Source organism: Ptychodera flava, chromosome 4 (genome assembly GCF_041260155.1).
Source record: "Ptychodera flava strain L36383 chromosome 4, AS_Pfla_20210202, whole genome shotgun sequence".
Classification (NCBI taxonomy): domain Eukaryota; kingdom Metazoa; phylum Hemichordata; class Enteropneusta; family Ptychoderidae; genus Ptychodera; species Ptychodera flava.
The window spans coordinates 48184537-48308327 of NC_091931.1; the positions used below are offsets into that span (position 1 = coordinate 48184537).

Sequence of the window (123791 nt, forward strand, 5' to 3'; positions counted from 1 at the left end):
CCCTTCTTTTTCCTGTTTTGTGGCCGGCTGACATATACCCAAGATGTACTGATTGCTATGACAACAAACCAAAACGGCTGAAGAGAAAGAGAAAATTCTTTGGGGCGCATGATCAGTGACTGCATGAACAGTATATATGTGACTATATTGATAAAACTATAAAACTGACCCTCCTCCCTCCCTTGAGGGAAAAAAATTAAAAAAATTCGCGTCGTCGCATCATTTTTTAAAGAAAGGCCTGACCAGAAACATTTCTTTTTTTGGCCCTATATTGCTATCCTCCACCTTCAATAGACTGTACTGGTAGGTCTTGGGGTAACAACACTTTGTTTTGTGAAAAATTATCTGACAAAATGAAGCTTTGGACGTTCTTTACTTCCGGGCAAAGTAAGACAGGAGAGCCAAGAGAGTGGACCAAGCCGAGAATGACATATGAAAACTAAAAGCTCGCCATGATGAAAGAAGCTAATGCATTGAAAAACAAAACGCTAACCATGAAGTTAAATCACCCCATGGCCCCAAACAACGTGTTGCATACAGCGTGTTGATATTTTCTAGATGGTAGCCACCATGATAGCATGCGCAGAAGGCTCAGGTGAGTACATATTTTGGTCGATTCTGCCGCCGAGAAGCATATTTTGATAGAATAAAAAAGTAACATCAAAGATTGCAGCAGTGTTTGAAGTGGCTATACACACAGTAAATTAAAAGACAGAAGCTCTAACTACAAAGATTACTTCAACACTAAAATTCTCAGAGGGTGAAGTACAGAATAAAGCTCGAATGCGAGGGTTCTTCTCAGGCCCGGTTTCCTCTGGTATATAAGACCCGACCATACGATAAAATGTCGAGGCCGAGACTTTAAACTCTCGCTATAAAACTTACATCTTTCCGTTTGGGTTCTTTTGCCTTGGCGATCTCGTTCGTCAATGTAACATTTTTAGCACTTAAAGCTTCATTATAAAGTCACCTACAGGTGGAATGGAAAATCCCATAAAAGCCTCCAGGGCATCTTATTCTATGTTTGTGCCTACGCACTTTACGTGTTAAGTTTTTGTCCTAAAATTTGAATTTTGAAAATTGCAGCTGTTTAAGCATACGGGATGTGATATGGCGTCATCACTTTTGATAGGTCAACGCTTTGCTGACGATATTATCATTTGCATTTGGTTTTTAGTAACGTCCATCAGTAACATGATAATTTAGGTCTTCTCAATAATTTAAGCGGGGAATGTGCAACAGTCTTGTTAACTGTTTCTGATTGGTCTACTTCTTTGTTCACGGCATAGTACGACAGATTTGCTGCATGTGTATGGTGTTGCAACCTGTCTCCTTCCAAAGAGATGAATATTTTACCCTTATTTCAGTTCAAATCTGCCCAGTCTTGCCAGCACTCTGCCGCTGTCGCATGGTCAGTGGGTGCCGTCGGAGTATGTCGCTTGCAGGCATGGACAGCATTTCAAATTCAGTTCATAAAGAGAGCAATACTCACGTGAGATTAGGAGTGATTGCAAACGAAATTGATTTTTCAGATACTCGCGAAACTACGCAGTCGCACACAAAATTGGCTGCTTAGGTTTAGAAAGACAGCTCAAAACACCTTCTAAATGTGATTCAGTTTTGGAATATGACAGAGTTTCAATGGACTTCAGTGGGGTGAGTGCCACCGAACTAAACTTTTGGCTGCAGTATCTCTTTGTGGAAGTCCGTAAGCGTAAAAGCGAGAGGTACATACTAAATATATTTAATCAGCCGGCGAGTGGGCTTTACAGCATTTAACAGATGATTTGATTTTAAATTCTTATGGCACAGCCTCCGTCATAAGTTGTGCGTGTTGATATAAAAATCATCTATTTGCTAAGTACATTACATGACTTTAGTATCAGTACAACATAAATCAGACATTCCTAACATCATTAAAATTAAATAAGCTATCTGTGAAATTATTACAGAACTTTGTCCTAGTTATTACCAATTTCAAATGGCCTTCTTGCCTGAAGATCTTTCAAGTATAAGTTCTGAAGACATGGTTTGAAAATATCGCCTTCATTCAAATGAAACTAAACAGATGTTTTGAACAAAAATACACTGTTACTCTCTGTATCTTTAACGTTTCGACCGCTGTAAACTCACGTATAAACGAGAAGAACGATGATGGTTGGTCTCTATTCCATTTCCCTTCTTTAATGAAAATCACTATTCTATCTGGGTACTTGTCATTCACCGTCATTGCTAAAAACCCGTGTTTTTCATGAAAGATGTATCATGAGAGACTTTTTTGCAATAACAGTCACATTTTGTCATGTCAACTGTAACGTCTTATCATCGGTAGAAGACTGAAACGCCGTACTTTAGAGAGAATTGTTTTGTTTTCTAAGCTCTGTCAACTGTCCGTCCCGTGTATTATGTTTATTACAATTTGCTGTCTTCTTGAGATCGATGTCTCCCCATACATGTTAATCGCAAGTGTTGCGGTGATTAAATTGATTTTAGCATAGATAATTGATTGCAGTGACCCCAATCGAAATATAATTTCTAAAGCTACCACCTCTGGCTGATCCATCATTAATGAATGAATGGAGTGGAACGTAATTCATTTATAAGAATGAGAATATAGAGAAGGCCTTTCGTTATTGCAGTCTACTGGCAAATTATTCGTACCCCCGACTCGTTTCCCTTGGCTGACGATCGACACTTGGTGGCGCCCTTTTGGGCAGATGTGGATACGGGGAGGGGGCGAGTATCGACATATGTTCCCCGATACGTTGCCGTGTGTTGCCCTCAAAAGCCTTACACCTATAATTTTGTCGTTTATAATGAATTCTTAGTGCTGTACCTTAACGACGCCAACCAATGTACGTCCATTGAAGCAGGCGAAACTTAATCGTTAGAGTTTTTCCCTGTCTTCATCGCTAACCATTACTATAAAGTGTCAAATATGACATACTTTGGGGCATTTATACCTGTGATCACCTACAGTGTAGGTCACTGCATCAGTACATTCGTGTTTTATTAACTCCTACAGAAGGGCGGATCTTGCAAATACATTACTAAACCTAGTGCTGCATCGGCGGATAACAATGGCAGAGAGAGAGAGAGAGAGAGAGAGAGAGAGAGAGAGAGAGAGAGAGAGAGAGAGAGAGAGAGAGAGAGAGAGAGAGAGAGAGAGAGAGAGAGAGGCAGGCAGACAGACAGACAGTGAGTGTATGTGTGTGTTGTAGTGTTTTTTTGTAAATTTGTAAAATCCAATTTGCATGCCCACTCACAAGCGAACACATGCATTCGTACAGTCAAACGTTACCATATAAAACACATGGACACACAGAAGACCCTTGTTATTTGATCACAACATGACTGAGAAAAGGCCTGTTCAAGAAATCCTTGGTTGAGAAAATTTTCTCCATTCCAAATGTAGAGTACATGATGAAATGGATACAACATTTTGCTTTGCGAGAGATCTGAATAACCGTAACTTCTAGGCGAGGCTTTCCTCGGGTTAAACAACAAAAAAAAAGGTTTGCGGCATAGCAAGGTATGGTTTTTGCCAGCAGTCGCTTGGTACCAACTGACATCAAAAATACTTCGTTTACACTTCTCTTTGTTAATAGGACTCAAGGGTATTTAAGAGTATATTCCACTCGCTACCAAGTTACCAACAGCTAATAGATATTTAATCTTGCGTCAATGAAAATTTCTTTTCAAATGTTATTGTCGTTTATGGCGTGTTTTTTGACATTAAAAATCGATATTTTGGTAAAACGCATTCGGGATTAAAGTACATTACAATACGCAAACCTCAACATGATCTTAGAGCAATAAAGACTATATATCGCACTTAAAATACAATTCTGCATTGGATTCCGTTCTTTCTGTACGCCCGGCTTAATGCGTCACGATCTTGACGACAGGTACCATAAAAATACAAACTGCAAAAATGACGTCAAAAGACAGCGACTTTATCTCTATACCATCAGTGCAATGTAAATCTGCATATCCTTAATGTAATCAAGATTTAGTGAAAAAGAGTCAACTAAGTCCAACGCTCCGTGTCCGCAAACCTGTCGTGGAATCTGCGAAGACACTTCGGCAGTGTGAGGTCTGTCTTATTTAAAGAATGAAAGTTACATGTACTATACATTCAGAGGGCATCACAAGTGTGCGAGCAGAAGGCGACTGTAGTTTTATTTTTGGCATTTTTAATGAAGATGACGAACATTGATGTGGGACAAACGACCATGATTGTGAAATGTTGCACGAATTCTATAAATTTTAAGTATGCGTCATGTTTTAGATGATATTAATGAAAACACGCAATGAATGCTGCCTAGTTTCGGGCTAACACATGTGAATAGAATCATCCTCTTCAAAACCGGGATTCTGTACAATACGAAAAAGAATAGATCGCCAATCTTTGGGGAGCCTTCAGTTATTATAAGGGGGGTCGGCTGGAGGAATTGGGGAAGGTAACATTTTACAAACTTGCCCTAGGGAAGAACATTTTACAAACTTAGCTAGGACGAAGGTCATATTTAACATTACTGAGTTAATGATGGATGCAAAATCTGAATAAGTTGTGTAAAAGAACCTTCACAACAATACTGCAAAGTATAGTGAATCAACATTTTTGGTGAAATTCCAAAATCAAATTTCTTTGACATATATGCACTTATAACCCTCCTATTCTAATTAGATTAAGTACATTTATACCAATTATGAAACGTCTATAAAAGCACTTATATTGCTGGTTTTATGTTGGAAAAACATATTTTTAGTTTTCTCATAGACTCCCATGTAAAGTGAATCCAGGTTTATGATGAAATCCAAAAATCAATTTTTTTGTACTCACATGCATTTATTAACTTCCCACTTCAAGCAAAGTACATTGACATGAATTATCAAACATTTAACAAAGTAGATGTATATGCCTATAGCTAAGTTTTGTAGGGGAAAAAATTTAATAGTTTGGCCAATAGAGTCCCATGTATTATGATTCGATATGTATGGACAAAACACTATATCAGCCACATCTTGGCTTCTGATTATTTGTAAAATCGGCATTGTTATTGCTGAAAATTGCATAATTTTCAAGTACGGACAAGAATTCATTTGTCGACAATAACAATAATCATTACACGTGTATCGACTTTGTTGACAAGCAGAGCACTTGGTATACTAACATGCAACATGGAATAAGGCAGGAAACAGCATTTAATACACAGAACAAGAAAACTAAAAGCATGACCAAAAGTTACTGCAAACGTCCTTTTAATATCTTTATTTGCATTATATCAAAGTCAGCAGTTCTATCAAGGTTGTACATACATTGAAAATTTTGGAGTTTGTAGGAGATGGACGGGGAGGGTCACATTTTAGAAAGAGGCATCAGGGGAACAGTCAAATTTTACATGATGGACCACCCTCACTTTCTTCCGACCCACCCTCTTCATAATAAGTGAAGACTCCCTTAAACCACCAAACCGGTACACTGAGTCAGAATATCAACTAAATTTGACGCAACGTTGCGTCGACAGGCAAAAGTCTCGAAACAATGAGTCTAATATTAAAAATTACATGTAATATAAAATGAATACCACTCCGTTACCTCCATTAAGCTCTCCTCAGAATCACAATCGGCATGGTCTTAAAGACCACGTGACGAGAACATTTGCATACTCTTTGAACTCTTTGAAGTGTCACCGTTGTTCAGCGGCAGTATCAGCGCCTTTACCTGATTTCAACTACGGTTTTGTTTATGTGATTTTCCTGCGATCGGCTGGCCTTGACGTCAATATTCATCCTGCTGTAACCATGGGGACTATCAAGGTTACCTTAATTTATACATTAATTTTCATCCAAGTTTTTCTGCCAAGTTCTATCGCAGGTAAGTTTTATTCGCCAACTTGAAATGTGTGACGGAACATGCATCGTCACAAACCAGATTCGCTAGAAGGCACATGCCCTTACTTTGTAAATACTGACTTAGAAAATTTATTTTACATTTTGTGTGAGAAAGAAGTGAGACTACTTTTTAAAGAATTCGTCAACTTTGATTAAAATGACGCTAGCACTTACGAATTTGAATGATTTTTATTAAATGCGCGTTACTTCCGCCTTTAGTCAGTACATAGCAACGTTAGTTCGTACAATCACAGTCCCTCTCTGGTAAAGCCTACAAATGTCAAACTCTTTTGACAGTATGCAACACTTGACAACGAGAAAATTGATTCAAAAATCGCTGTAATGTTTCGAAAGAAGCAGGTTTTGCTTCTTTGTTCCATGTGACGTGTGTGTATAGGTTTATGTGTTCAACGTCGGTTGTTTAGGGACTGGACACAAATTACGGGGGGATGTTTTTCAAAATGACGCAGCGCGAAAAAATGACCCTTTAAAAGTGTTTGTAAGAAAACAAGTGAACCTCCCCAATCTTATGCTCAAAAACAAAGACCCTTCCCCTGCTTGTCACAACCCATATCAAATATATCTTAATTGACATATGATTTCTCATTTGACCCTTTGAGCTTTGAGCAAATACTTTTTAACCTTAAAACTATCACTTTATGCGAGGTTTCAATACTCAGATTTAAAACGATCACAATGCACAATAAATAATTCCGTCAACTACTTGAACTACAATTGGCTATTCAAAATCAAAAGAAACAATTTATAATTTGGCTTGTAATTCTACAGAGAGCACTTTATTGTCAGTCGTCACGAAACTTATTACAGCCTATCACTATTGAACAACACTGACCTATAAAAGCACAAATTTAATAAGTCTTGTCGGGGAAAATGTTTAATAGTTTAGAAGTAGACAACCATGAGAAGTGAATTAATATTTTTGGGTGAAATTCTAATATCTTATTTGTTGTTGCTGCACTTTCAAAACCCTTTTCTAATCAAGTACATTTGTATCAATTGTCAAACACTCATTAAAGCACAGATTTAGCTGAAAATTATTCATAATTTTCTCATAGTATAGTGAATCAACATTTTCGGCGAAATTTCGAAATCAAATTTCGTGTACACGTACGTATTTGTAATCAGTAATTACCCTATTCTAATACATTTCATTTATATCAATTATCAATTGCCTATTACTACACAGATATTGCTAGTTTTATATCGGAAAAAATCTTCATAGTTTTCTCATAGATTACCATCTAAGCTTATAGTGGATGAACTGTGTAGGATTTTTCGATGAAATTCCAAAATTAAACTTCTTTGACATATATGCACTTGTGCACTTATAACCATCCTATTTTAACCAAGTACATTTATATCAATTATCAAACGTCTATGAATGCACAGATATTGGATACTTTTATATTGAAAAAGCTTGTTCATAGCTTTCTCATAGATTACCATGTATAGTGAATCAACATTTCCGATGAAATCCAAACAACAAATTTCTTGTACACAATGCACTTTTTACCTCCCACTTCGAGCAAAGTGCATTTAAATGAATGATCAAACATATTTAAATGTATAGATGTAGGTTGTTTTGTAGCGGAAAATTGTTAATAGTTTGTCCATAAGACTCCAATTTATTATGATTTAATATTTTTGGACAAGGCACTATACTGGGTACATCTAGCCTTTTAATTGCGCAAAACCTTCCAAAATGATATGAGTGAAATTTCAGTACACTTCAAAAATGCTTGCGCGAGAAATTGCAACCCACCCCTAAATACACCGCCCCCCTGTAATTTCTGTCCAGGCCCTTAGTGCATTGTTTGTAACATGTACTTTCAAAGCTGTAACCTTGGTAACAGCGAAAGAGTTGACAGGCAAAGGACTAACTAGCGAAGGTTGAACAGTTCTTGAGATCTGAGCATGAACCTGGCTTCCTACTATCGTGGAGTTGTGCAATCATAGCGAGACAATTGTTACTTTTAGTTGATTTTTCGCACCAGGAATGTTGGTTTGGGTAATTAACTGATTATATTTCTGCATGCGGATGAGGATCGAATCCAGTACTGTTTAACGTCTACCATATTCGGTATGTATGGGCTACTCATAGTGGAAAGGTTTCCTGCAGAGCTGTATGTAATGATTGCTTCTCTTCCATACGTCTAATTTCACTGTCATCGTTGATATGTTCAGATTTTTTCTTATTTCAGCATTACTTTTTGATTACTGATCGACCTTACAAGTACAAGGCCATTATAAATTATTGTTTCCGTCTGGTGCAATTCCGATTTGCAACTGCTAATATAGAATCGATTCATTGAATGCCAACTGCGGTAATCTTGCTCCACCTAGCCGTTCCATTTTGTCTCTCACAATTGTTGTTCAATCATGTCGTCCCAGTCCCGGCGATAAACATGGCTACAAGGATTTAACGTCCAAGAGAAGGACAAAGGTCGACTATTCAGTCGTAACAATTGCGTAAATGTTTCTTAATTTACAGTGCCTTTTATTGGTATATCTCGATCTCATTGGCCTTCAGTAAACACTTGCATGAGGTCTGCGAGGTGGTCATTGCAATAAAATCATTGCGACTGAACACGAATCAAATCAAAACTATGCCCCTCACATTACTCAGTTGGCACGGCTATATGGGAGCATGATAGAGTAGATCCAGGTTTGGGGTCACTTTGGTCAAACAAAATTGGCAATCCGTCTATATAAGCACTTGTATTCACAGTCGTCTTCAGTGTTTATTTTAGTCCACTATGCATATATATTATTCTTTATCGCTGCTACCATGGTTCAGCGAAAAGTCTCATAATTTATAGATATTTGATCGTAAATCGTATTGTAACTGAAGAAGCCAATACATCTCGCGAGCATTTTTCCAACCCTGCGGTAACAACATAACCTGAGCTACAGGGGGCGTATCCCGCCACTGCTTTAAGGATATTAAGAAATTGCGATCAAAATTAAACGAAATTATTGTTATAAAGGACGTTACACTTTATCGTTTAATAGATCAATGAAACATGGCAGTATATTTGTACCAGACATTAACTCATACAAAATGTTGTTAGCCTTTATTACGATACGCAAAGGCCCCTTTCCTAATCATGGAGTACCTGAAGTAAACCAGAGTCTGAGAAATATATCGTTTCCTTGCACTGACTCTCCGGATGCTCTCCTGGGTGTCCAACTTTGAATTTCAGGATTCTTTCTCTTTAAATGTAACATATAGTGGTGGGCTTCAGCATTACATTTATCAGTGACAAAGCTGGCAAGTAGCCATCACCTCTCAGGCTATGTGTGCACACATATTATCGCGTCATAGTCACTCATAACTACAACCGCCATAGCAGCTATTGCGCTACAGCAATATACCAACGCCGTATTATCCATCATAACAAAAGTTATTGTATACAGTTTGATACACGTACTACTTTATGGCTTCGGTTAAATCACATTCCCTCAGTGGTGGAGGGACTGTGGTTATATAGGCTTTGCAGCAATAGGTCCCTAAGTTCATACAAACCTGAAAGATTGATTTACCATACTATCACAGACTTCAATAATTTAAGGGCTTTTTATAGTTCTCGAATTCCTAGTAACTGTTGCGATGAAAATATTAACTTACACTTTACACTGAACTCAAAACATGACGTCTGCGATGGCCCTTTGATCTTAAGGTATGTGCCTCTCATTAATATCTACAACAGAGGGAGTTCATGTCATATTTATTTTACATCCCGCTTATCCTATTAATTGTTTGCTGATATCAACACAGTCAATTCATAGCTATCGCATTTTACTACCATAAAACTCTAATCTACAACAATTAAAAGTCTGCTATTCGACTCCACAGTTAACCGAATGACGCATTGCAACACTGATGGCGTGAAACTGTTTTTGTCTCTCTAGATTTCGCTGGTCCACAACAAAGCGAACTTATGTTTATCAAAAATTACATCTCAGCGAGAGAAAAGAAATACTTTAGATCGGAACAGATACAAACAAACCCAAGAGATGACACAGCCAAAGAGTTTGTCGTTGGCATACGTTTTCGCTTCTCAAGGCAAAATGCTCGTGGCATATTTTCATCGGCACTACCTGGCGTTGACTTTGAGAACGTCAGGCGTGGATCGGTGCTAGACGAAACACAGGTCGACAGCCTGTTCGAGGTAAGTAGCGATGGTGTGTGAAGACATGATCATTTGAATCTCACACATCGTCCACACTGTATCGTCTACCTGGTTCTCTTTTATTCATGGTCGGGCATTTCTATTCAGGTGACGTAACGTTTTTCTTTAATGGAACTATGGAAACAGAGTGAAATGCATTCTTTATACATGTGAAAGCAAAACGAAATGAGAAATTCTCAATCCCGTCGATAAAGATGACAGTCCCGTGCGATCTTATCATCCTTAAGACAAATTGTATTTTCACGTGCCATTAGTGCCCTCGCGACGTTGCGTGAATCATTAAATAAGCATTTACTATTAATGCTTTGTTACCTACCTACCTACCTACCTACCTACCTACCTACCTACCTACCCACCCACCCATCATCCTATCTACCTACCTACTTACCTACCTATATACCTACCTACCTACCTAATTACCTATGTTTGTCTGTGTATACTTTCCTTTTAACTTCCAGGGAATGCAACATGTTGCAATGCACGAAACAGACAAAGTACGACCATTCTTATCACGCATTGCTGAATTCTGACATATAATGCATGATATTGTTTCCTTACTCTGTCTACTTGCCTCTACCCAAAAGTCTTCCTGTGCCAAAAAGAACGAAAACCACTTTCTACTGTCAAAAGTCAAATCAGGACGGCACAGCTACGACCCTAGTACGTAGCAAAATGACAAGCTTAGTAGGTTTTTAATTCATTTTTTTCTGGGGATGGATGTAAAGATGACTACAACGCACTTTATCACTTGAAAACCAGATTCAATTGAAGTTTTACTCTCCCTGTTATAGGAGGATTTGAAATCATACATTGAAGAAACGAAGAACTTGGTCGATAACTTTGACTCTTATTCAGTGGAAATGAAGACTGCATTTGTAGATTCACATTTTCTGATGTACGCGACCCAAAGTTTCTGGAACGATATCAACGATGCCGATAAAAACCTCGCACAAGTCTGTGTCAACCATTACACACACGACCCTGTCTTCGCCAAGGCTTCATCTGAGGGTAAGGCGAACTGAAGTCATAGCATGGATTGTGCCTTTTAGAAATGTTATTATATCTTATAGAACTTGATCGCAGATAGATGACACTTTTACCAGCGATAATCCACTAAATCAGCTAGCATCACTATTACAATCTCAGATGTGAACTTAATCTAGCACACAATTATAAATGCCAAGTCAAGCGTTGATCTATACATAGCGTTCGCATCATTGAGACATTACAATTATATATTATATATCGCAATTAATGATGACAGTGCCACCAATTTTTTATCCATCAACGTGTTGTAATATTTTTGTCACAGAAAGATCAATTAGTGACAGGAACAATGAGCGAATGAAAGACTTGGGTCACATGACCATTTTTCTGGTTAAAAGCTGCTGCAACACTGATACCCTTTCTTCGGCATTTAAGCTTATCAGTTAGTTCAGTTGATAAAATTATGTCTCATGTACCTTATGTACTGGATTTGAACAAAATGTGTAATAATTTCTTTCAACATTTAATTTAAATTTTTATGAAAAACTATTACCTGTACTCCTTCATACATAATTTATAAACCAACCATGCTCCGCCTCTCAGTCACCATTTTTACATTTTTGCATATATTGGTACTTCTTAAATGTTTTCATAACATGTTCAGGGGGACAGACTGTCTTCTGCATAATATGATGATGTAGTTTTACACACTGTGCAGCCCTTCACCACGGATTTTTCATCCGAGCAGTTGAAGTGATTTTTCATACTTTCAGGGGAGAATAATTAATTTTTCATACTGTTCACATCCTAACTATGTCTGAAAACTAGTGAGCTGTTATCCTCACTCTGTAGAGAAATTATTCATGATACATTGCAGTAAGAACTCTAGTTCTATCAGACATACTGCTTACTTGAAAGTTTTTGAAGTTTGGGGGCACACGAATGACGGTGGATGCTTTCCGTATCGGCTAGATATTTACAAATACGTTATACATGCACATGCGTACTTTAAACAATCTTTGTTGTTCGTATTATCCTTCTGATGACGCATAGTGACTCTATCGACCTTAAGGTCACGACACATTCATTGTTCAGTTTGGAATTCCAAACATTTAAGAAGAGGTAGATTACTAGATTTCTGAACGCGAACACTAGTTTATCGTATTGCCTTCAAAATTCAATAACAGTGTCGCCACAGACTAAGTTCATTTCCGGGATTTTTTTTCCACAGAGAGCTGTCATTGTGATATTGAACTATGCAATGACATATCACCAGGTGTTTGCTGTCAGGGTTGAATTTCTCGCCGGTAGACGAAACAATGTCACTTTGTTGATTGACCGTGATTGAAGGACCTTCACATAAAGATTTATGTCAAAGAAAGCAACAACATGTTTACTTTATCGAATAACAGTTTCTCTCATTTATTTCTAGACTCACAAAATTAAATATGTTTTCATATTAATTCATCTAACAAGGTTCTGAAATCAAGCCTTCCGTGTTAGGTCTTTTATTTTCCATCAGGCAATGGCAAAGATTTTATTTGTGTACTTTCCGTAGGGTAACTGCTATGCTGTGAGTTTATCTTCCTTAGTTTCAAATCCGAAGTGTGCTAGCTGAGTAAAAATATGATGTAACATGGGGGAAAAAATAGTCAAAAAATGCCAAACACAGACTGATGAAAATCATTGCATGGATTGTATACACTCTACGCGAGTGAGCTAGCGTTTCCTTCTGAGGCAAAATTAGAGATTAATGTAATTTACATACTTTTTCAATGTACAGAATTGAAAGTCAGATTACAAGGAGACTGCGGCCTGATCATGGATTACGCCAGGAGTATCAATGATTCAATCTCTACTTATAATCCATGTTTTAACGGTGAGTCAATCTCTAAAAATCTATAATTTTGTAAAGTTTCCTTACATTTGCGAATCATTTATTTTACGAATAAACCAAAACAAACTCATTTTTCGACTTTCGATTGTCAAAACACGTATTCACCAATATTTTGTACACTCTGGTCAACATAGGTGTTATGACACTGCATATGCTAATTATTTTCTTAAGTTTGCAATACCATCTAAAAGTGAAATCACATTCGATATATTTTTCCATCGTTTTTAAAGTTCTCAAAATACTTACCCTGTACATTAAAATATTTTCCTCTCCATTGACGAATTCCACAACATCATTATTTACAGGTAAAACACTGATGTCAACCATATGCAACACAATTTCGGCCTGAGAGGGCCCTAGACTATGCCATTGTGTTTGGTTGAATGCAAGCCTGGCAGAAAAACTATGTGTATTGTTAGCTAATGCATGGTTGTATTTTTTATCGTCCACACTTTCAAACAGACATCCCCGCACCATTAATGTTATATAAGTCGTTTTTAAAATCTCTAAGAACTTCAAATAATCTTTCTTCTTAAGAGCTTTTACAATATTCTTCAAGTAATACTTTATTCAGAATCTTTAAATAATAATAAAGCGGATTTATCATGCCTATTAAAATGAAAGAAATGGGCTATTAAGAAAGGACTGCTAATGTAATTCTCACTATGTTTACATTTCGCTGTCTTTCCCATTTGATTTAAATTGATCTATTCAACAGATCTACTGTTTCCATACGGACCTGAATTCGGAGATAATGTAAATGAGAAGAACGATGATGGCAGTTCAGGAGAATACTTCGTCTCTATTCCATTTCCTTTCTTTGATGAAAATCACGATTCTCTCTGGGTACGTGCTATCTCACCGTCACATCAAATTATTGTTGAAAAAACCGTGATGTAACATTTATAAAGAGAACTAGTGTGTTTCTGCATTTGTAAGACTTTTGTACCGTATTATAATCGCAAAAAATCGCCACTCCTTGAAAGAAAAAGTATTTTATTTCCTACGCTACAGCGTTCCTGCGTGCACCAAAAATCTTTGTCTCTTCAAGATCATTGTGCTATCCATACAAATCATAAGAAGTGTTGCGATGATCAGATTGATTGTAGATTTAGTAATGAATTTTGGTGTAAACTCCCAGTCTCCTAACAAATACTTCATCACTCCTTGTTGTCAGCGAAATGCGGTTATGATGATAGCATAATGCAAGGAGGGAAGTAGTTCTAACATATTTACTGTTTGTTTCTAATCCCCGTACAGGTGAACACAAATGGCGTGATTTCATTTCTAACCGAGGTTATGACGTTTACTCCTGACGCGTTTCCCTTGGATGACAACCGACGCTTGGTGGCGCCCTTTTGGGCAGATGTGGACACCACAGACGGGGGCGATGTCTACTACAGGGAAGTTACAGATCCAAACGATCATTTGCTGAAGAAGACGAAGGAGTTGATTGTTCAACAGTTTGCAGACCATCAGAAATTTGAAGTGACATGGCTTTTCATCGCAACATGGGATGACGTTGCTTTCTTCGATTCGTCTGCGATTGGAAATCTAAAGGTATACATAAGCTTAATGATTATAAGCTTAATATAGAATCTATGGCAAATTATTACTTACTAAATTGAAAAAGAGAAAAAGTGGAGAAAAACATTTTACAAAATTAGTATTAAGGTCAAAAAGGAATATCACATTTGATAATTCTTGTCATTGTCTCTGTCCCAGTATCCCATTTTCTTGGCCTCAGATCGGACTAGTAGCCCACAATCATTGTGAGATGCCAAATATTGGTCCTGTGATTAAATTGGAAGTATATTTGTGAAGTTCAACTTGTTTACTTTATAATTAATGCCATAATTGAAACCATAATAGCCACTCTTTGGCACGTTTTGGTAGTCATGAACACTCAACGAAACTGATGAGACTTTTCTCAATTACATCTTTCAACATTTAACGACATCCCTTCAAATAGAGGAACACGTTCCAGTGCGTGTTAGCAACCAATGGAAGGCACTCGTTCGCCGTCTATCACTATGGTAACGTGACGTGGACAACCGGTGCTGCTAGTCAAGGTGATCCTGATACAGGATTGGGAGGAAAACCTGCTCAGGTACGCTTTGACCATCAATGGCCTATTACAGCCTAAATATTGTTGTGGTTTATTTTTACAGCGTTGTCACGCAGAACAAGTCTAAAGTCACTATTTTATTAGCTGTTGCTTACTTTTGTTGTATCCGGTCGGAAATAAGTTCACAAAACCAATCAGCTACACAAATATGATCCTGTAGTCTTAAGTGTTAAACATACCATGTACCTTTCGGTAAAGTTTACAATCTGTAAAAAAACAAACTTCCTTCAGCACAGTTTTGATACTAGAAAACATAGCATCTTCTATTTTTATGCATGTATAGAAGACATGGTTCGTCTTTCAGCTGATTATATGGTCAAGAATACGATATCTGTAAAATAGTATTACGAAAATGCAATAAAGCTAACACATATATTCTCCTCAACCAAAGGTTGGTTTCAATGCTGGAGACGGAATTAACTTTGACGTCGTCAATGGCTCAAGAACTGGCGACATTGTGAACATTGATACGTGGAGTAATGTCGGTGTGGCTGGTAGATTCCTATTCAGAATTGACAATAAAATAATTGAACATGGGGGATGTAATACAGAGGGTAAGTGTTGCTTTTGTTGTTAGTGTATAATTGAAACCTACATCAAGGACACTTGGCCAGCCATAAAATGGTACTCTTGCCAAATTTCGGTTTTTCCATAGGCCACAGACCCCTGATAATGTAACAAAATTAGGAAAAATGTTCATAGTTGCAAACAACCCTCACATTGATTCTGAAACAAAATTGTACAAATCACACATTTGGGATAATTGCGAATAAAATGGAGTTTCGCAACTGATGAAAACGCGCAATCTAAGATTGACTTTGTTCTATGAACTAATGACTGCAGCTTCATGACCAAGAAACAGCGACTTTGCAACATACAGCAAAATGACATATCGTGCTCAAAAATTGACGGCTGGGGGAATAATGTCTAGTCATAACTGGTGCAACAGACGTTCTTTTACTTCTTGTGCATTTCAACTGGTCACTGAATCCGTCTCCTCTTGTTTGAGGAGGGTGTAAACTTTGATGTTTCTATAATCTTTTCCTTCGGTTCATTAATTTTGATGAGGATATCGAATGACACTTCTTTTGTTCCCTGAACGTTGATATGACATTACATTTACCTGCGTTAATCTTTGCAGCTGACTTGCAAACCCATCCCATAGATCACCTACTGGTAATGCTCAATGTTAAGGCCAATTGTACCCTTTGAGTCTGACTGTACAAATCGTCGTCAGATAGCGAGCCACCGAAAATCTGTTTAAGCGTTACCATGGCAGCCATTTATTTAAAATGCCCGCCAGACAAGGTATTTCACACCTAGTAAAAGTCAACTGCGAATAAATTTGGTATGTTAATGGGTCAAACTATGACTTTCCACACAGGTGTACTGAGTGTCTATCCCAGCTTTGGCTACATGCTGGGAGGACAGCGTATATTTGTCTCAGGACCATGCTTCGACGATCCTGCTGCAATATCCTGTAAATTTGGAGATAATGTAGTCAAGGCAACCATGGACAGTGCTGTCGTGGCAACTTGTAAGACGCCAATCTTATATGAAGTTGGCAGAATTGAATTCCGTCTATCAACTGATGGAGGTGTCAGTTTTGATAAATATCGTGGAATTTTTACTGTGGGTATGTCATTCCTGATTAAATAGTTTTTTCCGTGAATAAACTACGACTTATTCCTTGACGGAAAGCGACACATGTAACTGTGTAACAATTTTTCTTGACATTGTACCATTACATTTCGACTCAACGTTAGAAAGTTACCACATCTACCTCACGGCAAAAAAGCGTCAATCTGTGAAAGGATCAATACTAGGTACTGAATGAAATCATCTAATTCCAAAGAATGATTCAGCCGATGGAAAAATATCAAATGAATAAATCACTTCGCCGACAAAAAACATTCTGTGACGTAATGAACAAGGGCATCTGAATGTCGATAGACCGACAAACAGACTGAATGACAATCAAACAACAAAATAAATAAATAACAGAGAAATGAAAGAAATTAATGATAAAATAACTGCTTAACTCAACCTTATATCCTGCGTACCAAATATTCTCAAACACGCTATAAGAATGTAACGTTTTTTGGTAAATTTATCTTTATTTCCCGTTCCATATTTCTGATTTAGTGAGTGAGGAGTATAGAACATCAATCGTGAAGAGAGTTGACTCAGCAAATTGGCACACTCTGAACGATCTCACCATCGAGTGGGACACTTCAGAATTCTTAACCAGTCGATTACATGTCTCCCTCTACTGCTACGTAGAAGACGTACATGCCGGTTTGAAGTTCATTACAAGTTTGAGCCCAGACCCTGTAGACAATAGTGGGCGTTACACCTTTACGAGACAGCCCGAGAACGGAGCTTCATTTCACGCTGGAGTCATTCGTCTCTCGGATCATGAAGTCAACTTCGATGAGTAAGTATCGTTCTGCAAACGTGGTACATTCGTTTACCCCTCTAAGAGGAAATCATAAAATATATTATATGGTAAAACAAGTATAACTACGATGTCCATCCCATCTGGAACATTGGTAACCGATATTTATTGTGATAATCTATAAAGGCGTGTCTTTTCCGTTTTAGTCCTTATTTTGAAAAGAAACATTGTTTTAACAGGCTGTCGTTTTCACCCTCTAAAACTTAATTTGACACTACTGTTTCCTTACTAAAATTACACTCTGTTGCAATTCAGGGCGTCCCTACTGGTAAGTCGAACTGTTGAACGTAATTTGTATCGTTTTTTCAAAAATGTTGATATTTTAACGGATTGTAAGGGGTGGACCATTTGATATCCTGGGGGGGGGGCTTGGAAGATTGGTGGAGAGCCATTATTTTTTTTCCCACGTGCTTCACCATGAATTATTTTTTTTCTACAGGGCATATGCTGGCAACTTTTTTTTTCACTTTCCTTCTTTGAGATATTTTTTTTTTACCAAATTTCGGTGCAATGTTTGTTTGCTTGGTTTTTCACACCCAGTAACAAGATGCTGTTCTATCGCACACAGACTATATTAAAGAAACTAAATGAAGTTATGTAAATACATGTACATTTTTGATTCACTTTACAAAAACATATTTGTAAAATAATGTACATTTATGGCATTTACTTGTCAGTGTTGTCCTTACATTGAAAGTAGCCGGGTAATTTAAGAAAGTAGACGGGTGGACTGCGAGGGAGCGAAGCGACTGAGTGGCGAGTGAGCGTAGCGAACGAGGGGGGGGGAGAGCGCGAGAGGGGGGTGTCCCCCCTCTCGCAAGGAGAAAAATGAAATTTTGGAGTGGAAATGGTTTTCTCTGGTGGCATCTGAGGTGACATTTACTGACTGAAACAGTACTTTTGTTGTGTGTCTTAGACGTGGCTCACATACAACAAAACAAACAAACATGATTTTGTTTTGTTTGTATTATTTATGACACACTTATGGTTTTATTTGCAGTGAAGATGTAACATTCAATCTTAAATCACCTGCTGTCTGCTCATTTCATTGCCCATTTCCCATTCTTCATTACCACATAGTAGTTTCCCCAAAACCATCAAACTCATTCAATTCTAATCAAAACACATTCGCTTTTGTTAAGAAAAACATTGGTAAGATAATTCACTATAACAGTGTTCGCATTTACGAATAAAACAAGCGTATATAGAAAACTCATAACAATGAAAAAATGTGTAGAGAGTCGATCCAATGCGTAATAATATTACACATTGGATTGAGTCTCTATGCATTTTTCATTGTTATGAGTTTTCTATACGCAAACGATAATAGTAAAATGTTTGCAGGCTGTCTCTCTTCTTGTGGTATTTTGACAAAATCCTTACATTCAGATTTACACATTTCTGGAAAACACTGGTGAGCAATTTCAATTTCAGCATACTTCCTCTAATCAGAAGGTCATGTATACTGTACAATTGTTCATATTCAGTTATTGTTCCTCAAGCTTGAAATGGTTTATGCTTTATAAAACTCCAGAGCTACTGCTTGATTTTTATTGATGCTGCAGTGTGCATCAAACAATTGCCAAGATTTTTTTTTCCGAGTCGCAATGGTCCATAATTTTTTTTCCATCAGCCACTTAAAGCCAGATTTTTTTTTCGAGCATCTCCACCTGGCATCTTTTTTTTTTCCCCAAATCTTCCAAGCCCCCCCCCCCGGATATCAAATGGTCCACCCCTAAGTTGAGAATAGAATGCATTTCCCAATTTCCTTGTATGTAGTCACCCACAGTCTCTCTGGAGCGACATTCACTCTCTGAAATGGAAATACGATTCGTCCACTTTCTGCAAAGACACTCTATATTCTGACTCCGAGCGGAACCTGGAATTTCTCGATGATCTCGAGCCATGTCCCTGCATTCTACAACAAGCTAGGCTTGACACGGGAAGATACACGGCACACCCAAGGTGTAACGAGGCTTGGTCACATAACGATGACAACTGTCACCGAAAACTGTTGGCTCATCATTGTGTCAGGGTTAATGAACCGAGGTAAATTTATCATCAGGCACACACAATGGCACTGTAAAGAAACAAGATACAAATTTATTGCTCAAAAGATCTTTAAAGGGCTGGAGATTGTAACTTTTGATAATTTTTCAATATATTTATTTAAACATCACGTACAGTTTTGTGTCCCAATTAAAACATGCTGAGATACACATATTCACTGTTCATATGTAGACTACATTGTTATTATTGACAAGTGAATTCTGGTACGGACTAAAATTCAAATGTAGACTACAAGAGTACATTTATTATGTGGAGATGCTGTCATGACGAGCTAAATAGTGGGAACATTATGCTATGTAAAATGGAACGAAACCAAGCTTGCAGTCGTCTGAAAAAAAAATAGCACTATTGGAATTGATTTGGGATAATTGGATGGTGAAGTACTGTCAGTTTAATCTGCAAATGTGAGCTCATCTGCTTTTCCTTTTAAGTTAAAGACTTGTTTTTATGAGTTATTTGTAATATTGCAACATTCAGCTGTACGGCACCTTACAATATTAAGAAATTTGAAAAATCTGAAGATCCAATTATCCCAAATTAGTTCCAATTGTGTTAATTGTGAAAAATCGACACAAACTCACTTTACAACTATTGGCCCTTTTAAAGCAAGTTTTCTTTTCCGTTTGTCGTTTTACTGGAGAGTTTCTTTTAACACCATTGATCGTGTTCTCACTACAGTCTATTTCTCATATTAATTGAGATACCTCGATCTATATTTGTTACATTGCATTCCAGTACAAAGGGCGCAGGACAGCAGTGTTGCTACGACGTAAATGGAATCTTACTTGATGGAGCCAATCAGAATAGCGGAGGTACAGCACATCGACGTCATCACGGTGGCATTCATCCGTACAAAGAGCCGGGAAAGGTACCCTACCTGTCACACTACCTAACCGATATACTGCTGTGGGAACACTGTTGTATATTTGGTTCAGAACAGGATTTGTGCGATTACTACTACGAGAAAAGGCCGTCAGATGGTTGCTCTGATTATGTGGCTCCTCAGCCAGGTAAAGAAGGAGTGACATTTTCTTTAATCTGCGTTTGGTGACACAAACTCATGTCACTTTGTAAGACAACTTTGGTACAGGGATAGGGATTCTTAGCTTCCTTCAAGTTATGTTGTCGTCATGAAACTTAGAAAGTGCACTTATTTCAAAATGGGGAAATTGTGACTAGTCGAACTGTACAAACTTTTAAAGTTACAAAGGCAAGCCATTCGTTTGGTATGTGGGGACCAACAAATGAGACCAACGAACCAGTCCGCTGTTTATAAAAGATTGGTACTGCTTCCATTTAGTAATCGCTTAAAATATCACAAAGGTGTCCAGGTGTCCAAATTTCTGCAGATTCTTTTCGAAACTGCAAAGGTCCATTCGTCAATGAGCCCAACTTCGATAAAAAATATGTATTTGCTAAAAATTAGAACAGAGGCCATGGGAAAAAGCCTTACTTACTCAGATGCTCGTTTTGGAACGACCTCCCTTTGCCTTTTGACAAGCCCAAGCCTTTAGTCATTCAAGTTGCAGATTTATAAACGTCTCATTGGTCAGGTGTAACGTGTACGTGTGCTTCGCTGTTGTATTTGCTATTTTTCTCGTGTTCGTTTTCTTGTGTGTTCTCGTTCGTTTTTTGTACTTTGACCTGTGATAATTTTTCTTAACGTTGATCTTGAGGAAGATAGGCCTTATTAGCCGAACAAGTTATCGACAGTAAATAAAATTTGATAAATTAAGTAACAGAGTCCTTTCGAAAATAGAAACCGACATCTTTAACTTCTGCTAACTCTTGCAAAAACAAATCAAAATGAATATTATGTATTGGCAAAACTTAGTGATTTCTTTACTTGAGTTGTCTATTTCGCATATATTATAACGGCGTCATTCTTCATGTGTTTCCTCATCGCTGAAATTCAAAACAGGATTTGATCCTCTCTCTCTCTCTCTTTTCCCGTGGCTATCTGCAACATATGTTCTGCACGCTCCTAAATTAATTTTGCAAGTGCCTTTCGTCTTTAGTTCTCTTAAATATGTCTGCATTCACCGTGATAGCAGTTTTTGATTCTGAAGAATTGTAAATCGTTCTCTTCACAAATGGTCGAGAACACTAATCTGTAAAGAATTAACACAGCTGATCCGATTGCTTCGATAATCAAATGGCGAGGTTATAGGGATGGTGCCATCCAAATTCGCCTAAAATTATTTTAATTATTTATTCTCATCAATTACTTTCACATATAATGTTAAGCTTTCTGTAGTAGTTAAACAGTATGAGAGCAACTATTTATGACAGCATTTGTTATACATCCATCATCAGCCTTCATTGAATGGGAATACTTTACAATTGATTCGATTTTTTTGAAGGTGGTGGTATCGGAGACCCACACATTAACACCTTCGATGGATCTCAGTATACCTTCAACGGTCTTGGTGAGTATTGCCTGGTGAGAACTACTGACGAAAGGTTTACTTTGCAGGGAAGAATGGAACAGCTTAAAAAGACTACTGGTGAGTAATCTGTCAATTTTTTACTCACAGACAACACAGATATTGCTTTAAACTTTTCAGCGTTTAACCGAGGGGGTCGTTTCATTTTTGTAGTGTGAGGCGTTGAGGTTCGAGAGATCTTATATTCATGTTTGCATCAGACCAACTCACAACGAATATATTTTGATTTATCGGCATTAATAATGACATGATCCTCTGTTGAGTTCAGATTACATCTCTTTGATACGTTTGAGTCGCTGCCTTCTGTAGGGCTCTGGGTGTAACCATAGACTCTCGAGAAACGAGAGTCTATGGTGTAACATACTTTGGAATGTTGAATTTCTTGCCTTTCGGTTACATGTCATTCGCCTGGTTGCAATGAGCAATTCATTAATGGACAATATGTGAGTGATACGAAGAACATGACAAGTTAGTGTACTCAGAGCTAGAATATTCTAGATGAGATTTAAAATAACACAAACAACAATGTAGGGACACATCTGACGCTGAATATTTTGTTGGCTCTAAAAGCTTTCTAAGAAACACATAACACGATTCATTGATTCAATGAAAATTAAATTTAGGTGAGACAGTCACTGGTGGTACTGTGTTCACTGCATTGGCAATGAAGGGACATGGCACTGACACCGTTCAGATCCAGGTTAATGAGCGACGAATTCTGGACGCATGGGTCAAGTGTATTGACCTGGACGACAATTGGCAAAGGGTGGATTTCGACCAGACCGATAGATGGGGTTTTAATGGTAAGTTCATTATAACTGTAATGTCTGCTACTTGCACTCGAAATGTCGTTCATATTGGACAGTTAGGCAGGCAATCTTAAGTGCTTGAATCGATGTAATAAAAGACGCAGTAGTGTTAATTCTGAAAATAGACACTACATTAATTGTACATTTCTCATTTCCAAAATTGTGCAAGCTACTGTAAAGAATTCTTTCAGACAATGGTTGCGTGTTTATTTACCCTCTAGTTCAATGACAAGCATCCAAAACTTTTCGTATCAATCTCAACAGAAACTTTATTCTGAAAAGTTCTTTCCAAAGAAATGCTATCATGGTAGTCAGTAAAGCTAATTTTCTTACTTTAAATCATATCTGAGCAGATTACATCAGTGAATCTCTTCCTATACTCACTGGATGTAATCTTTATCTCAATAACAAAGCTGATTGTCCTTGAGATGTATTATGGTTCAGGCGTGATGTCATTTCCTAAATATCTGCCTCATCGAACACTTTTCAACCAAAATGAATGAACCCACGCTGCACTGTACTACGGAAATAAGTGTCTTATTAATTGAGAGAAATTCTGTAACATTAATCAAAAACAGTAGACTCTATCGCTTCCACTGTCTATGGATTAATTGAGGTCAGTATTTGCGATTACATTTCATGCTCAATCCGACTTATTTCGTCCTCTGTGTATTTTGTTTGTTTGTTTGTTTTGGTGCATTGGGAGGGTTCGAGGAACGACAAAGTTCATGATATCAGGTTGGGTTAATCAATGTTTTCTACGACTCTTTGTATCCCTGTATCCCGAAATGCAATGGCCAAAGGCCCCTCTGTTATTTTGTCTTATCCCCGTATGTTTTAGGAATCATTGAGTTTACATTTGAATCATTTCTCTTTAGGATTATCTGTTGTAAAGGAAATTCAGGGAAATACTGCATTCATCACAGTAAGCTTTTCTCTGGGTGTCTCTGTGCAAGTCACCGCTACAGAGGGCGCGCTTATGATGTCATACGCGTTCTTTGCACCACCATCTATGAAGGGTACGACGCTAGGACTCATGGGAACGTGGAATGATAACCAGGACAATCATCTATTGACCCCCGAAGGCATTAGCATTTCACCGACTACCACATCGCAAGAAATTCACTATTCCTTCGGCATGAAGTGTAAGTTTTGAAACACCCCTCGGTCGCATTCCGAGTCGCAGAATCATAGTTGAAAAATAATGTAAACTGTGAGATGTGTCAGTACACAATATCCGGCGGTCAACGATATTTTCTCACTTTTAATATGAAAGATAAATTGCAGCCAATATGCTATTTTGATAAAATCTTTATGATCTTGTATTCGAGTGCCTTTGTGCGAGAATATTTCAATTCAAACCTTTCGCTGCAAAATACGCAACTTTTGGTGACAACTCAATGAACTCTTGAGAGGGTTTACAGTTCTGTCGGTTTATTTTACTGATGAACAAGTTTAAAGGCTGATATTAAGCTAAGTCAGATGGATTTGATGGTTCCTTTGACAAACTTTCCGCTAATAAAGATACATTGATCCTTGCGGTAACCTAATAGTACGCATGATGTCGGAGGCTAGAACCAATGGACTGGGAGACAGACAGACACAAAGATGGGTAGACAGACAATCAGAGATTGCGCTCATACACAGTCAATTCAAGTCTATATTCTATGGACGAAAAAGATATACCAAACAATTTAGTGATGAAAAAAGTAAAGTTCATATAATAAGCTTTACGATTAATAATTTTATAAGAATAATGGTTTTTTTCAGGGAATGTAACAGAGGAGGAATCACTATTTCGGTACGATATCGGACACAGCCATGCTTCGCTAAATGATTACAACTATGTGCCGACGTTCGAAATAACACCCAGCGATGAGGCGATGGCTCTGTGTGGCGACGACAAGCTTTGTCTGTTCGACTATCAGGTTACAGGCAGTGAAAACTTTGCCCGACAAACGAAGCAAGCCGTCGAGAAACATAGATCAATCATAGAAGATACAGCTGCCGGTAAAGTAGCATCCATGTATTAATAACAATAATATCGATATTTTTATTTGTTACCTGCGTTGATAATTTTAGCAGTTTGTGGTGAGTCTAAAACTTTAAGTCGTGCATCACGTCGAACTCATACAGATTGGTATTTCACATTGTCGAATTTTGGAACGTATTTTTGAACGAAGTTATATTTAGAGTCATCATTGTGGGCGCTGAATAGAGATACAAGACCTTTGAAATTATAAACGATCAAGCATCTGAATTGGTACCCTAGACTTGGTGTGTAAGACGTATCATTAGAAGAACTATCGCTGTGGTGATGTCTGTTTATAACTCGCTGAACTTACACATCTATCTGGACGAATGGCAATGTCCGTTTTCGTTTATGATTTAGGAGTTTTGATGTGACATGTTTTTCAGTTGTCAGCTGTGGCTTTCTAGAAGCACCGGCGAACGGCAGTACAGCTGTTGAAAAGATCACAGAGGGAGGCACCGCTTGCTATTACTGTAACGAGGGATTCACACTTGTCGGCTCAGATATAAGAACTTGTCTGAGAAACGGTAGTTGGACAGGTCACCCGCCTCGCTGTGAAGGTATGTAAAATGTAGAGTAAATTTTAAATCGTATTCGAACTCACAACCTACGGCACCAAGTCACCAAGCGAAGACATCACAGTCAAAACCGCTCGGCCAAATCCCCACCTTAAATAAAGTGGTTCAATAACCGAGCATAGGGAGCGTTCAGTTATTATGTCCGGGGTGGGTAGGCGAATTCTTCCTGTGTTTCAGTCGAAATATATGAACACCCCCACTCATTGACCCCAAAAGTGATAACCTCCTTTTAAGATGACAAAAATTTCATGACACACCTCCCCCAATTGCTTCAATAAGTATTGATCGAATTTTAAATGATAATATAGGCCATTACGGTGCATAGATACAATCACAGACAAATAGAGAAACAGACTAGCAACGCGGCATGCCTTTTGTTCCATAGTCGTCTCGGTAGACTATGGGCTTTTCATATTAAAATGAGCTTCAAAGGTGTTAAACTTTTTGGAGATTTTTTTTGTGGTTGATAATTGCACGAGATTATGCGAAAAATACGACGAGATGGCATCGTGCTGCCAGTCGCGTAGCAACCATAGTTACTTTGTGAGCTCTCAGGGCAGAAACACTGCTTCACGCCAATCAAAACATAACACGCCAGCAGTTTCATGAACATGTCCTTCCCTGACGAACGTGTAAAAGGCAGTATGACTGACCGTAAACCATTGAGTAAAACCAGACAGGATCGATAAAAGACTTTCAAATTTGGTTCAAACACACTCATTATATATTCATAAAAATATGGGAGGAATTTTTAAAATGGTACAACTCACTTTCCTGAAGCTCAAAAACTTCCCGTTTTCGCCAGCACGCCAATTCCGCTCAGCACCACGCGACAACAACATCACAAACTTTGCCGAACATACTTTCGCTTAACAATTGGCGAAAATCCGAAAATTACCGAAGGATGCATGGTCGGCACTCTTCGGAAAAGAGGGGCGAGAGGTACCTGAGGCGAGGCGATAATGATCGGTTACGTAACCGCTTCACGCCTTGAACAATACCCGTTGTGAGTCTGTTTCTCTTTGTCTGTGATACAATATAACATCAGTGGAAAAGAGATTTTTTTCCAAGATCTTGGAAGCAAGTCTAATATATACACATATTTCATATTTATTTTGAGAGTTATGACACAAAATGGTATATTTTTATGTATTTCTTCCTTGTTGCTAATTGACATAAAAAACAAAGTCATTGAAACTTTTCATTTATATTCCAGCCGGAGCTTTATTTATCCAGATAAGTTTTGTACATCTCTTTCCTATAAACTGGTCAGACATCAACAGCGGTGCTATGCAACAGCACAGGGGAACCTTTAAATGTATGCCAGGTTTCAGTTTAACATATAACTTGCACCTAATCATTGCCTAATTACCTCAGCCAAAGGCTGATAGGAATTGTTCATATGCCCTCAGCGAGTCAATTTACAAGAAGACGAGCCTGTATAGAGTTGCCTTGGCAAGATATTGATGAGACAGATAATAAATAGACTTTTATTCAGATTACAGAGAAATTACTTCAGAGAATCAAATCATACAGATAATAATTTTATTTCCCAGAATTGTTTTAAACACTGAAACTACTTTTTGACGGGATGGATACTTTTGAAAATCAAGTGATTCCCCTCCTCCTCCGTACTGTTTGAAAAATACATGAGCCCCTTTGCAGTTTTCAAATTTAAGTTGACCCCCCTTTCCTGGATTTTGCCGGCCCACCCCACCGTAATAAATGAATGCTCCCTAATTTGTTACAATTTTTCTCTCTGCGACCCCCCCCCCCACACACACACACACTGTAGAGTTCATGAAGCACTCGCACTCACGTACTCGCTATCACACATCGCACACAAACTTTATCAGAGCAATAAAGCTTTCGATAAAAATGTGTTATGTAAATTCGAAAGAGGATATTGGATGTTCTCAAAAGAAATTGAAATTTCAACTATTTTATTAACGTGTTAACTGGATGTTTAGGCCGTTTTCAGACTCAAACATACGCTATTCATATGAAACTTTTGGCAACACGATGTAGTCACGAAGACTCATTCTTGCAAGTGGATATGTGACACTGAATGGGGAAGAGAAACTGAGATTTTTGACTGATTTAGTCTAGCACATCATTTTCGTACATTCGATAAACTATCGGAAAAAAACTAACTAAATCATTTTGCTTGTGTATCGCATACAAAATAATCTCCTTCCAACTGTTGTTTTAACACACGGTAAAAAAATGTGTTTTCAAAATTCCGGTTCATATACAATGCAAGATCCGAGGTACATGAATTTTCCACATTGATTAAGGGTCATTAGCATAGAATTTTAATACCGAAACAATGCTCATTAATGTACTCTGCATATTTGAATATCATTATACTTCGCATCTTGCACTAATAGCCGGTTCGGTGCGAATTTTATTTCAGTCATTGACTGCGGCCCTCCTGAGGAAATCGACCATGCCAACATTTACCTATCGTGCACTGTATATAATTGCACAGTGGAATATAAATGTTTGTCAGGATACGCCAGCAAAGGGTCAAAGGTCAGAACATGTCAAGGTGATGGTGAATGGAGTGAAGAAGAGCCTTCATGTACAAGTAAGAGTTTCATGAGCAGAAACTTAAATTTTATTAAAATCTATCATTCTTTTTCATAGTAGCTCTCTCTGCCCCTTTCAACTGTAAATTAATTTAAGGTCAGTTTTCATCCTTTATATGTTTGCGTCTGATATCATTGCATTCAAAATTTGCTCAACTTTATCTCTCTGTCAAGTAATTCTTAGATGTAGAGTTTTATCACATAGCACTGTAGCGATGCTTAAATCATTCGTAAGTTCTCAATCTGGTATCTCGAACTGTCGTTGCGCGTCGAGTGATAGCATTGCTTGTTACAAAATTCACAATCAAAGCGATGACGTAACCCAGCAGCATCAGTTAGTAAAATAGACAGCGATTTTATACGCATCAAAAGATTGTAGAACATCGGTCAGACCGAGAATCATTGATTGGAAATCGATTTGTTTAGTTATGATGATTTTGTCATTTACAGAGGACACATGGTTTGTCTGGTTGATAGTCAGCGTTGCTTTGGTAACGGTGGTGGCAATTGCCTTTGTTCTGTATTGTGTCCAACGGTATCACGCCAAGAAATCAAAGGCCAACAAGAAGTAAGTTCATGATTATTAATGTTTTGATCATTGTGGCAACTTTTGCTGTATATAAGGCAAGATGTACAAACATGAAGCTCATAAATAGGTATTTAACTGAAGAGCTTTCGATTTTGAAAACATTGTACAAAAAACAGAGAACAGTTATTTTAGAATTTCTTCATTTAATGTAAATAAGCAAATGGAAAAGTAAATTAAAAAAAAACAATATTAACATGTAACATAATAATCAGCTATGCTAAGCCTTATAAATGATACTGAAACACAATTAAGAATAAAATTACTTTAAGATCGGAAAAAAAAAAAAAAAGAAGTAAGTTGAATACTTTTGTCATATTGTTTGAAGTCGCTCAGAAGAAGTCATTCTAAACAATTGAGCGTGGTATGGATATTAAAATGCACATTATGATGATTTATGAGAACATGAATGAATCTACCGAATCACAAATCAGTACCTTAAAACCCAACTTGATGGAACATTTCCTCGCGAACTTGTGAAGGGCCTTATAGTGAGCTGACGAAAAATGGTAACAAATAAATCAGCATTTAGACAGACAGTTTTTGGAAATCGCTTCAAAAGTTGTCGGTTAATGCTCGTTGACTTTTATACCCTAGCAACATAGCATCTACATTTCCTGATAATTCATTCAAGTTGTGATAGTGGTACACGTTGTTATAGCTTTGTTGGAGTATTGCATTTTTTACCACTTGGTAACATTTTTAAAACATATTTTTTTAATGCCAACGGTCGATATTTGACATGGCGACTGCGCGTTGATCGCGAGATATAAGTAAAAACATGTCCTCAAAAAAGTAAAAGTTTGAATTCCGTTGACCCACCTAAATTCAGCTTCCGAACATCGAACGTAGGGCACCGGGGTCATTGTCAACTAAGCTATGGAGTACGAGTCTATGTTGACGCTGCTGTACGCCACGGTACCACTCGCGTCGGTGATCAGTCATGCCTCATGGGAGAAAGCTGAGGCTTACTGACTTGGCGAAAAAACGAAAAAACATTTTTTGCTGATTCCACCAGAATTCGCATAGGTGACTAGCACAGATACGTGCGGTTGATACATGGCGGCCGCCGCATCGTATGCATAGACGCATACCACGCGGCGACTGCTATGTATCCAACCACACCTGACCACAAGTAACTGTGTGGCAGACGACAAAATGTAGTCATTAGAGGCGGCTGATATTTTACATGTTAAAACTGATATCTATGTGGTATTTGTTAAAAATATAATACAACGATTGAGAATAATGAAAACGACAAAAACTAAAGACAAGTTTTAAAAAACTTACCTGAGGTAAAGGCAAAATGCTGTATGTAAAGTCTTCGCAGTGGGAGGTAAATTAATTGCGTCATTCGAACTTATTATGGACTCCCTAGAATATCGTCAATCAGCACAACAATTTCGGGTCATAATCAGAAAGGATCGTAAAACTTCAGGATGTGAAAAATACACTCGGGAAATGACATGTTTTTATCGATATCTCGCGATCCGTACGCAGTCGCCACGTCAAACATTGATCGTTGGCTTTAAGAAAATGTGTTTTAAAAATGTTACCAAATGTTAGTGTCACTTTAATAGTCAAGCGCTTCATCCCCGTTCTATCCTCTATCTCTGCCACTCTTTATTCTGTTACAGGTCGAAAAACAGCGTTTCACCTGTAATCACTCAAGAGACTTCTGTAAAAAAATTGGAAGTTGAGGATCTTGACTAAGACCCATGTGAGTAAAAAGCCTATGAACATGACTCTATAAGTATTTTGTGATTTAGATATGCACCTGACCTGTAGCACGACATTATTATATGCGACTGTTACAGCGCATTACAGAGCTAGCCTTGCCTCTGAACCTGTCAGGAGGGCTTTCATAGCTCCACCATTCAGTAGACTTGACAGCACATCACTGCTGCTGCTGTCAGAGAGCATTTGATAGCTAGTCTTGCCTCTGAACCTGTCAGGCGGGCCTTCATAGCTCCACCATTCAGTAGACTTGACAGCACATCACTGCTGCTGCTGTCAGAGAGCATTTGGTAGCTAAACTTGCCTCTGAACCTGTCAAGCGGGCTTTCATAGCTCCACCATTCAGTACAACCTGACAACGCATCACTGCTGCTGCTGTCAGAGAGCATTTGGTAGCTAGCCTTGCCGCTGAACCTGTCAGACGGGCCTTCATAGCTCCACCATTCAGTAGACTTGACAGCACATCACTGCTGTTTCATTAATCTACCGTAAAGCAAAGGTGCAACCCTGTGAAACTCTTGATAATTTGCATCGTCAAATCGAAAAATGAAATGGGCCTACCTTATAGTTAAACAGGACAATGTTAAGTTGATGTGTTTCGTAAACAAAAGGGATAGTAGCGGTGTCGTGCGGATAATGATTAAACTATATTGAAGAGAATCCGCAAGTATCATGATGACATTTTAAACGAATAAATAATATGAAATTATAATAATCTTTTGAATCTGTGTGCACTGATCATAAAATTTATCTAAAATGGGAAGGGAAGATTAATGATGCAAAAGCTGTATTTATAGTTACTGTACTGAATTTCTTGTTTGTTCTTCTCACTTTTTTTGCAGGCGCCTATCAGGAGATACGATAAAAGGCGTGTTTTAACGACGCACGGCGACGTCATTGATTGTCGGAAGCAGTTGAATTACGTAAGATGGTGATCCGGCGAGGTCACTTACTTGTCTCGTAAGCTCCCATGCCTATATCGACACCCCACGAAAAAGAACTATAACATTGATTACGACATCAACCATATATCTATCAATATCTATGTTCATCAAGTACTCAAGAGGAAACAACTAGCCGAGCTCTATGATACCGTCCAGTTATTCTTTACCGTGAATAAAAACACTTTGTCGGATTTTTTGTTTTTGCTTTGTTGTTTTTGGACCAGACAACGCTGATCCGTCTATTACCAAGACTCCAACTCAACCTCTATATATACAGAGCCGGAATTTAAGCTATTGTTGCTTGCTCATAACATTTTATTACATATAGAGTCTGTGTAACTCATTACTTTAGGCAAATTGTGTTTTTACGCAATATGCAATATTGTAAGAAAATGAAAGGCTGTGAAAGTAAGGAAAATAATCAAAGAGAATTGATTCAGCGAATGTACCTTTGATTTTTTCAGGAAATGGTAAAATTGTTTGAAATGTGTTGCCAGAACTGACTTTCTTTGTTGGTTGTACTTGTTTCTATCCAGCGTTCATGAAATGCTAAGCATATAATGATCAAAGTAATATGCCTAGTATAATTTACCATGCTCTGAATTCAAGCGAAAATAGTAAGAAAGTTTACATTTACACAATTTTACCATACATGCCTGAGTACGACAACGTTTGCCAAGTAAAGTATCGTCATGTAACTATTTTGAAAGAATTTATAAAAGCCAATATGTTGTGACTTTCTACTATTGTATTCCGTCTTACTTTCAAGTAACAAATTAAGTGTTCTTTGAGTACTCAAGCATACAATGGGTGCATAATTTTGGCATTGCGAGTGTGCGAGCGATGCCAGAAATCCTGTGTCTGAGAGTATGCTTGTTCCTTCTCAATACTCATATTAATAGAAATGTACAAATAACTATACAAATGTAAATATTTTTTTTTCATTTTTGGTGGCTAATATTTGAAGGCATGCGTCAGTTTTGACCTTGTAATTTTTTGAAAACTCATTGCCTCAAGTCCAAAAGTTTTCTTAAAAGTTTGATTGTCAGAAAATGCAACACCATGACAAGCACTATGGTTTTGACTTTGTTTTTATGACCTACCAAACGTATGAATTGGGATTTGATATTCAGAATTGATGATTTTAGCAGCGTTGAGAAACACTGAGACTTTACTCTAGATTGTATTGCTTGATATTAAACCAAAGAGTGAAAACAAATTATGTTATGATGTTTGCTGATTTTGCTCATCTAGGCTTATTATATGGAGACAAAGCCTGGAATAGAGACATTCAACGCCGAAAATTCTTTAAAAAACTATATACATTAAAAAAATTTTACATTGATGATGGCTACTTGTATATTTTTCCTTGATTTTATGAATTTTAAGAGACATAGTGTTGAAAGACTTTTGGCTCCCCTTCCCTTCTGGCCAAGGTCACTAATAAGCTTCTGTAAAAACTCAATCATCCTCTCAAAGACAGTTTTGAAGAAATCTGCCTTTCCTCGTGGACGTATTTCTAGGCTCTTGAGATGTTCGGCCACTTTGGTCTTGTATTTGCAGCATTTGTTCAATGATCAATAATCAGCATTAAGAACTACAGAATCGTTGATGCTTCTAATCCACAAAGAATTGTATTACTCAAAAAATAAAAGAGAAAGACTGGGTCGTACAACACTTCATTGTGTATATTTGTTCGCCGTTTATTCGAATTCAGGGAATGATGTAAGTTAAAAGAGCTGGACATGTCTCCAAAATTGATCAACGCAAAATTTCCATCGTGTAAAGCCATGTGACGTCATGATAAAATCAATAAGGCGACAAAATATTGTAATAATTCACTTACTCGTCATTGAAAGTACAGACTCGGTGATAACTTTCCCTGATCAAGACAAACATGCACGGATGCACAACACCTGTGTTGTAGTGTCTCAAGTAAAATGAGGGCGCGAGACTCCATAAATAATTGGTATATTACTGACCATTAAGATTCATATAGATAAAAAACATTAAAGTAATGAAATTAAAACTTTTTACCAGGTTAATTCTGAATTCCATTGCATAAACATGCTACGGCAACGACCACTCTTATAAAATACTGTCAACTTTAACCTTCATAGTCTAATGAATCTTTGCATGGCTGAATACACTGGAAATGATTACTGACGCCGAACACGTCAACCGTTACGAGACAAAAGGGTAATTGTTATCGATAAAATAATTCTATTGTTAGACAACAAAATGACGAAATAATAGACTATAGGAAAACGAGGGAAACTGTTGGAACTGTCAATATCTTTTCGAGAATACTCAATTCCTGATTCGTGATAAGACGTATACTAATAGGCAACGTTAATAACATTTAATGAAATGACATATGAGAAGTCAAAATAATCTTTCTATTGTAATTGGACGTGTCTTTCGACTTCCTTTCATGTTTTACAGCCTTGAAGGATTTAATCTTTTAACAAAACTGCTGCATATATTCATGCAGACAAACTGTTACTTATACTGCAATGTAGCTAAGACTCGAAATAATCTCACTCTGGCATAATAAGTAAATAATGGGTAGCGTAAATGACTGTAAACGAAATAACCGAAGTACAAACAAGTTTTAAAAACATAAAGAGGCAAGTGTCTATGATGTATCGTAGACAATTACAATACCTTACCAAGCGCGTTCATAATCTAAGACCATTTCATCAGTTAGTTGGAGAACGACCACTAATACTTGATATATTGGAAGTTTTCAAGCCCATGAACTTTTGTAGTAATAAAACAGATATGACCGAATATTTAAAGAATATGAGCTAATGCATAATTTGGATACATTCAATCTTCTCAGGCCATATGCAATACATCTGACGCAATTTTGGTCACTTTAATTTATTTAGTTTAAGAATATACCAAAACGAGAAGCAGGCGACATCCGTTCATATCAACGCATATCGTGCTTCGTTGTGCACAGTGACTCTGTGCTGAAGTAAATAAAGTGCATTCATCATCGTACACACTTCATAGCATCTTGACCATGGAGCCAATTACGTTCTTCAACTTTATCAATTTTGAGAGGAATGGTCGACCTGATGATATTTATTTGTACAAATGAAGAACAAACAAAAGTTAAGTGTGAAGTAGTATCGTTCTCTCACAAATTGTTAGCGAGTGATCAGTCTTTGTTATGAACATTTTATATTTCGCATATCAAAGCTCCCTTGTAACATAGTCTCTCAAACACACAAAAAAAATCGTAAAAAATGTAGATATCCTTTGATTTGACGGTATCGTGATTGGGATAAAGGGCTTAGCGATGACCATTGACTTTTGTTTATAGGTTTGGGTGAGAGGACAGCTAACTTGATGTGCTCTGATTATCCTCCCAGTTATTTGTTGACTTCCCCTGACCCATTTATAAAGTATAATGATCAGCACGGAGCCCATTATTTCTTCATTTATGCTTGGACGGTGGCTGGTTATGGGATGTTGATGACAGAAGTTGGCAGTGCTATATTCATTTTGCGGTCTCACAGTTTTTGACCCTGGATTGAAAGAAAACACATGATGTCGTTTATCATGGGAGAATTGTGGTAAAATCTCAACATTTAAATCATTAACGTTAAATCGTTGCATTGAATAAAAACTTGTTCAACGATGCTTGGGTAGTATTTCCAACCAAAATCAACCGTAAATTTGATAAGAAAGTTAATTGCTATCATGATTGTGTACAAAGAAGAACAGCTACTATGACCTTTTTTTACATGTAGGCTAAAGTGCATAACGGACAACAGTGGAGGTGTGAAAACTTCGATGGAGAAAGGCAGGAATTCTGGACGAGCAAAACTGGCGCAAGAATGCATATTCAATCATGAATGAACGCTGTCAATTATGTCTGAATTAGTTAAGTGAATGTGACATCGAGAGGTATCAAGTAGAAAGAGACTATAAACACATATTTGTGACGGCGTATGCGAGACAAGAGACACAAAAGTAATGCTATATCGTGGACAAGTGGAAAGAAAGATTTTAAAAACTTTCAACACAGAAAAACACACGATTTTTGCCAGCCTCATGTTATATGTCATTGTATTCTCTTTACTCAAGCACAGATTACCATACCATTTGAGAATCTAGCTGGTAGGCTTCGTTTGTGAATGCATTCATGTCTCTTGGTGCTGTAGCATCATGCCTGCAGAGAGTTTCGAGAATGAGGAGTTATTAGGCGTTAGACACAAGAAACAGTAACGTTTGCGTTAAACTTTCTGAAATCTATTATCACAAGGGGGTCTACAAGAATTTGGATATGAGCCAAGAAAATCTTGTCCTGTGAAGAGCAAGTTTTTATATGCTGTACAAGCGTAATACAATGAATAAACTGGTACACAGAATTACTCACGAACCGCTGGATGTATTGCGCTGGCATTAGTACACATATGCAGCTTACCATTGGTTACTTCCGTTTCTCTCAGGTTTCTTTACGCGGCAATGCCGGAGTATCCATAGCAACATTAACACAACAATAACAAGGGCTGCAACACCAGATAAAATCACGAGCACCAATTGCCAAGTCTTGAGAGTACTTTCTGGAAGTGAGAAAATCACAATTTTGATGAAATGAAAATGACATTACAGCTTGTTTTGCGCAGCTTATAACATAGACATAAAAAAATTCTTTTTAATTACGTTCCAAAATATTGCGTGTATTGGTAAGGTTCAACAAAAACGTAATGAAAGTTGCTTAATATACATATCTTCCTCACTATGTATATGTACAAACTGGCACAATGACGAACAAACATGGCCATATCATGCAAAAACATTAAATCTATCATATATTTACGTACTTGTGCAAGAGGGAGATTCACCATCCCAGTTAGCATTTGATTGACAGGTTCTGTTATTAACACCCTGGAGGTTATATCCGTCCTCACAGATATAGTCAACGGTGCAGTTGTATGTTGTGCAGACAATGATTGGTATGCCATGGCTGACTGGATCTGGATCGCCACAGTCAACGGCTTGTTCAGAGAGATAAAAATATGTAAGTTCAAATAGTATGTCCAAAGTTGCAAATTGAAAGGTAACAGAAAACGTAATCTCACAAGAAAGTTCGTTTTGGAGCCTCAATAAGCGATTGTTTTATTAAACATTGTCTGACATGAGTAACGAGAAGTGGTTTTATTCCTAGCCTGTTGTGGGCTGATATAAGAAATTCAGCCCATTAATGCAAATTTTTATTTTAATCTTATATCTTTTCCGCATTACATGTTATATATCTTGTCTAGATTAATTACTTTGCGTTATAAATATTGGCACGTCCAAATGTGGTAACATTCCGACCTTATGCTAAGATTGATTCGTTTGCTCTCATTTTATCTCATCCTTCGTATTCGTCTTTGGCTCGTCCTCTCTTCCCTATGATAGTCATCGTCTCCCTTATGAAAAGAGACACTTGGAGAGGAAAAGAAGGCTAGAATACAGAATGATATACATGACAAAATAGGGCATCTCTACGACAGGCCTTAGGGTTTTTCGACTGGGTTCCAGAGTCCCATATGTCTTTAGGAACTATGTTCCAATACCTTAAGACTTTACAAAATTGTCACTCCAGAAACTGTTCTTTTATATCCTTGATAATACGATTTAGATTACAGTTCTTAGGGGACTATTTTCATAGCTCTATAGCCGGATACCTTTAGGGAATATTTTCCTCACCTCGACATTCTGGTTGTGTACCACTCCAGGAACCATTTCCAAGGCATGTTATTTGTTCGGATCCCGTTGATTTGAACCCCTCATTGCATGTGAATGTTGCTATTCCACCTTCTGTGTACTTGTCCACAATCATACTGCCATTGGCCGGTGTTGGAAGAAAGCCACAGCTGACAACTGTGAAACCAGAGGACACTTTCCTTTAGATAGATATGGGTGTTTTCGATATTCAAGCTTATATCTAATGTCATGGTACTATACGATTGCGTTTGGTCATCAACGGTATCGAAATTCTCACTTTACTTTGAAAACTGGTGATATCATTAGTAATATTGGTCACTGAATATCACCAAGAAGGTTAATGTTTTTACATGACCAATAATATATTCTACTTACATACAGTACAAAGGGGTAAAGGAGGGTAAAGATATTTTATTGGCCAACAATATTATCACATGCTGTTGTCACCTTTTGCTGTGTCTTCAACCAAATTTTCATACTGTACAACTGTTTCCTTTGAAGTCAGGGCCACACTTTCAATTCCTGTCACCTGGTAGTCAAATATGCACTGGGTATTTTCACCACAAAGGGCAACTACATCATCCGTGACGTTGGTTGGTATTTCAAAGTCTGGTTCATAGCTATAGTCGTTGATTGTTGCATGGCTTTCTCCAGTATCATATCGAAAGAGAGAATTCTCTTCAGAGACATTCCCTGGAATTTCATAAAATGGCAGAGCTTTAAATCAACAGTCTTGCTGTGACAGTCGCAGTTTAATCACCTGTGACATATTCACTGAAATATCTTCAATTATTTTGTTCTTTTCCAAACATGTTTTTGGCCAAAATATGACGCAGCTTAAAAGAAAAGCAAACAGGGATTTGTTAAAGAAATCCATTATATTTTTGCGGATGAGACGTGTCTGAAACTAGCTTATAGCATACGGGTTCATTCGGTTGCTGTAGTAACAAGGGGCAAAGCCGTAAGTAAATGCCTCCTGTCCTGACGGAGCAGACCTATTAGTGCAAGATACGAGGTATAATGTTATTCAAATATGCAGATTACATTAATGAGCATTGTTTCGGTATTAAAATTCTATGCTAATGACCCTTAATCAATGTGGAATATTCATGTACCTCGGATCTTGCATTGTATAGAGCAGACACAGTGTGAAATTGACAATACGAAATTTAGCGGATACTTGACCAAGCTGCTATGCTCCTCACTCCGGTAAAGAAGAAAAACTTAGAAAAAAATAACATTTTTACTTTATACGACAATTATCTTCATCTATGGCAAAATTTACTGAAACTTCTTTTCTTTGAAACCACTGGATACACTTAAGCTTACATGTTATTCCAAACGAATAGTGGATATCTCTGAGTTCCGAATTCTGGGGCAGGTATTCTCCATCAGCTGACAGTAGGTCATCATCCGGGTTGTCGTTCCATGTTCCCATAAGCCCTCGTGTTTTACCTTTCAGAGAAGGCGGTCCGAAGATCATGTAGGACATCATAAGTGTACCTTCCGTGGCAGTGATTTGCACCGATACGCCATTACTAAAAGTGACCGTAACTAGAGACGAATTTCCAATGTTGTCCTTGACAACTGATACACCTTGATATTGAAATGAGGAAAATGTCATTAACGGATGGATGTAAGAAACACAACTTAATAAATAGACAAACAGCAAAACGTCTCCAAACATTTTCTATCAGAAGTTGCAGGTTTCTGAGTCTATCAGGTACATTCTGTATTCTGTGACATATTTGTTGTGATGAGACAGTAGCAATATTTACCATGATTGAGAATTGCTGTAAGGTCTAGGTATACTATATTCCATGCGACACCATGGAGTGAAGTTAGGGAAAGTTTGTGATTCTGCCATATGCTCCCAAACCTGTACAACTGGAACTGTGTGTCAAAAACAGTACGGTGCGTTGCCCCCCCCCCCCCCGGTTGTCCCTCGTAAATAGCCGTTTTTCTAAGTCGAAATTCGCTCCACACGGAGATTAATGCAAATAAGTAATAACTAAAATCATACCGTTAAATGTCCAAAAATTATTCTCTTCAAAATCCACTCTTTCCCAACCAGTGTTTCCTTCCGTTGAGTTTATCCACGCATCAAGGGTTCGTCGGTCGTTCACCTGGACTTGAACGGTGTCAGAAGTCCGTGTGCTCATGGCAACGGCTGTGAACACGGTGGCGCCCTCTACCATATGACCTACAATGCGATCATGTTACCGTGACTTCAACAACTGTTACAGTGGTCTTATTTTCACTGTTCTAAAATGCTAATAACATTTTTGTGTTATCAATTTGTTTTGTCGACAAGATATTATCTTATGCTGCATACTGAAGCTGAGTCAGCACAAATCAGTGACAAGAGGAATGATACCCAAATACCATCATAATCTGATAGAACATAACACGTATGATGCGAACTCTATGGTTGATACATCGGGTTTTAAAACAACATTTGTGATACTTCGGTTCAAAAATCAGATTATCCAATAGATTACACATTTGTACTTACCCGATTGAAGCTTCAATTTCATCATTCTTCCTTGCATTGTGAAGTCGTTGGTTTCTGTTCTTATAAGATAAAACTCACCATGACCATTAAAGGTATACTCCAAACCATCGAGTGTGATAAAATGTGGATCACCGACACCGCCACCTGAAGTATAAGCATTGAAACTACATGACTATTACTGAGTAAAATCACTATACTAATCGTAATTTGACTTGAGTTCAGAAAATCGAAACCATCGTGAGAAATGTAAGGGAACTGATTTGTCAGTAAATTATGCAAGCTTAGCATGCTTGCAACTTTTCATGAAACAGTGAATGCAAAAATTGTACATGCGTCCAACATGAATATTTCTCAGGGATATTTATCACTCACATCAATCAGGCTTCTAACATTGATTAAAAATTGAAGTAGCATGAGATTTCGTAGCAAAATACAGAATAACTTTAAACATAAAAATAAAATCGACCAATCAGAAAATCGTTGTTCAAAATGTCACAAGTTATCAAGGTGATTGCATTTCTTAATAGGAGATAAATTTCAACTGAGTAACGAGTCAGAATCTGAAGTGTATGGCATTTGCATATCAGGTTGTAACGTGACGGAATTGTTGCTATGTCAACAGTCACATCATTAACTAAAGTTATGGATCGGTACAACGTTTCTACGACACCTGGCCTAGGAGGTTCGTATATCCTGCAGTCGTCTGATGGCCTGTTGTCATAGTAGTAATAACAGAAATCATTGGAATAGTGACAACAGTGTTCCCATGGTAATATGTCTGTCAGATAATGCGACAAGAATGGTACCAGCCCCGGTGATTTGTACGGATATTTTCCATCGTGATGACGTCGATGGGATGTTCCTCCGCTGTATTCCTGATCACCATTTATTAAATTTCCTTCGTTGTTATAGCAACATTGCTGTCCCGAACCATATCCGCTGTGTATGAACGTGAAATGCAGAAAAGGCATGTTACTTACAAGAATTGTATCTTAGTATAACAAGAACGATTCTGGCAGTTCGACTTATAGATTAGTATGATAACTCTCATGTCATGTTCATGTGATATTGTGAGCTCTGGAAATTCAAATGCCTAAAATTTTAAGACAAAGTGACAGTAAAACAGACAAAGTCTGGTCAAAGGAGTTTTTTGGAAAAGCTAACAAAACGATAAGGGTTTCTTGTATTGCAATACTGTCATTTTTTTTAAATTGGTTATGAAGTATCTGTCTGATTGCGTGTGTTTCAAACATTGTATGTATTTCGTTTTGTTACGTGCAGAGAAAACGAACAAAAGGGTGAACTCAGCAGTTAACGTTTAAACAAAATTTATTACGAAAATAAAACTAATTGCTAAGTCAGGGATAGAGTACAAGCTTTAAAAGTGTACAGACTACTTATCTCAGCTGGGACGGCAAAGCTCCAGTCTCAGAGTTGTAGCAGTCAGTCGGATGAATGAACAGTCCTTCGGCTTGCAGTTGCACAAAGTCCACAGAGTAAATCCAGCGTTGGCAGTGAAGGTCTGGAAAGTCTTGAGAATGACTACTGCTGGAGTTTAGTAACACACAAGAGACACGATCCCAAAAGTCTGACTGGAAGCTGTGCACGTCCCTTTTATAAAGGCATATAAGAACAATCTAGAACTTTTATTGACATGCTAATTACTGTTCTAAAATTATCTCTCTTACACAACTAATCAACTTTCCAGAACATTCCAAACATGACTAATTGAATTCAAGGTTGTGAGGTCATTAAGGGCAGTGACCTTGAGAATGTTCTAGACTAATTGAACTCAGGTCATGATGAGTGTGGGGTAAATGACCTACATAACACACCCCCTCTTCAAAAAAAGAAAATTTTTCGAAGAAAAATCTTTCTTTTACAAATGTAATCTTGAAAAAGATTTAAGTACTCAATTTTTTTTTTTCTAAAGTAAAACTTCTTGAAAGTGAAACAATAAACTCTAAATACGAGAAAGACAGTCTGCAATTAAATTGTCTCTGCCTTTGATATGTCTAATGTCAAGATTAAACTCCTGTAACATTAAACTCCATCTAAGCAATCTCTGATTTTTGCCTTTAAATTTCTGTAGAAATACAAGAGGGTTGTGATCAATATAAACCACTATTGGCTGATTTGAAGAAGAAACATAAACTTCAAAATGCTGTAAAGCTAATATCAAAGATAAACACTCTTTTTCATTGTAGAGTAGTTTCTCTGGGATTTGTTAAATTTGCGTGAAAAATAGCAAACAGGATGATCTACACCATGACTATCCTCTTGCAATAAAACAGCACCAGCAGCCGTATCACTAGCATCCACAGCTAATTTGAATGGCAAAGTGAATCTGGTGCAGACAACACTGGAGCACTTTGCAGTATGGCTTTAAGTGTATCAAATGCCTGTTGGCATTGCTCTGACCAAACGAACTTTACTTTCTTTTTAAGTAAGTTAGTCAAAGGCTCAGTAATTGTGGAGAAATTTGGACAGAATTTTCTGTAGTAACCAGCCATACCGAGAAAGCGCATCAGTTGTCGTTTGCAGTTTGGTATGGGAAAACTTGAAATGGCACTGATTTTGGCATCAACAGGTTTTACCTCACCCTGTCCTACAGTATGTCCGAGGTAAGTTACCCTTGCCCATACAAACTCAGATTTGGCAAGGTTGACAGTCAACATTGCTTTACTCAGTCTCTCAAAGAACTTCCGCATGAGCTTGATGTGTTCCTCCCAGGTGTCACTATACAGGATCGACGTCGTCAACGTAAGCTGCACACCCGTCTAGCCCGGATATGACGTCGTTGATCATCCGTTGGAACGTTGCCGGAGAGTTCTTCATTCCAAATGGCATCACCTTGTACTGGAACAATCCGTCTGGCGTAACAAAGGCGGATATTTCACGAGCACGATCTGTCAGAGGGACTTGCCAAAATCCCTTCAGTAGGTCAAATTTCGTCACATACTTGGCTTTTCCCACTCGGTCGATGCAGTCATCAATCCTCGGGATTGGGAAAGTGTCTGTCTTTGTTAAAGTGTTGACCTTCCTAAAGTCCGTGCACATACGATAACTGTGATCTGGTTTGGGAACAAGTATGCACGGCGAACTCCAGTTACTTTTACTGGGTTCAATAAAGTCATTGTCCAGCAGGTATTTGACTTCTTCCTGGAGATATTTTGCTTTTGTTGGATTCAGTCTGTATGGATGTTGTTTTACAGGCTTACTGTCCCCAACATCAACGTCGTGATAGATGACATTTGTCCTCGTTGGAACATCTTGAAATAGGTGTTTATATTCATGGAGCAGTTCTTTCACCTGTTGTTGTTGTTCTGGCTGGAGGTGTGCCAACTTTGTAGACTCCAGCTTCTCCAGGATTTCTGAGTTCTGAAGCTTGACCGAGCCCAGCTTTGAGTTTAGAGTATTTTCACTCAAGTCAGTTTCAGTATCACTATCTTCATAATGGCCAGAACTGACTGTACTGACAGGCTTTGTTTTAGTAGGATTATCCCTATCCAAATATGGCTTAAGCATATTTATGTGACATAGCTGTTTTTGTTTTCGCCTGTCAGGTGTTATTATGATGTAATTTAAATCACTCAATTTCTTATCAATTAGATATGGCCCAAAGTAACGAGCATGGAGTGGTTTGCCAGGAACCGGAAGTAGAACAAGAACTTTTTGACCTGGTTCAAACTTCCGTTTTGAGGTGTTTTTATCGTATTTGGTTTTCATTGACTGCTGAGATGACTCAAGATTTTCTCTGGCTAATTCACATGCTTTAGAGAGTTTTGTACGAAAATCTGACACATATTGCAAAATATTCAGACAATCATCATCGTCTGATAGGAATTTCTCTTTAACGAGCTTAAGTGGGCCACGGACTGTATGTCCAAATACAAGCTCAAATGGGCTAAAACCAAGAGACTCCTGAATTGACTCTCTAACAGCAAAGAGCAGAAAATGAATTCCTTCATCCCACTGCTTCTCTGTGTCAAAACAGTAGGTCCTAATCATGTTTTTCAAAGTTTGATGAAATCGCTCAAGAGCACCCTGACTTTCTGGATGATAGGCGGATGACCTATACTGTTTAATGCCTAGCTGATCCATTACTTGCTGAAAATTACCAGACATAAAGTTGGAGCCTTGATCGGACTGGACACATTTAGGGAGGCCAAATAAAGTGAAAAATTTGACTAAAGCTCTCACTATAGTCTTTGTCTTTATGTTTCTCAGTGGTATGGCTTCTGGGAACCGAGTTGATGTACACATAATTGTCAACATGTACTCATTTCCTGATCTTGTTTTTGGTAGGGGCCCAACACAGTCTATTAGTATCCTACTAAATGGTTCTTGAAATGCAGGAATTGGCTGTAAAGGGGCCTTTGGAATGGTCTGATTTGGCTTTCCTACCATTTGACATGTGTGACAAGTTTTACAGAAATGTGCTACATCCTGCCTGAGATTAGGCCAATAAAAGTGACTGAGAATTTTATGATAAGTTTTCCTGACTCCTAAGTGACCAGCCCAGGGGGTTTCATGGGCCAGGCGCAATATTTCAGCACGATAGGGCTTTGGAACCACAATTTGATGTTTTATAGCCCAATCGTCATCAACCAAAACATCTGGAGGTCTCCATTTACGCATGAGAATACCAGATTTGTATAATAGGAAACAGAGCTATCTGAAGTTTTATCTTCATCATCTACCCTGTCAAACAAAGACAAAATATCTGGGTCTTTGTGTTGTTCTGCAATGAGATTTGATCTAGAAAATGTCTGACTTTGGTCAGCAGAAGTTTTACTGGAAGTTTCAAATCCACGAGGGATACGGAATGATCCGTGTCAAACACCTGACTGAGAAAGGTGTCATTTAAGTCAACATCTGTGACATTATTTTTGAGAGTATTTTGATTCTCGGAAGTTTTCTTTGACATGGCTCGAGTAATGGCACATGAAGGAAATAAATCGGGTATCTCTTGTTCAATTGGCTCTGGATCCTGATCTAAAGTAGGATTATCAGTCACAAGTGGATTAGTAATGACCTTGTCCCCAGCAAGGTCGTTTCCAAGAAGAAGGTGAATCCCTTCAAAAGGCAAAAAAGGCCTAATACCTAAAGCCACAGGTCCAGAAACAAAGTCCGAAGACAAATAGACATTATGGAGAGGAACAGGAATGTAGTCATTACAATCTACCCCCTAATAAGAACTTTAGAACCTGAAAATGACTTTTCAGAAAACGGCAGGGTATCTGCCAACAAAAGAGACTGGGAAGCCCCGGTATCTCTTAAAATTTTGACAGGGGTAGCGAAGCAGAAAATCACTAGAAAGTGATATAAAACCATTATGAATAAATGGTTCGAAAATACCCATAATGCTATCTTGAGAAGAATTGACCTTGACCTCATTAATTGGGGATAAGAGGGGTTAACCTTAGAAAATGTGTTGACACACATTATTAGACTCTAATTGAGTTGATGAAGAAATAAAGCCGGTGGGCTTAGATCCACTTTGACCACTTTGACCTTCACGTTTTCTTTTCAATTTGAAACAATCTGACATTAAATGGCCGTCTTTCTTACAATAATTACAAGAAAGTGTACCAAACTGTTTGTCAGAAGGAGATTGAGACTTGGGATCTGATGATGTGGGAGTGTTACTTGAACTGTGTGAACTGTTGTCATTTGATTTTTACTGTCCTTTGAAAATTCTTGGATGAAAAGGAGGAGTTAAATTTACCTGCATTGTTTCTGTATGAAAAGGACTGGGATGGTTTGCTGAGAAATGAAGATTTGTGGGTCAATGATTTGAGGTCAATGAATACATCGGCCAAACGTGCAGCAACCTCTAACGTATCTGCCTTTTGTTCATTGATAAATGTTTTGATGTCACTCCGGATGCACCTTTTAAATTCCTCAATCAAAACGAGCTGTCGTAATTTGTCATAATTCTGACTGACCTTTTCAGAAGAGCACCAACGGTCAAACAGTTGTTCTTTTGTTCGAGCAAATTCAACATAAGTTTGATCCTCACCTTCTCACAATCCCTAAATTTCTGACGGTAAGCTTCAGGCACCAACTCATAGCCCTTGAGAATTAATTCCTTCACAGAATCATAATCTGAAGCTTGCTCTACTGACAACTGAATGTAAATTTCTCTGGCTTTACCCACCAAAGCACTCTGCAAAAGCATAGACCAGGACTCCTTAGGCCAATTCAGACTCTGAGCAATTTTCTCAAAATGAAGGAAATATTTATCAACATCCTTTTCTTGGAAAGGGGGAACTAACCTGAAATGCTTAGTGATGTCAAAACTGTCTGAAGGGAAGAATTTTCCTGACTTCAAGCTCTAAACGTCTCATTTCTAACTGCAGTCGGTGTTCTGCTAATTCTCTTTCCTTTTCTTTTTCCTCTCTTCTTTCTCCCTTTGTCTTTCTTCCATTTGTAATTCTTTTTCTTTCATTTCCAATTCCCTCTCTTTCTGTCTTTCTTCCATTTCTAATCTTTCCTGCCTATCTTTCTCTCTCTGTCTTTCTTCCATTGTAATTGCATTTGTATTTTTCTTTTTCTAATGCCTGTCTCTCTTTTTCATTTGTAATTCTAGTTTCTTGATCTCCAAATTTGTCTGCATTTCTAATTCTAATTTTCTTAGTTCAAAGGTAGACTCGGGCTCATAATCTTTCAAGGTGGATTCCTCAAATTGGCCTAAATTAACTAGATGCTTGGCAATACGGTACTGTATTTCCCGCTTGCGCATAGATCTTTTGACATCTACTTTAAGGAAATTGGCCAGTGCAATGAGGTTGTCTTTTTTGAGGGAATCAAATGCGTCCTGATCAAGGTCATCCATAAATTCGTCTGGCTTGAATTCCGCCATGATTGAATTTTGCTGAGTTCACAGTATACAGTAGTTTTGAAAAGGCAGACAAAATGTTGTCAAACGGCTCAAAATATTCGTACCCCGGACAAGCCCCCAATTTTGTTACGTGCAGAGAAAACGAACAAAAGGGTGAACTCAGCAGTTAACGTTTAAACAAAATTTATTACGAAAATAAAACTAATTGCTAAGTCAGGGATAGAGTACAAGCTTTAAAAGTGTACAGACTACTTATCTCAGCTGGGACGGCAAAGCTCCAGTCTCAGAGTTGTAGCAGTCAGTCGGATGAATGAACAGTCCTTCGGCTTGCAGTTGCACAAAGTCCACAGAGTAAATCCAGCGTTGGCAGTGAAGGTCTGGAAAGTCTTGAGAATGACTACTGCTGGAGTTTAGTAACACACAAGAGACACGATCCCAAAAGTCTGACTGGAAGCTGTGCACGTCCCTTTTATAAAGGCATATAAGAACAATCTAGAACTTTTATTGACATGCTAATTACTGTTCTAAAATTATCTCTCTTACACAACTAATCAACTTTCCAGAACATTCCAAACATGACTAATTGAATTCAAGGGTTGTGAGGTCATTAAGGGCAGTGACCTTGAGAATGTTCTAGACTAATTGAACTCAGGTCATGATGAGTGTGGGGTAAATGACCTACATAACAGTTTGCTAAATTAATTGTATTGTAGCTCCCCTGTAGCTCCCACACGCCAGCCAATAGTCGTTCATTTTTTACAGCCAACTTCATAAACCTTTTCTTAATATCTCAACATCCATGTCTTCCTGGTGTTGCTTACCTTGGTTCATTGGCTCTCACACAGTGTACGGCTAGCGCCCGTCTTTCGCAGTTGTCACCAATGTGTGACGATGCCTCGTTACAAGCTGGGTGAGCTGTAAACCTCCCAGCGTCCACTCTGGCTTGCTGCAGCGTGCAAGGGCAAGGTTCAAGGTCATCTAGGAAGGTTTTGTCGCGCTCCTCTACAGTGAACGCCCAGTCTTTGCAAAATCCTTTCGAATCGACGTTATACTTCCACTTCAATGGATGTATATCGCCCCAAAGTGACTGGGGGTGACTGCAATTTTAATAGAAATTGGGGTTATGTGAATAATGAAAATTTAAAAAAAATAAAAATCTTGTTAAATAAATTACAAAACCCTGGAATAAAATCGTAATTCAGAGATATGCGAGCTCGCACTATCGGTGACAAAATAGTGACGAAATCTACGCCACAGTCAATAAACGTAAGCAATCGTAATAACAGATTAGATCAGAATGCTTACTAGTGATTGGGTACTCTCATTATTAGTAATAAAGAAATGATAATGGTATACATTCAGAGAGTATACATGACTCTAATTTTGACAACGGCTCCTTTATATGGTGTGCAAAAAAAATGCAATGTAATGCGATGCAGTGCAATGAAAGCATTGCATTGCAATGCAATGCAGTACATTGCAGTGCATTGCAACGCAATGCAATGCAATGTACTTCATTCCAATGCAGTGCAATGAAAGTAATGCAATGCAATGCAGAGCAGTGCAATGCATTGCAACGCAATGCAATGCAATGCATAATAATGTAATGCATTGCGATGCAATGCAATGCAATGAAATGAAATGCAGTGCAATGCAATGCAATGAGAAGCGATAGAAAGAGAATATCGCGTAAGTAGAGACGTCGCCGTACTCTACATCTGATTTTAATCATATTGTGCAATACAATGCAATGTAATGAAATGCAATAAAGTGCAGTGCAATGCAATGCCATGCCATGCCATGCCATGCCATGCAATATAATGCAATGTTATGCAATGTTATGCAATGCAATGCAGTGCAATGAAAGCAATGCAATGCATTGCAGTAGAATGCAATGAAATGTAATGTGATACAATGAATATATTAATTGAGCATCTTGATCGCCTTTACATTCTGAAAATCAGTAGTTGCTAAAAGTGTTTACGTAATTAGCAAACCCTATGCTCAAGTCAAAGTGAGATTCACAGGGGACAAATAATTCTGTCTTTTAGCAATAACACTCCAAACCAAATGTTGTGTTTACGAATTGGATGCTTCAACTTCCTACATCTCAGCACGAACAAAACACATTAATTGCAAATGTGTAGGACAGAAGTCGAATCAAATGTCACAATATCGAAATATAGAATTACGTACTCAGCCAATGTCGCTTCAGTTTCAGTAATTCTGATTGCCCCAATGTGGTATCTTTCTTCATTCACCATCTGTTTGTCAAAAGTGTAACTTCCGGTGTTTTCTATGTTGTCACCTATGACCACAGCCAGCTTTAAATCAACATCACCTGTGTCAGTGTTCTCCAAATAACCGTAGAGGGAGACCTTGAGAAACTGTCCCTCAATGGCAGAACTGTCCCAGGTAATTTCGACGTCATCTGTCACGTGCCAATTCAAAGCGTCTTCTCGTTTAATGCGTGGTCTTCTATTTTCTTCACTCACTGCAAAAAAAATCATCTGAGTTATTTTGAAGATCCTTTTTATGCCAGCTACCGTCCAACATTGGCACTTCTTATCATCAGTATGTATCTGTAGTTCTGTGAAATTTGTTAGCATCAGTAATGGTATTGCTGTGTTAATTCTAAATAAAAAATGTTTCGTACGACTCAACAATTCCCCACGCGGACAAAATCAGTAACTTCGCTTCAATCCAATATCTTCTTTAGTTTAGATAATGAAATCACAGGACAGTTACACAGATACTTCTGAAAACCCGAGGAAAACTTGTGGTTTATTCATTTCAACCGTATATGGTGAGGCACGACGTCTTCCCGGTTCACTTGGTTGAACAAAACAACAGATCACCAAAATCTTTCTGAAGCGCCACTAAGAAGTAGTGACGTGAAGGAAAAAGCTGAATAAACCACCCAGAATTTCCATGGTTGAAAATTAAGTATTGCTTTAATTGTAAAATAGACCACTTGTTGCTGAGGTACGCCAAATTTGCCCAAACATGATAGTGATTCTTTGGCAACCAATGGCAAACAAAATACTGAACTTGAATAAAAACTGTACATGCTGGAGCATTACGTAATTTTGTTTTACCAGGAGACTTTTGTTTCGCTACCTTCCAATCGGAGCAAAGTTTTTCAATTAATTTATTTTTATTGTTAGTTTGTTATTTGTTTTCTTACAGTATATAGATTTTCATTTAAATGTTAGCTTTAATTTGCTCACAATCTAGTAATAATTCAAGAATATCGTTGTTTCAAACTCTTTTTGAAAAATATGATAACGGGTTTCTTTGTAAGAACCATGTTTTAAAAATGGAGTACATGGCAATAGTGATAACATGAGTTACAGCCTTATTAAATATTCCCTTAATCAAAGATTCCATTTCAATGATATGGCCGATCTAAAAGTGCTTAATGAAGCAAAGTTCATAATTCGAGTGAATAAAGTAATTTACTCTTATAGAACTTTCTAAACAATTTTTAATAATATTAACTTACCGACCGTGAAAATCCCGCGATGTTTATCGTAAGTTTCGCCTCCGTCCGTCGAAAGACTGAATTCAAGTCTGCCAACTTCATAAAAGATTGGTGTAGTGCAACTTGCAGTCCAGTCATTTTCCTTTGTTGCCCTGACAACGTGTTCTCCAAATTTACAATAAACTGGCAAATCTCCAAAGCATGGTCCTGAGACATAGATAAGCTGTCCTCCCAGCATGTAGCCAAAGCTGGGATAGACACTTAGTACACCTATTTGGAGAATCACAAATAAATAAGGTACAATTAAGATCTATATAAGTCTTGCAGACTTTGAAGACGATTTCACAAAACGTTATTGTGTTTCATGGACACGTTTGTAGAGGCCTTTTTAGCTATATACTGTGTAACAGATATCTCTAAATCGTCCCCTACCTGCGTGAACGGTATTAAATACAATCAATTAAGGTGAACTGCATAACTCGCTTATATCATCTTGCAACACAGTCATGCCAAGTCTGTTAGACCTCTGGCAGTTTGAAAACTTCGACTGCAACGTTCGACGGTACAAGTTTCGATGGATATGAATATACTATCAAGAACTCTTAGAACGAATTTCCAGCCGGTGTTACTGCCATGATGTGGACATTCTTCTCAGGACAAAATTTATCTACTTATCCGTGAAAGGTAATAAGACATATAATTTCGACAAATAGCATAAATTTTCAAAATAGTTTATTATACAATATTCCTCTGCGCACTCACCCTCCGTATTGCATCCGCCATCTTCGATTTCTTTGTCGTCAATTTGGAAGATAAGTCTACCTATGACGTCAACGTTACTCCACGTGTCTATGTTCACGATATCTGGTGTCCTTGAACCGTTGACACTGTGGTAAATGATACCATCACCGGCGTTGAAACCAACCTATGTCATCGTACAAAACAAAAATTCACAAATTCTCTACGGAGCAAAAAAAGGAATTTCATTGAAAGTGTTCTTAATGTTAATATTTGTAGACTAGGCATGTATTATTTAAAAATATCTGCATCACTAGAACACATAAATAAACCGCAGAAGTCGACACACAATTCTGATGAATTTTCATTACCTTTTATTATTTCTACGACACGAGAAAGTTTAATGCAGGTGAAGCCCGACAGACAGTGACAGCTCTAAAAATCTAGATGTATAAACTCTCGTATTCATAAAGAGTTTGACTACTATGGGGAGTCCCCTGTTGATACAGGTGAAAATATTTTGATCGGTCGTCCGTTTAGAGGGGTTGCCATTTTATGGCGTAAATCTATTAGTCACATGATAACAGTACGTTCGTTCAATGATAATAGAATCATTGGAATTGAGGTAGCCAATGACAATTGTAAAATGTTAATTCTCTGTGTTTACATGCCTACTTGTAATAGGGAAAATCATGATGATTTCACTGAATATTTAGCAAAGGTTCATTCTATTGCTCAGTCTAGCAACTGTTACAGTACAATGATAATTGGAGACTGGAATTCAGATCACAACTCCCTCTTTGGTAAATCACTGCTGAGCTTTTGTAACGAATACAACTATTTTGTGTCAGATAATGTCTTACTACCAGAAAATTCTTTCACATATGTTAGTGACGTGCATGGCACAACATCCTGGCTAGATCATTGTATTTCTTCATACACAGCTCATCAATGTATTGAGTCTGTAGAAATTTTATATGATGTAATCGTTTCTGACCATTTCCCACTTAGTATTGAGTGTGACATTGGTACCATACCTTCATGTGAAAGTAATGACTCGGTTAAGAATGATACAGAGGTACGCTTAAACTGGTCCAAGGTTAGTACTAATCAACGCAATGAGTATTATGTGAATTCAGATAGGCTTCTTTCTGAAGTTGATATTCCAACGGAAGCATTATGTTGTAAAGTATTCATTGTAATAATTCCAATCATGTTGATTGTATCTTGAAGTTTTATGACAATATTATTGATAGTTTATATGTTGCTGGCACTAAAATTACACCACCCACCAAAAGTACGAATTCTAATATTCCAGGGTGGAATGACAATGTGAGACAGATTCATTCTATTGCACGTGATTCGTTTAAGCTCTGGCGTGATTCTGGTAAACCCAGGACAGGTCCATTGTATGACCTTAAACGCCGCACGCATGCGCAGTTTAAGTATGCTCTGCGTCTGTGTCGCCGTAATGAGGAACAGATGAAAGCCAATGCTATGGCGAAAAATCTGTCTTCTAGCAATTATGACAAATTTTGGAAGTCTGTTAACAATACTAAACATTTGAGTAGGCCAAATAATGTTAATGGATGTACAGGTGATGCAAATATTGTTGAAATGTGGCGTAACCATTATCATGATATTTATAATTCTGTAAACAATAATAGGGATCAGGAATTTGATTTAGATGCTATGAACAGTTGTTCACTGCAAGACAATTTCACTGTATTACCAGGTGACATAAGTGATGCAATTAGTAAGCTACAGACTGGAAAAACGTCTGGTTCAGATTATCTTGCCGCTGAGCACTTTATATTTGCCAGTCAGAAAGTTTCTGTTTTGCTAAGTATGTGCTTAACAGCTATGCTTGTCCATGTAGTTTGCCCTAGACGACTTTCTAACACTATCCTTGTTCCAATTATCAAAGCCAAAAATTGATATTACAGATAAAAACAATTATCGTCCTGTTGCACTTTCCACTATTGCGTCTAAAATAATTGAACTTGTTTTATTGCGTCACATTGATTCTTATCTGGGAACGACTGATAACCAATTTGGTTTTAAGTCAGGACATTCCACTGATATGTGCGTCTTTATTTTGAAGGAAATTATCAATTATTATAGACAACATGGTAGTAATGTATTTATTACATTTATGGACGCCTCTAAGGCTTTTGACAGCGTGAACTATTGGACGCTTTTCAAGAAATTAATTCAACGTAAAATTCCCATTTACCTTGTCAGATTTCTTGTCAAATGGTATCGAACTCAAATTATTATTATTCGTTGGGGTACATGTTTATCTGAGGGTTTTACTATCACAAACGGTGTAAAGCAAGGTGGTATTTTATCACCAAAGCTCTTTAATATCTATATTGATAATTTGAGTGTTCTCTTATCAAACTTGAATACTGGCTGTAATATTGGTGGCATTTTTGTTAATCACTTAATGTACGCGGATGATATCTGCTTGATTAGTCCTTCTGTCAAAGGTACACAAAAGTTAATAGATCTCTGTACTCATTATAGTGATATTCACGACATCATTTTCAACGTACAGTAAAAAGACTAACTGTATGTGCGTTTTTGCGAATCACAGTAAGATTCAGCGCATTCCATGTATGTATCTGAACGGGGTTAAATTAACCTTTGTTGTTAAGAAAAAACATCTAGGGTTCGTGTTAAATGACCATTTCAGAGATGATGATGACATTGAGCGGCAGACGAGATATAGTAGCGAATATGCTAATGAGAAAATTCCACATGTGTACTTTTCATGTTAAATGCATTCTATTTAAAGCGTATTGTTATCAGTTGTATGGGGGACCAATATGGAATAGCTATTATGCAAATGTCTTGAGAAAATTGAAAGTTGCTTACAATAATGCTGCACGACTGTTATTGGGTTATGAGAAACGGAGCAGCGCGAGTCTAATGTTTGTATCTAACAGAATAAGTAACTTTGATGCTCTTCTGAGAAATCAGATAAACAGCCTGAGACAAAGACTTTTGAAAAGTAGCAATGCAATTGTACGAAATGTATGTAAATCATTGTATTTCAACTCAGAGATGGTAAAACACTGGAATAAGTTACTCTATGTTTAAATGTCTGTTTAAAAAGAAACCCATTGGATTATGTATGTAGATATAATCAATTTTTCTATCTTTTCAACCATAATTTAATTTTGTAACTGAATTTTCATACTATTGCCTTATTTGACTATTATATGGACGCTCAAGTCCGAAATAAAGATATAATAATAATAATAATAAATAATAATAATAAACAGTATCTTTACTGGGACAAAATGCTGACTCCTCCCCCTCATTTTTCACAACCATGTGACCTTCCTGCTCCTAAACGTTTATCACAGACTATTTTGTGAAAGCATAAATACTTTTAACAAAAATTTATAGAAATTGAAAAAATGAAAAGTAATCTAGAACAAAATCAAATTATTGAAAAGTCACTTACACCATTGGCGCTCGAATAAAATAAATCTATCCTGTATATCATAACCCTATCTTCAGATGGATCTAAATAGATGCAGAGGCTTTCACGGAGATGCCAAATATGAACGAGAGTTTGACAAACTGTAAGAAACGTGCGGGCTCTCAAAGCAACCGCTGTATTTTGCCCTTTACTTGATTCTGAGCAGCCATACAACACTAAGCAGACACATGCATTACAGTGTCTCCATCATGTGGTGATTGAATTGGTTCGTGCCTGTGTAATTCCAAAACCTTATAGAATGATGTTACAGTTGGAGAGAAAGAGAACGCTTTACCTGAGCTGGAGTTCCTCCTAACCCTGTATCTGGGTCGCCGTCACTCGCAGCTCCGGTCGTCCACGTTACGTTGCCATAGTTATATATTGCGAAGGAATGTCTACCATTAGTCACTAATATACATTGCAAGGTATTTCTCTGCATTTATGAAAATAAAGAAAGACTTTATGCTGATAAAATGGTATGATTACTCGATCAACAAAAACCTGTCATTCGTTTGGCATTTCATCGTGTCTTGTAAGCTTACTGTTGCTTCGACCACACATAAACTTAAATACTGTCTTCAATAATGGCTTGATTCATACCTCACCTTTTGCTCTCCCACAGCAGATGCACCGAAAAAAGCGACATCATCCCAAGTGGCGATCAGCATCCAGGTGGCCGTAAAGCTTCCTTGCCGAGCAAAGACTCTGCGAATCTCCTGAGTCGCCCTGTCCAACAGTGCGTCACCCGGCTTCGATATTTCTCTGTGGTAGACCTCACCACCGACCCTTGTATCGATGTCGGCCCAGAAGGGCGCCACCATACGTCGATTTCCATCTAATGGGAATGCTTCGGGTGTAAAATGCGCAACACTGTCCAAGAAGGATACCATACCATTGTTGTTCACCTATTGAGCGCGAAACAACAAGTACAAAATGACAAACAAATAGAGAAGTGACCGACCTCCTTGTCGAAGCATTGAGAAACTCTTCTACAAGATGGTGCATCGTTTAAAATACAGAAAGCCACTGCAATGACACAGTCGAACAACAATCTCTTTTAGTACGCAAACATAAAGACAAAATTGCTAGAATTTACAGATGGCTTTCTATGATCAGTGATCTACGATGTAAATATAACAAATATATCTCCACATCATAACTTTACTTTCTTTCTATCACTTTTTCCGAGATCAAAACTTTTAATTTCCAAAACAGCTTTCTTTCATCGTGAATATATTAAAATGAACTAATTTATGGTGTGATGATTATAACACAAAGATTTCTTTAAAATGGAATTTTCTGTCATCAGTGACACTTTGAAGTGTCAGGCTTACCCAAAGAGAGTCGTGATTCTGATCGAAGAACGGAAACGGAATGGCAATGAATATTTCATCTGAGCTACCGTCATCATTTTTCTCGTTTAGATCATCGCCGACTTCTTGGCCATATGGAAACATCAAATCTGCAAGTTAAGAGCGAAAACCAATCCATAATACTTGTACATATTCCATTAACAAACTTGCTAGGTTTTAATGATTGAGTCACCATGGCATATTGTCTTTGTCCTTGTTTCTTCAAATTAGAGAAAAACTCACATCAAATATGCTGTGTCAGTTGATATTAAGTCTTGATTTCGGCTTGGTAACTTGTAATATTAGGTACGGTTATCGTTTATTAGTTTCAAGGGGTTGACGGGTATTTTGCAGTAAAGCTACTTCCCACAGATTCTGTTTGACGCGCCTACAATTATGAGACAGGGCTACATTTGAAACACCCAGTGACCATACTGTCGGTTTGCTCAAAACCTCAAGGATGCTTACCGTCAAAGCACGGGTTATAGGTAGAGATGGAATCACCAATAGCAACAGCGTATGACATCATCAGATTACAGTCATCTCGAATCCTGGATTTCATCCCTGTAATCGAAACATCACTTTTTAGTTACAATGTACTTTTAACTACTTAACAATAAGTAGTTCTTCAGTTCAAAATCGTCTTAAAGGGACAAAGTCACCCATTTTTTCATGAATTTTGTTTGATACGAGATACTACTAATATTGTTTGACATGTTGAAAAATACTGAAAGAATGGGTGACCATGCATATATTCAACCCCGGTTTTAGACAAATTAAATGACACTATAGCGAAAATGAATTAATGGTCATGACCAATTATTCATTTTCGCGATGGTTTCATTGATCATGTCTAAAACCGGGGTTGAATATATGCATGGTCACCCATTTAATTACTATCTTTCAACATGTCAAACGATATAAGTAGTATCTCGTATCAAACAAATTCATGAAAAAGTGGGCGACTTTGTCCCTTTAATTCTCAAGCTTTGGGTTTTTTTGTTTTGTTTTTTTGAGGGTTTTTTGCCTTCCATCATTGAGACCCCGGCCTCACCATCATTTGATAAGCATTATGAGATTGTCTTAAATAGTTCATAACTGATCGTCCACTGTACACGGACCCCCGACTAGAAAACAAGTTTTGTGCCATGCCTCTCCCCGGCGCCAGCGGCCGGGCAAGCCAGCTCGGCTGGGACGCATCTTAATATTTGAATTTCAATCAGTCAATGGGGAGTCATGATGCATCGGAATCTCGTCAGCCGTAATCGTGATCGTTAAAAGTAGCGTTTACGCCAGGAAAGGTGTCCTTCATAATAATTAAAATATATTCACAGCCCTCCGATATGCTTTGCGGAAACAATCTTCTGACAAACTGAGCGTCATGACCCACTACTGGGTATTTATTACAACTCCATCAGACAAATAATCACACTTACTGTTGTCGGTTGCTTTGACAAAAACTGGATCATTTGTATACGTCACGCATTTCTGTACCCAGTTCTTGTCAACGTCATTGACCTCATCCCAAAACTCATTTGTTGCGTACCTCGTGAAATGTGAGTCAACAAATGCAGTCATCATTTCCACTGGATAGGAGGTGAAGTTATTGACACGAGACATTGTTTCTTCGATGTAATAAGCTAAGTCTGCCTGTATTTACATGTAAAAAAATGGATTAAAGGACTCAGAATTATATCTTTGTTGTATTAACATTTGAGCCAGCAACAGCCGAATCGAAAAGGGTGATGCTTTCCATTGTGTGTTCGACATGTGATTTTTCTTTTCGTTTTTCATATTTATTTTATGTTATCAATATGGAATTTGAACGGATGAAGGGATAAGAAAGCATCAGCAATATTGTTGTAAAGAGCTTTATCCTCGAGCTCAGCAAAACTAGGCGGACCTGAATACTGTGCGGGCAAATATATTTCAATCAAAGTGGTTTAACTGTTTATTTTGCTACTCAAACCTCACCTCCTTGAGTGAATGGGTACGGCGCGCCAAATGTTTCAAAAATATTTATCGATTCAGTGCAAAAATAAACTGTCTTTCTCGATTGAAATAAAAATTCGGTGTCATTAGGAAGAAAATAAGTAAGAAAAGTATAATTAAAAAACAAAAGACAGAAATGTCATTTAATACCTCATTTTAACTTGAGAAAAAATCTTTAAAGCGTAATTAGGAAATAAACAATTTTCAATGATTTGAAAAAATCATACATCCATACTTATCGACATACATACACGTATAATAGTTCGCGTAAAAGGTGCAATGAGTGCTGATTTTACAAAAAAAGAGTAAAATATGTTATACAGTGGTACGTCCACAAAATTCACAAGAAAATCACTAAAAACCACTACTACCACAAGGGAAAATATTACAAAAAATGAAATGTGAACCACATACAGAAAATCATTATAAAAGAATCAGACAAAAAAAAGTCATGCATACATAAAATTATTTATGTACTTAAGAAAATTAAAAAGCACTACGTCTCATAATAAACGTATTATAGATAATGAAAAATATAATATGAACCACTAGCCGCTTTGACAGTAAAGAGAGAAATCAGAGAAAAAATTCGGCAGTGATGGCTCTATACAAAAGTGGACATCATCTACAAAAAAATAAAATAAAATAAAATAAAATAAGATAAAAATAAAAAAATAAAAAATGCCATGAACACAGGAAATACAAAAAAACGCGTGGGCCTGTGGAAAAAGAAAACAAATGAGCACTCGCCACAGCCAAAAAAAAAGAAAAAAAAAAACAAAAAAAAAACGAGCACTCGCCACAGAAAAAAAACGCGTGAAAATACAATTAATTTATTCAAAAAACTCATGGTTCACGTTCCTTCGATCGATGAATCCCAAACAGCGGGAATCCGATCACCACATACTCCAATGTTTGACGAAATATTAAATGAGCATTTCAGTGATAACTTTGACATCTTAAAACCTAGCTCTGTTTGGCTGGGCCCTGCCACGCATAGCTACTTGAAACCGTACTTGATGAAGTGAAGTGGGCAATATCACCTAAAGAACGTCCAGGTTAACAGTGAATAGTTCCAGAGAGTCAAGTTAACTGGGCCAATTTTAGGCAGTCCACAGGTCAGATCACGAGTGAGACGTACAAACCCATAACCCTTCATAGCAACACTGCGAATATATCTATGCCTTAATAAGCGCGGTATGGCAGGGAGCCCACTGCAGGCCTTCCACCGAGCCGCACTGTCATCGCCGTTACATGATTTCTACACAGTCTGTGTGTTTTCGATACATCGGGTTCCAATACCATAATAATAAACCACCTCGTTATTTGGTAATTCCTCGTCTATCCTCAAAGATCAACCAAATCATGATAAATTGAATAGTTTTGAAGAAATCTGCCGCGTGTTGAGAGAACGTCCATTGTTTTCCGTGTTCGACAAGACGAGCGACGCAACTGTACAAGCCTTACGACTACGAGTATGGCGAGAGTGTCCGCCCTTCGCATCGCCAGACACTCTCACTCTACCCGCAGGGCTAGACCGGCACATACACGACATGTCGATCCCCATTGCAGAAATCTTTATATCCACACAGTCCAATATATGGAGCTACGATATTTGTGCAGTAGCCTATACATAGCTCTGGGTGGCAGGGCAGGGCTGTGAGTTACCGGCCTGGCCGTATAACGCCGGTGTTATACGGCCTGGCCGTATCCGGTAACTCACAGCCCGGCCTTGCTGCGGTTCCGTAGCCCTACCACTCCCTTTGCTGGTTGTGTTGAGCTACAGTGTACAGAGAAATAGCGGCTGCTTGATCAGTGTTTGTCAAGTCGGGCGCGTTCGCGTTCTACAGGTACTAGTGAAAACGTTGCCTCGAATTTAAACGGAGTGTTTCAGCCCGAGTATTTTTGCCTTTGCCACACTCCGTTTAGAGGCTAAACCCACGGGATACGTGTGTGGTTCGATACATAGCGGCCGCTGCTAGCTTTGCATGGCAGGGCTGTGTACGTGTTACCGGCGTTATACGGGAGGCCGTGTCACGCCGGTAACACACAGCCCTGCCATGCAGAACTAGGCCGCAGCGTGCTGCGTGGTATGCAATTTTACTATGCATACCCACACGGCGGCCGCTGTGTATCGAACCACACGTAACCGTGGGCTAGCGGCAAGCCATCGTTTTGTTGGGGTTTGGGCACAGACTGTCTATGATTTGGGAGATGCGGCCCTACACTTTACAGCGAGGGGATCGCTGGTTGCCGGCGTGTAGGCCTACTGTACTAGCGACGGGACCGCCGGCCGCTGGCTTACCACCTCGAGTGTACATTGGAGCGAGGGGACCGCTGGCAGCCGACGAACCACCACGAGTGTTTTGTCCACTTTTAACCAAAACTGGTAACTGTTTAATATAGAATGGGACGTGTCGGTAACTTGGACGTCCATGAGATGATATTGAAGACTAGAAGCTGAGAGTTATCGCTGAAATACCCCAAAGATCATGTCCAACATCCGAGTGTGATGATCCAAAACCCTCGAGCATTACTAGTAAACTGTAACAATCATGACTTTGACAATTATTCAATTTTCATGTTGGGCTTTTTCTGCGGGGTGTCCCACTCTGTTTTCTTTTCTCGAACGGGCCTCTTTTTTTTCTACTGAGTTTTTTTTGTTTTTTTGTTTTTTTTTGGTTACCTCTTCTTTTTTTCTTTTTTTTTTTGTAACCTCGCTTTGGTTTTTTTTCCAAGCTGACCTCGTTTTGGTTTCTTTACAGCCTCAACGCCGGCGCGATCTCGGTCGACTTTTCAATTGTGATTCTCTTTCTTTTTTTAGTCAGACCTGATGGTGGTTCGTTTTGTTTTTTGGTAGTAGTGCAAGTACTATTTGTGGTTTTGTTTTTAATCATTTCAATATTTTTTGTGTGTGTGCTTGATTTATTTTTTTTCTTTTTTCTTTTTTCCCTTATAATCAGCATTCATTGCACCTTTATATCAAATACACGTGTATGTGTACGTCAATAAGTATGGGAGTGTGGTATTTCCAAATTTTTGAAAAGTTTATCTTCTCATTACGGTTTAAAGAATATTTTACAATTAAGCATTACATAACATTCTGCCCTTTTTTGCAATAATACTTTTCTCATTTATTTTCTTCCGTAATGCCATCGAATTTTTCAATTTCAATCAAGAAAGACGGTTGCACGTCATCTTTATCTGTACAGGCACATTCAAATATTTAATGACACGTATTTTCAAATGAATGCTATTTTTATGAAAAGGTACATTAATAAAATGCAATGATATGGACGAAAGAACTTTTTTCTTTATTATTCATACACGTTTAAGACTTTTTTTGAGAAAGAAAATTTGACAGTTTATTTTTACTCTATGACGATAAATATTTTTGAAACATTTGGCGCGCCGTAGAATGGGTTTATCAAAGTAGAGTGGAACCGAGAGCCTTGTGAGTTTCAATGCTTTTAGCATTTCCCCTAGGAGATCAATGTCATGTGATAGTTTACATTTCACCTTTGATAACGGAACTTACCGACGCATCGGAAGAAATTATCGATTTAATATTAAAAGCTTCTGCAAAATTCTTTTTTCCTGTGGTATTTTAAAAATATTTGTGTTGTTATGTACCATTTTCTACGCGTAGGCGTTCTACTCTGTCAAATACCATGATTAGATTCAGCTTGACGATCAGCGGCATCAAGCTTGACATGGAAGTAGTAAGCTTCAAAAGTAAGAACCAAAATTGAAATATCCCCCTTCTCGAAGTAGAGCGAAATTTCTAGAGATGTAATGCAGATTATGTCCATGTTGATCGTTGCATTCTATGATCAATCTTACTGCAAGGCAGGGCAATGTGATGAGTATGCTTGATTTACGAAATTAAGTATCTACCACCCCTGGCTACCTGATCGAACTGCCCGGCATACTATAACTAGTGGTGTATCATCAGAAGCGATCGTTTTCCTTCTAACATCAGTGTAGGGCGTATCACGAGATGAGAAAGTAAATTAAGATACATGAATGACCTTCGAGTCAGCTGATTACTTCACAAAAAAGGTATTATTGTTTCGTTTTGGTAGATGTTCTTCACTTTTTCAGTAGCCGATCGTTTGGCTAAGTCTGTAAGCTCACGTCGTTTATTTGAGTTAAAGTCTTTCGGGATGAGGCCAAATGAAAAAAAAAATATATGTATGTTTTCGGTAAGCCGACCTACCCTAGAAAAAATCCGCCTACCCCAGACATTTGTTTCGAATTTTCAAACATTTTGACTCAATTGAAAATACAATACACCATACACTAAAGGGTAAACTTTAACCTAGAGAGCCTGTTGTTATAGTTATGTTGCCATGCTTAATGCTAGAGGGCCCAATGATTTCATGCTCAACGGTCGATGGCTCTGAGTTTGCACAATGTCTATTGTAATGGTAGTCTATTGTATTGATACTTCCTGGTCGTTTAAATTTTAACTCAGTGACGTCAACTCTGTTACAAATATAACGCTATCGTCTGTTGACTTGCTCAGTTTATGATGGACACTTATGAGCAAATGGAGTGCCATTTATTTAGGAAATATGAGAAGGAAGGATCCATATCCAAAATCTGCATGAGTGAAAATGTATGGCCATGTAAACTAGTTTTGATACAAGTAGGTTGTCATATCAAACCTGATAGTTATAAATAGGCACGGTAATCTGCTTTTGCTCTTTCTTAATTTCAGTTGGGTTTGGAATTACATATTGTGAAAAAAAATTGCAAATACGAATATCCAGCACGGTAAAGGCAAGTTTCTATCGATTGCAAAGCTGTATATTTGTTTACATTGTTTGACATGTCACACTTATAAAGATTGCTGAATTCAGTCCTCTTTGACTTTACATTAAGGTGTTTTAAATGCAGAACAGAAACGTACATCGAACAATGCATCGATCTGACTGTCCGATAACGATGTCTGATTTCTAGAAACTTGGTGGTAGTCGACGCTAGGTAGAGCATCTTCAAATATATCTCGCGAATTAGTCCTACCGCTGATCCGAAATCGTAGACCAATTACTAACTCAGTATCAGTCCCTCTTGGGTTAGCAAGGACGCTTTCAAGCCAATACCTTCTGGGTTCCCTTTCTGATATGTAATCCCTGATGTGGTTAACCTGATCCACCGGTAGACCTGCAAAATCAAGGGATCAAGAATCACAATTTTTTGGAGCCAAATGTGTTTCAGAAAAAAATAAATTCTTTGAGATATTTTGTATCAAACATTACGTCATCTTCCTAATAGAGTGTCGACAGTTCATGAACTCATTTCCTCAGCATTCTTGAGATTTACATTTAACACGATTGGAACTTTTTTGGGATAATTGGGTCTTCATATTTTTCAAATTTCTCAAAAATGTTGGGTGCCCTATAGCTGAATGTCTCAATATTACAAATTACTCATAAAAACAAGTATAACATAAAAAGAAAAGCAGATTAGCTTACATTTTCAGATTTTAAAGATATTACTTCGCCATCCAATTATCCCAAATGAGTTCCAATCGTGTTAATTTACATCGGAGGACGAATTAACGATGAGATCCTGGTTAAGTCATAGTTTTATTGATATTCAGATTTTTCTAACCACTGATAAATGATCTATTTGTTAACAGCAACTTTCTAAATATCATCTGTAAACTGTATAAAAATGAAGAAAAGTGCGCTCTTTTGGAACCGTATGTACTGATGTGGACGTTTGGCATTAAAGAGAAACAGTCGTCGGAACTGCGCCTTTGCGAGTTTCTTGTTTACAAACATTGTACTTCCTACACGATATTTTGATGCACCTCATCATCATAGCTGCAACATTTATACGATGTAGATTATGACAGACATGTTTTAACTTTCATCAATCACCATCGTACCTTGGATACAGGGTTTACATTGGTCGTATGGGTCCCATACGACCTTAAAGCGCAGTTCCGACGACTGTATCCCTTTAAGATTGCCAATGTATAATTAACTAGATTTGAGACTGTTTTACAATTAAGGTAGTGTGCGCCCCAAAGTGAAAGACTTTAACTTTACCTCAAAATTTCCTCACGGAATCATTAAATCATTCACTTTAAAAATCAAGAATAAAAATCGGGGGTCACTGTGCAGAGAAACTTTTACCCAAAATTTACCGTTATTTGTAATTCAAAATGGCCACCATCCCTATATTAACTCTTTGGAGGAAAATAAAATTGTTTGATTTTCAAAAAAATCTAAAACGATAAAAGTTTTTCTGACTCAAAGAGCTTCAAAATGAACCCCAACAAGTGGTAGATCAGAAAAGAATTGAAAAAGTTTTGAGAGTCCAAATATCTGTCCCCAAGGCGCATTTTACGTTAAACGGGAACTTACAGGACCGTGGGCGCATAATAGAACGATTACTCATGACGCACACGATTTACATACATTGGGCGGGATTTTCGGAGTCACTTGTGGATGATGGTTAATGGACGGGTAAACACTGTCTGTTACCGATTAAGAGGGATTTATAGCATTCAATTATCACCTTCCGTCTAAATGTAATGGAAACCTGAAGAAGAGATTTGTCTCCACGGGTAAAATACACTGAACGCAATCATATTATGGCCGTAGTAATATCTAATGTCTGCCTAACTGCAGTCAGTGTGAACGTCGACTAAAACTAAAACTTCGTTGTATACTACAGCACGATGACAGTCTTATGTATAACCAATTTACTTGTTCTAAGGAATGAATCAAAGGCAACATTTTCGCCTACTATTTGACAACATAAACAGCGCTGGCAGCGTCCGACAACTGCCGCAAATTCGCAAACAATGCGAGGGCAAGTAACGCCGACCATCGAAGTGACGCGTGACTGTCAGGATTTCGACCCCGGGGTGACGTAATTGAGGTGAAATGTACATTGAGGTAATGTAGACTTTGACTGCATACGATACGATAGGCCTACAGGAATTTGAACAATGCATAAAGTTTGTGACAAACAGAACTTAAAGTTTTCTATTGACATATATTGAAACTGAGACTTTTGGAATATACTGTACAGGTATGACAAATCCGCGCGTTGATATTTTTCCATGCCGTGGCGCAGTTTGCCGCGATCGCAAGTAAGCTTGAATGTTCTGATACACTGCAGTCAAGAGTTGTCTGTACTCGCGAATGACGTATGTCTGTCTATGCAGTTTTTGCATTTTTTCGCTTATCTGGTGACGAAAATTTCGAAGCCTGATGACCTTTCGACACTGTTGTAAATGGAAAGACAGATGTGTATTGCCCGCTTTTCGTCAATCACTTGTAACATTTGTCACGGATCGACTGGCTGTGACAGACGCAAATGACTAGAAAAGCAGTACTGCACTACTGGATTTCAACGATGTGCCAATAGTAACAATATTGCTTGTGGTCTCAAATATACGGTAACAGAAACTAATTTGCCATTTACTTTTGGGTTAAGGAAATAAAACACTAAAACAAATTCAGAATGGATTTTCTTGGGCAGTATCGAAGACGCGATTGGCGATATGATCACTGACTTGCCGAAAATGATCTTTCTGTATAGGCATGATGGTGTAGGCATAAGTATAGCAATGGAGCTACCATGGTACAGCCCTTTGTACGATGTTGTGTAGCATGATATAATATATTATACAAATATTATATTATATCAAGCTACCATGCGCCATTCTGATTGGACGAGAGCTCATTCCACCGATGATAAAATATTGTTTTAGCACTGATAGCGGTGGTAAAACGGGCCCCTAAACAAGGTAAATCTGTGCATTTATGTACACCTACTTATTAGTATTAATGTTCATGATTAGACTAGAGTGGTTTCAAGTCCATGGTTGTGCAAGAAATTTGATTTTGGAATTTCACCGAAATGTTGATTCACTATACATTGTAGGCTATGAGGAAATTACAAATAACTCATAGGTTATCTGATTCTAAATTGTTATTCAAAAGTTGTTCGACCTGAAGCTTCCAGTTGTTATTGATGACATTTTGCACTATTCGTAACAGTTTGTAATCTGTCAATGTCCTCAAAAAATAAAAAAATGTATATACAGCGACATGAACATTTGACACCGACCTATACCCAATGTATTGTCAATGGGAGAATGATATCAAATGAGTGATCTCCCAAATTGTTATTGAAAGAGTCACTATAGGGGACAGTTATGCACAAATAGAGGAGTTGGATAGGTAGAAATCATGACAACTAAAATCAATATGGCAGCTTTTATCATCAATACATTGTTTATTATACCCGTAAACTTGCGCCCGAAGGGCGCGCCGAAAATGGGAATGGCAGAAAATGAAAGTGCCAGGAGGTATTTTTTTTCTTTTTTCAGTATTCCATATTCTTCAATACGTGCACATGCAATTTCAGCTTTGATGCATAAAAAGGTGACCCTCCCCCATAGGCTTGCACAAAAAATGCTTGCGCGCAAAATGGCGACCCACCCCCAAAAAACACCGACCCCCGCCCTGTAATTTGTGTCCAGTCCCTAATCTTTATCTAATTGCATTGCTCTGATAAGTCGGTGCGTTATATTTGCTTCGACCAGTTGGGTAAATATCGCTCTGACCATGTGATAAATTTGAATAATCATGATTGACACAGTGTCGTTACATTTATTTTGCAAATGGGGTCAAATGCTCTTTCACAGAACACGAACACATGCCGTCTCTGAAAAAAATTACGATATTTTCAAAGTTTATTTTTAACCCGACTGCATTCGCTGTATATTCATAGACATTATATGCGACATTCGGTGACAATAAACAGCTTGAACATGGTAAAATGACATGATTCTTCGACCAAACACGGCACGTCCGATCAGTATAGTGTGGCTTTTCTTCATTTGCACAGATTTACTGTAATCCGCATTTATAGGGGAAGTTCCTGTTTAAGTTTGATAGGGCTGTAATAGATACCTTAAAATGGCCACCCTCAGTTGTAAATTGATTAAATTTCTTCTAACAATTATTGACGACTGAGAATCGAAGTTTTCTCATCATGTCAGACTATTATTGTCATCTTTCACCATTATTACCAGTAAAAACTCTTTTGAATACAAAACAACGTACTGAATGAACGTCGTTGCAGCATCACAAGGAGGAAGTAAAATGACCTGATATTAGGACAAAATTACATCAACAAATGTCGCCTAAAATGAAACTGTATTTTCCCTTTGTGAATGAACTTAGATTTGGGGGGGGGGGGATGTTGAAAGGAATGTTTTATACGTCGCTTGAAGAAAGTAAAACAAGGCCAACTGAATCATTCAAAGGCCGTAAGTGTGTGCTCGCAAGAGACGAAATGTATGTCTTTAAGGAAGAAGCTTTACAGTCCCTATAGTCTTGGTTGTTAGTTTCCGCCTTACACTTACCAGATCCAAGGTTTAGCAGGAAAAGCAGCAAGACAACAAAGTTACAGATTCCGGCAACTTTGTCAGCCATGGTTGTGGTCACTTGTTTCAGGACAAGCAGATCAAGGAAGTAAAGCCGTGTTTGGCATATCTCGACGCACCTGTATGTAGACTGTGTTGGTAGACTGTTCAGCTGAGCAGTGTTGGTATGTCACTTTTATTGTGTGTATGTTTGCTTGTTTGTTTATGTAAATTATGAAGGACCATGCGACTGTTGACACATGATGCTATAGACCTTTTCCTGGTTATCCAACAATGCATTCCTGTGGTTATATCAAACACCGTATACACACTTAAAACAACAAGAACATGCTGATTTTGTGTTGTACGGTGGATAGTTATGCAAGAATGACACAAATTTGCAATACCAAAAAATGCCTCGAGCATTTATATCCATGGGTGACCAAAATATAGGGTCTTTGTGTACCCTGCCATAGCGCTCTATGAGTAACATACCCTGCGTGTACCCTACCGTGTACGTTCTATGAGTATCGTACGCTTTGTAGCGCACTGCATCATGGAACCGGTAAAAGAACTATTGAAGTGATTTATGACATCAACTTAATAATCTTTGTTACCAATCAAAATGTTATGTCGCCTGTCATTGCGAATGGATTTCAACATATTAAAATCGCGTTATAGGTAAAGTACGCAGAGGACTTTAATCGAACAGAAAATCGAAAATCTCATGTGCTGAGTGCATTTTTAGGAATGCCTATCCTCAGCCCTATGCTGTAATGTAAATGTGAACCCCCTTCCTTTTTACTACCTACAACAATATAGATTTTCAATTAACAATTCGACGGTAGGTTTGATCAAAAGAAAGTACAGAATTCCATTTCATGTATGATTTTTATACTGACAATAGTAAAAAATTAGACTCACTAACTTCAACAAAAGATTGTCATGATATACTAATTGTCAAGCATCATCATGTGAATCATATCTGCAATGCAATTGTAATTTTGGCGTCGCAGTCACTATTACATAACAATCTTTGTGTTCTTTTTCATCAGCGTCCTGAGTGATGGCCATGTACATATTACACCAAACTTAATGACCCATATGCATCAGTTTGCATTTACCAGCAAACAGACACTCAAAGTGATTACATTGACGTGTCATAAAATACCGCGCGCTCACTAGCAGTTTGTTATCCGTTTTACAAGTTTGACGAGCGGGACCTTGTTTTGAACCTAAAGCCAGCACTGATGATGACCAGTGAAGGAACAGCGAATAAAAAGCTGCACTGTGTATTATGATCATTTAACAATAAAAATAAAATGTTTGCCTCGCGTGAGCGGAAAAGTGTGGAACGATGTTGTCAATTAATCAATCAATCAAATGGATTTCTTTAGCCAATAGTGTTCAATGGCGCTTTTCAGAGTCAAGAGTTGTTCAGTATGTTCTACTAAAAAGAAAAGTGTTGATGTTCTCCTTAAATGCATCAAGAGTGGGTGACTGACGTACTGGACATTGTTCTATGTGAGGGGGCAAAGTGTGTGACAAAGGACGATTTTGTCATTAGATCGAAGAACTCTGGATGAATTTATGATATTGTCCGATATGTAGGCAGGAGTTCTGCTGTATGTTTATTAATGCAGTAATTTTCCAAGAGTATCCAGGTTGCTCTCTCTGTGATCGATATGCCATTTTGAAAACAGTTATCTTTATGTTTGTCTTTCAGACCTATTAAAGAAGTAAATGCTATTACTTTTATCACGTAGTTACTGATTCAACTCATTAACTTTAAAACATAGTTACAAGATCAACTCACCAGAACACGAATATCACAGGAGAACTTACAAAAAAAATTTGTTGGGTCCGTCAATTTGTTTCTTGCCGACGATTGGCCGACTCAATTGTTAATTTTATACATGCTCCTTCTAAATATACCTGACTCGGTGACCACTTATGCTTATGAGACTAATTTTCTCAGTAATGATGGTACGAGTTTCATCATTAAATTTAATTTTGGGGCAGTGTTCCATTTTACAGCAGTCATTGTAACACACCTCATCCGCAGTCTGTATTCTAATTCGCCAATTGATAGTCACGTGGGATGCATTCTTTTTGTGCTGATCAACGCAAACGACGTCATCAGGCATCATTTGTTTGAACTGTTGCCTGCCAGGCATCAGTTCCGAAAAATGATGCCCGCTGACGTCAAACGCGACATTGACGCGAACGCGGACCGGAATGTAAACAAAGATGTCGTCTGCGGCCGATCGAAACGATAGTCGAGAAATTTCTTGGTTTATCCTACTTTCTGAAGAAGAATTGAATGCTTTGGTCTCCAACAAGGACTCGATACGGACAAAAACTATAATAATCAACGGTGTATTGAACGTTTTGCAGATTCTTTTGGGAAAAACTTTTTCTTAGAACCACCCCAACATATTCCATCGTAGGCCTACATGCGACAAGTTTTGTGTATAGTACGTTCTTATGCATGGCTACGGAGGAGGTGTGTTACAAAACACATATTGACTGGCGATGGGGGCAACAGCATACGTCTTTAACCCCTCGGGCCTGTGAGTCACCCCCAAAAATAGACTGTTTCCCTCGGCCTACGGCCTCGGGAAACAGTCTATTTTTGGGGGTGACTCACAGTCCCTCGGGGTACAGACGTATGCTGTTGCCCTCATGGCCAGTCAATATGTGTATACTGTAACACCATTAACATTCCGTTGATGTCAAAAAACGCAAATATGCTGACGCACTGACCTAAACAGAAGCATTCTCACACAAGTCACCCGAGGTGAAAGGTTTGACGGCTGTGTCTGACAAATGGCAACATAGGAGAAGGAGTCAAGCATTTCACGTCGTAAATCATAAATCTGACAACCAATTCTCCAGTGCCGTTCACTCTATGCCATGCCATTTGGTGCATGGCAGTGAAGAGAGAGAGAGAGAGAGAGAGAGAGAGAGAGAGAGAGAGAGAGAGAGAGAGAGAGAGTGGGGTAGATCCAAGACGTACCTAAAAACGTAGTGCAAGGTTCACAGACCAACGTGAAATGAGGTTACCGTTCTTGATCCTTATGATTCCTCCGGCCTGAGAGAAAAATTTTGCACAGCTTAGTTCTGTCCTAGGGAACAGAGTAACCTGGGTGTTTAATGTTGTTGTTGTTGTTTGCAGGTGTATTGACGAACTTGTGCTCCTAAGTGGTCGGCGTACCTGTCTGAAGGCTTTCAACACACGTGTTTAGCATTGTATGATTGATTGCCAAACGATGAACTATGACATTAAACAATCCTCTGCAAAGTTTCAGGTCACGGTAGCATGCACCTCGAAAGTAAAAGACTTCAACTTTAGTTCAAACTTTCCCAGAGGAATCTTACACCATACTACTATAGTTTTTCGAAATCAAGAATAAAAAGGCAGGGTTCACCGTCCAAATTTTGCTACTAGAGAAACAAATTACCAAAGATTTACCGATATTTGAAAGTCAAAATGGTCGCCACCCCTGTGTTAACTCTGTGGAGAAGAATAAAATTTAAGACGGGTTATAACCTTGTGATTGTTACAAATGAATGTAAAACATGTTCTGTCCTTTACACCTTTCACGATGCAGGGGGAGATAAAAGCAGTCTTTGCACTGAGTCTTCACATTATCCTAAGATGATTGTAATTCCCTCGTGTCTGTAAAAATGAAAAGAACTTGAACCTTACCTAAACACCTCTTGACACATAGGTTGATTTGCATGGCAGAAACCATTCCCTTACCTCGACACTCTGGTTGAACGCCATTCGACAATCTCTTTCATCAGTTTCATTGCCAACTTTGATATTTTTGTTTAGCACCATGACAGTAACAGGCCCGTTGCCATGATATTTTTGTAATGTGTCACTGTATTCTTATCCTGAAACTTTGACTGAGTGACTCTTAAAGACGCTCCTTTCCAATTCCTATCTTGACACTCTGATTCCAAAAGTGGCACTCCTTGAACCAGATATTTACATTTACTCTCTTATTGAATATCTCTTTAGAAATAGCATTTTACTTTCGCAACTTGGTAATACTGCTGTGTACAAAGATATTCATCAGCTTTGTAGATAAACTATCTATAAAGAATTTCTATAACAACCTTTATTCTAACTAGCAAGAATATAAAATAAGACCCAAACAATATAAAAATCATTAGGACAAGGAGACCCATGCCAAATTTCCACGCGATCCAACCACCGTTTACAAGAGAAAATTGGTAAAGACTGCTGGTTATTGATACAGCATTAGAAGTGGTTGAACAAAAACTCGATACGGAATTGCTATGAGTGTGGAGTTTCTGGATGTTGAGTTAAACACCATATATTTTGTGTATCACAGTCAGTGCTATAGGCAAACACATGGCCCGGAAATGGGAAGTCCATGGCCAGTTTAGCCCATTGTGGCCAACTTCTATGGAGTTCTTTGAGGAGTTAACACTTACTACAACAATTAGACCGCGGATTTGGAATTGAAATGTGGATGATACTTTCACGGTGATGAACAGGGATAATGTTACGACCTTGACAGATCACACCAACACACAAGACGAGGTGGAGAAGATATTGGAACATAAAGAATTTGAAGAAGCACTAGCTGCTTGCGGTTATTCGAAATAGGCACTGACACAACATCAGCATGTGATCGCTTCATCCTCCGAAACTGGAGATTGTTATAAAATCAAGTAACCGACGAAAAGCATGGCGACATTTGCCCTAGACATTTATCTCTGAGAAACTATACAGAATTTACAGGAAAACACAGCATTTACGTTGCTTTCAAACCTCATCGAACTAATCGGCATCTTCTTGTTCCTCCATAATAGAAGGCTAGAACAACGATGTGGTATAATATACGCGAGATTCCGTGTAAGGATAGGTGAGACAGGTCAAAAATTGACGAACACTGGAAATCTGTCAGAGATAAGACAATTTTATCAGCCTTATTCAAACACGCATAACAATTTCATCACCATTAAGATGACTTGCTGAGGAAGATCAGAGAATTGACTAACATGAGACGTCACGTTCCGCATATAAATATTATGAGATACATCATATTTACAATCAGTTGATCACATCGCCATCTAGTGGTCAGCTATAAATATTACATTTCCTGCTTTCTTTTTTTGTCATTCTGATGAAGATCATCGTCCATGAGAGATCGAAAGCTTTTTTATCACTTGAGTCACAGAAACTCCCTATTGACAGTTATACTGTTGTTTACGTTGACAATGTGCAGAAATACTACTGAATGTAGCAATTCCCCCTGCCTCTCTGCATTCGTGCTACCATTGGCCGGTGTTGGTAGAAAACAACAGCTAATAACCTGACTGACAAATTTCTGTATTAAATTTATATCGGCCATTTGTTCATTTAGTTTTTTGCCTGATGAATGGATTTTACATATAATTACTACAATCACAATTCTGAGTTACTTTATCAACGGCGTGGAGACACTTCACACTTTAATCCTGGCTGGTAATATCGTTACTAGAAATAACTAAGTAAGTTAACCGGTCAACTACATGTCCCCGTTGAGTGGTAGACTTGTTTGAAAGCCTGTTTTCTACCTGCTTCCCAAACTGCAAAATGTTAATCAGCGAAAAATTTTAGGCAAGTAACTTTTTACAGTGTCTTCCAAAATGCTTCGTATTTGTGCTACTGTTTCCTTCGACATCATAGTCACACGTTAAACTTCACTGCTCCTTCTTATTTGTAAGAACTTTCGTTTTGTGGCAAAAATCGACGCTTCGGTAGAATAGACAACAGAAATCTGCGAACACGAATGTTTTTGTATACTGCCAAAGCCATGTATTTAATCAGACTTACTTTGTTTAATACATGATGTCAACGCTATAAAAAATAATGCCTGTTTCTCCCATTTAAAGAGGGTAATGAGCAGCGTCTCGGAAGCTGTTAGAAAACCGGTCGGCTGAAACTCAGTGTTCTTATTGAATTATTTTCAAACAGTCAATTGGGTAGACAATAGCCCTGATTACTGTCAATAATGACAATCTACCAATCAGATATAACCTTCCGATCCGTTGCAAATTATGACTCAAAAAACCAGATATGAACTGAATGTGCTCACGTGTTTTACAACAGGTTCATTAATAGTAGTACGCTTCACAGAACAATAAGATATATGTTATCACTATATGAAGCAGGTTTTTTTCAACATCGCACAGTACTCTCAGATTTTAATCACCAATTACAAAACTTTATTTAGTATGCAAATGAGCTGTTAATTAACTTGACACTGCTCAATGCTTCATGGGACAATTAGATATCCATCAGATCAACATTTGTAGCACGTTTTATTTAATTTAATGCAGTAATTTTAGAGAAATGTCACTAATTACAAAGTTCATTAAATATGCAAATAAACCCTATATTAACTTGACACTGTTCAATGATTCATAGCACAATTGAATATTTATCAAATCAATATCTGTAGCACGTTTCACAAAATTTGGTGCCGTAATTTCAGAGTTATATACCTAATTACAAAGTTTATTAAATATGCAAATGAACCCTTAATTAACTTTACATTACTAAATACTTTACAGCACAGTTAGAGATCTGTCAGATCAGTATATGCAGCAGTTTTCATCACATTTGATGCAGTTATTTCGGAGTTATATGACTACTTATAAAACTTCATGAAATATGCAAATGAGCTAATTATTAACTTGACACTGTTCAATGCTTCTCAGTACAATTGGATATTTATCAGATCAACATCTGTATCAAGTTTCATCAAATTTAACGCTGTAATTTTGGAGTAATATCACTAATTACAAAGTTCATTTAATATGCAAATAAACCCATAATTAACTTCACACAAGTAAATGCTCTACACAACAATTAGATATCTGTCGGATCAGTATCTGCAGCAGATTTCATAACATTTGGTGCAGTTATTTTGGAGTTATATCACTAATTACAAAACTTCATAAAATATGCAAATGACCTATTTGTTAACTTGACACTGCCAAATGCTTCTCAGTACAATTAGATATTTATCAAAACAATATCTGTACCCAATTTCAAAGACTTTGGTGCCGTAATTTCAGAGTTATATACCTAATTACAAAGTTCATTAAATATGCAAATGAACCCTTAATTAATTTCACACTACTAAATGCTTTACACTACAGTTAGATATCAGTCGGATCAGTATCTGCAGCAGATTTCATCACGTTTGGTGAAGTTAAATCGAAGTTATATGACTAATTACGAAACTTCATAAAATATGCAAATGACCTATTTATTAACTTGACACTGTCCAATGCTTCTGAGTATAATTAGATATATATCAGATCAATATTTGTTGCAAGTATCATCAAGTTTGGTGCAGGAATTTCAGAGTTATCTCACTAATAACAAAAGTTCATTAAATACGCAAATGAGAAGGCAATTGACATGACACTCACAGTATCATCATAATGTTCTGAGATTGTCATCTGTGAAAAGTTTCATGAAATTTTGTGCAGTATTTCTTGATATATGTCTACACTGTCATAACCGTCTCCATAGGGAAACCATTGTATGGAAAAAAACGATATTGCATAACTTCATTAATATGCAAGCCACACTAACCAAAATCTAATCAGTTCTTGCAAGTAGCATATGGTACCTGTGTACCAAATCTGACTTGAATCCGTTCAGGCGTTTTTGAGTTATCGTGTAAACGTAAACAGACACACACACACACACACACACACACACACACACACACGGACAGACAGACAGACATCGCTATGACAATAGCCCACGTGTTTACAAACGTGAGCTAAAAATCTGCCATGTTTTTAAAATGTTTAAAACATCCTTATTATTGTCCGTTTTATAATTGGACTGAGTGTCATTCATTTTTATCAACCAATCACGCTATACATTCAGCAATACGAGCTGGGATAAGTCGGGGCCCCGTGATAGGTATGTGTACTTGTCTGGATATACCTGATGATTAATCATATTTGCCCGATATAAGGAAAGACACGTTTCCGGTGGCCTGCCCTATTTATACCTCGATAATAAATATTTAAAAAAAAAAAATTGTTACGTGCGATTAAGAAATTTATTCACGTTTCCTTGTGTCACATGAGAAAAAAGAAAATTTACAATCGACCCTGATTATTGGACACCGAAAAGGATTAAACCGCTAACATCGTATCATATCATGCCATGTCATATGATATGATATCGTATTGTATCATATCATATAGTATTATCAAATCGATTGGAAACGGCGTTCCATAAGTAAATTGCATGTGTGTAGAGAGTTTCTCAAATTTGGTTAGGTCATAAAATGTGGTGTGATGGTAACCAAGGGCACTACGTGCACTGGGATGACAATCGCCCTGTAGCCATACGTTTATGAAACCTGCGCCATATATCGTAGAGGATGGAGCTGTATAGGGATGAAGTTTCACACAACCTTTGACGTGCAGGAGACAGTTTTGACTGTGGGTAGAGTAAAACACAGTAATTAACATACAATTCGAGGAAAACAACGACTGAAAGCAAACCATTTCGACGACGGAATCTTCTCTTGTTAGTCAACTGCTGACAGCCATCGTAACACGTTGTCAGTCTGAGATGATATAATGCATTAAGAGAGCATGCAACAGGTGGTAGTAGCGTCATTGGCCGCTAGCCCTGCATCCCCGTCTTTTCTGTTGGATAAACTCACCGTGGGAGGGAAATACAAATGAGGTTCCAAACAGATAGAGGGGCTTAGGAAAAACGATCAGTTCTTGCAAGCTCTAGATTTCATCAAGGTTTTGAATCCTCTCGGATTAAGAAGACAGGCACCAACAAAGTGCACGTGAGTACATTGCGATACACTCATTTTTTTCGAAAATGGTTTGTGTTAGTTGCACATACGTTAGGGGTAGGCATACAAAGAGTGTGGCGACAGATGTGGCCATTTCCGTGATCCATATACATCGTTACATTGTCGTGTCATGCAGACGACAGTTACAGAGCAGAATTTTTAGAATCATTTGGAATGTCACTAAAATTTTGAGCCAAAGCTGTTCAACCTCATGTAACATATATTTACTGATATATATTTCGTGGCAACACAAAAGCCGCTTCTCATACATTTAATATAGCTGGTTAAGCACACTGTTCATTATCCTCGGGCCTAAAAGTAGGAAAACATCAATTTAATGATTAGTGATGGGATGAACTGTTCGGAACAATCAAAGTAAGTGTCCTTGCTCCGTCAACACTATAAGGGTAACATTTCAAATATCATAGTGCCATGTCACGTTACCGAAAAAAAGTTAATAGTAAAGCAATAAATTATCATCCAGACAAGTAATGAAATTGACAATATATACACAGAAGCTATCTTTAATAGGGCCTATTCAAAAATAATCGTCAGAAATTAAAATTGACGTATCGTGTTTCTCTTTTAGATAATTGATTTCAACAAGTGGTTACATATTACTTGTACGTTTTCTGCCAGACATGTCGAAGCTAAGCGTGAAGATATTGTAATATTCGCCCACTGTTTGTTGTGGTAATGCTCGATAAATCCCGGCAGTCATATTTATCTAACGTCATCCTGTACCTCTCGAAACAATTGCAGCACCATGGAAACGAGCGGATTTAATCCAAAACAACGAACGCGGCGATGTAGGCTGTTCAACATGTTCAACATTTTGCTCAGTTTGGCGATATCAGTATCGGTTTTAGGATTGTGCTCGTCCTTTGTCAGAATAAACTTAAAAAATGATCGTAAAATCACATCAGACGAGAACTTGGTACGAGAAGTGGCATCCCTATCTTCCAGGGATTCGTCAGTAGTTACACCGAAAACGAATTTACCACTTGACGTCGAAAGCACGAGAAGAATAAACAGAGTAATCTATAACAGGGTTTCGAAATGTGGCAGTCGTACTATGATGGCAGTCGTCGAGAGGGTTTCTATTCGGAATAATTTTGCCCACGTAAAAAGCAAGGAGTACCGCAGCAGGACTGTAAGCGAGGACGAAGAAGTTGAACTCCTTTCCGAAATCATGAATATCACAGAGCCATTCCTCTACAATAGACACTTAGATTTCATTGATTTTGAAAAACACGGTATCGAGGACGCACCGATGTACATCAACTTGATAAGGGATCCCGTAGAGCGGAAAATATCACTATTTCACTACCTCCGATTTGGGGATATACAACACATGCGTGAAACGAGCAAGCGGAACGTCAACGTGACATTTGAAGAATGTGTTCTCGGCATGCACGACGAATGCAGCGGCGGCAAGATCACAATTATTCCGTACTTCTGTGGACAGTCTGATCGGTGTCGAGAAGATGTTGAATGGGCGTTAGAAACTGCCAAACGAAACGTCGTGGAAAAGTACGTTTTTGTTGGAATAATGGAAGACTTTGAAAGATCCTTGCGCATTTTTCAGTACCTTATGCCACAGTTTTTCCGATCAGCACCAAAGGCTTACAAGATTATCAAGAGGAAAAACGTTATGTCGAAATTCAAATCTGTCTCTCGGAAGGAATCACCAGAGACTGTCAAAGAAATCATGAGGGGAAGGATGTACCTGGATTATGAATTTTACAACTTTATCAAAGAAAGAATGCTATTAATTGAAAAGCAAATGGAAATGACGGGCTATCACAAAAATACAGAGCTGCAAATGTGACATATGCAATTCCAAAATTTCGAAATATCTCTCCAGTTACACAACTCCGAAAAGGTACCACTCTGTTACGAGGAAATGACAGTAGTTATAGTGCAGTACCCCACTCCCGTACAACTTTATTTCTCTCAGATGGAGTCATGGTAGCAGGATTATTGTTCAATTACGGCAGGGGTGCAAATTAATGGTATTCACTCACCCAAAGACAGCAAATCCTTGCCTTTTTATCGGGAACCGGTTGACAAATTGAATACCACCATATTGTGTCATGAAACGAATCCACAGTTTACATCTGAATTGAGTGTATTAAGCCCAAGCTGGCCACCAGACTTTTACTAGAAACAGTCTGTGATTTTGTAAAACCATGTATATGGCACCGTCAAGTAAAATGCGGAACATACATTTTCAGTTTGTCTGGGTAAGTTACGAATGATAATACAGTATGCTTACTGTACGAGTTTTTATCTTGCCACCTCATCATTGGCAGATTCAAATGTTGTTCAAGTATGGTCTATTTTTCAATTCCTCTCTAATTGTACGCACATTAAATATCTCTGGCAATACAAATGTGCCATCATGTATCATAACGGTACTATTCTCCCGGAATTTTGGCATGTGATTGACTTGGCAAGGAATTGCATTTCTCGTGGTCTGGTACATCCCTAGATTCTCTCACAGCCCCTCGTCCGCTACGCTGAGCCTCAACCATATGGTCTTTCTAGCAACCAAGGCTCACCGAGCCAGCAGGATTATAGCGTAGCGGAACTTCGCCCGGCTCAACTGCTTAGGGCGGTACTATGGCTGCTATGGTCTGAGGTGAAGCCGGTGAGGGCCTGTGACAGAGTCTGGTACATCCCTACTCGATTTGAGTAGTGCGCCCTCTACAGCCTAGAACGATCATCTTGATCATTTGTCACTGGTGTTTTGTTAATATCAATTGCCGGAATGCACTGTTGTTGTTTACTTTTGAATTCTGGTGCGGACTAAAATTTTAAGTAAATCTAGTCGGTCTCTACACGTACACATTGAATTTGGTCGCTGGAAACAACAGCTGTCGTCCTTACATGATGAAGCGATGTAGTCTTATGTACGCTACTGATAAATTGTTGTGAAGTATAAGTTATACTGAAGTATACAGTGTTTGTGCTAGAGCTTCGGATTGATTTCTAACTAACGTTATATAACTTTGTGAAAAAGACCACTCCACCAAACAGTATCAAAAGCTGGATAAATATTTAGACTGTACAAATAATGCTATGGCGTTCAACATAGATAACTGGTTATTTTAACTTACAGAATGCTGTTGTAAAATTGCTCAATCCATGTCGATAAAAGAACTGATGCCTTACTGCTCTGTATACTTGAAGTAAGTTTGTGATTTTGAATCGACCACTGCAAATTCCAAGAGAAGATATAAAGCTTGAATTTGCGTGAGTCTGTGTTCTGTGTCTGTCTATATTGTGTGTGCAAATACATTGCTAAGACAATCCAGAAATTGAATAGTATTAACGGATATTCAATTTATTAATGATTACCGATAGTATAACACTGGTAAAGTGATGCAAACACTCTGTAGACGATCACAAAACAAGATTTCGCTATCTTTACATACAGTCCTTCACATTTCAACATTTTGTTATATCACAGTCCCTCTATAGAGGGACTGTGGTTATATCTACAATGCACTTAGAAGTCTTGTAAAAGTTCGATGGTATAATTCGATGGAAATAAGGTGGCTATCTTCATCGGTTAGACGCTCTGTAAACACAGTAAGCCTACTAACTGACCAAGGGAATATACAACCTTTTGTTGCCAGTCATTATTTTATCGAAAGAATTACCTTAGAAGTGTCGAATGGTTGTTTTTAAACTCTGGAACCTAAGAATTCACAAAACTCTAACAAATGTATGTGCATTGTAGGCCCAATTCCAAACTCACATTAAACACAGTAAATATAATCTTACAAATAAAAGTTACAGGGCTTAAAGCAAAATACATGTAATAACTGAGAGAAAGAAATTCAGTGTTTACATGCATCAATTACTATTCATGATTAATGATAAAACGATAAGACAGTCTTCAAGAGGGAAGCAGTAGATGCAAGCTTCCGTGATAACGACGTCCTTAGCTCTCTAAATTAGTCACGAAAATATCACATCAATATTCATAGCAAGCTAAAAGAAATGGTAACACCACTACTGACACGGCATTCTACCACACAGAGCTATACGACAGAAACATTCGTAAGTGCATGTATTTGTCATGTAAAGCTAAATATGTAAAGTCATCGTGAGCAAATTTGAAGGACTTGGATGTTGTACTTAGGTTTTAGGTCTCCTTTCTTTCATCATGTTCCTTTTCATTTGGCGATTCGTTGTTTTCCACGGCAGGTATGTCTTCACGCATAATTGGTATTTTTCTGGCAGTTGGTTTGGCTTCCACAGGTGCTTCAAACGTCAGTAAACCATCTTTAGACAGCTCAGTCGTTAACTTTTCCAGGTCGACGTTGTCTGGTAGCAGATAACGCTGGGTGTACTCCCTGTAGGCTTCGTACCCATCTTCCGCCTTTTCTTCTTGTTTAGCACGGATTTGAAGCCTGTTTCCTTGCAGTGTCACTTCGATATTCTCAGGTTTGAAAGAGCTGAGATTCACCGATGCCCGAAATGTGTTGTTGCCTTCGTCTACTGCTACTTTGCTCTCGTTTTCTGTTGTATTTTCTTCGCCTTTCCCCTCCAAGCCTTCCTTAACATCATTGCGTTCAGGTGCCGCTTTACTGTATCGGTAATGAGCTGACGACACGATGGACGGACGACTTGTAGAGAAAACACGATCCATGTAGCCCAAGTGTTCATTCAACATTTGCTGCGGCGTCATTTCCATCAAGCCCCTGGAGAACGGATGGTATCTTGAGAACGGGGAGAGATGCATTTCAGCCATTATCTCCTGCATTTCTCGCGCCATTTGACGGGCTAAGCGAAATGTTGGTAGCATTCGGACTGGCAACATTTTCACGGATAGGTAAATATTGGTCCGCACAGGTAAAACTGTAATAGGCCTATCTCCTCGCAACTACTGACTGCTAGGTAGCTCCCCCTTTGTCGATATGACGTACATTAGTCAGCTAAATTTCTTTTATACCCTCATTCTGCCTGACGTAACAAACCTACAAAAATGACGAAACTTCCAGTACTTATTACTCATGTCACACTCTGTATGAATCCAGAAAGATCGAGAACTATTGTTTGCAATTTCGTAACTCCAGTAATTATACTGCTATGAAGAAGCCGTTGGTAGCGCCACCTACGAGATAGTAGTTATTCTTTTGTTTTCATGATTTACTTGCACTTCACGCACACACACATCATATTTTTACACATAATCATATAGAGTACCGTCAAAGAATGATCAGGCCTGAATCCATGTGTGATTATCATACATACTTGGTTGAGTTACACATTTCAAGAGTAGGCTTTACGAGGCAAGGACGCACATGTAACATGATTTTCAGCTCTTTTCATTTTGCTATATTCAACTCACTGATATTCATATCAGTGATGATTTTCAAAAAGTGCTACATGTGTCCAACGTGAATTATTTTGACTTGTAGAGTAAATGGTGGTGACCCGCGTTTCACGCTTACTTTCATGGTCGTTCACTTTTTACCGTTTTACACATTGTAGCCTGAAGTCATATTCTGAATCACGCAGCTTTTACGCTGTTATTCAGTTTTTGCAGCATTCCTATTACGTTTATTAAAATAATAATAAATGTTACTGGCTTTGTACAATGATAATAGGCTAATTTGCACCGTGTCCGAGTACTATAACGGTTGGTTGCTAAGGAAATGACAGTTTTCAGCTCGGCTTCTCACGGAGATGGTCAAGGTGCGGAACAAACTACTCAGTGTTCGTCTCATCTATATAGCTATTGTTATAAGTAACATTTTGCAATACATGATATACGGGCGGTGTTGTCCAAAATAATCTCGATTATTACATATGTACCATATACCACAGTTTACCTGCACTGGAGCGCGCGCGTACTACCGGTATTTGCAAGGCAGTGCAATACAAAAATTTTGCCATTTCTTTATGGTAATGAGTATAGACCAATTTTTGACTCCGAACTATTTTTGTTTGTAAACAAAAAACTGTCGTCTGCAAGTTTTCATTCATATAAGTTCGGAGGCTGTTGCAAGTTATCGGTTACTGTATAATGAATGGATGACCTAATTTTTTCAGTTTTTATTTGTATCGACTATTCAGAAGAATTTCGAGCCTCAAAACGTGAAAAAATGATGTTGCGTTTTCGAAGTTTTTGAATGCAATCGAATGTGAGCAGACCAGCGCAAGCTCTCCGACCACAGGGGAAGGCAAGCAATATTAGTCTAGAAGTTATGAATATGATCAATAAATGTCATGTATTAAACTTTCTTTCTCTACACAAGCCTTACCTACTTCTAGCGTGTCCCTAGCTATCTCTGTATAGTATTTCCAAGAAAACAGTCCATATAAGCTTACCTATTAATTGCCCTCCCTAATCCCCTTCATTAATAATTTGTTCTGCCGATCACCAAAGTGGGGGCATATCGCCCTGACCAAATAACTGGAGTTGCCAGTGCCTGGAGTTGCCAGTGTAGTATACAAAAGTTTGGGCAACTGGTCTCAGTGCCAAAAAATATGAAGTCAGCGAAAAGTTAAAAACAAACACATAAGGCCAGAGAAAAAAAAAATCTTGTTCATCGGATTTTTTGGACCAAGTCCCAGGAGCGGCGAGCGAAATTTTTTTTTTTTTATTTTTTTTTAGGCCGAAGGTAAACGCGGTTCTCTTGCATTTTTGCACAGATGCAGACAAGGCAAGATAATTGTTTCCCTTTTTACCAGAAATATCTCAGACAAGAAACACTGATACTGGTAACTGAATTCAATACTATATTTCCCAACAATAACATAGGCCATTACATTCACAGTTAGTGTTTGCACAACATATTCTGAGCATTTCAACATTCTCTCAGAATAAAACTGAAATGTACAGCAAATCACTGAAATCCAACAATTCAGTATTGTCCTTTAATATTGTCCTGGTGGGACCTAGCATCTGAGTTTTTTCATTTTACTTTGGCCCCGTGTTTTGGCCTCTTTACCACTGTCTATATATACACATTTTACACAATGGTCTAACAACACTGTACTGTGATCGGAGTGAAGTTATATATAGTAGTCATCATTCAGATCGTACTTTAACATCGACGCAACCATGTGTTTTGTCATTGCCGTAAATTTTTATACTTTCGATGCAATTTTCATTCAATCGGATGCACCGTCCATCTGCTGTCACGATCTTGTTGAACAAATCGCCGAACGTAATATCAGGACAAACACTGAATAGCGTCTCTGGAACTAACTGTTGGCCATCACGTCGAATGTTGGCGATCAAATTAATACCAGTAATACTCATGTGACATGTACTAACCTTTACAAAACGAGCAAATTTCTGGCCAAATCGACCCACTTTCCGTCGTGATTCGCCAAATTCAGACGTCACAACAACGTGTTGGCGGTCAACTACATCCAAACACGTACGAAGTCTCATTAAAAATCCCGTGCCCTCGAAAACCCGACATAGTGTAGGGCGCTACCAGCGGCAGTACTAAAAATATTTGTAATGCGGAAGTAAGAATTTGCTGCGATCAAAAAAAAAAAAAAAAAATTCCAAATATGCCAAAGTAGAAGCGGCGATTCCGATGAACAATTTATTTTTTCTTCCTGGCCTAAAACGTTTTTATTTCTTAAAACAGCCTTTCACAACAAATATTTCTAACATTGAAAAAACGAGCACTAGCGTATGTTTGAAACTTGTGCAAACACGGAAAGCTTGCTCCAATTCTGCGGGCATATCAAATTAATATCAAACCAGAATAAATTGAAGGACTAAACTTCAGATGACTGCCGCACTAACTGGTAGGCTGTTGCGCAGATAGTCTGGTGAACGCCTTGGCCCACAGTAACTCAGCAGCCGAGAAACGCCTGAGGCGACTTGGGTGCCAGTTTGGGAAAAACTAAGCGTCCAAAACTCCGATCAGGGATATAAGTTTATTACACAATGTCTTGTTCCGTCGTTATTACAGCAAAGTTCTTTAATGAGCCGATGAAAGCTTTTTACATGTAATTTTGAGATGGCTTGTTTCATGTCTTCTTGCCAAGTTTTCCGATCTGGTAATTCTTTTTGTTTAGCATTTCATTTTATGCCAATGTCACGTATGTGTACACGGCTACATAAACAGGCCTAAATAAATAATAAACGTGCAGGAGGGGTCACATATGGAGGTCAACGTTATAAATCTTACAATGTATCAAAATCTACTCGTAATTATAATAATAGTAATAATAATAATAGTAATATAATAATAATAATAATATAACGACAACGAAGACGACAACAATTATAAAATATTCGAGATTGTTCAAAAGCGAGATGAAAAAATAACGTTGTTGCCGATCTACGCCTACGACCATTCAAGCATGTCTACCAATAGTCGACAAGTATTGCACTCTGCGTTATTTGTATCTTCTGAAAACATTTTATATTTTTACGACTTTACAAACTGCACGTAAGCTGTAATATTGCCATGATGTCTCAGCTCCGTTCATTAGGAGAGGAGGGCAAAGATACTGTTTATAATAAAGATGATTAAAGTGTCGTCACAAATACTAGGCAAAATCCGTGAAATAATTACCACCAATGTGTCTTATCCATTATATCCTTAAATGTTATAAAATCGGCATCAATCAAACGATCTTCAAACTCGGCAAATTCCTACGTTTCTGTGAAGGTGCAGTCGTAACAAACAGATAGGCTCAAACAGGCTTCGTCACGACTGATTCACAAAATACGCAAATGCTTGTCAACTATATCAAATTTATGTCGTAATGCTAAACAATTGCTCAAAAATTACGAATATATTATCTGATTATAGGCGCCCGCACCGCGACCGTACCCGGATCTGCGACAAAGCAATTGGGGAGGGGCCTCTCGATCTCTATTGACAGATAATGAATATTCATGAAGCACTGTCGCTTCCGTCAACTAGAAATTCAGTACTGAGTCACCTTTGCAGCTGTCAACTGGTCGATAAGCGGCACATCGGCTCCACCCGTACCCGCCCGCACTCGCCTTAACCTCATTAATAGACATTGATGTATATATCACACCGAGCTTATTTTTAACCATGGCAAGCACAAAACGTCACGTTTTCGCGAATAATTTGTTCAGTAATCGGAAGAGCTTCAAAGTGAGGGCACTGCAAGCGGAGTTCCAAGATATGAAACCCTCCAGCAAAGAAAAACAAACCATGCCTGTGATCGCGGAAGATGGACTTGTCAATGGCGTAAACGGGCATGCCGAGAAACTCAGGATACCGGCAAAATATCCCAAGAAGGTTTATTTTGTCACAGAAAACGATTGCAGCCGAGACGAGGACGAAAACAAGAGTCTACGGTACGTTGGCAGACGAGGACTGCAGTCGACGCAAGCCGAAGAAGATATTATCAGCATTAACGGTACTGTCCGAGGGGTGAAAAATCGTGTCCGAGCCGGAGTCACACAGTTTGAATTTAGGCCATTACTTAGTACTTCGTCGAGGGTAAGTGGTTTCTAGGAATATTTACTCACCACATGCACTCATACTCGAGAAATTGTACAGCGTAGTCGACCGAACCGTTAAAAAGGCTAGGCGCACAGTGTCGGCAACGAGTAAATTTTACCACATTTCACTAAGGTCAAATTTTCCTGAGAATGTAAAAATTTGCACAACGGAGCTGAGATGTCCCTTTAATTTGTCTCTTGACATTCTTTATTGACGGCTTGGCGCAAACGTTCAAATTTAATTTGGTCGCAAAAATTTATCAAGAGACGATATCACTAAAGCATGGACACACATATCTGCGTGTAAACACCGCCATCGGTATCGTGGTATGTTGTGACCGTTGCATGGATGAACGTCTGCCAGGTTCAATTATCTGGTTCACCAACAGGTCTCACAATACCCATTGTTATCTTTCTTTGTGTACACAGGTAAGTCAGACTATTGTTTTGGCGGTTGGCCAAAGCCTGTTATTTCGGATAGGCTATCTTACAAAAGAGAAAAAAGCAAAGGGAGAAAGAGGCGTGACAATTACATTTTTCTTCGCGATAATCATTGAGGCAACTGGCGTGACCACTTGCACTTCTGGTACTGCGGTATAAAACTTGTAACACTAACACTGCGAATAGCAATATCAAGTCATAGTCCCTCAATACTGCGATCAAGTTCAGTGACCAAAATGATTTTTACTTAGAGGCAAATCCGACCATCACACTGAACACCTTATAATATAATACCTCAGTATTTCATGAACATTAACATGTAGGGGTAATGTAATCATTATATAATGAATCCGGATATGCGAAATACCACTTGTTGTAGTAGTGAAGTTGTAGATAGGGCCTACAGGCCCAGTCTAAAATTCTAGGAATGATTAACGATGGTATAATAAAATTTCCAATATTCTTTGAATTACGATATCTCCCATCCTTCCAAATCGTGATCTTCTGATTTGGCTGTATGTCATTTTTATCTTCCCGTTGCATTTGAATTATGTCACCAAGGGAATCATTTTTACATCATGATAGTTCCTTGATTGGCCTTATAATATCAACAATGTGCAGTGAACTGGCTCACTGTTATGGTTTAATTTGTATCTCATACAGTAGCTTCCGAAATTGTGGTCCACTGCATACAGTATAGCTAGCTGATAGTTCCGCTGAATGGAAAGGACATCCGGTCTTTGCTCAATGATACTTTTCTGACGCCGTGACGCGCCTCTACTGTATTCCGTGTTGATGTACTTGAAAACTGGGCGTAGTCTGCCGATACATCTCTCGCTATATATATATTCATTAGATCTTTGTTCAAGTGCTATTTTTTGACGTGAAATTCCATTGAGATTAAATTCCTGAGAGTCAATGGTCGACCTTGCCCGGTGTACGCCCTGGTGTCTCACACAATGACACAAACCAGTACTTTATAATTAAATTCTAATACTTTCTCATTAAAGTTTCTTCTCAATACCTCCAAGCGAATCTACATTCATTCCACCATGTTCATTTTTTTAAGAAAAACCTTTAGAAGCACAGAAATTTTGTTTTTCTGTTTTGTTTTTTTTGGTTTTGTTTTTGTTTTTGTATTAATCATTTTAATGTTCAATTCTTACATAACTGAATAACTCAAAACATTGAGATTTTGGACTCGATATAGTTTGACAACCTCACAGAGTGGTCATCTAATCTGGTTGGTGGTGTTGTCTATGTTGATATTCATTTATAAAATTGGAAAGAAAAAACTAATCTTTTGTTGCTGTCATTACAAACATATTGATGTCATTGAATATTGAGCCGCCATGGCTAAAAATGCCAGGTGAGAGAGTTTGAATAGAGCTGAACATTGCAGTGTCTTCATATATTATGAACTTGGAAGGGTAAAATGTTCAACTCCATCTGCAATACCTGCCTTTTACATACATGTAACACCCATGGAAGCCTGTTATGGTTTTCCTGTACATGTATTCACAAGAGCGACATGAATATGGGTGAAGCAGCAGCAACAACACATTAGTTTCTTTTCTTCAATTTTTTGAGCAAATAACATAAACCAGAACATCACCCAGATGACAAAGTTCCCTGTACACATGTATTACAATCAGAGTACAACATTCTGTGCAACCCTTGAATTTGATGAGCCTGCAAAATCCATTTTCAGCTGAAAGATTTACTTCGCACCTGTAATGATCCCACATCATTCATTGAAATTTAGAAGGCAGCAAACTGCCTACAGTGGTTTTTATCATTTAAGTTGATTTCTGTATGCTTTCCTTCATGTCATAATTGCTCTACGAGTATGCACAGCAGGATGGCCCTTGTGTATAGCAATGCTGACCTGTGTATGGTTCTTGGAGTATATTCAATTGGTTTTGACCAATTATCAATTCATTTATTTTTACCTGGGCGTTTTCTCATGGTTGAATTGAAAAGCACTTTGTACACTCTGAGTGTAGCATCAAATAATAGAAGCAAACCAAGTGTTTGATCAAGGCATTGATTTTATTGTATTTGGACACACCCAAAAGACATACTCTGCACCTATCAAGGTGAAAACCTTGCTCAGGTTGGACCCAGTGAGTCAGTGTAAGCTGGTTAAATCTGCCTTCCTCTGCAGTGCAGTAGCTGGATACCACACTGGCATGCTTGTTCACCAACTTTCCAAATCACACGGGCTTTAAATTGTAATCCCCGTCTCATGAGGTAATTGACGGAAATTGAATTGTATGTTCAGTCATGAATATGTAGGAGGTCATTGCCAGGTGGGCTACAGGGCAAAGGTCAAATGAGGTTCTTCTAAGAATTTTTATGAGACATTGCCAGTACCTTACCATCATCCTTTGAAAAAGTGTTAGCTGCATGGATAATCATAAAATGCCACAAGTATTCTTAGTTGCCAACGGTTTCTATAAAGGTCTACATTATTTGTGAACAATCAACTCACATGAATTACTTTTACAACAATCCTATGAAAGTCACTTTTTTCTTGCCACCTTTCATCAGGTCTGATGTTTGTAGCTCATGAATGGGCAAATGCCAATTTTTGATATATTGAGTGTATCACCTAGGCAGCTGCAGCAAACCCTCAAAACAAATATGAGTGATGTTAAAGCGATGTACTTTACACCAGAAATGACTTTCATGTGATGAAGGATAAACCAGAGAAATTTCTAGAAATTCTCATGTTGTCACAAGGAGTAATGATAAATTTCCAAAGACTTGCAGACATATTCAAATATCAATTTCAAAGCTAGAATCGACACTTTAGCTGCTGGTCATAAATACCTTCGTAAACCACAGATAGTACTGTCCATGCTTAAACTTATAAGTTATAAACACCAGCCCAAGTAGTGAATTCATATCACTGCATGGCAAAAATAAATTAGCACATCTATTCATCTTGTAGTGTATCTAAGATTGTACAAATTTTTTAAGCCAAATCGTACAGCTTCTACATTAGGTCATGTTGTTAGGTCATTGATATCTGAAAATCTGTACATTAAATATTTGTTTTTTAGGCCTGTCATGTCCATGGTAAACAAATTCTTCATAGAGATGTAGAATTCCATTTCTATTTGAATATACACTACATGTGTACATATTGACACAGTAAAAATAGAACTGCAATTATAATCCAAATTATCTACCATTTCAGCACCTTTTACAGGATAATATCCGATCGGTAAAACAAACATGCAAATTTATTCACATAATAGTAAAAAAATATTCTACTTAATTTTGCAAAAAGTTTCGTTGTTCACCAACAGCAAAAGAAATTGCCAAGGGAAAACACTTACACAAATTCCGTATTTTGTAGGGGAAGTTGTTGACCTGTCACAGTTTGTTGCGACAAAACATGTTATTAATGTTCATATTAATATAATTCTCTTCTCTCTTTGGCAGAATGCAAGGAAAGAAGAAATTGGTAAAATAATCATTTACACAACGAGTATGAGTATTATCAGAGGTACCTATGAAAAATGCCAATTTGTAAAGAAACTCTTCCAAAACCACAGAGTGAAATTTGAAGAAAGAGATATTTACTTGAACAAACACAACCAGAAAGATTTACAAGAGAGGCTTGGTAAAGACGCTCCTTTGACAGTACCTCAAGTTGTTATAGATGGTGAAATATTAGGGGTAAGTTTCCTCTGTTACTTAAAAAAAAGGAATTTTAAGAACTTGCAATGAATTTTCAAAAACAATTTTGTGTATGATGGTGTTAGCAGTTAGATAATATTGCCAGGTGATGGACAATTGTGTATGATACATACAATGATAGCCAGTTGTTGCATACACATAGTGTCATATGCTTGTTGATCTTGAGTGTTTGCTCAGAAACTGTATGCCAATGGCGTACAAGCACACCAAACATACTGAGCTCTGCAATCCATCACAATATAGGGAGCTTGGAATCCAGTAATCTCTTCAGTACTCCTTTCACAAAGTCATTGAAACAGCCAGGGTGATCGGTTTAGTTCCCCTTTGAATGGCAATTAAGTGAATGCCAAGATCAGAAAGGAGAAACTTTGTTGGAAAAAGATTTGATCAGAAATTAAAAATAGAGTCGAAATCATTTGTAAACAGGAAATTTAAAATTGCCTTCGTTAATAAGTTTCTGTGTAACAAGACTGTACTTTATGTTGAATGGATCAAATTGTCAACAATAACATGTGGTTGACAGGCACTTAAGTTGTCAACAAATAGTCTGTAAAGCGATACAAGCTGACCAGTGTTAATAATAACATGCAAAATGTCTGCTGAAGTAAAACGCTGGAATTGTTCCAATATCCATCGATGTAGGCATCTTGATTATAGCACTGTATTGGCAATAAAGTCTCTCTTATGTTTCCAAGGTAGTCTTACAGATCATGTATATGATACATCTTTTATAAGTGGGGTTTTTACCACTATGAGGACTGAGGGCTTTGAATTTCACTGGCCAGCTTGTCAACATGCATTATCTTCCCCCAAGAGACATTTCACACATTCTGTATGTTTGTAATGGCCCCTAGTGGTCCTAAACATCAAAGTTAATACCTATTATCTGATCAAATAGCAACCACTGGAACTTTTCATCTCAAATCACAAACATGTACTTCCAACTGTCAACAAAGACAGTAATGCTATATTAGTTTAAACAGTAAAGTGGCATTGGAGTACATCATATGATACTGATTGGAAGTTTACCCATTCCTATATATGAACAGTCTGTGATTGATCTTGAATCTTCTCAGATATTATCTTGTAAATAGCTCTCATTACAGGAACTTAGGATAACAAGAGTGATCCTGTGATAGATAAAATCAGCATACACCTTTAGCAAATAGAATTTAACGTTATGAAAAATAGATAAATCTCTCTTGAATTATGCATGTTGATTTAAGAAAACTTAGTATGACGTTGTGGAAAAATACATGCTACAGCCATCAGGTTATTTTTGTATTTCGTTATAAGTTAATTCACAGTCACTCAATGGAGAGATGAAAGGTATTATTGCAATGGTGGAAATTTGCGATTTTGTGAAAACCATAGTCTAAAAGTTGTTGTTCTCATACCTTTACATTAAGAGATCAAAACATGTCAATTCCTTATCACCTGAAAGTGTAGTATTATGAGAAACGGAAATTGGTGCGAGCAATTTGTTGTAGATGTTCATCTACGTCACAGAAATTTGATACAAGTGAAGAAATAAGTAATTTGTGAGCAGATCATCGTCATCGTGATGTGCAAAGACAGGAAGTGGATGTTTAAACGACTTTTCATCATCAATAATGATAATTGCGTGACGTATATAGTCAGTACTACATGCTGAGTCAGTGATAACAGTATTGCTAAATTTGGCTTTTAGAACATCCAAAATCATGTCAGTAAAAAATTAGATTATTACTTGACTAATCATGATGGAAATTGACTAAATTTTAATTTACAATATAAGAATTACTGTCTGCATGTAGCATGGAGGTTCTAAGCTGTATCTGTAAAATTTTTGTAATCTCCATAGCAACTGAATTGTTGCAAGAGGTGGAAAGAATCATGAAATTGTGTTCTGTTATCTAATTGGTGTGTATACCAAACAGTCATGCTGTAGTGAATATACTTTTTGTTTTGCATTGGAGGGAACTGTTATGCCTCACTTCTTACATAAATTCACTTCCCGTTTTTTTCCTGGGGGAGATCTAAGCAAAATGTTTGTGACTTAATTTTAGTCTCTGTGTAGGATACTGTTATTGGTATTCCCAAGTTTTATGTGATGTTAGTTCCAGGAATCAGAAATACATACTCCACTTCATAAAAATTATTTTTTGGAAATTGAATGGGATTTTTTGAGCGTTAACCCAGTTTGTCAGTATTTTTTGACATAATTAGTTTTGCATTTATATCCAGCAGATCGAGCTGCAGTTTCTTTCTGGATATCATTTTGGTTGTTTTCAATAAACAGTAAATAAGTAAATTAAGCAGATAATAAAATGAAATTGAAAGATAAAAAAAATAATAAGGAAATGTACAAATGAACAGACCTAAAATTATCACAAGTAGGTGTATTATGGATATGTTACATTTTTCTAGGGTGACATGCATCTGAATATTTTTAGAAATGTATGACATTTTCCCCTGCAGTTTATCCTGTCATATTAACATTTATGCATGTACCATTGACATGTATTCCAGGCCAAGGTTATCAAATAATAGTTCCCATGGTAACTGAGTTTATTCTGTGTATTCACTCTACGGATCCAGATTGGTTGTCTGTCTTTGTATTAAAGTATTTGACATTGTGTCACTGTTTTTTTATTTGAAAATATTCCGTACAAGTGATCATTGAAAATTTAATTATACATCAATCAGAAATATTTTTAAGGCACCAAAATTAATAAATAATCAATGTTCTTCTCAGAGGCATGGAAAAATCCATGCTAGTTATATGCCTTGGCAAACAAATGAATGTTTTATTTATGTGTGAAGCTGTTCTGGGTGTATGCTTGCCCAATGTCACATGGTAAGGAATTCATATAATATATGTATATCTGAAATCTGTGTATAGGCCTATATATAAATTTTATTCACTGTTCATGAAGTGAATAGAACACGCTGTTAAACTTTCATCAAAGTAATTTCATTTGTTTCTTTAGGAATAGTATTATATTGGATTTGGAAGTTTCGTTCTAGCGGTGTATTTTTTAACATGTATCCATCGAGAAAATGTTTCTTTTGTGCAGTGTATGTATGTGTGTGATGGTCCAATAATATTAAAAGGGAATAAATTTATTATCCTGACATTATTTTATCATTTAACAACAAGAACAGGTGCCAATTTAATGTACCATTGGTTAAAATTAATATAAACCCATACTTTATATTTCAGAATCTATAAGTATAAATGGAATAATTATGAGGTTGCTAACTTGAATTTTCTCCTCAGTTTTTCTTGCATGTATACAATATGTATAATTAAGATACTGCTCAACACAAATTACTATCAATGCTGACTAAATTAATAAGATTTTACGGTTTTCTGGCACAATGCCATTGCTATGGCAACTGCAAAACATGCATCATTGGGCCACTTTCTGCGGTTTCTTGTGTGTTCAATAAACCAACAGCTGACAAAATACATCATATCACACCAAATGGCAATTTCTTTGAAGTAATGAGTGAAATTGGTAGATTACATGTATGATTATAAAAACATAGTGCCTTTTTATTAATTCAGAGTCAGAGCTTCAATCCAAAGCAATATGTATAGGGAGAAAATTATCTGAATCATTCATCGGAAATCTTACCACAACTTGCAATCTCCTTCAAATAATTTTAAGTGGAATTTAAGTGCTGCGAAGAGAAATTGAATGCTAGCCATCTACTCTGTTCAAATGAAAATGCATTTCTCATTTAGACATCATTAGTTGCTGTTAGTTTATATCTACAATCGAAGTGATTGAGTTGCCACAGTCAACTTTCCTTCTCCAATGAAAATGGTCTAAATTACACATCATTTATTGCTATAATTTTATATCTACAATCAAATGTGGTTCAGTGGCAACACTTACATCTTAAATCCCATCAATACATTAATCTTTACCAGCACTTTCAATATGTAGGAAGGTTTTGTAGTGCTGTATAAAGATTTTTTCATCTCATTCGTCCTCTGTGAAATAAGAAACAGAAAAAAATTATACAGAACTGTACCTATATCATAATTGTCTAAATGAGTTCTGTTTCACATGTATCCCATATGTGTGCATGTATATGTTGATAGATTTCATGACATATACCAGATGGCCATTTTTCAATGAAATGAAATGAAAAATACACTTTTTTGTCATGTGTCATTTTTTAACAAAAAAACACAACATAGTAAATGATAAAAATAATTCGTTAATGTCAGCGTAACAGTTACACTCAATGACACTAACAGTCAGAAGTGTGTGTGATGAAGTCAGTTTCTAACCTTAATAGTTGCCATGATATTTAATGTTTTGATACCACTAGTTTCTTGCCTTGATATTGTTGCTAGGGTATTCAAGTGTTTACCAACAGGTAGTGAACTCTAGTAATCCACAGTACAAGACACAGATAGTGCAAGATAACATGCTACTTAATCAATCTCACCAAACACATGCAGCTGTTATCTTGGCAAGTTGCATATTTTATCATATTCATTGGTGAATGTTTCATCTAAAAGTAAATTACACAGAGATCACAGTGACTGTAATGTTAAATCAAAATTGCACAACAGTCAAGGTATAATATGAAGCCCTTTAGTACATATTATTGCCTGAATACATCAAGAGCAAGGAACAATTTGCCCGATGCCATGCCAGTAAGGCAAATTGTCACCTGTTGCGAGGGCACATAAACCCATGTACTCAGTCAATAATAATTTTATTGCATGCCTTTACACTGTTAACTCTATATTACATTTAGTTTCATATTGACCAACATCAAACAGATTTTAACGAAATCAAAATAGCAGTACGCGCATGGATATTTTACATTTTAAGTGTTGCGTCTACCTTGATGTCAGAAACGTCCTGGGCTTCACCGGCCGGGTAATTATTGAAACCAGTCAGTAATCGTTCACACGGCCTGCTAACTCCCTGGATATTTCTATTCAAATCAATGCACTGATTTGCACTCACATTGAGGCATGTAATAATGGTAGATACAACTACATATAGACATGTTTCTTAAAAGCTATATCTAAATGGAGTTGATCCACACTGGAAGATACAAAAAATGTAAAGTTTGCCAAATTTGTCCTGGTAGAAAGTCTTCCATTTGTTCACCTAAACCATTCTGTTTGACTGGCCATTGTAAAGAATATCAAGAGATGACTGTAGTGAACCTGTGAGAGCTGATTGACCTCTGACCTTTGACAAGAGTAGCCGGTTTCAGGTCAGTGTGATAAAAGGTATACCTGAAGTATTTGCTGTGAGTCATGAGTGCTAGCCTATGGTATGTTGATTGTTTTACTGAGCGTTCACCATTGTTAAGCTGTCAATGACATCATTTACCTTGTAAATTTGTTATGTAGATACTTTGTACAGCCACAACAGGGCTATTTGTACAGCATTCTATTCATTAAAGAAATATTGATGTATCTTAATTTTCTCAGCTTTTTTTCTTCATACCTGTTTTCTTGATTTTTATGAACACTTCAGATGACTACAGTGTCTGATATTTGCAGTGAGCAAGACTAGAAAACTGAAGAACTGTACCTGCTTTGTGCAGTCTACCAAAGTTCAAGTGCTGAAACGGCCATAACTCAATAAAATCAAATTTAATTTGGTCTCATGAGTGCAGTACGTTATCTTGGTATCCTGACAATTTTCAAGTTCCTCTTCCTTTGTGCTTTTGAAATGAAAACTTGGGTATGGCTACAGAAAATCTGACACAGACCAACAGAGAAACCAATTATGGGAACACTCTGGTAATTTAGAAAATGAAAAAATAATGAGTCACATTTAAATCAGTTTAAAGATAATAGAATGCAAAAAGAAAATACAAAAAACTGAGCAAAATAAGGACAGTACTAGTATTTCACTTTAGGTCAGATATGATTTTGCAGTAAGTTTTGGAGAAGTTGAAATTTGCAACTACCTACACAGAGGACATGTTTAAATGACAGATTAATTGGGATACTTCTAAATGGAAATTTTGTTTTATTTGTGTTCATTTTAAAATCGTTATAAGCACTATGTTGAAACAAGAACAAGTCTTTTTAACAGTGGCTCATTCATGACATTAGGAACTGCTTCTAGTACTTCAAATCGGGAATTTGAGGAACCCACTCCCAGCAAATTGACAAAGTTGTAAACTTCAAGTATCACAAATCATATAAAATCCTGACAATAATAGAAACAAAGTGTCCATTGAGAGGAAACAATTTCAGGTATACAGTTTCAAAACCCAGTTCATTCATTGACCCAAATTGTATACAAGCATTGATAATGCTTTTCTTCCATCTCATTCCTTAAGCAATTGTATGGCAGGTATGCTTGTTAAAGAAATACTAGTCTGTTAGGTCTGCTGTACAATTGAAAATGACTAATTACAAGGTCTGTGGAAACCACATTTCACCACGCAAGAATTTACTATATAGTGCAGCAAAATTTGTCAATTGAATTTGTGGTAACCTACATGTACCTTTTATATAGTGGGTCAGTGATTTTTTCAGCTAAAATTTCATAGGTTGGAGCAATAAATGCAATACTAGTATTGACATTTCAAATTTCATATGTTAGCGTACTATTTTGGTGTTCAAATTTCTCTCATGAAAGAACTAATAAAGCTTCGTATAATCTATGCAAAATGACTGCTAAAGCAAACAAGGTGAATTTTTCTGTAGATTGTAAAGTCAGACACCATTAAGGTGACAAAAGAGGACAACAATAACATTGTAATCATTTAATATATATAGGATCCGATGATGGACTTCCTGAATATATCACAACATAGAAAATAATGGTAATTATCAAACCAGTATAATTTACTACACAGTATATATTTCACATTGAACAAAATCAGTGATTGCACAAGTCTTTGTCCCCTCTGTCACAGAAAGAATTTATCCGTGAACAGAACATAGTCTTTGCTCTGTCTGCCATGGAATCAAATCAGAATCCCCTGTCTGCCACAGCAGGAATTTATACGTTAACAGAACCTCAGGCATAACACTCTCTGTGTGTCCCCATGGAAACAAATTTGAATTAATCATTCTAAACTAATGCTTACAATTTTCAAGGCAATTGAAGTTTGACCTTGTCAGGTTAGCACGGTCAATAATCTGATGTGAATGAGCTAATTAAAGAATCCTAATGATCCAGAGATTAAATATATTAATGTGCCTGTAATTCATCATTAGATTTGAATTAAATACATGTAAATATGTGCCCTGTAAGCTGAATAAGTACATGTAGATATGTACCCTCAAGCTGAATAATTATGTATAGATGATTGTGTTAATAATAGTTTCATTGTCACTGCACATTGTCAGAACAGAATAGCTTTGTCGTGAAAGGTCATGTTATGATCCCAATACCCTTGAGGATTTCACCTTGCAAGTTAGCTTCTTTTTTCATACCTTAACATTTTAGAAACTGACATTGAACATGTTGAGAGAAGGCCATAGAGTCTGTCGAATTTCATATGTTATATCAATTCAAATTCTGTCCACTTCATCTATATTGTGCCCTTGTCCAACCAAACCATACATATAAGTTTGGTGACCTTGAGCAAGAAAAAAGGTCTATTAGCCAACAAATGAATGTGTTGAATGTTCATGGTAACTTAATAGTAACATTTGTTTGACTGGGACAGAATACAAACACTAGACTTACATATTTATATATGCACATTTCCATCACTTTGTGTCCACAGTCCTGTCTTGTGATAGAATCATTGACATAAACATAACATGATATGACACTCTGTCATGTAACTATAAATCATCTCTCCTTATTCATTGCTAAATTACACTCACACAAACCCCATAACAGATAACTACAAAACCAAGTTTCTGGTGATCATTGTTATTACAAAAACTCCCTCAATTGCCACCGAATGCATTCATGAATTTAACATTCCTGGCACGATTCAATTTAAGAATTCAGAACATCTTCAGGCTTAACTTCAGTATTTTACGTCTCAAAGAGTTTGATTGTGACATTAAAGGGACAAGCTGAACAGTGAAATACTGTGTTGGAGAGTAAAATAAACATTGACAGTAAAAGGGAGAGTATATACACATGCTGCCTCCTACATGTTCTTGGCTCTGTATATTTTTAACATGTCATTAGGGTTTTAGTCATAAAAAAACATATTTGCATCAAAAAAATTATGTCAGCAGGATGTTGCTGTGTCTGTCTTAAATATTCATGTTACAATAATACTATTATCAAAAAGTTGAGTGTTGAGAAAATTTTACTTCCAAGGTGTATTTTTCCCTACATTTTCCCTACAGCTAGGAAAGTAAATTATAAATAACTCAATTCAAAATAGGGCCAAAGTAATTACATTCTTTGTTTTTCGTTCTTTTGCACTGGGATTTTTGAGATTTTCATGAACAAAAACAAAATTTAACTGTTTTAATAAGACTTTAAACACGTAGCCTTCTTGCCACAAATCTCTGTTCACAAATGTTGTAATACATTCTTAAAATCCGGTAATCCCATTTGGATCAATCACCTGTGCCAATCACTTTGTAAAAGCTCTATTCCAGATAGATTGCTCCTTGCACTAGATTTTTGGTAGTTTTCATAAAAAAAATCTTGTTTATTTTAATAAGGCTTAACGTGTAGCTATCTTCCCATGAATATTTATTCAAATTTTTTAAAATTTTACAATAAACACCTGCCTGCTTGCAGAATGTCACATCGTAGTGTGAAATCATAGAGGTGAAAAAGAAGTTTCTATTTTGATTCTTGAATAAGGCACTCATGAAATTACATGGAAATAATCAAGTGAAATATAAGACTTGCCTGAATGGTGAAATTTTGTCGGTATCTTTTTCAAGTACTTGTCTATTCAGCCTACCTTTCATAATTTTGAGTGGATGCAAAACAAAGAATTGGATTACTCTGGCCTAGCTGTAAAAGGACCATTTAGTCTCAGGAGGAGATCTGCAACGGAAGCTGTTGATTGTAATTGAGTTATAGTTGAAGTAGGAGATGATTTCTGACTTACACTAGTCAGCTTACATGTACATGTACTTCACTCACATATCACATACAATATCTCCACCCATGTTCTCAGCCTGCTGTTATGTAGGGATGCTGTGACCTTAAGTGACCTGCATGAGAGAAACCAGATGTGCTGTGACTGATGTTCATCAGTGACAATAGCAGCAAGATAAATGCAGGATGATTCCCTTTTGTGGTTACCGTGGAAGGAAATATACTTGTACTAAGCATTTATGGATCATCTGCTCTGGCAAAGTCCATAGGTCTTCTGCTCTTGTGAATTGATATAGCTAATCATTGTTTGCTTATGGAAATTCAATTTGCCCTTTACCAGAATGTATTGTAAACACTGTCAGAACTCAACTTTAAAATGACTTGGAGTCTCTTGTAATGAGACTTGTCAGTCCCCTGTTAAATAAATAAAAAATAAAATGCTTCACTGACCGATCAAAACACAAAGTGTTTGTAGAAAATGTAAGACAATACAAATTTGTTTTCCTAATTCAGTAATGATGACAGTATTAATGCAACAATGATTTCAGTCCAAATCTGTTCAGCATTTAGTTTCATCATTCAGTGAAGTTTCAGTGAACTCTGCCACGGCTGCATTTACAGCTGTAGTTGTATTTTAGTTGGCCAGGCAGAATATGATATGGGTGGAGTACCATAATAAATTGCCTATGTAATCTACACTGTGTGTTACTGTAATGTAAACAGTGGCTTTGGCCTACTGTGCACTCTAAGATGATGTTTAATAGACTTCACGTAAATAAGTCTTCAATGAGAGGTGATTTTACCAACGGTTGAATGAAATGATATGGGCCTCCATTGCACATTTTGTAAAAATGTCATTTATAATCAGATCATGAATTATTTATTTCATAAACATACCCTAGGATTTTAATTGTGTTTTATGAGAGACCTCCGGAGACCGATGCCTATCAGCCAGCGTCTTATTTAGTCTGGACAAACCAATGTTGTGTAACAATTTACATTGCAATTATTTCATGCTGTGTAATGAAGATGTAAATTTGGCATTAATTGTGATACACAAACATCCTGAAATACAAACCTGTGTTTTACTCTAGAGTCAAAAACACAGAATGTGTTTACATTCTCTTGTGGTGTTTTTAGCAATGTGAACTACATTGAATTGATGAAATGAGCTTGAGTGCCCTGAGCCAAGCTTGAGGTCAAAGGTCAGCTACCCCATGTGGAGGCATTGTAATTTGTCAAAAAGCTTAACTACTCAGCCTGACAGTAGGAGTGATGATATCACTCTTATTTATACAGTAGTTTGAATTTCTATTTGTTTAAAGTCTTTTTAGCACATTGCATTGATGATAATGGTTGAAAGTTGAGCTAGGCACCATTACAGTAAACACAGTAATGTTCACTTTTTAATCAACTTTATTTCCTTGTGCTGCTTATCGTTTCCTTGTTTACCCTAAAACTTTTCTTTGACACTTGGATAATGTAAGGTCAGCATTCCAAGGTCTGAAAGCAAAGAGTACTGGACAGTGCTCCCCTTTGAGTAATTGGCGTCCTCTAATATTGCTAACTTTCCCGTGGAATTCCAGATAGCAAACACTCCATTTGTGGAAAATAGTGAGAAAAAGTTTTTTTTTTCTCATTGTTTTCCTTAGACAAGAACAAGCAAGAAGAACAATTTACAAAGGGTTGTTTTGTCATTTAGTTTACATTTGGTTGTCTGAGTTTTGGAGCCAAACATAATTTAGCTATAGACTCATTTGTTTGCAAGACCATTACTGAAGCATCTCACTTCTACTGTCTGTGATTTGACTTAAAATGTACACAGACTGAACTGCGTCTCAGAATAACATATTGCCCATTGGTTTTGGCGTGTTATAAATTTTTTGATTGATTGATTTATTGATTGATTTTCTAATTTGGGGTCACCGTGGACTGCGTATCTCCTGCATGTGTTGATGAGTTTAACAGTATTTCCTTCATTGGAAAGGGAAACATTGAAGAGACTTGTTTCAGGGTGATTTCATTAATATCAAGCTGAATTATTAATTTGTTTTCATGTATGAATGCATGTAGTCTTCAACCGTCAACAAAAGGAGCACATAAAATTTGCCATCAATGAAAATTGTTTTCCAACAAACCATACTGAATTTACTTTGTCAGGTAGGGTATATTTCCACAGCAAACAGCAGCAATTTGTGTCCACATCATCAGTTACAAAGCGACACGCCATGACATGTTACCATAGCAACCAAACATCAAATATTATGTTCTGAGTACAAAAAATCTATTTTATATATATAACTTGTCATACAGTTTGTCAAGTGGCCAGGCAGCAATATAAATATTGATCAACGTATCAAGATCAACTTATTATAGATCAGTGTAGAGATCAAAACAAGAGAGTTATTTATGAATTGTAAAAATAACGAAATGTAAACTAATTTTAGCAAGACCATGCACATATGGTTAGGGTAAATATCGCATAATTTTTCATTTTGCAGGGCAGTGTATTTTTCCTTTTTTGTTCCTGAATGAAAACTAACACAGGATATTAATTATACCGTGACTCGTGATCAGTGAATGAGAGCCGTTGGAAAGGCAGGTAGCCTTACTTGATAATATTTATGAGCAGTTATTATCCAAATGATGACCTTGGCCGTATCCAAGGACAACCACTGAAACTGTTCATAATTTTAGTTCATTATCATGGAGGCACCAATCAATTTATTGTAGTCCTACTCCATATAGGATTTAACATATGGAGAGACTGTGCTAAACAGTCATTTAGTATACATGGAGAGACAGTCGAGTAAACTTTGGGAACTTAGCAATTGCAACTACATGGACAACATACATGTGCACAGAATTAAAGAACATCACTGCCAGGTGTTTTCTGAAAGTGTCCACATTATTCATTGACTGTAACAATACTGTCTGTTGAATTTCAACATACACCAATGATTGCTGACATGCAGAATACCTCCATGCAGTCGCACAATTTTTTTACAGTTTTGAGAAATAATTCAGCCAGGGTCTAAATGTATGGAACTCATTGCCAGAATATGTAAAACAGGCCAAAACTTTTAGACATTTTAAAACCTCTTACAGAGATTCTTGTGTATAGTTGACAACATGGTGCTATTGTATTTAATGACAGTTTTGTAATTTTTTATGGTTTGTTTTTGTGATTTGTCTGTACATGTATATTGACTAGAGTGTATGTTGTTTTTATTGTGTGAGGACCTCAATGGAAAGAAGCCGACCAATCTAGTTTGCTAGGCTTATTGAGATACCCTGAATAAAGATGTTTTATAATAATAATAATTAAAAAGTTAGAGATATTTTAATATCTTACAATCACCCAAGTTGAGTGCAAATTACCCTGCCAAAAGCTCAATTTCAAAACAGAACAATAAATTGCCTAGTATCTTCTAAAATTACTCTGCAATAACATGCAAATCCTGTTCACTGCCCAACACACCCACACACACATACTAGCTTTCTCACATATACCTGCTTGCTTTATGAAAATGTATAAGATCCATTATTTTATTATCAACATGCTTAACATTTACTTATTCAAAAACTTGAATTTCATCAAAAATTCTGAATGATCGTATTTTAATGTCTTAATTAAGATCTCTCAGCGTTATCAGCTTGTGTTGATTGAAATTTACCTGTTCCGTTCAGTATTGGTTTTGATTAAATGAGCTGTTGACTTCCTAGATACATTGTGAAATATTATGAAGACTTCAGTGTTTTATCACTATTGTCATTATTGCACTATTGCAAATATTTTTATGAGCTATGCCTAGCCTGCCAAACCCAGGAGTGGAATTAGTACCACAATGGGATGACGCCCAATCATTGCCACTTCCTGATATACATACATAGCCAATGATTTCATCCCCATGGGATTTGAAAATGGATGTGTTGACAAAATGTCAAATACAGATGCATTATACCATAATAATTCATTTTGTATGAGACAAGTTCAGCACAAAGTACTTCCTGTTTTATTTCCTGTACATCCTTCCTTCCGATTCTCACTCTAATCTAGATCTGTTGTGCTTTTATAATTCAAGCAGATTATTTCTGCAGCTGCAAATTTTTACATATAAAACTTTAAGTTTAAACAAAATACTTACACTGGTAGTAAAAAATTAAGAAAAGCACATTTTACAAACTGCTCAGTGTTTATTCAGCTCAACACACAAACCTTAGACAAGCTTGCTCGATGAAATAAAGATTAATCTTGATATTCTTAATAATGATTTTGACTGATGATCAATATTTATGAAAATTCTATCAATTTAATGATTGGGCTTTGAAAATGGATGTGTTGACAAAATCTCAAATACAGATTCATTATACCATAATTCACTTTGTATGAGACAAGTTTAGCACAAAGTACTTTGAAAATTCCATCAATTTAATGATGATCCCTATCAATTTATTTTTGAAATGTACATATCATACCAGTATATTCATGGCCCAAATACAGCGATCTGATTGGTCAAGACGCAGAAAGAACATGGTATATTTGCGATATACCACAGCTGACAAACACACAAGCTCTCGGCAAGAGCAAAAATCCTTTTTTTGACGTTATTGCCAGAATTTCAATATTCTTTTATGATATAATAGCAATAAATCACACCCAGCGATGGTATACACTCAAGTGTCTCTAGTCTCTGGCATTAATGTGTTGAATACTATGTACATGCCACGTATGTGTTCTGCTGGACAGTGTCTACAAAGTGTGTTCAATGTGTCAAAGAGCTGAGGCTTAAGAATTGAGTCACCTGCTGTACAGCAAACACAAGCAAAGTAGTTGATGTGAAATTTAGTTTGTAAAGTCACAGGGGTGAAGAGTAGAGTGTACGTGCTTGTTGGAACTTCTCTATACTCTATATATATATATATAACAACAGCTAGCTGTTAGCTTGTCTGGCATGTCAGCTTTGCCTGTGGCTAAATCCATACATATCCCCAAAGGTAGTAATTAGATAGAGGCACGTGTGTCATTGAAAACACTTCAAAGTTCCTGGTTCAACTTTCACAGTCTAATTAAAAAAGCTTTCTGGCATTCAAATCCTGTAAAAGCACCTGGAAAATTAAAGTTCACTGAAATCCAGACATGTCTAGCCATGCATGGACCCTAGTTTGTGGTCTTGCTAAATACACACATGAACAAATTCAAGAAATCATAACTGTTTTTAAAGTAATTTAGCCTGCTTTGCAGCTAAACTTATGGTTGTGTTCATTGTATGTTGATGTTTTCCACATTGAATTTTAAACACTTGCAAAGTAGAGATTCAAACACCATATGAATGCACTGTAATTCTTAATGACAACACTGACCTTGTTAGTGCTTAATGCTACAGATTTTACTACAGACCATCCTGTAGAAATACCGGAAGAAACATGGAAAACAGTGGTTGACTATACCAAGAAGTAAAATTAGAATAATATTTTCTTCCTAGCTACCATTTGCCTTAGCAAATCAGGTGTGACAAAACTGGCAGTTGACGGTGCAGGACAATAACACTGTGGACATGCTGTGCCTATAATGATCATTATTGTTACTTAAGGGTTTTATCAACTCTGCTTAAGATGGTGAATTGTCAGATTGCAATGTGCTGAAATGTGCTGTTGCTACCAGGCAACTAGTCAATTCAAAAAGCTGTACGTAGCTTATAATGTCACTAGCAGCCTGTCAAAACCCTACACAGAACAATGTCAAGAAAAATCCATGTCAATATCACATCCTATCATAAAGAGTATTTCATGAATTTGGATAAGTACAAAAGAGTACCAGTGTTGTTGAAAAATACCAATTATGTTTTTTTTTATTGCGATATTTAATTTGTTTTTATGATGTGCGGGATTTTGAGTGGGAAATCATGAAGCATACATGTAGATATAGCTGTCATTTCTTTAAAAGAGGGAGTACATGCATGGACACTTTGAGATGTTTTCAAAATTATTAATTTTGTCCATGACCAGCATTTCAGTCTCCTTGAAATGACAGCTGTAACTTGACTGTTTGTAGAATGTCAGTTACTTGTACGTACTCTAATCACATTTGAAAGCCCAGTATTCAACAAACATTGGCACACTATAAGTGTGTAAATAATGTCTGATTTTACAGTTGACAACTCAATTTTAGTCTGAACTAGATTTTTCAGCAATAACATTGGATATACGTGATGCATTATAATACACATCACCAAGGCTAATTTATGACTAATACTTTTAACATACTTTTAGGAAGGATAATATGAGAATTTGTTTTACAAGAAGAAAAATGGTGCTTTTGTCCTTTTCATCAGACTGTAAATTTGGCATAGAATTATTGCTAAAAACTGACTTTTGAGGACATGATACAATCAGTCTAGCATGTACATGAGTGTTTCTAATTCAACTATACCCAACGTTTGGTTATTTTTATGCATTGTAACATACACACCTACTGGTGTGTATCAAATAGAACAATCAATACACAATTGAGTTTGTTGAAATCAGTATGCGGATACATTTATCAAGATATCGTTTCCTGGTTCATGTCAGGTTCCTGCCTGCATGACAATACACTCAGTAATTTAACAAGGTGGTTTTTAGACAGCCATACTATGTGATACACACTCAAAGGATCACCTCCCAACCTTACTCTGACAAGTCATCCTTCATGATTATTTCCTCAATTATTCAAGCCTACATGAAATAATTTGTAAAATGTTTGATTCAATTTTAGGGCCCTGTCACACCTTGATGAGTTAGCCAGTGTATGCAGACATATCAAAATTTCTCTAAAACACTGGATAACGATGTATTTTCCAATTTTGGGTGTATACATAGTGCATTCATAACGTAGACAATTATCTTTACACATTTCGACGCATTTTGACTTATGGGTAACTTACAAGTAATGCATGTGTGTCAATGAGTGCAGTTACCCTACAATACATGGCCCGCATGTGCTGGACGTATGAGCCACACTCTATATGTTGAAAAGTTATGCATGCACAAAAATACCATGATCGTGCTTCAGAGACTTATACAAAGCTTATAATTACCCGTAACATATTCGACATACGCCAGCGTATTCGCCAAATTTTTCATACGTTGACATACGCTGGCTAAATCATCAAGGTGTGACAGGGCCGTTAGAGTTTGAAATTTCAGTATTGTAACTGGCCAGCAGCTATTTTCCCCAGACTTGATGGACATGCAGTGCTGTGCTGCAGTATTCTATACTGTTCTGTCTTGGAGCATTTGGTGGTAAACTTCGAATTTGATGATTTTTTATCAAATAAATGATAGAAGACGAGCTAATTTGTACAGTATTTGTCTCTAACATTTGTCAGGAATAATTTACAGCAATACCTATCATAATATTGAAACAAAATTAGAATGAAAAGGAGAATCCAATGGGTTAGCAACATTACTAAGTTTATGAGTTTTGTCTTATAGCAACTTGTCTGAGTTGTAGCAAGAATGAATTTTTATGTGATGCTTAAAAAAGAAAAGTGACAAAAAAGAGCTACAATACAGTTATACTATAGAAAGCAAGGACCCAGAATTTGACAGTGAAAATTGCCTGCAATGCACTGTTAATAATCTGATTTTGAGTGCTTTTGACTTTTTTGTTGGTGAGCATTTTATCCCCTGATCTCTAGTCTTATCAAATGACTGTCAAGTGTTCAGCTAAATATTACTGAAGAGGTTCAAAAATTCCTAAATTCCTCTGTTGTTTCATTAGACAGCTTGCATTAATCACATGATGGTTGACAAATTCTTTAGCATCCAAGAAGAAATTTTGAAGTATTCTATGCAGGTGTTGGGGAAGAAGGATGTTTATTCACGTGTTTTGTTGCAAGTCATATCTTCTGTTTCAAGTTGTTATTGCGAGGTAAAACAGGTCAAACTGTCACTCCATGCTAAATCATATAAATGACTCCCTGTCTGAGTTCATTCCCATTTGGTTCACAACGCTTATATGGAGGGATGATGATCTGCTTTCATGATGTACAAATGTGGACTGTGAGGGCAGTATCACATGCCTACCTGTTGCACCCAGTTGCTGATGACAAGCAATGTGACGATATGACAAAAAGAATTTCTTGTTTCTTGTAGAGTAGATGTTTCATATCTTGAAACGGGTGTGGTTGATAAATTTCTGCATGAATGACAATGTGACCATCACCGGTGTCTCAGAGGCAGCTGATGTAATAAAATGTTTAATTCAAGTATTTACTTTGTGAATACCATGACAGTAGTTACAACATGTAGACGCTATTCAAAGGTCATTGAGTGATTGGTACACTGTATTTGATGGTTCAAAGTTAGCATGGATGCATTCTTATCTTAGTAATTGGTACACAGTGCATGGTTCTAGATAACATTGGGTGTGTCCTAATACCACAAACAGAATGATTCTGTTTGTGGTCTTGTGGAGCCAAGCATTATTCCCTGTAAATTGTATATCAGTCTAACCCTTGTGTCTTCTTTGATTATTTGCAGGATTTAGAAAAATTGGAACATTTAAACGAGTCTGGGGAACTTAGAGGAATCCTGAGCAGGTTTGAGGTAATTATGTCACACTGTGATTGTTTATTGATGTCAAATATGTTGAAAATAAAAAAAATGTCTTGTCATGTAAAACATAATTTGTTCATTTAGATGTGTTGAATTGCCCTTTGCAAAGACTACAGCAACAATAATGTTTCTTATATTTAAATTTCGATCACAAAATAGTAATTTGGTGATAGGTGTAGCTTCCCTTATATTTTCAGCACCTGCAGTTTGTGGAAAAAATCACTTGAAGGGAAGCACTTTCATCAGTATTCTGTTTAATGTGACCACTCCTTCTAGTTTTGTATTTTGAATGTATCAAATATTACCAGTAAAAGCTGTTATAGATTGTTATTCATAATCATTTGATCACATCCAGCTTGTGTTTTCCTCTCTTTCAGAAATGTGTTCCAACATCTCAGTGTGAGGTATGTGGAGGATTCCGTATGGTGCCGTGTGTCTCATGCAATGGAAGTAAAAAATCATCCCATAGAAATAACTTTACCTATGATTTCCAAGCATTGAAATGTATATCATGCGATGAGAACGGTCTCCAAGCATGTCCTGAATGTGGAGAAGACTAAAAAATCAACATTTAATCCTGTTTTAGAAAATTAAAAAACCTGCCATTTTTTTAGTACTTGCGGAGTTGGAGAAGAAACTTCCCAGAATTCCAAGGAGACAGCTACTATCATTCCATGCTACCTGCGATGTGCCAGTCCATCAGACCAATGTATCCGGGAAGATGCTAAACAAACCGATAAGTTTGCACATCTCAGAGAAGACATGTTTTTAAGTCCATATACAGCATTTGACTGGCACATATCCCTGTCAGCTGAATTATTCACAAGGTTGAAATCTAAAACAAGATATTTCAAAGTGTCATAGCAGTGCTGCTAATACATTTTTACTGGCCACATGTTTTCCTCAGTCTTAATAGCAGCTGCCCAGACATCCGCATATATGTATATCAGTTTTCAACACAAATACGTGTTGAAAGATGGGTTCAAATTACCTTAGTTGCCTTTTTTTTAATTTTAAGATCACCAGTATTTGATAAATGTAAGCAGCACCTTAAATACATGAATTTAACCATGATCTACTTTCATCATGGTTGCCAGGCCAATTTGTATCCAGTTTTTGTTTTTTGTTTGACAAGATAAATAAGAAATGTTGGCCAATAATCTTGAAATAAGCATTAACCTTGAAAATGACCTGTAACAGTGAAGGGAGTAATTTACAGTCAAAAGGCTTGTACAAAACAGATTCACCCTCATTGTCTGAAAACAATGAAAGATTATTTTTTTCCAGTTGAAAGTTGTTTTATAACCATAATTGTGAAGTACCAATGATTCTGTGAACTCCCACAGAGCAAATTAACTGTGACTGAGTTTTTCCTTGAGAACTATTAATGTTTTTTATTTCTCAGTGATATTTTCTAACATTGTTTGGCCCAGCATATTTTTTAACATTGCTTGGCCCAGCATTTTCCTAAATCAATCAGAGGCTTTCAAAATGATCATTCACAGTGTTTACTTTGTTTCCCTTTTCATCACTTCATTGCAATATTCTACATCATGTCCAAACAGGGGAAGCAACATCAGTACTATACCCACTGGAGGTTTGGCCCCTTTTTGATTACAGATTTGGAACAAACCTATTGTTTTGAAAAAAAGTATACTTGGATAAGTGTATTTATGAGTAGGGATGACAGGATACAGTACATGTCTGGCGTATGGATTTTGTCATATATCCGGATGTCACTGTTATCAGTTGATGGTCTCCCAGCCTGGTCTCCAACTCTGATCTCGCTGCAATTCTACAGTCTCAGCATTATAAACCATTGCACAATCGAGTATGACATTGGTGTTCTGTAGTGTCTGCCAAACATTTCTATAAAGGTCATGTTAGTATAGACACTTTATGCAATAAGATTATTCAGAAAATATGTATATTATTTAACAGATGTACATAGACAGATCTGAGACTATATTTGAACTTTGTGTTCCAGTTTCTTTTTTGATTTGTGATGATTTTGAACATCATGTAAGTACTTGAATGAAAATAGATAAGAAATTAAATTTTATTTTAATTACACAGAAATTTCTTCCAAGAGAGTGTTGTTTAAGTTATATGTTACAGAGTTTTATAATGTTAAAAGCCCTAGTAATGTTAACTTTTGATGATAATTTCACCATTTTTATTTTGAATGTGAACCATAATTCCTTGTTCTTCTCCCCAAAGAATGTTGATGTACACAGTATCCAGCTTGTCAACTAAGCCCCTATGGTTGTAAACTGAATTGTTGTTGTTGAAAATTGACTTCTGGTCTGGACTAGAATTCAAATGTAAACAATAAAAATGCATTTTACACATTTGAATGATAAGTTGACAAGCTAAATAGTGGGTGTTTCAACATTCTTTGGGGAGTAGAATAAGAAATTCTAATTGATTTATAAAATAAAAATAATGAAAAAATCATCGAAAGTTAGCATTACTGGGGCTGTAATCATATTACATCCAGTGTACAAAGAAATGGAAGTGTGAAAACTGTTGATCTGTATTTACCATGCATTGAATCAGTCTCTCTCTAATTTACTACCTGTCAATATTGGATTATTTGAATTATCTGTTAGATTATTTACCGTACAGACACATATTACAGGATTTTTAAAAACATTACTAGGAATACTAACAATTTACAAAAGAAGCTCTTTCAACCTAACCTATCAGCATATTGAAGTCTTACATTAAAACAATGTTGCCAGTTTTTCAAGCTGAACATTCTTCTCTTCAGGGACAAATTGAAGGTCACCAGTGTTTAGATATGTAGACTAGTATACATTTACATCTCTTTATCTAGTGCACTATATATGTACATTTACTGTCCTTTTTCTCAGCTATCACATTTTGTAGTCACTGGTTATCACCGTGACTTAATATTCAGGTTATACATCTCATTTGCTGATGCTTTTTCTGTATGCTTAGTATAGATAGCTATAGTTCCAATTTTCAATGTGTGCTTAAAGATAATTTGCATCTTATGAAATCCTCAGCCTGGTATTTAAGCAATATTTAGAGCTGGCCTAATCGTGAGAGTTATCAACAAATTTGTTGGTTTAAACACAGTCCCTCTATATAAATCAGTGTTCAACTTTACAGCCACAGGATGTCATAGGTCAAAGTATGCTTCGTGATAAGTAGCTTTCTCTCCCAGTGATTGTCCTTTTCTAGATTGTGCTGCCAAGCACAATAAATCTTCAGGCCAAATATTTTACACTATTACACCAATTTAAAAGTAGCAGCAATAAATATAATTTGAATTTTTATTTTGTTTGAAAGTTACAACTTTCTAAAAGAATGAAAAGAATAAACACTTTTTACACAAGATTTCCCTAAAATTTTCTGTATACCTTCAGACTTTTCCCCTGGTATTATTAAAATACACCAGTGTGAACTCTGAATAACAGTAAAGCCATTGCCGTTATGAAATCTTTATACTGCTAATGAAATTCCACTTGTAAAGTTCCTGTTAAAGCCCCATTAGCTTTATCTTTGAGCATATTTTTAAATGTTAGATGGTTTGAAAACTAAAGTAACTTATGTTTGACCATAGAGTGTTGTTCAAACATTGCTGACAAATGTACTACCTAGATTTTAACAGCTGTTAACCTGTTCACCCCGATCCCCTGTAAAGAGGTCAATACTCACCATTGATAACAATGAGTTTGGGCCAACCATGGTGGTGAAAGGGTTAAAATAATTTTCAACTCACAAGTCCAACCAAATTTGCCTCCAAGGATTGAAATGGTGACATTGTCAAAGACACTGGCTTAAAGATGGGAATCAGAAACACCTTTCCAAAGATTTGGTTGTATATTTGGGGTTAGCAAAAAGCTAAAATATGTAACAAGGGCTTTTGTTTGAGTTTGATTCTACTGTTTGTGCAAACCAAGAACTCTGTCACCTCCAAATGATTGACTAACTCCTCCTATTTAACCTCACACATGAATAAAATCCATCAAGGAACTGTGTCAGAATGTAAGATGACAATGTTGTGTAGTCGCCTTTAACCCTTTCATTTGCAAACTTTGTTCCTGGCCTGTCCAATACAATTTTCAGTAAGGGTCTAGCTTTACCTGACTCTGGAAGTGAAAGGTACGATAGACTGGTTGTCAACATTTGAGAGCAATTCTGACATGAGAAATAACTCATCTTATTTTCATCTCACTTATATTTATAAACTTCATCCTGTATGATTTTCAGTTTCTGAACAAAGTCAAGTTCTTCTTCCAGACTTTGTTTCTTCTAATGGTAAATGCGTGTACGGAAAGTATGAAATGAAAATTTGTCTATAAGTAATTTATGCAGATGTTATACAAGTTAAATTTATTTAGAATTTATATGAAGAGATGATTTGTAATGTAAACCAGAGTTGTATTGGTTTGTTTTCAGTGTTAATGGTACTGTAGAGATGTATGTGTACATAGTACAGATTCTCTTCTGCCTCTGCTACATGAACTAAATTATTCATACTTTAACAACACAACACAGCTTTATATTGGTTTTGCTCTGCCATACAACAGCCATAGGTATGTGTGTTGAAATTTATGTGATGGTTTTCAAACATGAACATGACAGACAATTATATCCATATTTAGAGACTCTGTCAGCCAATGGAGAGCTGGTTCAGCAGAAAGCAAAATGTATCAACCAATAGCAGTAGTTCTTGCAGTGGCAGTTAGGCTTACAAGATTGAGTCGGTCACCGTGTAGCATTCTTAACCATTTGCAGGTGTATCATGAGAAACTCATATAATATTATGTAAACTACTGGCTGTATGACAGGTTGTAAGACCTTTACGATCTGTGTTTAGTGTGTCACTGCACTGACACATGTATCATTGTGTGAATGATAATCTATAACCAAAGCTTATTCAAGTTTTTTTTTGTACTTTGTTTACAGCTTTTCACTTGTAATCTTTGTCATATCCTGTCATGCACACACATTCTTTTTTCTGTCCCTCTACTTCTAATCGGAATTTTCTGCAAAACCACTACTTTCCTTGTTCCAGACATTGTATTTCTAATATATTTGCTATGTCAACCATACCGGGGGACATCACATTATCACTGCTGTGTTGTCTCAGTGAAGAGACTTACCAATATTCCATATCATAGTTTTAATAGCAACTGTTTTTCAGCTATCATTATCAGTTGACAGAATCAAAATTTGAAAGACATGATACTTAGAGAACAACTCATCAAGTTTCTCCAGTAACAAATGTTTTTAAAACCTTTGTGAGTAATGATTTAACAGATATAGAAATACATGTTCATTTTAATTTTCTTTGTCATTAGCAGTCTATTTCAATGTCTATTTAGTCTTACCATCTTATTCTTCCATGAGTCGTTACTTTGACATGTGTATCGATTGTCTTGAAACTTTCTTAATATAACAAGAACAATAAAAACCCCTTTCATTGTTTTTGATGAATGGTAGGCCATTGTGCGTTGTGTATTTAATGGAAACCCATCTGTAAACCCATCAGATAGCTCCATAAACACATTTGAAATTGCCTACTAGTAACTTGTCCTGAATATGAGACGACCTTTAAAACTAATCCTTCTTTAAAGACCAATCAAATTAAGGCACTATGCGTCTAAGTGAAAGATTTAAACATCTGCTCAAATTTTCCTCAAGGAATATGTCAACTATACTCTTTCAAAATCAAGAATAAAAATTTGGGTCACCATGAAAATTTTGGCACTAGGGAAAAATTAACCCAAGATTTACTGATATAGGAAATTCAAATGACCGCCATCTTTGTGTAAACTCTATGGAGAAAAATTAAATTTTCGATTTTCAAAAAACTAAGCCGGTGAAAAGTTTTCTTACACCAAGAGCTTTAAAATGATCCCCCACATGTGGTAGACCAGAAAAGAATTGTAAAAGTTTTAGAGTCTGAATATCTATCCACAAGGCATATTCTACCTACAAGTACTTTGGTAACAGTTTGTTTGATGCAGATATTGAACAATGGAAACAATTTTAAAAATTAAAGGAACCATTAGTCTTGACTTTTGTGAAAACTTCTGGAATATACAGACAGGGCTGTTTGCAAATGACATTGGTTTCTCAGTGGTATGCAGCAATTATCCAGTATCTGTAAACTTTTCGCTGATTTTTTTGCAAATTTGCTTTTTTGACCGATTGCAAATTCTTGCTTTACTCCCCGAAGCATTCTAACACGGTTTGTCAATACAGTCTCTAGTATGTGTAAAATGCAGAGTCATTGAATTGTAGTCCAGACCAGAATTCACTTGTCAACAATAACAGCACATTTTACTGGTGTACATGCTGAGTTGACAAGCTGAACACTGTTTATCTGAACATGTTTTCGGGAGTAGAACAAGAAAGTGTAGTTGACAAATAAATCAAAAATAGTGGGGAATGGGGCGGAATTGTCTGAAGTTACTGCTACTGGTTCATAATTACAACTTATGAATGATTGGCCCTCCTGTAGGAATCGGTGACAGTTTGTCATTTAGTCATCTTATTGTTCTGAGATTTACTGCAATATTAGCTGTTTCCCAAATTCTATTTCTGGCAGTTCCATTAAAGCTGGAAGATTTTCAAAAATTTATGATATTGGGTATTTCCATCGAATGTATCCTAAAAAGCAAGACACAAACAGCACTTCTATTTGACATATACCTTGTCTCAGTACTCACTGTACCATGCAACATTTTGGGGTTATAAAGATTGCATGATCACCTACCTTGATGGTTTTAACTGTCAATCGACGGACAGTAATGTTTTTTCTGGGTAAAATCGTAACACCTTTTTTACAATTCATGTTTTCTATAAAAAAACATGGTCCACTAACTCGATGCATGATTTTAACCGGGGATTTTAACCAGCAAATCAATGTGGTATCAACTTCCCGTTTAAATCTTCCAAGTCTGGTTCCCTGGCCCATTTCTACCGCTGGCTGCGCTGCTCACGAAATTAGGTTGGTGACACAGGCGCTCCTTAGCTGGTTAGTGCTAAGTAGATCGATTTTCGGTTTGATCTATCGATTCCGTAGTCGATATGCCCGCTACTGCAACCTAAATAATCACTAGGTTGCAGTGGCGGCATATCGATCAAGGAATCGATAGATCGAGCTGTAAATAGATCTATTTAGCGGACTACCCGGCTAAAAAGCGCCTGTGGTTGTTGAGCTGAGCAGCCCGCCTGGGAGAAACCGTGCAGGGCCAATATAAGCTCATCACACCCTAGGTAATGCACGCCTACATATAGCTGCAATATTGTAGCCCTTGGTTGTGGGGATTGGGCTTCTGTCGTGCGGCTCGCGCCTTGCCCCAACCAGGTTGGTTTGGGGCAAGGCGCGAGCCGCACGACAGAAGCCCAATCCCCACAACCAAGGGCTACAATTATTGCAGCTAGCCTACATACTGCTCAGTAGTACATGTCACTAGCTTATAATCGTGCAAATCACAGGAAAATGGTACCAATCCTTTCTATCAGTTGCGAAACAAAAGTTTTTTGTATCTCAATTTGAGGGCGCGCTCGTACGTCGAATCACGGAGAAAGCAGGATAAACAAAGAAATAAACAAACAGATATAAATAAATGGACATAAGAGAAAACAAATTAAACAAGAAATGAAATAATTGGCTGATCAACACATACAACATATTCAAGATGCGACGTCAGTATCACTACTAAGTTTAAGTTTAGTTAGAATTGATCCTAAGGTCACATGTTGAATATGTCGCATGTGTTGATCAGTCAATTATTTCAGTTCGTATTCAATTTATTCTCTTTATTCGATCATGTATTCATTCGTTTGCCTGTTTGTTTGATTATTTGTTTATTTGTTTGTGTGTGTTTGTTTGTTTTTGTTTGTTTATCCTGCCTTTAGTGAGTAGTCATACTGACGTCCAATCTTGAATATGTCGTGGGGGTGGCGGAAATACTCGAAGGGGCCGGAAGGCACAGAATACCTTTCAGCGTCAGAAGGCAGATTTCAGTCTCTACTGAGTCTACTTCTCTATTCATCTCTCTCTCTCTCTCCTCCCCCCCCCTCTCTCCCTCTCTCTCTCTCTCTCTCTCGTCTCTCTCTAGTCTATCAGATAGCTCTAGATAGAATAGTAGATAGATATAGATAGATAGATAGATAGATAGATAGATAGATAGATAGATAGATAGATAGATAGGCGCTAGTTAGGTTATATAGTATATAAATGAGTCAGTCTTTCAGCGATTACCAATGCCAAAAACACGTACACACACAAACAAATGCATTCGGCACCTACATTCTCGAGTTTTGAGCCATTCACACGATTATCAGATATGTGTGTGTAGTTATGTTTGTGTGTGTGTGTGTGTTTGTGTATATATATATATAATATATATATATATATATATATATATATATATATATATAAAGTAAGACATTTTTGTCTATATACATATATGTTTATATGATGTAAGACATTTTGTTTGTTTTATATTATATATATGTGTGTGTGTGTGTGTGTGTGTGTGTGTGTGTGTGTGTGTGTGTGTGTGTGTGTGGTATTGTAATAGAGTGTAAGGCATTGCCTATTTCTGCTCCAAAAATCCAAGAAGCATCGAATGTGTGGAACTGTGGACTGGAATGGTCAGAAATATCATCTGATCAAGGTCACTGTGATCAGGTGAAGCAACACTAACGCCGAGTGAAGTTGTTTTGTTCTTCGTTCATAATCTTCTATCAATACATACAATTATGGTCGTTCCCTTCTTTACAGTGCTATTTTTTAACACATTTACGTTATTTTACTCTAAATAATACTTGACTCTTCATAACGTTAAGTCACTTTCTGATTCTTTTTCACCTTTTCGCTTTTAAAGTCAACTGCCGTATCTTGTTCTATTCCCGAAGCATATTGAAACTGTTACTATTAGTTTTAGCTTCTCAACATAGTCCCTCCACGAAAAAACGCATTGTTATTGTTATGTTTAAATCTAATTCCGACCAGAATCACTTGTCAAAAATATAAACGCAGTCTACACAGGTATATATAATGTGGACAAGTGTATCTCGAGCGTGCTTTGGGGAGAAAAAATAAGGAACTGCCTTTGACGGTGAACTTGCAAATTGCTTGTATTATGCAATCTTCCCGTTATTGTCTAGATACCAACTCTAGAACTGGCTAGCATTATTTCTCAAAATTACAGTTGCATTTGAACCAAAAGTGTATCTTACGAAAATAATCAAATTATGGGAAATAAATCGAAAGTTGATGCAAATGAAGAGGTGATTGGGCAACAATCTTGTTTGCATCACAAAGTTTCCTTTGATGTCATGTTTGAAACGCAAAACGCATACGATCAGTGCACAGTGTACAGTGTTGAACTGCAGTCCTTAATTCACTCACCCAAGGTGTTAACTAATTAGGTGTTAATTATACGCCGTGTAAAGGTCACCGCTACGTTTTGACTATTATGCAGATATATGCAGAAGTTCAACGTTGACTTAGAACGCTGGATAAGAAAGCAAGACCAAGAATTCATATTTAATGAAGTCGTCAACCTCTTCTGCACGTTCTCGGTTCTACTTTTACGTATTTTTCCATGCATAGACAGAAGTAACATCTCGAGATATAATTTGTTTCGATGTTTTATCGTAGTGGGTTTAAGTTGACGCACAGACTGTGGTTGACAGAAACTGAAGAAGGAGTTCTGCTTTTCGCGTTGTGATAAAAATACAGAGGAGTACTTCAATTTTGATGGCGGTAGTCAGGCGTATCCCAGGCACGACCTGACAGTCTCGTGCTGGGGCTACCAGGCTTTGACCTGGAGAAGGGGTTAGGCATTAGACTAGGAGCAGCCTTTCCCCTCCCTGCCGGCGGTAACACCCTCATGGGGTGCGAGATTTCGGTGTACTATCAAATCCGTTGTCGCCACGTTTTTTTTTCTTTCAAGGAAAGTCAAACTTATCTGAAATGATAAAAGAAGGAGTAACTAAAAGATATATATTATTTTATATTTTTAAACATAACATTGCAGTTAGTAGAATGTGTATGCCAATACAGGATACGAAATAACATACTGTGAAACGTCGTTTTAACTTGCATCCTCTAGCTAAGTCTAGCACTTTGCTAAATCAAATTATCGCTTACTTAAACTTTTCCCTATATTACTGAGGTAACCTGATGTAATCTATGGTCAGGGTGTATTTTTAGGTAAATTAAAAACCAGGTGATTGCAATCAAAATTTGGGAACGGTAGTAATACATGCTTTAATTCGTCAGGCATTCAAGCTCGTTTGTTGCGCTGGTAAGTTCGATTTGCATGGGGAATGTTAGGTCGTAAATATATATGACTGATGCTATGTTAGCATTAAAATGTAATGACTTTTCCATAACACAGGGTATTTTTTCGTAAAACAGTCACTGGTTCATAGTACCGCAATTATTTTGTATGATGATATAAGTCAGGAGTAGAATTCGTCTTAGTGAGGGTGCAACGGAGACGACGTCAAAAGGTCGATGTCGGATGAGAAAATCGTCCTGCAAGTTTAGGGGAGGGATGGAGTTGATCCAAAAAGTTCCATCCGACCGTGGAGGTGGGAGAGATATCCGACCAATGGATTTAATTGCTATGAGAATCAATTTTTGTAAAATAAAGCAGGAATTACACACTTTCATTTTCATTCAGTGGACGAAATGTTTCATACAAATGCTATGTATTTGCGACTGCCCCTATTCTGCTTTGCTTCAAAAAGAGGACCGTATCGTTGCATGGTCTTTTACTTTGTTGCACTGTGGAATTATATTTTGATAGTGCTTCACGTTGTCACCATTTTATCTGATCCTTAGAATAGGGACTGCACATGATCTTTTATATTTTAACAGTTGTTTCGTTAGCGGTTTGATACGAGAGACAGTATAACCAAACCAATGTGGAGACAACTGTTTGTTTGGTTTGGGTTTTTTTTTTGCCCTTTTCGTACTTTTTCCAAACTCTGTAGAACCTATCTAGAGATTTGTTTCTTCCGCAGTGCTTTGGTTACTCACCAAGATAGTCCGTAAGTAAAGTGGTACTTTCTTGAGTTCAAGTTTTCCGATCTGCTGCCGTTCTGGTATAACGTGAGCTTTAGATGTGAAAGATTTATGAAAAACAATCATATGCTTTTATGGAAATGCAGAGTGAGATGAGGTGACGAGAGAGCGTCGAGAAATTTTGCCTTTTTCTTGGGACAACCAAAAAGATCCAGCCGTGTGCGGCGCTTTTAGGCCGTCGACCTCAAACTGCCGTCAGCGTGCAAGACCGACACTAAAAGGCTGAATCTTTCCTTATTGTCCCGGATATTTCAAAGAAATTAACTCGCTTTGTGGACTAAGCTTACACACGAGCATCTTATTGACCTTTTTAGACAACACTGCTATCTAGCGACACAATTTTATCAATGAAAAAGCTCCATAGATTTGTGTACATTAATCTAATAAAAAATAACAGGGTTACATTCTTTTAAGAAAACATATAGCCAAGGAACAATCGTACATCAGTTCAATATTTTCGAAAAATAGGTGAGACCGAAAACTAGCTACAAGGCCATGACATACGTAACACTGTTCTGCTCTATCTAACTTGTTTGTTTGATGGCCTGTGTTGACCCGTGATGCACGTCAAACCAATGTGGAGACAATTATTTTTAATCCCCACCTCCCTTTTCGTACTTTTTTCCAACTTGTGTGGAGATTTGTTTATTATCTGGAGTGCTTTTGGTCATTCACCAAGGTAGTCGGTAGGGGAATTAGTATTTGAGTTGGAGTTTTCCGATCATCTTCGTGGATAACAAAGCATTCCGCCTGACAGTGAACTAATAATCTCCACAAAGTTTCAACTGACATTAAAAACGGGTTGAGAAGACGCAAAAAATAAAACGTCCGCCAGAAAAAACCAAAACAAATCAAAATAACAAAGAAAGAAACAATTATCTGCACTTGGAATTGACATGGGGTCACTTAGGGTCATTGACCCCCACAAGTCACTGAAGTGAAACAGTTCAACGCAGGTCTTCCATTACTGTTTTCGGTCCCAATTAATTGGGGAAAAATATTGAGCCGATGCCTGACAGTTTCGCAACTAAATGTTTTCTAGAAAACATGTAACACTCTTGGCTTTTTGATTCGAATAAGGTAGAATGCGCCTTGGGGACAATTATTTGGACTTTTAAACCTTTTCAATTCTTTTCTGATCTTTCACTTGTGGGGGTCATTTTTAAAGCTTTTGGTGTGTAAAAAACTTTTCCCCGTCTTTAAGTCTTTCGTTGAGGCGCATACTATCTTAATAATTAAGCTTACCTGCCCCTGGATGCGTTTAGCCAATAATTGGCCTGTTGGACGACTGTATCTTGAGAAAAGGCAAATGACATACTTGAATTAAAGCTTGAACTTCTAAGTTTATTTATTTATTTGAATTTTAAGAGAAAAAACGGCAGAATTCGGTCGATTGTGGAAACTTTGGCCGCTCCGGCGGACCCTTGTTTTTTTAGTCGGTGAGCCCCAAAACGCCCCCACACGGCCTAGTACTCGACTCTGAAAGCTCTCTCCTCACCTGAATTTAGACATCCGTAGGAGCACAAACAACTGTTTTTATCACGTATCTTTCACATTATAATCTAAAGTTATACAAGCATGGCTGCATGTAAAAATATCAACTGACATTAAAAAGAGTTTAGACAACGCGAAAAAAGTCAGAAATATCAAAACAAATCAAAACAACCAACCAACAAAGAAAAGATTATCTGCACTTGGAATTGACATCGGGTCACTCAGGGTCATCCTGGTCATTGACCCGACAAGTTCACTGCAGTAAAAGAGTTCACCATGCTTTGCTTTTATTGGTCACCATTAAGGGGGGAATATTGAGCCGATGCCTGACTGTTTTGCAACTAAATGTCTTCTAGAAAGCATGTAACACTTTTACTTATTTGATAGGATTCAAGTAGAATGCTTTAAAGCTCTTGGTGTCGAAACACTTTTCGCCATTTTTGTTTGTCGAAACTCGAAAATTGTATTTTTCCAAAAGAGTTAACACAGACTTGGCGGCCAGTTTAAATACAGAATATCGGTAAACCTTTGGTAATATGTCTCTCTAGTTCGAAACTTTGCACAGTAACCCTGAATTTTTATTCTTGATTTTGAAAGAGTATGGTTGAAATATTGCTGACGAAACGTTTGAGCAAAAGTTGAAGTCTTTCATTTAGGCGCATACAACCTTAAAGTCTACCTGCCTCTGGAGGCTTTATTTAGCCAATAATTGACCTCCTTGGCGCCTGTACGTTGAGACAAGGTCATTTACATCCTTGAATTAAAGTTTGAACTTCAAGGCGAGTTTATTTATTTGAATTTCAAGAGGAAAAAAACCGGCAAAATTCGGCCGATTTTGGAAACTTTGGCCGCTCCGACGGACCCTTTTTTGGTAGGTGTGCCAAAAAACGCCCCCACACGGCCGAGTACTCGACTCTGCTTCCTTGAGGTGACAGCATTTTATGAAGCTATCTCCTCACCAGAATTTACACATCCCTAGGAGTACAAATACCTGTTTTTATCACGCACCTTTCACATTATTATCTAAAGTTATACAAGCATGGCTGCATGTACGAAATATTGGCATATAAAACTTTTCGCAATCTTTGTTTTCCGAAAATCGAAAATTGTATTTTCTCCATAGAGTTAACACAGAGTTGGTGGCCAGTTTCTTTGGTAATTTGTTCCTCTAGTACAAAATTTGCACGGTGACCCTAAATTTTTATTCTTGATTTTGAAAGAGAATGGTTCAAATATTCCTTGAGGAAAGTTTGAGCAAACGTTTAAGTCTTTCATCGAGGCGCATACTACCTTAAAGTATACCTGCCTCTTGAGCTGCAGTTTTAATTCCAAAATCGGAAAATCTTGGGTAACTTGCAATGTCTCTAGAACAACATTTGCATGGTGATCCCCGTTTTTTAGTTTTGATTTTGACAAAGTATGATTGGAATATTCCTTGAGGAATTAAAGATTGAGCAAAAGTTGAAGTCTTTCATTGAGGCGCATACAACCTTAACGTTTACCTGCCTCAGGAGGCTTTATACCCGGTACCCAATAATTGACCTGCTTGGCGGCTCTATGTTGAGAAAGGTCAATTACATGCTTGAGTTACAGCTTGAACTTCAAAACGAGTTTGTTTCTTTGTAGACTTTGAATTTCAAGAGAAAAAACGGAATAAAATTCGGCCGATTATAGCAGCTTTGACCGCTCCGGCGGACCATTTTTTTGCCGGTTTGCCTCAAAACGCCCCCACATGGCCGAGTACTCGACTCTGCTTCCTTCAGGGGACAGCATTTTCTGAAGCTATCTAGGGTACGATAGTGTTTAAATGTAGGTTCCCTATACATGGTTTTCTCTCGTACAAATATTGGCACAGTGACCCCCAATTTGTTTATTTTGATTTTGACAGAGTATGGTTGAAATTTTCCTTGAGGAAAGCTTGAGCAAAAGTTGAAGTCTTTCATTGAGGCGCATACTACCCTCTAACTTTACCTGCCTCTTGAGCTGCAGTTTAAATTCAAAATATCGGTAAATCTTGGCTAATTTGTCATTTGTCTAGTACAAAAATTTGCACGGTGAATCCCTATTTTTAGTTTTAATTTTGACAGAGTATGGTTGAAATATTCCTTAAGAAAAACTTGAGCAAAAGTTGAAGTCTTTCATTGAGGCGCATCCTACCTTAATGATCACATGCCTCTTGAGTTGCAGTTTGAATTCAAAATATCGGTAAATCTTGGGTAGTTTTTAATTTTTTCTGGTACTTAAGCTTCAATTTGCACGGTGATCCTCAATTTTTAGTTTTAAATTAGATTTTGACAGGGTATTATTGAAATGTTCCTTGAGGAAAGCTTGAGCAAAAGTTGAAGTCAATAATTGAGGCGCATACTACCTTAAAGTTTACCTGCCTGTGGAGCTGCAGTTTGAATTCAAAATATCAGTAAATTGTTGGCAATTTGTAATTTCTTTAGTACAAAATTTGCGCGGTGAACCCCGATTTTTACTAGGGAGAAGACTCAAAGATCCAGCCGTGTGAGGGCGCATTGATTGTAACTTTTATCTTATCAAAAACCACAGAGTTTCGTATATTCCAGATAGTGTATTTAACATAAGAAGTATTATAATATGCTTAGCTGGAATCCGGCAATCTGATTGGCTGGAGCCGGGGTTTATATTCTCAACAAGAAGACCTGCGCGCCGCGTAACATTTTTGAGCTCGCGCAAATTTCGAACGCCAACTTGAGAGTTCAACGCGCCGTAATGTCGAACAAGTCTATGGCTTCAGATTGTTTTTGATCGTTAAATTTTAGGCTAGTGCAGCTTGACGAACCAAAATATGAAGAGTTTCTGTAAGCAGCGGAGTCTGTGTAACAACACCACAATTTTTTTATGAGCGTTTTTTAGAAAGTAAAAATTCTTCAAGTTCGATGTCTAATCGCGATATCGATGCGTTGCGTAACCGTAGTTTATGAATGCAACTCTGCACGTGCGCGCGTTCTGAAACGTTCTTTTTTAGAGTTTGTATGAGGCTGGGCGCTCCTGAACTGTTGTTCCAACTTCGGCCCTAAATAACGAAATTGTCCACTTGTTTTTAACTTCAACATATTATAATGAGGTTATAAACGGTGCGCTCGGGTATTTGGTTGCGGATATAAGACCTCTGGGCTGAAAATTAGCATATTTGGGTGAAATAATCACCTCGCTTCGCTCGGTGATTATTTCCCGCCAAATATGCTAATTTTCAGCCCACAGGTCTTATATCCGCAACCAAATACCTCGCTTGCCGTTTATAACCTCTAAATACAATATACTATTTCTGAGATTGAATCATCAATGTCTGCTCCAGTTATTGCCATTTTTTTCAAGTCAGTGTCTTCATGTAGTCCATGCTCTTTTGTTAAGAACAATTTGCATTTATCCCATAGTTCGTTTGCATATCTGCAATCAAAAATTGCATGTTCAATGGTCTCTTTGTCCCCACAGATGTAGCATTTCCCATCACTAACTTTGAAAATTTTTGCCAAACTTTCTGTGACTAAACCTCTATGATATATCTTCCAGTTTAGGTCATTTACCACATTGCTGACAATTTTGTCTGAATTTAAAAGCTGGAAAAAGGACTTTTTATAGTTATCCTAGTTAATACTCAAAGTCTCTGTCCAGTCACACGCCATACATATACATGGTACTTACAGCGCCCTCAAACAGCCGATATTGTCAAACTATCGTTTTACTAACATATTCACACTCCACACAGTAGTGGTGCTGTCACTAGCCTCTTTCACCACAGGATTGAGGTGACAAGGCATGAAAAATGCAGCATTCAGTACTCAGCAGTCCTTTCCTTCACTGGTTCAGATTATACCATCAACACTGAGAGCTGTTAATTAACATGGCTCTGCTGAATGTCTCACAGCACCGTCAAATGTCTGTCACTTCAATATCTGCACGTTTTATCAAAACTGGTAACCCAATTTTCAGAACTGTATCACTAATTACAATATTCAAATTAGCATTTAATTGGCATGATGCTCAAAATATTATCCTTTCTTGCATATTACAAGTTATATGGCAAGTTTCATCATAGTGGTATATAACACTATGGTCATTATGCGTCCCATAGACAACCATATAATGGAAAAGTTAACAACTTTGATAACTTCATTAATATGCATAGGCATGCCCACCAAAAT

General features: G+C 37.3%; 5 protein-coding genes across 5 annotated transcripts; 3 read left to right on the forward strand and 2 right to left on the reverse strand.

Moving 5' to 3' along the window:
* Window positions 1-5697: 5697 nt before the first annotated feature.
* Window positions 5698-32726, forward strand: LOC139132036 (sushi domain-containing protein 2-like). The gene is made up of 21 exons (XM_070698415.1): window positions 5698-5881; window positions 9832-10091; window positions 10904-11120; window positions 12883-12978; window positions 13715-13842; window positions 14257-14556; window positions 14969-15106; window positions 15516-15678; window positions 16509-16760; window positions 17270-17561; window positions 19362-19631; window positions 20388-20662; window positions 22016-22159; window positions 22723-22902; window positions 23787-24053; window positions 24679-24918; window positions 25327-25500; window positions 27935-28108; window positions 28560-28677; window positions 30333-30415; window positions 31275-32726. The coding sequence occupies exons 1-20, from the start codon at window positions 5809-5811 to the stop codon at window positions 30406-30408; spliced, it is 3837 nt and encodes a 1278-aa protein (XP_070554516.1). The 5' UTR covers window positions 5698-5808; the 3' UTR covers window positions 30409-30415; window positions 31275-32726.
* Window positions 32727-33058: 332 nt separating this feature from the next.
* Window positions 33059-67110, reverse strand: LOC139132035 (sushi domain-containing protein 2-like). The gene is made up of 21 exons (XM_070698414.1): window positions 66928-67110; window positions 62443-62696; window positions 56972-57185; window positions 56004-56099; window positions 55518-55645; window positions 54789-55088; window positions 54479-54616; window positions 50715-50877; window positions 49974-50222; window positions 48665-48962; window positions 47290-47565; window positions 40292-40560; window positions 39622-39765; window positions 39130-39309; window positions 38436-38702; window positions 37554-37799; window positions 37089-37262; window positions 36218-36391; window positions 35818-35956; window positions 35493-35562; window positions 33059-34915 (listed from the first exon to the last, which is right to left on the reverse strand). The coding sequence occupies exons 1-21, from the start codon at window positions 66995-66997 to the stop codon at window positions 34901-34903; spliced, it is 3864 nt and encodes a 1287-aa protein (XP_070554515.1). The 5' UTR covers window positions 66998-67110; the 3' UTR covers window positions 33059-34900.
* Window positions 67111-76875: 9765 nt separating this feature from the next.
* On the forward strand, window positions 76876-77628 carry LOC139132310 (uronyl 2-sulfotransferase-like). The gene has a single exon (XM_070698700.1). The coding sequence runs from the start codon at window positions 76876-76878 to the stop codon at window positions 77626-77628; it is 753 nt and encodes a 250-aa protein (XP_070554801.1).
* A 1492-nt stretch (window positions 77629-79120) lies between these two features.
* Window positions 79121-80857, reverse strand: LOC139132037 (alpha-crystallin A chain-like). Its single transcript, XM_070698416.1, has one exon. The coding sequence runs from the start codon at window positions 80629-80631 to the stop codon at window positions 79954-79956; it is 678 nt and encodes a 225-aa protein (XP_070554517.1). The 5' UTR covers window positions 80632-80857; the 3' UTR covers window positions 79121-79953.
* Window positions 80858-84700: 3843 nt separating this feature from the next.
* On the forward strand, window positions 84701-112513 carry LOC139132038 (glutaredoxin domain-containing cysteine-rich protein CG12206-like). The gene is made up of 4 exons (XM_070698417.1): window positions 84701-85267; window positions 89164-89400; window positions 106962-107027; window positions 107414-112513. Exons 1-4 carry the CDS (start codon window positions 84854-84856, stop codon window positions 107594-107596), a joined length of 900 nt encoding a protein of 299 aa, XP_070554518.1. The 5' UTR covers window positions 84701-84853; the 3' UTR covers window positions 107597-112513.
* The last annotated feature ends 11278 nt before the right edge of the window (window positions 112514-123791 follow it).

What these genes read in the sequence shown, in the direction of transcription:
- LOC139132036 (XM_070698415.1), top strand. Translation starts at nt 5,809, where the DNA reads ATGGGGACTATCAAGGTTACCTTAATTTATACATTAATTTTCATCCAA. An exon ending in CTATTCCTTCGGCATGAAGT is followed by an intron (nt 24,054 to 24,678) that starts GTAAGTTTTGAA and finishes GGTTTTTTTCAG; the next exon opens with GGAATGTAACAGAGGAGGAA. An exon ending in AGAAGAGCCTTCATGTACAA is followed by an intron (nt 28,109 to 28,559) that starts GTAAGAGTTTCA and finishes TGTCATTTACAG; the next exon opens with AGGACACATGGTTTGTCTGG.
- LOC139132035 (XM_070698414.1), bottom strand. Translation starts at nt 66,997, where the DNA reads ATGGCTGACAAAGTTGCCGGAATCTGTAACTTTGTTGTCTTGCTGCTT. An exon ending in TAGGAGGAACTCCAGCTCAG is followed by an intron (nt 50,878 to 54,478) that starts GTAAAGCGTTCT and finishes ACGATGACATAG; the next exon opens with GTTGGTTTCAACGCCGGTGA. An exon ending in TGGCGGATGCAATACGGAGG is followed by an intron (nt 50,223 to 50,714) that starts GTGAGTGCGCAG and finishes TTCTCCAAATAG; the next exon opens with GTGTACTAAGTGTCTATCCC.
- LOC139132310 (XM_070698700.1), top strand. Translation starts at nt 76,876, where the DNA reads ATGGCAGTCGTCGAGAGGGTTTCTATTCGGAATAATTTTGCCCACGTA.
- LOC139132037 (XM_070698416.1), bottom strand. Translation starts at nt 80,631, where the DNA reads ATGTTGCCAGTCCGAATGCTACCAACATTTCGCTTAGCCCGTCAAATG.
- LOC139132038 (XM_070698417.1), top strand. Translation starts at nt 84,854, where the DNA reads ATGGCAAGCACAAAACGTCACGTTTTCGCGAATAATTTGTTCAGTAAT. An exon ending in TACTTAGTACTTCGTCGAGG is followed by an intron (nt 85,268 to 89,163) that starts GTAAGTGGTTTC and finishes TCTCTTTGGCAG; the next exon opens with AATGCAAGGAAAGAAGAAAT. An exon ending in TAGATGGTGAAATATTAGGG is followed by an intron (nt 89,401 to 106,961) that starts GTAAGTTTCCTC and finishes GATTATTTGCAG; the next exon opens with GATTTAGAAAAATTGGAACA.